This window comes from Aquarana catesbeiana, linkage group LG01 (genome assembly GCF_042186555.1).
Source record: "Aquarana catesbeiana isolate 2022-GZ linkage group LG01, ASM4218655v1, whole genome shotgun sequence".
Lineage (NCBI taxonomy): Eukaryota > Metazoa > Chordata > Amphibia > Anura > Ranidae > Aquarana > Aquarana catesbeiana.
Genome location: NC_133324.1, coordinates 762,831 through 907,009, shown reverse-complemented (window position 1 = coordinate 907,009; position 144,179 = coordinate 762,831). Strand labels below are relative to the sequence as shown.

At 49.2% G+C, this 144,179-nt stretch overlaps 1 protein-coding gene across 1 annotated transcript; it reads right to left on the bottom strand.

Moving 5' to 3' along the window:
• Nucleotides 1–44,412: 44,412 nt before the first annotated feature.
• On the bottom strand, nucleotides 44,413–112,035 carry LOC141129310 (retinol dehydrogenase 14-like). Its single transcript, XM_073617262.1, has 6 exons — nucleotides 111,131–112,035; nucleotides 92,210–92,449; nucleotides 85,589–85,678; nucleotides 55,167–55,358; nucleotides 49,212–49,321; nucleotides 44,413–45,121 (listed from the first exon to the last, which is right to left on the bottom strand). Exons 1-6 carry the CDS (start codon nucleotides 111,285–111,287, stop codon nucleotides 44,927–44,929), a joined length of 984 nt encoding a protein of 327 aa, XP_073473363.1. The 5' UTR covers nucleotides 111,288–112,035; the 3' UTR covers nucleotides 44,413–44,926.
• Nucleotides 112,036–144,179: the final 32,144 nt, after the last annotated feature.

The window sequence follows — 144,179 nt, the reverse complement described above, 5'->3', positions numbered from 1 at the left end:
CCCATCTTGTCCGCCAGGCTCCTGGCATTGGTGAACATGCCACATAGTTTAGACTGGTCGCATATTGTCCTCGTATTGGGTGTTTCAAGATTGCAGCTAGGACTTGCTACTATACTCACCTTGTGTTTTTGTGCTTTGGTTAACCTACCACTAATGCCCCCAATACTACCCTCTGGAATATCTTCCGCGCTGGCTATCACTGTCTCTGGACCCTCCCCCCATCGCCTAGTTTAAAAACCCCTCTAACTTTTTGGCCTTCTTCATTCCCAGCAGATCTGCACCCTCCTCATTTAGGTGCAGTCCGTTCCTTCTATAGTACCGGTTATCGACTGAGAAGTCGGCCCAGTCCTCCAGGAACCCAAACCCCTCCTTACTACACCAGCTCTTCAGCCACTTGTTTACTTCCCTAATCTCCCTCTGCCTCTCTGGTGTGGCTCGATGTACCGGTAGTATTCCTGAGAACACTACCTTGGAGGTCCTTTTCCTCAATTTAGCTCCTAAGTCCCTAAAATCGTTCTTTAGGACACTCCATCTGCCTCTGACTTTGTCATTGGTGCCAACGTGCACCATGACAGCCGGGTCTTCTCCAGCCCCTCCCAGTAATCTGTCCACAAGATCCGTGATGTGCCGAATCCGAGCGCCCGGTAGACAACATACTGTTCGGCGCTTCAGGTCTTGGTTACAGATTGCCCTCTCTGTCCTTCTAAGAATTGAGTCCCCTACCACCAGAATCTGTCTTTCCTTTCCCTTTGCTGCCCCCCCACTCTTACTGGAGGAGTTCTTCCCCTGGCAGCTAGGAGAGTCCCTCATCTCCAGCAGTGCTGGTCCCAGACTGGTTTCACCAATGTCACTCAATGGAGCGTACTTATTGGGATGCTCCAGTCCTGGATCGGCCTCCCTGGCACTTCCCCCTCTACCCCTCCTGACTGTCACCCATCTACTCTTTGCTAGTGCCTGCACCTCTTTGTCTCCACCCCCTCTGTGCTGGCCCCTCCTGCACCTCTTTGTCTCCACCCCCTCTGTGCTGGCCCCTCCTGCACCTCTTTGTCTCCACCACCTCTGTGCTGGCCCCTGCCGGGACCTCTTTGTCTCCACCCCCTCTGTGCTGGCCCCTGCCGGCACCTGCCGTGTACGTTCCTGGCTCTCCTTTAGTATGGAGGGACTTCTCAGTGCTGACAGTTGCTTCCCCAGATTCAGAACCTGGGCTTCCAGGGAAACAATGTGTTTACATTTTGCACAGCAGTATTCGCCCTCGATCGGATGATCAAGGAACGCATACATGCGGCAAGATGTACAAAGAGTCGCCTCTCCACACCCGCCGGGCATCGTACCTATTAAATTTAGTGAGGATTTGGGGATTTTACCCTGTCCAAATTACCTAACAACTAGCTTCCTGGCACTAATACTCAAGACAATACACAGGTACACAACAAGACAATACACAGGTACACGACAAGACAATACACAGGTACACAATACACAAGTACTAACGATCCACACACACTACTCAGACAACACTCAGATACTCACACTACACAGGTACTATGACCCCTGTTATAACCTCCTGTTTTAAACTCTTGTTTTTAACTCCCACTTAATCCAGCTCCACTTACACCAAGCTCCACAGCTTCAAACTGAGCATGCTCAGACTGAGTCCTACAACAAGTTAAATAGGCACCTGTGAGCAATTAACCACACCCCTTAATTGATAGATGATGAAACAAGAAAAAAAAAAAAAAAAAAGCTATTTAAAAAGTGACAGCAAAAGGCAAATTAAAAACTAAAAGGAAAAGTCCCCAAAATGCAACCCAGCAAACACCAACAGACAGCAGCAATACACACACCAACAGACAGCAACACACACCAACAGACAGCAGCAAACACCAACAGACAGCAAGACTTGTATACTCTAACACTTGTTTTTAACTCCCACTTAATCCAGCTCCACTTACACCAAGCTCCACAGCTTCAAACTGAGTAAGACTTCCACCTCTGAACCTGGGGACTTCCCCCTTATTACTTCACTTAAAGAAGAGTCCATGCTAAATTCCTGGCTTAATGGCTACAGCTAGCTGGGTACCATCTGCTCCTTATTGCTGTCTTCATCTTCAATGGTGACCTCTTTGTTCTGACAATGCCGATGCAGTTGGTATTAGGAAGGCAGTGACCTGTTATCCAGAGAGGTGGTCAGCTGAGCCACTCGGATAGCATCTAAAATGGGCAGTAAGTGATTCTGATGCCACATTTTCATTGGGCCTGTTTTCCCTTCTGGATGGGATTGGTGAACTGGCAGCCCAGGGAGCTGTTTACAGATAATGTAGAGCTTGGATCGCCAGCAATCTGCTAGCTTGTTTATAAGAGGCACCCCCAAATTCCTCAACAGCACACGGTCCCCGGGCTGAAGGTCTTGCACCTTCACCTTAAGGTCTAAGTTCTTCTTATTCCTTTGCTCCTGAGTAGCAGCGATTGCCTTAGCTTTCTTATCAGCCTGTTTCAGGTTCTTCAACATTCCCCCTATAAGAAGTATGATCTGTGGATGTCCCAAAAGCCAGATCGAGTGGCAGTCGAGCTTCTCTTCCAAACATCCGTCTGTAGGGGGAATACCCAGTGGCATCATTCACCGTTCTGTTATAGGCATGGACTATGACGGTAATGTGGTTACCCCAATGTTGTGTCTTCTCCGAGGGCAGGGTTCCTAGCATATTCGGCAAAGTGTGATTAATTACAATAGATATAACAAAAAGCACAGCGCTGGATATAAATGCAAAAATACAACAAAAATTGATATTACTATTAAAGCACCAACAACTTTCATATGTGATAAAAGAAAAAAATAGAAATGAACAATAACATGAATGCTTCACTATAGTGATATATATGCGTGACTATTCCCAGTTTTTTATCCACACATTTAGAAAAAAGTCCAAAGATGCAAAAATTATGTCAAAACAAATGTCCAAAAAAGCAATTAAATGTGACTTTGAATAATAAATCCGTGACTGTCACCGTGTTGAAATCCCGTCACCTGGTATAGATTGAAGGCTTACCAGATAGCCTCTGATCAGAGGCATAGAGCTAACAGCTTGAGGTTTGCCCTCCACAGCGGCTGGAACTTTAGCTGGGATGATGGATGTAGATCCACAAACGATCGCCACAGGCTTCCAGACAGCGGTACAATCAGGGAAGAGAGCTCTCACCGATATGGAAGTGTTTAAAAGAAAATGGGCTATGTTTAGCCTGTAGCAGCGGCCCCCAATGGGCCAAGTCGAGCGTTAGCCGACAAGCGATAAAGATCTCCACAGGCACAGCAGCTTCCGGTGGTAGTCACAGCTCTTGGGGACATATTATATCCAGCCAGCAATGCTTGGGGGCCGCTGCTACAGGCTAAACATAGCCCATTTTCTTTTAAACACTTCCATATCGGTGAGAGCTCTCTTCCCTGATTGTACCGCTGTCTGGAAGCCTGTGGCGATCGTTTGTGGATCTACATTCATCATCCCAGCTAAAGTTCCAGCCGCTGTGGAGGGCAAACCCCAAGCTGTTAGCTCTACGCCTCTGATCAGAGGCATAGAGCTATCTGGTAAGCCTTCAATCTATACCAGGTGACGGGATTTCAACACGGTGACAGTCACGGATTTATTATTCAAAGTCACATTTAATTGCTTTTTTGGACATTTGTTTTGACATAATTTTTGCATCTTTGGACTTTTTTCTAAATGTGTGGATAAAAAACTGGGAATAGTCACGCATATATATCACTATAGTGAAGCATTCATGTTATTGTTCATTTCTATTTTTTTCTTTTATCACATATGAAAGTTGTTGGTGCTTTAATAGTAATATCAATTTTTGTTGTATTTTTGCATTTATATCCAGCGCTGTGCTTTTTGTTATATCTATTTAGTAGTGCCCTTATCAAGGTATAGTGCATAGCTGCAGGATTTTCCTTCACGGGTGATATTCACCAAGTTACTGTTTGTACACCTAGCGCAAATTTTTTCTTTAGAAACATTGATTAATTACAATGGCCGGCCCTTCAGCCAGGAATAAAAAAATTCCTCTGGTCCTAGCCAAAAGGCTCGGCCCAAGAGGCAGGTGTGAAAAAAGTGTGGAAGTGCAGTGACCCTGGTGCCATAACTCAAAGTGGCCCTCACTCACAGGGAGATTATAGCACCCCTGGACTGCCACTCCATGGGCACATTCACCATGGGCTTTTTTTGGGACCCGGCCTTCAGCCAGACCAGTGCAGCCCCCATCCCCTTCCAGCTTTCTCAGGGGGAACCTATTGCCGGCCTCCAAGTTCGTTAGGATGCTCCGAGTTCAGTTCACAACGATACCAACCATCTAGGTACCATTAAACCAGAGGATTTGCATAGCCACCGCCCCAACCTCCACCATAGTCGGGGCAGTAACACAGCGCCTCCTCTTGGCAACTGATAAGAACAGATTTTTTTTTTTTTCCACTCTGAATCACGCAAAACTCAGCATAAACTTAGCACTCAACCAGTAAACTGAGGTGTGTTCCTTACATCATCCATGGCATACACATATCATAAAAGGTAAAAACATCAATACATTAAAACCACATCATATCACTCCCCCCGCCACCTCCTAAAATTCCACATCTCATTTGCTTCCTCCACACCTATCCTCCTCCATTCAACCTCCAAACCATAGTACATTTTGGCCACACACCACTCCACACACTCCTGCTCCGGCAGTTTCATATTCTTCCTGTAAAATGCACAAAGTGTCTCCCACACCCCCTCCCTAAAGATTGCAGAAAAAAACAAACATTTTTCATTGGGTCACTTTTCAACTCTCCACCAATCCAAGCACCCCTGAGTCACACGTGATTCTGTTCACTCCAACCTCCCTCCTCACAAAACCTTCCACCAACCTCCAGACCTCCTTCACAAACTTGCACTCCCAAAGAGACGGGCCTTATGTTTCTCCTGCCCTCCACAGCCTTCCCTCGGACACACATTCGTGTCTCACAAGATCTCTTGCTTTCAAAAAGTAGACAAGCGGTTATTTAGCAACATCCAGACCACCTCCCTTTGCTTATTAGTCACACCCTTTTATGACCATTTTCTTCCAGCACTGTTCTGTCTTCTTAGGGCCCAGTCCGAAAATATTGGTTATCAGCTCACTTCTCCTTAACCATCTCCAGAGTACCTCCTTCTTCACAGCTCCCTGTCCCAGCTCACTCCCAGCTCACTCAACTGATTCCCATCAAAGAACTTTTCATCCTTAGGTAGTGTACTGGCGAGACAAGCGACATCGGCCTCCTCCAATTCCGTTCACACCAACCCCACTTCAATAGCGGCCACCCGATCAGATACCTCATCAGGGCAGCAGCTTTTCCTCCTGCTGAGAAGGTCTTGAAATGAACTGGCCACCACCATACCTCCAAAAAGCATCCTACGTTCAGGAAGTCATAGTCCCCTTTACCACCAGTTTCATCACCACTTCTCGCGTCACTTTTTCCATCTTCAACCCCCAAAAAGAACATAAAGAGCATCCTCACTACTTTCTCAATCCATCGCTTGCTCGGGGGGAATAATCACAGCAGAATAGACCAGCAGCGGAAGAATGACAGATTTCACCTACCAGAGTCTTTCCTGATAATGTCAGGCGCCGCATTTTCCAAAATTCCAACTTCCTCTCGTTTTTCTCCACTGTTTTCACCGTATTGGCTTGGTAGCCCAAGCTTCGCTCAAACTTCACTCCAAGCACTTCCATTTCCTCCATTCTCTCCAGTCTGCTCCTAGACACATCACACGTCCCACTGAGCACACAGACATTACTTTTGTTCACTCTCAGGCTGGATATTCCACCCAAGATGTTAAGATGGAGCTCGACTCTCGCGAGATCCTTCGTCGAAATTACACAGTAGCGTCACGTCATCCATGTAACACATTGCTCTTACGTTCTCGTTCCCACATCTAGGCAAGAACAGACCTTTAAAGCCCTTATCCTGGATCATGTGTCTCAGCAGAGGCTCCATTACGCATATAAATGCGATGGGAGAAAAGGGGGCACCCCTGTCTCACCCCGGACTTTACTTCAACCACTTCGGACATTAATCAGGATTCTGCTATTCATATCTCTATACAGGCACTCCACCAGCTTCAAAGAGTCTTCCGGCATGCCCCCCATCTGCCGCAACATGACAAACAGGTATGTATGCGATACACGGTCGTAGGCTTTCTCCAAATCTATTCCCGCGACTGCTAGCGCCATATTGTTCCTCCGGGCGTAAAAAAAAATCAGGTCTCTCAGCAGTATGAGGTTATCTGCGATCCTACGACCCGGAACAGCGCACACCTGCCGTTCCCCTAGGACACCTGATCTATTACTCTCCGCATCCTATTTGCCAACAGCTTGGCCAAGTCGCAATTTAGCAACGCAATTAGGCGCCCATTTTTTATGTGTCGATGATCCCCCTTCTTCTTATAGAGTAGCGTGATTATCCCCTTTCAAAGAATCAGACACTCTTTTATCTCCCACACATTTTCACCACACAAATGTTCTTTTATCACAGTCCAACATTTCACGTAAAATTCGTCAGGTAGGCCATCACCCCCCCTAGTGTCTTGTTGTTCTTCATATCGCTCAAATCCCCCTCGACCTCCAACTCAGTCACAGGGTCTATCAAGGTTTCCACATCCTCTTCACACAGAATACCCTTCACCACCTCACAATCATCTTCCATCTCTGTCTTCAGTGCACCTCCACTCTCCCTATACAACTCCACATAGAAGGATCTGATCATCTCCTCCATTCTTTCACCATGTACCTCCTCACCCTCCAGCACAGCACAAAACGCTTTCTTTGCCCCATAGAACTCCCTAACCACTTGCCTCCCGCCATATAGCAATATGACTTCGGCAAAGTGGTTGTGTTATTCTGACCGGACGTCAAATGACCGGGGGTGCGCATCACGCCGTTACGCTATGTCAGTCTGACACACCGCAACTCCGATCTAGGTAAGGAGTCTCTGACGGAGACTCTTTACCATGTGATCAGCCGTGTCCAATCACGGTGTAAACAGGAAGAGCCGGTGATCAGCTTTTCCTCACTTGCGTCTGTCAGACATGAGTAGAGGATAGCCAATTGGCTGCTTCTCTGACAGGGGGGGGGCTCTGTGCTGATTGATTATCAGCGCAGCCCCCCCAGGATGCCCACACTGGACCACCAGGGACGCCACCAGGTCCGCCAGGGATGCCCACCACTAGTCACCACCAGGTATGCCACCCATGGCCACCAGGGATAACAATCAGTGCCCACAATGGGTGCCAATCAGTGCCTACAATGGATGCCAATCAGTGCCCACAATGGATGCCTGCCAATCAGTGATGCCCATCAGTACCATCCATTAGTGTACATCAGTGCCACCTATCAGTGTCCATCCATGCCCATCTGTGCCACCTATCAGTGCCACCTATGTGTACCCATCAGTGTCAGCTATCAGTGCCGCATATTAGTGCCAATCATCAGTGCCCATCATTGTCACCTCATCAGTGCCCATCAGTGCCACCTATCAGTGTCCATGCATGCCCATCTGTGCCACCTATCAGTGCCCATCAGTGCCACCTATGTGTACCCATCAGTGCTGCATATCAGTGACGCCTATCAGTGCCGCATATTAGTGCCCATCATCAGTGCCCATCTGTGCCGCCTATCATTCCCCCTCTGTGCCGCCTATCAGTGCCCATCAGTGCTGCCTTTCAGTGCAACCTATGTTTACCCATCAGTGCTGCATATCAGTGCCGCCTATCAGTGCTGCATATTAGTGCCCATCATCAGTGCCCATCTGTGCCGCCTATCATTCCCCCTCTGTGCCGCCCATCAGTGCTGCCTTTCAGTGCAACCTATGTTTACCCATCAGTGCTGCATATCAGTGCCCCATCATGCCGCATATTAGTGCCGCATATTAGTGCCCATCATCAGTGCCCATCATCAGTGCCCATCAGTGAAGGAGAAAACTTACTTATTTACAAAGTTTTGTAACAGAAACAAAAAGAAACCCTTTTTCCAAAATTTTGGGTCTTTTTTTATTTGTTTAGCAGAAAATAAAAACTGCAGAGGTGATGAAATACCAGCAAAAGAAAGTTCTATTTGTGGGAAGAAAATGATAAAAATGTCCTCTGTGTACAGTGTTGTATGACCGCGTAATTGTCATTCAAAGTGGGACAGCGCTGAAAGCTGAACATTGGTCTGGGTAGGAAGGTGTTTAAGCTTTTCTCGTCCTCCTCCATTTGCTCAACTGTTGCCCTAAATACTATTCCTCTCCCACACTCCTTCACGACCCGCATTCCTCTCTTCACGTACTCCTTTCATCTCCACCTCCACACCCGACCTTTTGCACGGATACAAGAAATGCAGTTTATCCAGCAGTTTTTCATTCTCCTCTCGCCTTTTCTGAGCCTTCTCACTCTGCAATCTCCTAAAGAACACGGCAATCCTCGTCTTCAACCAATCCCACCATAACAGCCAAACTCACTCTTCTCCCCACCGAGATCCCGAAGGGTGCAAAGGCCTCCACCCCCACCCCCTCCTCATTCAGTATTAAGTGTCACCGCCATCAAAATTCACACCAACCTCTAAATCAAATTTTCCAATCAACAATACGTGTTCAACAGTGGACTCAGCCTAGAGTTGTCACCTCATCCCTTTAAAACTGAACACCTTTGAATTACTCGGGTTCTGATTAAATGTAGATGAGGCCAGAGGGGTAACTAGAAATAGCAGGACCCCATAGCAAAATGTTGTATGAGGCCCCCCTGCAAACAGCTACCCCCACAGCTGCCCTAGTGTCAATACAGCGTGACCTGTGCCCCATACAGCGTGACCTGTGCCCCATACAGCGTGACCTGTGCCCAATACAGCGTGACCTGTGCCCAATACAGCGTGACCTGTGCCCAATACAGCGTGACCTGTGCCCAATACAGCGTGACCTGTGCCCAATACAGCGTGATCTGTGCCCAATACAGCGTGACCTGTGCCCAATACAGCGTGACCTGTGCCCAATACAGCGTGACCTGTGCCCCATACAGCGTGACCTGTGCCCAATACAGCGTGACCTGTGCCCCATACAGCGTGACCTGTGCCCAATACAGCGTGACCTGTGCCCCATACAGTGTGACCTGTGCCCAATACAGCGTGACCTGTGCCCAATACAGCGTGACCTGTGCCCAATACAGCGTGACCTGTGCCACATACAGCATGACCTGTGCCCAATACAGTGTGACCTGTGCCCAATACAGCGTGACCTGTGCCCAATACAGCGTGACCTGTGCCCAATACAGCGTGACCTGTGCCCAATACAGCGTGACCTGTGCCCAATACAGCGTGACCTGTGCCCCATACAGAGTGACCTGTGCCCCATACAGTGTGACCTGTGCCCAATACAGCGTGACCTGTGCCCAATACAGCGTGACCTGTGCCCAATACAGCGTGACCTGTGCCCCATACAGTGTGACCTGTGCCCAATGCAGTGTGACCTGTGCCCAATACAGCGTGACCTGTGCCCAATACAGCGTGACCTGTGCCCAATGCAGTGTGACCTGTGCCCAATACAGCGTGACCTGTGCCCCATACAGCGTGACCTGTGCCCCATACAGCCCCACCTATGCAGAGGAAGAGGCAAGCCACCCGGATCAGCAGAGAGCGGGATTGCCCGCTGTAATAACACCTCGCCTCTCCTCCCTCCTCTCCTACACCTCGCCTCTCCTCCCTCCTCACCTACACCTCGCCTCTCCTCCCTCCTCACCTACACCTCGCCTCTCCTCCCTCCTCTCCTACACCTCGCCTCTCCTCCCTCCTCTCCTACACCTCGCCTCTCCTCCCTCCTCACCTACACCTCGCCTCTCCTCCCTCCTCACCTACACCTCGCCTCTCCTCCCTCCTCTCCTACACCTCGCCTCTCCTCCCTCCTCACCTACACCTCGCCTCTCCTCCCTCCTCTCCTACACCTCGCCTCTCCTCCCTCCTCACCTACACCTCGCCTCTCCTCCCTCCTCACCTACACCTCGCCTCTCCTCCCTCCTCACCTACACATCGCCTCTCCTCCCTCCTCTCCTACACCTCGCCTCTCCTCCCTCCTCACCTACACCTCGCCTCTCCTCCCTCCTCTCCTACACCTCGCCTCTCCTCCCTCCTCACCTACACCTCGCCTCTCCTCCCTCCTCACCTACACCTCGCCTCTCCTCCCTCCTCACCTACACCTCGCCTCTCCTCCCTCGTCTCCTACACCTCGCCTCTCCTCCCTCCTCACCTACACCTCGCCTCTCCTCCCTCCTCTCCTACACCTCGCCTCTCCTCCCTCCTCACCTACACCTCGCCTCTCCACCCTCCTCTCCTACACCTCGCCTCTCCACCCTCCTCTCCTACACCTCGCCTCTCCTCCCTCCTCTCCTACACCTCGCCTCTCCTCCCTCCTCTCCTACACCTCGCCTCTCCTCTCCTACACCTCGCCTCTCCTCCCTCCTCACCTACACCTCGCCTCTCCTCCCTCCTCTCCTACACCTCGCCTCTCCCCCCTCCTCTCCTACACCTCGCCTCTCCACCCTCCTCTCCTACACCTCGCCTCTCCTCCCTCCTCACCTACACCTCGCCTCTCCTCCCTCCTCTCCTACACCTCGCCTCTCCCCCCTCCTCTCCTACACCTCGCCTCTCCTCCCTCCTCTCCTACACCTCGCCTCTCCTCCCTCCTCACCTACACCTCGCCTCTCCTCCCTCCTCACCTACACCTCGCCTCTCCTCCCTCCTCACCTACACCTCGCCTCTCCTCCCTCCTCACCTACACCTCGCCTCTCCTCCCTCCTCACCTACACCTCGCCTCTCCTCCCTCCTCTCCTACACCTCGCCTCTCCTTCCTCCTCTCCTACACCTCGCCTCTCCTCCCTCCTCACCTACACCTCCCCTCTCCTCCCTCCTCACCTACACCTCGCCTCTCCTCCCTCCTCTCCTACACCTCGCCTCTCCTCCCTCCTCACCTACACCTCGCCTCTCCTCCCTCCTCTCCTACACCTCGCCTCTCCTCCCTCCTCTCCTACACCTCGCCTCTCCTCCCTCCTCTCCTACACCTCACCTCTCCTCCCTCCTCTCCTACACCTCGCCTCTCCTCCCTCCTCTCCTACACCTCGCCTCTCCTCCCTCCTCACCTACACCTCGCCTCTCCTCCCTCCTCACCTACACCTCGCCTCTCCTCCCTCCTCTCCTACACCTCGCCTCTCCTCCCTCCTCTCCTACACCTCGCCTCTCCTCCCTCCTCTCCTACACCTCGCCTCTCCTCCCTCCTCACCTACACCTCGCCTCTCCTCCCTCCTCTCCTACACCTCGCCTCTCCTCCCTCCTCTCCTACACCTCGCCTCTCCTCCCTCCTCACCTACACCTCGCCTCTCCTCCCTCCTCACCTACACCTCGCCTCTCCTCCCTCCTCTCCTACACCTCGCCTCTCCTCCCTCCTCACCTACACCTCGCCTCTCCTCCCTCCTCTCCTACACCTCGCCTCTCCTCCCTCCTCACCTACACCTCTCCTCTCCTCCCTCCTCATCTACACCTCGCCTCTCCTCCCTCCTCACCTACACCTCGCCTCTCCTCCCTCCTCATCTACACCTCGCCTCTCCTCCCTCCTCACCTACACCTCGCCTCTCCTCCCTCCTCTCCTACACCTCGCCTCTCCTCCCTCCTCTCCTACACCTCGCCTCTCCTCCCTCCTCACCTACACCTCGCCTCTCCTCCCTCCTCTCCTACACCTCGCCTCTCCTCCCTCCTCTCCTACACCTCGCCTCTCCTCCCTCCTCACCTACACCTCGCCTCTCCTCCCTCTCCTACACCTCGCCTCTCCTCCCTCCTCACCTACACCTCGCCTCTCCTCCCTCCTCACCTACACCTCGCCGCTCCTACACCTCGCCTCTCCTCCCTCCTCACCTACACATCGCCTCTCCTCCCTCCTCTCCTACACCTCGCCTCTCCTCCCTCCTCTCCTACACCTCGCCTCTCCTCCCTCCTCTCCTACACCTCGCCTCTCCTCCCTCCTCACCTACACCTCGCCTCTCCTCCCTCCTCACCTACACCTCGCCTCTCCTCCCTCCTCACCTACACCTCGCCTCTCCTCCCTCCTCACCTACACCTCGCCTCTCCTCCCTCCTCTCCTACACCTCGCCTCTCCTCCCTTCTCTCCTACACCTCGCCTCTCCTCCCTCCTCACCTACACCTCGCCTCTCCTCCCTCCTCTCCTACACCTCGCCTCTCCTCCCTCCTCTCCTACACCTCGCCTCTCCTCCCTCCTCTCCTACACCTCGCCTCTCCTCCCTCCTCACCTACACCTCGCCTCTCCTCCCTCCTCACCTACACCTCGCCTCTCCTCCCTCCTCTCCTACACCTCGCCTCTCCTCCCTCCTCTCCTACACCTCGCCTCTCCTCCCTCCTCTCCTACACCTCGCCTCTCCTCCCTCCTCTCCTACACCTCGCCTCTCCTCCCTCCTCTCCTACACCTCGCTTCTCCTCCCTCCTCTCCTACACCTCGCCTCTCCTCCCTCCTCACCTACACCTCGCCTCTCCTCCCTCCTCTCCTACACCTCGCCTCTCCTCCCTCCTCTCCTCCACTTCAATACCGAGGGGCACTTCCCCCCCTTCCTGCCCAGGACAATGTTCAGCTTTCAGCGCTGTCACACTTTGAATGACAATTACACGGTCATACAACACTGTACACGAACTACATTTTTATCATTTTCTTCCCACAAATAGAGCTTTCTTTTGTTGGTATTTCATCACCTCTGGGGGGGGGGGGGGGATTTTTATTTTCTGCTAAACAAATAAAAAAAGACTGAAAATTTTGAAAAAATAAACTTTTTTTTGTTTCAGTTACAAAAGTTTGTAAATAAATAAGTTTTCTCCTTCACTGACGGGCACTGATGAGGCGGCACTGATGAGGCGGCACTGATGTACTGTAATGTATTGTACTGATGGATGCCAATCAGTGCCAAACAATAATGCCTGCCAATCAGTGATGCCCATTGTGGGCACTGATTGGCATCCCTGGTGGTCCAGAGTGGGCATCTTCGGGGGGGGGCTGCACTGATAATCGATCAGCACAGACCCCCCGTCAGAGGAGCGGCCGATCGGCTCTCCTCTACTCGTGTCTGACAGATGCGGGTGAGGAAAAGCCGATCACCGTCTCTTCCTGTTTACATCGTGATCAGCCATGATTGGACACGGCTGATCACGTGGTAAAGAGTCTCCGTCAGAGACTCTCTACCTAGATTGGAGTTGCGGGGTGTCAGACTGACCCCCTGCGACAACGATCACCGCGATGCAGCTTGATATCCTGAAGTCGTCATGTGACGTCCCGTCAGGGTATTGAAACCACTTTGCTGCTGCCATTTTTCTATATGGCGGGCGGCAAGTGGTTAAAGTCACCTGCCAATATTGTGGGAATCCTACCAGGTAAGTGCCACCTTAAGGAACATACACCTCTCATTCTTGTCCGCAGGCGCATAGCAGTTTATCACCCGCACCTTCTTCCCAAGTATGTCAACCACTACCACTTGCATCCTCCCAGGTACTACCACCTCGTGCGAGGCACACATTGCACCATAGGAATCTTTAACTACAATCTCCACACCTTCACTCTGTAAATCACATCTGGGAGCCCACAAGGACATCCCATGTTTCCGTTCCTCCTTTACCGCCCCCTCCGCACCACACTATTGAACACAAATCAGGTCAGCCTTAACATTACTCAGGTCCTCCAATACCACCGCCCACTTAGAACAAATGCTCCTTACATCGATCGTGCCCATATTTAATCAGGACATTACCCGTAACGATCAACTCAAGGATTCATCCTCGACTCATCCAGCACTCAGACTCTGTATCAGGCTCCTACTTACCAGACCGGCGAGTCCTGTCGGGCAGAGGGTAGGCTCCCTTACCCTCCGACTATCGGCCCCCTGGTAGAGTAAACAGGGGGTACAACAGTACGGAGTGGTATGAAGGCCTGTATGGCTGTTCAGGTATTGCTGTCCGGATGTCACAGGGTTAACTGTAGCAAAGACTGAGTAGACTGGAGCACCTTCACTGAGCGGAGCAGGCTGGTGTGGACAACAGGCAGGAAGACTGCAGACAGGCTGACAGGATCCCAGGGAGCAGGCAGATGGATGGTCAGGAGACAGGCCGGGTTTGGCAACAGGCAGACGGCAGAGGTACAGTGGAACAGGCAAGCGGATGGTCAAACAAGCAAAGGTCGGTGCAGGCAGAGTTCAGAGAGTGGTCGGGGGACAAGGCCGGGTCAGTAGGTATAACAGGAACAAACAAGGTACACGGTCAGGCTCTGGAACTACTAGCTGTTGATTAGGCAGCACTGGTCACCAGAACTCACTGGCTTAAATAGGGCTTTTGGCGCCAAACGACGTGCACGCGCGCGCCCCGGCACACACAGGCACGCGCGCCCGCCAACGCCCGCGCGCGCGCCCCCGCACACCGGCGTGCACAGTGGAACGATCCCGGACACACACACCGGCGCCGCGAGGAGCCCGCACGGCGAGGTCCGCAGAAACGCGCGCGCCAACGCGCGCCGACGCACCCTGACGCACTCCACCGCGGGCGCCCCGCCTGCCAAGGTAAGAACCCTGACACTCTGCACTCCTGCTTGGCTCTGCTGCCTTCTCTTGGAACGATGGAGAACTGGTGGATTCTACCTCAGAATCTCCATCAAAGCGCACCTCCCCCTTCACCCCCCCCGTACCCTCAACTCGTGCCCTCTTACATGATGACCCGGTAGATGACATAGGCATTTCCAGAGAAATGACATGGGGCTGCCCACACGGCAAACTGGCTTCACTGTCCACCTCCAGCATTGTCCTCACCTTCATCCTTATCTTCCTCCCCCCGAAGATAGTCCAGTCATGAGGCCCGACAACGCTCCGGGGCTTGTCACACCAGTCAACATACGCTCCTGGGCTGTATTCTCCCCTACAGATGGATTGCCACAAAACTGCTCGTCTTCTTCCATACTCGGGCTACGGGATGCCACACCAGCTGCCATGCCACCATTTTCACTTGCAACAGCCATCGAGCCTCCAGAGCCGGTACTGCCACCCACCACTGCACCTCCAATGGCCACGCTGGCAACTCCAACTCCATCAGCCACCGCAGACCGCTCCACAGGCACAGCCTGATCAGCCCTGCGACCCGGAGGGGGGGGACAGCCAAGTCCACATCACCGCGTCTAGTGCCATCCTCCTCCCCGCCATCTTGGGCCTTTGCTGTATCGAAAGCCCTTTTCCAACTGCTTGGCCACCCTCTCTTTCAACGCCACCCATCTTCTTGCAGAGAAATATCCATCGCATTGTTTAGCCAGATGCCCCAGTTCTTTGCAGATGTCACACCACCTCAGCTCCTTACATTCTTTAGAAAAATGACCCTTCTTCCCGCGCAGGATCTGCATTTGGCTCTTTGATCACAGTCATTGCTTGTGTGCCCATCAACAAAGCATTTTCTGCAATAGCTTGGCTGTCCTGAAACAAAAAACCCTCTCTCTCCTCCGATGGTAAAAACCGCAGGGGGCCTCCTCACTCCACCCACACAACTCAGGTCTATCTGGAATCTCCCAAAAAATGTATACTTTCCTGACCAGATCCTGAACTTATTTATCACTTCCTCTCAGCTCCTCACAATAGGATTGCAGGAACGCCCTCACCAAACTAAAGTCCGCAAAAGGATCGTACATAGGCACAATGCATTCTCGTACGTATTCCAGCACACCTTGGTTGAAATAAACGTCACATCGTAAATGCGTTGCTGAGGAAAGTCCTGCAGACACACAATATCTCTTACCCGTACACCTAGGAGATCCAGCAGGACATCCACTACGATCGTTCGTAGGTTCACTTCATCCTTAAATTCCGGCTTCACTGTAAAACCCAACGAATGAACTCCAAGGGTACCCCCCCCAAACGGGGCCCCGGAAATCCCTCTCACCGGCCTACTGCACCTGTGGGGCTACCAATCGCCCTCTCGTAGACTTCCAGCAGCGTCCTAACTCGATAGCACCACCACCATTTATACCACCAGTCTACGTGCTTTTTGAGCAGTAAGTGTCTTTGTGATGTTGGTAAAGTCAAGACTGCGAAGTCAGTCTGACTCAGCAGACATTATAGACAGTTTGGGGAGAAGACTTGGGCTCATGGTTGTGTGTTGTAGATTTTTTGATCCATTTCATCTTTGAAAAAGATCGTTCACCTGAACAGTTAGTGATCATCAAGTGAGATATCTTTTTAAAGCATATTCTGTGTTGGGAAAGGTATCTTGTACATCCTTGTCAAGAACGGTACTGTACATAAATGGCTCTGTGCTGCAGTCATCTAGGTTTTTTTATTGAGAAACAAAGATATGAAAGTGAGACCTGGAGGAGAAAATGGACGGAGGGGCTGCATGACTATGGGAGGAACAGGGTCAGGGAACGGTCAGCTAGGTCAGTGTGGTGGGTAGGGGTGGAGACCTTACCTGATTGGAGGCAGATGTTGAAAGGGGCAGGGTTCAGAGAAGAGGGTCTTACGGAGAGGTAGTTTCAAGTTGTCAAGAGAAGTGGCAACTTCCCACCCTCCCGCCCTAGTGTTAGGGGTTACCCCAGTGGACAGGTAGTGGTGGTATTTGTGTCTCAAGTGTTGATTGAGTTTTTTTTTTTTAAAAAGCTAAATACATAAAAACATAATAAATAAATAAAAATGAATAAATAAAAGTGTATATAATATTATAATTTACTGAATGTTGTATATTGTTTAGTTTTGTCACAGAAGTTGGCGGGTGAAGGGGTCTTTGGGGGGGGTCAGTGAGTAATTACATGGTTACGGGATTAGTGGGGCCCATCTACGGTATGGCGCTTCCAATTGGTTGGTGGTGGTTCTCCCAGGAGCTAGGTCCCCTGGGGGAGGAGAATATGGAAGTATGTGTAAGGTCGGAACGTCTTCGAGTTGGTTGGGGTGTGGCTGAGGACATGGACCATTCCAGTTAAAATTGTGCCTTAAGGACACCCAAAGACCTCTTGTTGTTGGGCATTACATTGTTGAATTTGTACTTATTGGTATGTTTTTACGTGATGTTATTTTATTCTTTGGTTAATAAAAAAATTGGCTACTGTGGCCGCATAAAACCAATGTCACTCAGTTTGTGTCTTATTTTTAATGGTAAGGACCCAGCTTGACGAATCCTTTAGTCATGACTGAAACTTAATTAGCTCGTCACCAAAGGTTGTGCCCAGATCATGCTTGTAGAAATCTGACAACTTTTCTGCTGCAATTTTAATGGAATCAAAGTCCATCACTTGAAAGTTTATAAAGAATCCAAATAGAGGCGTGGCCGGACGATAAGCGCGATGGACGTGTGATCTCCCTGCTCTCCACGGACCTGCTCCAGCGAAGCTTCTAACGGGGACACAGCTTCACACCGATGGGCAGAAATAGAGCCAACAGATCACAGAAACAGGGGGGGACCTCGGGACACCTTAACCCACAAGGTCCCCCGATCCAGTCCTACTTCTCCTCACTCTCGGGATCCGCCATGCGGGAGATGGACAACATGGCGCCGCAGCGCGCCACACAGCCATCTCCCACTCCTCCTCCAGAGGTTCTGGGAATGATGCGGGCGGCTACAGCGGGTCCCACAGACACTATCTCGAGTGGTATGGCAACCTGCAGCAGACCCGTGGCACGTACATTGACCCTGCCAGCTCTGCACGGCCCATCTCCACCACTCCAGGGGGAACAACAGCCGCCATCTTGCTGGCAGGACATAGGGACACTTCCCACAACACCACGGGTGAGTCCCTCTCCTGTCCCCTCACCCTCTAATGGCCCTGGACTTGACTCACTCTCCCTTCGGGGCACCCCACTGGTCTTCCAACACTGGGGACTCCCCCCAAATCCCAATCGGGCTGCTCACAATCCCTGCCGCGGCTGTGGCCTATCTCTCCTACAACCCGGACCCCACCTTCAGCCAGAGGCTTACCAAAGCCACAGAGACCGCTTTGCTCCTTTGAACCCAGCACCACCTGCTTAACCGCGGTCGGCCCGGAGCTCCTGCCTTCCCCTGCTCCCCGCCTGTCCCCCATCTGTGTCCAGCATCACCAATACAGATGGAGGACCAGACAGAATGGTTTGAACCATAGTCCTCACCCTCACAGGCTCCAGCCCATCATCAGGCTCTGCCCAGAATACCATGCATTCTTACAGCGGATGAACTGGTCTCCTGGCGGGAACAACTGCACTCACTACCCACCAAAGATGACTTTAAGCTGCTGATCTCTGAGGTCAAAGAAGCCTGTCATAGTGAGAGCAAACTGTCTTCCATGAGCTGGCCACTCAGGTGGAAGACCTAGATGAGGACCTGCAAGCCACTAAGCTCGCTGTCCATCGAGTCCAATCCCAACAGACAGACGACCGCTTTATGCTCCGTGACATGCAACGCCACTTGGGAGACTTGGACAATCGCAACCGCCGCAACAATATCAGGTTCTGGCCTGGAGGATTTGCAATTGGTCCTCCAAACAATCTTCATCAATTCGCTGGGAGTTCCTCCTTCCACACACATCGAAATGGACAGGGCCCATAGAGTTTTGAAGCCCAAAGACCAAGCGTCCAAACCTAGAGATGTAATCTGCAGAGTGCACATTCACTATAAAAGATTCTTGGATGGATACTTGGATGGGCACTCCAATCCAACTCTTTCCTGATCTATCCTGGATCACCCTACGGAAACGTAGGCTAATTCAACCGCTCCTTCACTCCCTACAGGACAACACCATCACCCACCATTGGGGATACCTCTTCAGGCTGATGGCTACACATGCCAGGAAGACAGCGACACTTCAAGTACCTGAGGACATTTGTTTCTTTTGCGAGACTCTCAACATCCCCAGACCTCCTGGGTTGGGACATGATCCCCCCTCCTCCTCCTCCCCCATCGACCAGCTGGCAAAGGGTTCCTGTGAAGAGGAGGGGACGACCCACCTGACTCCCCCCCGTAAGAATCCCAAACAACGGCCAGCCTGAGAACTGCCATGGCTAACAATGCCCTCCTTAATCTATTTTTACAGTTTACAGGACCAATCCTGGAGGAAAACTTTGTTTTTGCACGATTATCCGAAGTTGAAGTTCATATTTGCATTGACTGATTTATCTTTCCTCCCCAGGTGGCCTTTGTCCGTCCTGGATGGTCTGTCCTTTGGCGGGCTCGCCGGCATCTGGGCCGTCTCGTCGGGGAGGTATCTCCCCTGGTGCTCTGCCTGGCTGCAGATGAACCCACCGATGGTGCCTTACATTACGCATGTGTAGTATTGTCCCCTTGATTAAATTTAGCTTTTAACTGCTTTGTTCTTTAGCAGGTCCCAGATCATAGGTACCAGTTGAAGTTTGGTATCTGACATTACTCCCCTAACTTGTTTAGTGATTTAAAGTTTCTTGCTAATCATCACTTACCCCCCTCGCCCCTGTTGGACGATGGTGGCAACACGGAACCATTGATCTATTGATAGATCTTCATTATCTGTTTTTGTTTTTTCTCCTTTCATCTCTCTTACGGCTCTTCTCTCCTGGGCTCCCGTCTCTCTCCATGTGCGATGGTCATCATTTCCAGTCTCAAGTCTTGTCTTCCTGGACCTCTGGGTTCGGATAAGTATACAACACCCCAACATACGTACTCACAACACCATCTGCTCACACCCCACCCTCAACATGGTACAGGTCTACTCGTATAATGTTACCGTTCTTAACTCGAATTTTAGAAGGCAGTTGGCACTGAGGAGCTTCAGAGATTCTGGAGCAGAGGTTGTCAGAAACCAGGAAATCAGACCGAGACAGAAGTACAGTTAACTCACACTTGTTTAATAATAATTAAAAAAAAAGGTAAACAGAGTAAACGTTGTCAAAACATAGCCAGACAAGCCAAAATGTCAGGGAGCCAGAGATGAGCGTAGTAGAACAGCAAGCAGTATCTAGAGCCAGAAGGAATGTCAGCCAAGCAAGTCTTTAAAAGGAACACAGGAGAGTGTCTCTAGAGATGTGACCAAGGCGAAGGCAGAGATCATCTGGGCTGGACAGCTTAAGTAGGCAGGACTGACGAGCAGGATATCATCAACAGCTGAGTCACTTTGGAGAGATAGGTGCTGGCAATTAGCCGACAGCTGAGCAGCCAGCTCAGAGAAGGAAGGGCTGAGCCCAGCCCTGACAGAGGTAATATTTATACAAGAAACACACTTTAACCACTTAAGGACCGCCTAACGCCGATTTACGTCGGCAAGGCGGCACGGGCAGGCAAAATCACGTACATGTACGTGATTTGCCTCTCGCGGGTGGGGGGTCCGATCGGACCCCCCCCGGTGCCCGAAGCGGTCCCGTTCTGTTCCCCGGCGATCCGAGATGAGGGGGAGGCCATCCGTTCGTGGCCCCCCCCTCGCGATCGCCGCCGGCCAATGGGAACACTCCTTTGCTGCTGTATGCTAAACAGCAGCAAAGGAAATGATGTCATCTCCCCTCAGCTCGGTATTCCGTTCCAGCGCCGAGGGGAGAAGACATCAATGTAAGTGCACAACACACTACACACACAGTAGAACATGCCAGGCACACAAAACACCCCGATCCCCCCCCCGATCGCCCCCCGATCCCCCCCCAATCACCCCCCCCCCCCCTGTCACAAACTGACACCAGCAGGTTTTTTTTTTTTTTTTTCTGATTACTGCATAGTGTCAGTTTGTGACAGTTACTGTGTTGGGACAGTTAGTATTACCCCCCTTTAGGTCTAGGATACCCCCCTAACCCCCCCTAATAAAGTTTTAACCCCTTGATCACCCCCTGTCACCAGTGTCGCTAAGCGATCATTTTTCTGATCGCTGTATTAGTGTCACTGGTGACGCTAGTTAGTGAGGTAAATATTTAGGTTCACCGTCAGCGTTTTATAGTGACAGGGACCCCCATATACTACCTAATAAATGTTTTAACCCCTTGATTGCCCCCTAGTTAACCCTTTCACCACTGATCACCGTATAACCGTTACGGGTGACGCTGGTTAGTTTGTTTATTTTTTATAGTGTCAGGGCACCCGCCGTTTATTACCGAATAAAGGTTTAGCCCCCTGATCGCCCGGCGGTGATATGCGTCGCCCCAGGCAGCGTCAGATTAGCGCCAGTACCGCTAACACCCACGCACGCAGCATACGCCTCCCTTAGTGGTATAGTATCTGATCTAATCAATATCTGATCCGATCAGATCTATACTGGCGTCCCCAGCAGTTTAGGGTTCCCAAAAACGCAGTGTTAGCGGGATCAGCCCAGATACCTGCTAGCACCTGCGTTTTGCCCCTCCGCCCAGCCCACCCAAGTGCAGTATCGATCGATCACTGTCACTTACAAAACACTAAACGCATAACTGCAGCGTTCGCAGAGTCAGGCCTGATCCCTACGATCGCTAACAGTTTTTTTGGTAGCATTTTGGTGAACTGGCAAGCACCAGCCCCAGGCAGCGTCAGGTTAGCGCCAGTAGCGCTAACACCCACGCACGCACCGTACAACTCCCTTAGTGGTATAGTATCTGATCAGATCAATATCTGATCCGATCAGATCTATACTGGCATCCCCAGCAGTTTAGGGTTCCCAAAAACGCAGTGTTAGCGGGATCAGCCCAGATACCTGCTAGCACCTGCGTTTTACCCCTCCGCCCGGCCCAGCCCAGCCCACCCAAGTGCAGTATCGATCGATCACTGACACTTACAAAACACTAAATGCATAACTGCAGCGTTCACAGAGTCAGGCCTGATCCCTGCGATCGCTAACAGTTTTTTTTGGAAGCTTTTTATTGAACTGGCAAGCGCCAGCGGCCTAGTACACCCCGGTCGTAGTCAAACCAGCACTGCAGTAACACTTGGTGACGTGGCGAGTCCCATAAGTGCAGTTCAAGCTGGTGAGGTGACAAGCACAAGTAGTGTCCCGCTGCCACCAAGAAGACAAACACAGGCCCGTCGTACCCATAGTGCCCTTCCTGCTGCATTCGCCAATCCTAATTGGGAACCCACCGCTTCTGCAGCACCCGTACTTCCCCCATTCACATCCCCAACCAAATGCAGTCGGCTGCATGAGAAGCATTTTCTTTATGTCCTCCCGAGTACCCCTACCCAACGAACCCCCCAAAAAAGATGTTGTGTCTGCAGCAAACGCGGATATAGGCGTGACACCCGCTATTATTGTCCCTCCTGTCCTGACAATCCTGGTCTTTGCATTGGTGAATGTTTTGAACGCTACCATTCACTAGTTGAGTATTAGCGTAGGGTACAGCACTGCACAGACTAGGCACACTTTCACAGGGTCTCCCAAGATGCCATCGCATTTTGAGAGACCCGAACCTGGAACCGGTTACAGTTATAAAAGTTAGTTACAAAAAAAGTGTAAAAAAAAAAAAATATATATAAAATAAAAAAAAATAGTTGTCGTTTTATTGTTCTCTCTCTCTATTCTCTCTCTCTATTGTTCTGCTCTTTTTTTACTGTATTCTATTCTGCAGTGTTTTATTGTTATTGTTATTATGTTTTATCATGTTTGTTTTTCAGGTGTGTAATTATTTATACTTTACTGTTTACTGTGCTTTATTGTTAACCATTTTTTTGTCTTCAGGTACGCCATTCACGACTTTGAATGGCTATACCAGAATGATGCCTGCAGGTTTAGGTATCATCTTGGTATCATTCTTTTCAGCCAGCGGTCGGCTTTCATGTAAAAGCAATCCTAGCGGCTAATTAGCCTCTAGACTGCCTTTACAAGCCGTGGGAGGGAATGCCCCCCCCCCCCCCCACCGTCTTCCGTGTTTTTCTCTGGCTCTCCTGTCTCAACAGGGAACCTGAGAATGCAGCCGGTGATTCAGCCAGCTGACCATAGACCTGATCAGAGACCAGAGTGGCTCCAAACATCTCTATGGCCTAAGAAACCGGAAGCTACGAGCATTTTATGACTTAGATTTCGCCGGATGTAAATAGCGCCATTGGGAAATTGGGGAAGCATTTTATCACACCGATCTTGGTGTGGTCAGATGCTTTGAAGGCAGAGGAGAGATCTAGGGTCTAATAGACCCCAATTTTTTCAAAAAAGAGTACCTGTCACTACCTATTGCTATCATAGGGGATATTTACATTCCCCGAGATAACAATTAAAAATGATTTAAAAAAAAAAAAAATGAAAGGAACAGTTTAAAAATAAGATAAAAAAGCAAAAAAATAATAAAGAAAAAAAAAAAAAAAAAAAAAAAGCACCCCTGTCGCCCCCTGCTCTTGCGCTAAGGCGAACGCAAGCGGCGGTCTGTCGTCAAACGTAAACAGCAATTGCACCATGCATGTGAGGTATCGCCGCGAAGGTCAGATCGAGGGCAGTAATTTTTGCAGTAGACCTCCTCTGCAAATCTAAAGTGGTAACCTGTAAAGGCTTTTAAAGGCTTTTAAAAATGTATTTATTTTGTTGCCACTGCACGTTTGTGCGCAATTGTAAAGCATGTCATGTTTGGTATCCATGTACTCGGTCTAAGATCATCTTTTTTATTTCATCAAACATTTGGGCAATATAGTGTGTTTTAGTGCATTAAAATTTAAAAAAGTGTGTTTTTTCCCCAAAAAATGCGTTTGAAAAATCGCTGCGCAAATACTGTGTGAAAAAAAAAAATGAAACACCCACCATTTTAATCTGTAGGGCATTTGCTTTAAAAAAATATATAATGTTTGGGGGTTCAAAGTAATTTTCTTGCAAAAAAAAAAAACTTTTTCATGTAAAAAATAAGTGTCAGAAAGGGCTTTGTCTTCAAGTGGTTAGAAGAGTGGGTGATGTGTGACATAAGCTTCTAAATGTTGTGCATAAAATGCCAGGACAGTTCAAAACCCCCCCCAAATGACCCCATTTTGGAAAGTAGACACCCCAAGCTATTTGCTGAGAGGCATGTCGAGTCCATGGAATATTTTATATTGTGACACAAGTTGCGGGAAAGAGACAAATTTTTTTTTTTTTTTTTTTTTTTTGCACAAAGTTGTCACTAAATGATATATTGCTCAAACATGCCATGGGAATATGTGAAATTACACCCCAAAATACATTCTGCTGCTTCTCCTGAGTACGGGGATACCACATGTGTGAGACTTTTTGGGAGCCTAGCCGCGTACGGGACCCCGAAAACCAAGCACCGCCTTCAGGCTTTCTAAGGGCGTGAATTTTTGATTTCACTCTTCACTGCCTATCACAGTTTCGGAGGCCATGGAATGCCCAGGTGGCACAAAACCCCCCCAAATGACCCCATTTTGGAAAGTAGACACCCCAAGCTATTTGCTGAGAGGTATAGTGAGTATTTTGCAGACCTCACTTTTTGTCACAAAGTTTTGAAATTTGAAAAAAGAAAAAAAAAAAAAGTTTTTTCTTGTCTTTCTTCATTTTCAAAAACAAATGAGAGCTGCAAAATACTCACCATGCCTCTCAGCAAATAGCTTGGGGTGTCTACTTTCCAAAATGGGGTCATTTGGGGGGGTTTTGTGCCACCTGGGCATTCCATGGCCTCCGAAACGGTGTTAGGCAGTGAAGAGTAAAATCAAAAATTCACGCCCTTAAAAACGCTGAAGGCGGTGATTGGTTTTCGGGGTCCCGTACGCGGCTAGGCTCCCAAAAAGTCTCACACATGTGGTATCCCCGTACTCAGGAGAAGCAGCTAAATGTATTTTGGGGTGCAATTCCACATATGCCCATGGCCTGTGTGAGCAATATATCATTTAGTGACAACTTTTTGTAAATATTTTTTTTTTTTTTGTCATTATTCAATCACTTGGGACAAAAAAAATAAATATTCAATGGGTTCAACATGCCTATCAGCAATTTCCTTGGGGTGTCTACTTTCCAAAATGGGGTCATTTGGGGGGGTTTTGTACTGCCCTGCCATTTTAGCACCTCAAGAAATGACATAGGCAGTCATAAACTAAAAGCTGTGTAAATTCCAGAAAATGTACCCTAGTTTGTAGACGCTATAACTTTTGCGCAAACCAATAAATATACGCTTATTGACATTTTTTTTTACCAAAGACATGTGGCCGAATACATTTTGGCCTAAATGTATGACTAAAATTGAGTTTATTGGATTTTTTTTATAACAAAAAGTAGAAAATATCATTTTTTTTCAAAATTTTCGGTCTTTTTCCGTTTATAGCGCAAAAAATAAAAACTGCAGAGGTGATCAAATACCATCAAAAGAAAGCTCTATTTGTGGGAAGAAAAGGACGCAAATTTCGTTTGGGTACAGCATTGCATGACCGCGCAATTAGCAGTTAAAGCGACGCAGTGCCAAATTGGAAAAAGACCTCTGGTCCTTAGGCAGCATAATGGTCCGGGGCTCAAGTGGTTAACAAAACAGGCACTCTGGCGTTTGCATCAAGGTTTTTTCCCATGGGGTTCTTAGCCTCTAGCATTAAAAAGAAAACAGGGGTGGCTATCTTGATAAAAAAGGGATCCCCATTCACACCCACATCCTCCTACTCTCACCCCCAAGGTTGGTTTTTGATCCTTAGTGGCAACAATCTGAAATAACTTTCTTCAATATTTATGCACCAAATGTGAATCAGATGCCCCTTGTGACTAGGGTGTACAGCCGCCTATTCACAACCACACACTCCTTAGTCTTGTGAGGGGACTTCAACCTCCCGTTCTCCCCTACTTTGGATAGAACATCCCTAACCAAAAAAATCTCCTCTCCACGCCTCTCCAGACGATCTTGTCAGGTCACTCGCAAATTTGCCCAGTTTGACGCATGGCGTGTAGATCACCCAACAGAGCGTCAATACTCCCATTACTCTCACCCCTTTCGCACACATGCGCGACTAGACTACTTTTTCATAAACGCCCCCTCCTTGCGGGCACTTGTTAAAGTGGACATCCTCCCCATATCATGGTCAGACCATGCTCCGATCCTTTTGAAACTCAAACTAGAACCTTCCAAGGTCAAACAGTGCCACTGGCGACTTAATGGCTTCCTCTTGAAGGATCTCGCAAGTAGGACAGAGTTAGAAAACACTTTAAAACTATACTTTACAGAGAATGATGCCCCGGAGATTTCAGCAGGGACTGCAGTTTGTCAACACATAGTAGAAAGGCCTTAAGATAAAAGGTCTCCTTGGGTGTTACGTGTGCTTCTTCACCGTTACATAGTTAGCAAGGTTGAACGAAGACACCAGTCCATTCTGAGTGAACGTGGGTGCGTGTCTACAATTGTCCCTATCCCTGTACATTGTGTCTCATTAAGATGCTCATCTATTATATTATTATTTATTTAAGGTACTCATATAGTGCCATCAATTTACGCAACGCTCCACACATACATCGCACCCTACAATCCAAGGTCCCCAACTCACATTCATATACTGGGGCCAGTTTTGGACAGAAGCCAATTAACCTTCCAGCATGTCTTTGTAATGTGGAAGGAAACTGGAGTCCCCGGAGGAAACCCACGCAGGCGCAGGGAGAACAAACTCCAGGCAGGTAGTGTCGTGGTTGGGATTCAAACCAGCGAATCTGGGTGAGAGTGCTATCCACTACACCACTGTGCTACCCACTACACCACTGTGCTATCCACTACACCACCGTGTCCAAAGACAAGTGGCTGCCAACAGACATTCCGGCGTTGAAGTCGATGATGTTGCAAAGCAGATTCTTCAGTATCTGTGAGACGCTTGCCGGCTTCTTCAAAGGCATCAAATTTAGTACGTTGTTCATGAATAAAATCTTTTAACGATTTCAGAAACGCCAATTAGCTGAATTTAGGTTGAGTTGAACGGACTGCAAAGTTTTTCTGCTGCTGTTGTAAAACAGCGTTCCAGAATTCCCGTTTCAACTTTGCCCCCCTCTGATCAAACAGTCCTTCCTCCATATTACGACACTCTGACCTTTCTTCTTCAGTCATAAGAAGGAGAGCCGGCAATCCTTGAAGTGTGGTTTATTGGTACATCAGAGTGACAATAAAGCTGACGCCTTTCTTCACAGCCAGCTGAAATTTCCAAACAAAATGTCCATTATAGTTTGATAGCCATGGACTAGTGCCTGACGAGCACGACATGATAACAGAACCCCAGATGTAATCCTATACTTTTGTAATTACCAACCGCTACCAACACCTCCCCTCCTATTCCAACTAAACATACCAGAAAAAAAAAAAACCAGGACTCAAATTGTTGGAGTAAAATTGTCCGTTTCGGCCCCTTTAATAAATGGTAACAAATGTAACAAACATTCCTTAATAAAGGCAAACAAAATACTACAATACCCATCAAATTAAGGTTGTCGATCCCCGGAGGCACCAAATATCAAATGATCACTTCGTATCTGCGTCCTACTACCACGGTCCACAGCCGCATCACACCGGCTCGGAGGACGAACCACGTTCTGCAGATACCACCATTGTATTTCCCAATGAATCCACCATAACTGGCATTCCACCAGGGACTCCATACCTTAGATGGGTCCCTAATAACATCATCACAGCAGATTATTTTAAAATGCCTCCAAAGAACCCAACCGCACTGGCCTGAAAAAACATACACATGACGAACCATACCGATGTAGGGCGGGCGGGAAATCTCCTCCTCCTCGTGTCTGACCATCTCTGTGTATATCCTGAGACTGACCCCTGCGGACACTCCCTCCCTGCTGGCCGACCAATGACCTCCTTATACTTAACCCCTGGCTTACCGGATTACCCTGTGAACCCTTATCATGCTAGCCCTGTGCTTATTCTCTCTTTTTTTTGGTGTGGCCTGTACTTAGCATTCTCGGCGTGGACACAGAGAGGCCTATCTCATCAAGCTTCTTGTAGCACCAGGTCGAGCCAGTAAAGAATCCATACAGAGCTTGTATGAAGTCAAAAAACTTGACAGCCTCACTACACGAATTTGTAGCATCCTTTCCAACCAGGTTTAGCGAGTGTCCAAAACAAGGTACAGTATCTCACAAAAGTAAGTACACCCCTCAGTGACATTTGTGTAAATCTTTTCTTCTATCTTTTCATGTGACAACACTGAAGAAATGACACTTGTCTACAATGTAAAGTAGTGAGTGTACAGCTTTTACAGACATCTCAAGTCTCCCGAAAAATGCTGGAGACTCCCGCATTTCAGCGGCCGCTCCCGCACACCTGCAAGCGCCTCCCGATCTCCCGGGAATGATCGGTGCAGCGGGAATCAGCTGTGATCACCGATCTCCTTTGTATAGCTTTTTAGCTGACAGCCTCTTCTCCTTCTCTCCCTCCTGTGGCTGTCAGCTAAAAAGCTATACAGGGAGTTCGGTGATCACAGCTGATCCCTCCAGCCACACCGATTATCCGCAGCTGTTCTGTGTGCTCCTCCCGGCCCCCTCCATGTCCTTCTCCACCCCCGTTCTCCTCCGGCCCCCTCCATGTCCTTCTCCGCCCCCGTTCTCCTCCGGCCCCCTCCATGTCCTTCTCCGCCCCCGTTCTCCTTTGGCCCCCTCCATGTCCTTCTCCGCCCCCGTTCTCCTCCGGCCCCCTCCATGTCCTTCTCCGCCCCCGTTCTCCTCCGGCCACCTCCATGTCCTTCTCCGCCCCCGTTCTCCTCCAGCCCCCTCCATGTCCTTCTCCGCCCCCGTTCTCCTCCGGCCCCCCCCATGTCCTTCTCTGCCCCCGTTCTCCTCCAGCCCCCTCCATGTCCTTCTCCACCCCCGTTCTCCGGCCCCCTCCATGTCCTTCTCCGCCCCCGTTCTCCTCCGGCCCCCTCCATGTCCTTCTCCACCCCCGTTCTCCTCCGGCCCCCTCCATGTCCTTCTCCGCCCCCGTTCTCCTCCGGCCCCCTCCATGTCCTTCTCCGCCCCCGTTCTCCTCCGGCCACCTCCATGTCCTTCTCCGCCCCCGTTCTCCTCCAGCCCCCTCCATGTCCTTCTCCGCCCCCGTTCTCCTCCGGCCCCCCCCATGTCCTTCTCTGCCCCCGTTCTCCTCCAGCCCCCTCCATGTCCTTCTCCACCCCCGTTCTCCGGCCCCCTCCATGTCCTTCTCCGCCCCCGTTCTCCTCCGGCCCCCTCCATGTCCTTCTCCGCCCCGTTCTCTCTGACCCCCTCCATGTCCTTCTCCGCCCTCGTTCTCCTCCGGCCCCCTCCATGTCCTTCTCCGCCCCGTTCTCCTCCGGCCCCCTCCATGTCCTTCTCCGCCCCCGTTTTCCTCCGGCCCCCTCCATGTCCTTCTCCGCCCCCGTTCTCCTCCGGCCCCCTCCATGTCCTTCTCCACCCCCGTTCTCCTCCGGCCCCCTCCATGTCCTTCTCCGCCCCCGTTCTCCTCCGGTCCCCTCCATGTCCTTCTCCACCCCCGTTCTCCTCCGGCCCCCTCCATGTCCTTCTCCGCCCCTGTTCTCCTCCGGCCCCCTCCATGTCCTTCTCCACCCCCGTTCTCCTCCGGCCCCCTCCATGTCCTTCTCCGCCCCCGTTCTCCTCCGGCCCCCTCCATGTCCTTCTCCACCCCCGTTCTCCTCCGGCCCCCTCCATGTCCTTCTCCGCCCCCGTTCTCCTCCGGCCCCTCCATGTCCTTCTCCACCCCCGTTCTCCTCCGGCCGCCTCCATGTCCTTCTCCGCCCCTGTTCTCCTCCGGCCCCCTCCATGTCCTTTTCCACGCCCGTTCTCCTCCGGCCCTCTCCATGTCCTTCTCCGCCCCCATTCTCCTCCGGCCCCCTCCATGTCCTTCTCCACCCCCGTTCTCCTCCGGCCCCCTCCATGTCCTTCTCCGCCCCCGTTCTCCTCCGGCCCCTCCATGTCCTTCTCCACCCCCGTTCTCCTCCGGCCGCCTCCATGTCCTTCTCCGCCCCTGTTCTCCTCCGGCCCCCTCCATGTCCTTCTCCGCCCTCATTCTCCTCCGGCCCCCTCCATGACCTTCTCTGCCCCCGTTCTCCTCCAGTCCCCTCCATGTCCTTTTCCACGCCCGTTCTCCTCCGGCCCTCTCCATGTCCTTCTCCGCCCCCATTCTCCTCCGGCCCCCTCCATGTCCTTCTCCGCCCCGTTCTATTCCGGCCCCTTCCATGTCCTTCTCCACCCCCGTTCTCCTCCGGTCCCCTCCATGTCCTTCTCCGCCCCCGTTCTCCTCCGGTCCCCTCCATGTCCTTCTCCACCCCCGTTCTCCTCCAGCCCCCTCCATCTCCTTCTCCGCCCCCGTTCTCCTCCGGCCCCCTCCGTGTCCTTCTCCACCCCCGTTCTCCTCTGGCCCCCTCCATGTCCTTCTCCACCCCCGTTCTATTCTGGCCCCCTCCATGTCCTTCTCCGCCCCCGTTCTCCTCCGACCCCCTCCATGTCCTTCTCCGCCCCGTTCTCCTACGGCCCCCTCCATGTCCTTCTCCACCCCCGTTCTATTCCGGCCCCCTCCATGTCCTTCTCCGCCCCCGTTCTCCTCCGACCCCCTCCATGTCCTTCTCCGCCCCGTTCTCCTACGGCACCCTCCATGTCCTTCTCCGCCCCCGTTCTCCTCCGGCCCCCTACATGTCCTTCTCCGCCCCGTTCTCTTCCGGCCCCCTCCAAGTCCTTCTCTGCCCCCGTTCTCTTCCGGCCCCCTCCATGTCCTTCTCCACCCCCGTTCTCCTCCGGCCCCCTCCATGTCCTTCTCCGCCCCGTTCTCCTCCGGTCCCCTCCATGTCCTTCTCCGCCCCGTTCTCCTCCGGCCCCCTCCATGTCCTTCTCCACCCCCGTTCTCCTCCGGCCCCCTCCATGTCCTTCTCCGCCCCGTTCTCCTCCGGTCCCCTCCATGTCCTTCTCCGCCCCGTTCTCCTACGGCCCCCTACATGTCCTTCTCCGCCCCCGTTCTCCTCCGGCCCCCTACATGTCCTTCTCCGCCCCCGTTCTCCTCCGGCCCCCTCCATGTCCTTCTCCGCCCCCGTTCTCCTCCGGCTCCCTCCATGTCCTTCTCCACCCCCATTCTCCTCCAGCCCCCTCCATGTCCTTCTCCGCCCCCGTTCTCCTCCGGTCCCCTCCATGTCCTTCTCCACCCCCGTTCTCCTCCGGCCCCCTCCATGTCCTTATCCGCCCCCGTTCTCCTCTGGTCCCCTCCATGTCCTTCTCCACCCCCGTTCTCCTTCGGCCCCCTCCATGTCCTTCTCCGCCCCTGTTCTCCTCCGGCCACCTCCATGTCCTTCTCCACCCCCGTTCTCCTCCAGCCCCCTCCATGTCCTTCTCCGCCCCCGTTCTCCTCCGGCCCCCTCCATGTCCTTCTCCACCCCCGTTCTCCTCCGGCCCCCTCCATGTCCTTCTCCGCCCCCGTGCTCCTCCGGCCCCCTCCATGTCCTTCTCCACCCCCGTTCTCCTCCGGCCGCCTCCATGTCCTTCTCCGCCCCTGTTCTCCTCCGGCCCCCTCCATGTCCTTTTCCGCCCTCATTCTCCTCCGGCCCCCTCCATGACCTTCTCCACCCCCGTTCTCCTCCAGCCGCCTCCATGTCCTTCTCCACCCCCGTTCTCCTCCGGCCCCCTCCATGTCCTTCTCCGCCCTCATTCTCCTCCGGCCCCCTCCATGACCTTCTCCACCCCCGTTCTCCTCCGGCCACCTCCATGTCCTTCTCCGCCCCTGTTCTCCTCCGGCCCCCTCCATGTCCTTCTCCACCCCCGTTCTCCTCCGGCCCCCTCCATGTCCTTCTCCGCCCTCATTCTCCTCTGGCCCCCTCCATGTCTTTCTCCGCCCCGTTCTATTCCGGCCCCTTCCATGTCCTTCTCCACCCCCGTTCTCCTCCGGTCCCCTACATGTCCTTCTCCGCCCCCGTTCTCCTCCGGTCCCCTCCATGTCCTTCTCCACCCCCGTTCTCCTCCAGCCCCCTCCATCTCCTTCTCCGCCCCCGTTCTCCTCCGGCCCCCTCCATGTCCTTCTTCACCCCCGTTCTCCTCCGGCCCCCTCCATGTCCTTCTCCACCCCCATTCTATTCCGGCCCCCTCCATGTCCTTCTCCGCCCCCGTTCTCCTCCGACCCCCTCCATGTCCTTCTCCACCCCGTTCTCCTATGGCCCCCTCCATGTCCTTCTCCGCCCCCGTTCTCCTCCGGCCCCCTCCATGTCCTTCTCCACCCCCGTTCTCCTCCGGTCCCCTCCATGTCCTTCTCCGCCCCCGTTCTCCTCCGGTCCCCTCCATGTCCTTCTCCACCCCCGTTCTCCTCCAGCCCCCTCCATCTCCTTCTCCGCCCCCGTTCTCCTCAGACCCCCTCCATGTCCTTCTCCGCCCCCGTTCTCTTCATGCCCCCTCCATGTCCTTCTCCACCCCCGTTCTCCTCTGGCCCCATCCATGTCCTTCTCCGCCCCCGTTCTCCTCCGGCCCCCTACATGTCCTTCTCTGCCCCTGTTCTCTTCCGGCCCCCTCCATGTCCTTCTCCACCCCCGTTCTCCTCCGACCCCCTCCATGTCCTTCTCCACCCCCGTTCTCCTCCGGCCCCCTCCATGTCCTTCTCCACCCCCGTTCTCCTCCGACCCCCTCCATGTTCTTCCCCGCCCCCGTTCTCCTCCGGCCCCCTCCATGTCCTTCTCCGCCCCGTTCTATTCCGGCCCCCTCCATGTCCTTCTCTGCCCCCGTTCTCCTCCGGCCCCCTCTTTGTCCTTCTCCGCCCCGTTCTCCTCCGGCCCCCTCCATGTCCTTCTCCGCCCTCGTTCTCCTCCGGCCCCCTCCATGTACTTCTCCGCCCCCGTTCTCCTCCGGCCCCCTCCATGTCCTTCTCCGCCCCATTCTCCCCATGGCCCCCTCCATGTCCTTCTCCACCTCCATTCTCCTCCGAACCCCTCCATGTCCTTCTCTGCCCCCGTTCTCCTCCGGCCCCCTCCATGTCCTTCTCTGCCCCCGTTCTCCTCCGGCCCCCTCCATGTCCTTCTCCGCCCCTGTGCTCCTCAGGCCCCCTCCATGTCTTTCTCCGCCCCCGTTCTCCTCCGGCCCCCTCCATGTCCTTCCCCATCCCCGTTCTCCTCCGGCCCCCTCCATGTCCTTCTCTGCCCCCGTTCTCCTCCGACCCCCTCCATGTCCTTCTCCACTACCGTTCTCCTCCGGCCCCCTCCATGTCCTTCTCCACCCCCGTTCTCCTCCGGCCCCCTACATGTCCTTCTCTGCCCCTGTTCTCTTCCGGCCCCCTCCATGTCCTTCTCCACCCCCGTTCTCCTCCGACCCCCTCCATGTCCTTCTCCACCCCCGTTCTCCTCCGGCCCCCTCCATGTCCTTCTCCACCCCCGTTCTCCTCCGACCCCCTCCATGTTCTTCCCCGCCCCCGTTCTCCTCCGGCCCCCTCCATGTCCTTCTCCGCCCCGTTCTATTCCGGCCCCCTCCATGTCCTTCTCTGCCCCCGTTCTCCTCCGGCCCCCTCTTTGTCCTTCTCCGCCCCGTTCTCCTCCGGCCCCCTCCATGTCCTTCTCCGCCCTCGTTCTCCTCCGGCCCCCTCCATGTACTTCTCCGCCCCCGTTCTCCTCCGGCCCCCTCCATGTCCTTCTCCGCCCCATTCTCCCCATGGCCCCCTCCATGTCCTTCTCCACCTCCATTCTCCTCCGAACCCCTCCATGTCCTTCTCTGCCCCCGTTCTCCTCCGGCCCCCTCCATGTCCTTCTCTGCCCCCGTTCTCCTCCGGCCCCCTCCATGTCCTTCTCCGCCCCTGTGCTCCTCAGGCCCCCTCCATGTCCTTCTCCGCCCCCGTTCTCCTCCGGCCCCCTCCATGTCCTTCCCCATCCCCGTTCTCCTCCGGCCCCCTCCATGTCCTTCTCTGCCCCCGTTCTCCTCCGACCCCCTCCATGTCCTTCTCCACTACCGTTCTCCTCCGGCCCCCTCCATGTCCTTCTCCACCCCCGTTCTCCTCCGGCCCCCTCCATGTCCTTCCCCGCCCCATTTTCCTCCAGCCCCCTCCATGTCCTTCTCCACCCCATTCTCCTCCGGCCTCCTCCATGTCCTTCTCTGCCCCCGTTCTCCTCCGGCCCCCTCCATGTCCTTCTCCGGCCCCCTCCATGTCCTTCTCCGGCCCCCTCCATGTCCTTCTCCACCCCCGTTCTCCTCCGGCCCCCTCCATGTCCTTCTCCGCCCCTGTTCTCCTCCGGCCCCCTCCATGTCCTTCTCTGCCCCCGTTCTCCTCCGACCCCCTCCATGTCCTTCTCCGCCCCCGTTCTCCTCCGGCCCCCTCCATGTCCTTCTCCGCCCCCATTCTCCTCCGGCCCCCTCAATGTCCTTCTCCACCCCCGTTTTCCTCTGGCCCCCTCCATGTCCTTCTCCGCCCCCGTTCTCCTCCGGTCCCCTCCATATCCTTCTCCTCCCCCGTTCTCCTCCGGTCCCCTCCATGTCCTTCTCCGCCCCCGCTCCCCTCCGGCCCCCTCCATGTCCTTCTCCGCCCCATTCTATTCCGGCCCCCTCCATGTCCTTCTCTGCCCCCGTTCTCCTCCGGCCCCCTCCATGTCCTTCTCCGCCCCCGTTCTCCTCCGGCCCCCTCCATGTCCTTCTCCGCCCCCATTCTCCTCCGGCCCCCTCAATGTCCTTCTCCACCCCCGTTTTCCTCTGGCCCCCTCCATGTCCTTCTCCGCCCCCGTTCTCCTCCGGTCCCCTCCATGTCCTTCTCCGCCCCCGTTCTCCTCCGGCCCCCTCCATGTCCTTCTCCGCCCCATTCTATTCCGGCCCCCTCCATGTCCTTCTCGGCCCCCGTTCTCCTCCGGTCCCCTCCATGTCGTTCCCCACCCCCATTCTCCTCCGGCCCCCTCCATGTCCTTCTCCGCCCCCGTTCTCCTCCGGCCCCCTCCATGTCCTTCTCCACCCCCGTTCTCCTCTGGCCCCCTCCATGTCCTTCTCCGGCCCCCTCCATGTCCTTCTCCACCCCATTCTCCTCCGGCCCCCTCCATGTCCTTCTCCACCCCATTCTCCTCCGGCCCCCTCCATGTCCTTCTCTGCCCCCGTTCTCCTCCGGCCCCCTCCATGTCCTTCTCCGCCCCCGTTCTCCTCCGGCCCCCTCCATGTCCTTCTCCACCCCCGTTCTCCTCTGGCCCCCTCCATGTCCTTCTCCGCCCCCGTTCTCCTCCGGCCCCCTCCATGTCCTTCTCCACCCCCGTTCTCCTCCGGCCCCCTCCATGTCCTTCTCCACCCCCGTTCTCCTCCGGCCTCCTCCATGTCTTTCCCCATCCCCGTTCTCCTCCGGCCCCCTCCATGTCCTTCTCCACCCCATTCTCCTCCGGCCCCCTCCATGTCCTTCTCTGCCCCCGTTCTCCTCCGGCCTCCTCCATGTCCTTCCCCGCCCCATTTTCCTCCGGCCCCCTCCATGTCCTTCTCCACCCCATTCTCCTCCGGCCCCCTCCATGTCCTTCTCTGCCCCCGTTCTCCTCCGGCCCCCTCCATGTCCTTCTCCGGCCTCCTCCATGTCCTTCTCCGGCCCCCTCCATGTCCTTCTCCGCCCCCGTTCTCCTCTGGCCCCCTCCATGTCCTTCTCCGCCCCTGTTCTCCTCCGACCCCCTCCATGTCCTTCTCCGCCCCCGTTCTCCTCTGGCCCCCTCCATGTCCTTCTCCGCCCCTGTTCTCCTCCGACCCCCTCCATGTCCTTCTCCACCCCCGTTCTCCTCCGGCCCCCTCCATGTCCTTCTCCGCCCCCGTTCTCCTCCGGCCCCCTCCATGTCCTTCTCCACCCCCGTTCTCCTCCGGCCGCCTCCATGTCCTTCTCCGCCCCTGTTCTCCTCCGGCCCCCTCCATGTCCTTCTCCGCCCTCATTCTCCTCCGGCCCCCTCCATGACCTTCTCTGCCCCCGTTCTCCTCCAGTCCCCTCCATGTCCTTTTCCACGCCCGTTCTCCTCCGGCCCTCTCCATGTCCTTCTCCGCCCCCATTCTCCTCCGGCCCCCTCCATGTCCTTCTCCGCCCCGTTCTATTCCGGCCCCTTCCATGTCCTTCTCCACCCCCGTTCTCCTCCGGTCCCCTCCATGTCCTTCTCCGCCCCCGTTCTCCTCCGGTCCCCTCCATGTCCTTCTCCACCCCCGTTCTCCTCCAGCCCCCTCCATCTCCTTCTCCGCCCCCGTTCTCCTCCGGCCCCCTCCGTGTCCTTCTCCACCCCCGTTCTCCTCTGGCCCCCTCCATGTCCTTCTCCACCCCCGTTCTATTCTGGCCCCCTCCATGTCCTTCTCCGCCCCCGTTCTCCTCCGACCCCCTCCATGTCCTTCTCCGCCCCGTTCTCCTACGGCCCCCTCCATGTCCTTCTCCACCCCCGTTCTATTCCGGCCCCCTCCATGTCCTTCTCCGCCCCCGTTCTCCTCCGACCCCCTCCATGTCCTTCTCCGCCCCGTTCTCCTACGGCACCCTCCATGTCCTTCTCCGCCCCCGTTCTCCTCGGGCCCCCTACATGTCCTTCTCCGCCCCGTTCTCTTCCGGCCCCCTCCAAGTCCTTCTCTGCCCCCGTTCTCTTCCGGCCCCCTCCATGTCCTTCTCCACCCCCGTTCTCCTCCGGCCGCCTCCATGTCCTTCTCCGCCCCGTTCTCCTCCGGTCCCCTCCATGTCCTTCTCCGCCCCGTTCTCCTCCGGCCCCCTCCATGTCCTTCTCCGCCCCCGTTCTCCTCCGGCCCCCTCCATGTCCTTCTCCACCCCCGTTCTCCTCCGGCCCCCTCCATGTCCTTCTCCGCCCCGTTCTCCTCCGGTCCCCTCCATGTCCTTCTCCGCCCCGTTCTCCTACGGCCCCCTACATGTCCTTCTCCGCCCCCGTTCTCCTCCGGCCCCCTACATGTCCTTCTCCGCCCCCGTTCTCCTCCGGCCCCCTCCATGTCCTTCTCCGCCCCCGTTCTCCTCCGGCTCCCTCCATGTCCTTCTCCACCCCCATTCTCCTCCAGCCCCCTCCATGTCCTTCTCCGCCCCCGTTCTCCTCCGGTCCCCTCCATGTCCTTCTCCACCCCCATTCTCCTCCGGCCCCCTCCATGTCCTTATCCGCCCCCGTTCTCCTCCGGTCCCCTCCATGTCCTTCTCCACCCCCGTTCTCCTTCGGCCCCCTCCATGTCCTTCTCCGCCCCTGTTCTCCTCCGGCCACCTCCATGTCCTTCTCCACCCCCGTTCTCCTCCAGCCCCCTCCATGTCCTTCTCCGCCCCCGTTCTCCTCCGGCCCCCTCCATGTCCTTCTCCACTCCCGTTCTCCTCCGGCCCCCTCCATGTCCTTCTCCGCCCTCATTCTCCTCCGGCCCCCTCCATCTCCTTCTCCGCCCCCGTTCTCCTCCAGCCCCCTCCATGTCCTTCTCCGCCCTCATTCTCCTCCGGCCCCCTCCATCTCCTTCTCCGCCCCCGTTCTCCTCCGGCCCCCTCCATGTCCTTCTCCACCCCCGTTCTCCTCCGGCCGCCTCCATGTCCTTCTCCGCCCCTGTTCTCCTCCGGCCCCCTCCATGTCCTTTTCCGCCCTCATTCTCCTCCGGCCCCCTCCATGACCTTCTCCACCCCCGTTCTCCTCCAGCCGCCTCCATGTCCTTCTCCACCCCCGTTCTCCTCCGGCCCCCTCCATGTCCTTCTCCGCCCTCATTCTCCTCCGGCCCCCTCCATGACCTTCTCCACCCCCGTTCTCCTCCGGCCACCTCCATGTCCTTCTCCGCCCCTGTTCTCCTCCGGCCCCCTCCATGTCCTTCTCCACCCCCGTTCTCCTCCGGCCCCCTCCATGTCCTTCTCCGCCCTCATTCTCCTCTGGCCCCCTCCATGTCTTTCTCCGCCCCGTTCTATTCCGGCCCCTTCCATGTCCTTCTCCACCCCCGTTCTCCTCCGGTCCCCTACATGTCCTTCTCCGCCCCCGTTCTCCTCCGGTCCCCTCCATGTCCTTCTCCACCCCCGTTCTCCTCCAGCCCCCTCCATCTCCTTCTCCGCCCCCGTTCTCCTCCGGCCCCCTCCATGTCCTTCTTCACCCCCGTTCTCCTCCGGCCCCCTCCATGTCCTTCTCCACCCCCATTCTATTCCGGCCCCCTCCATGTCCTTCTCCGCCCCCGTTCTCCTCCGACCCCCTCCATGTCCTTCTCCACCCCGTTCTCCTACGGCCCCCTCCATGTCCTTCTCCGCCCCCGTTCTCCTCCGGCCCCCTCCATGTCCTTCTCCACCCCCGTTCTCCTCCGGTCCCCTCCATGTCCTTCTCCGCCCCCGTTCTCCTCCGGTCCCCTCCATGTCCTTCTCCACCCCCGTTCTCCTCCAGCCCCCTCCATCTCCTTCTCCGCCCCCGTTCTCCTCAGACCCCCTCCATGTCCTTCTCCGCCCCCGTTCTCTTCATGCCCCCTCCATGTCCTTCTCCACCCCCGTTCTCCTCTGGCCCCCTCCATGTCCTTCTCCGCCCCCGTTCTCCTCCGGCCCCCTACATGTCCTTCTCTGCCCCTGTTCTCTTCCGGCCCCCTCCATGTCCTTCTCCACCCCCGTTCTCCTCCGACCCCCTCCATGTCCTTCTCCACCCCCGTTCTCCTCCGGCCCCCTCCATGTCCTTCTCCACCCCCGTTCTCCTCCGACCCCCTCCATGTTCTTCCCCGCCCCCGTTCTCCTCCGGCCCCCTCCATGTCCTTCTCCGCCCCGTTCTATTCCGGCCCCCTCCATGTCCTTCTCTGCCCCCGTTCTCCTCCGGCCCCCTCTTTGTCCTTCTCCGCCCCGTTCTCCTCCGGCCCCCTCCATGTCCTTCTCCGCCCTCGTTCTCCTCCGGCCCCCTCCATGTACTTCTCCGCCCCCGTTCTCCTCCGGCCCCCTCCATGTCCTTCTCCGCCCCATTCTCCCCTGGCCCCCTCCATGTCCTTCTCCACCTCCATTCTCCTCCGAACCCCTCCATGTCCTTCTCTGCCCCCGTTCTCCTCCGGCCCCCTCCATGTCCTTCTCTGCCCCCGTTCTCCTCCGGCCCCCTCCATGTCCTTCTCCGCCCCTGTGCTCCTCAGGCCCCCTCCATGTCTTTCTCCGCCCCCGTTCTCCTCCGGCCCCCTCCATGTCCTTCCCCATCCCCGTTCTCCTCCGGCCCCCTCCATGTCCTTCTCTGCCCCCGTTCTCCTCCGACCCCCTCCATGTCCTTCTCCACTACCGTTCTCCTCCGGCCCCCTCCATGTCCTTCTCCACCCCCGTTCTCCTCCGGCCCCCTACATGTCCTTCTCTGCCCCTGTTCTCTTCCGGCCCCCTCCATGTCCTTCTCCACCCCCGTTCTCCTCCGACCCCCTCCATGTCCTTCTCCACCCCCGTTCTCCTCCGGCCCCCTCCATGTCCTTCTCCACCCCCGTTCTCCTCCGACCCCCTCCATGTTCTTCCCCGCCCCCGTTCTCCTCCGGCCCCCTCCATGTCCTTCTCCGCCCCGTTCTATTCCGGCCCCCTCCATGTCCTTCTCTGCCCCCGTTCTCCTCCGGCCCCCTCTTTGTCCTTCTCCGCCCCGTTCTCCTCCGGCCCCCTCCATGTCCTTCTCCGCCCTCGTTCTCCTCCGGCCCCCTCCATGTACTTCTCCGCCCCCGTTCTCCTCCGGCCCCCTCCATGTCCTTCTCCGCCCCATTCTCCCCATGGCCCCCTCCATGTCCTTCTCCACCTCCATTCTCCTCCGAACCCCTCCATGTCCTTCTCTGCCCCCGTTCTCCTCCAGCCCCCTCCATGTCCTTCTCTGCCCCCGTTCTCCTCCGGCCCCCTCCATGTCCTTCTCCGCCCCTGTGCTCCTCAGGCCCCCTCCATGTCCTTCTCCGCCCCCGTTCTCCTCCGGCCCCCTCCATGTCCTTCCCCATCCCCGTTCTCCTCCGGCCCCCTCCATGTCCTTCTCTGCCCCCGTTCTCCTCCGACCCCCTCCATGTTCTTCTCCACTACCGTTCTCCTCCGGCCCCCTCCATGTCCTTCTCCACCCCCGTTCTCCTCCGGCCCCCTCCATGTCCTTCCCCGCCCCATTTTCCTCCAGCCCCCTCCATGTCCTTCTCCACCCCATTCTCCTCCGGCCTCCTCCATGTCCTTCTCTGCCCCCGTTCTCCTCCGGCCCCCTCCATGTCCTTCTCCGGCCCCCTCCATGTCCTTCTCCGGCCCCCTCCATGTCCTTCTCCACCCCCGTTCTCCTCCGGCCCCCTCCATGTCCTTCTCCGCCCCTGTTCTCCTCCGGCCCCCTCCATGTCCTTCTCTGCCCCCGTTCTCCTCCGACCCCCTCCATGTCCTTCTCCGCCCCCGTTCTCCTCCGGCCCCCTCCATGTCCTTCTCTGCCCCCATTCTCCTCCGGCCCCCTCAATGTCCTTCTCCACCCCCGTTTTCCTCTGGCCCCCTCCATGTCCTTCTCCGCCCCCGTTCTCCTCCGGTCCCCTCCATATCCTTCTCCTCCCCCGTTCTCCTCCGGTCCCCTCCATGTCCTTCTCCGCCCCCGCTCCCCTCCGGCCCCCTCCATGTCCTTCTCCGCCCCATTCTATTCCGGCCCCCTCCATGTCCTTCTCTGCCCCCGTTCTCCTCCGGCCCCCTCCATGTCCTTCTCCGCCCCCGTTCTCCTCCGGCCCCCTCCATGTCCTTCTCCGCCCCCATTCTCCTCCGGCCCCCTCAATGTCCTTCTCCACCCCCGTTTTCCTCTGGCCCCCTCCATGTCCTTCTCCGCCCCCGTTCTCCTCCGGTCCCCTCCATGTCCTTCTCCGCCCCCGTTCTCCTCCGGCCCCCTCCATGTCCTTCTCCGCCCCATTCTATTCCGGCCCCCTCCATGTCCTTCTCGGCCCCCGTTCTCCTCCGGTCCCCTCCATGTCGTTCCCCACCCCCATTCTCCTCCGGCCCCCTCCATGTCCTTCTCCGCCCCCGTTCTCCTCCGGCCCCCTCCATGTCCTTCTCCACCCCCGTTCTCCTCTGGCCCCCTCCATGTCCTTCTCCGGCCCCCTCCATGTCCTTCTCCACCCCATTCTCCTCCGGCCCCCTCCATGTCCTTCTCCACCCCATTCTCCTCCGGCCCCCTCCATGTCCTTCTCTGCCCCCGTTCTCCTCCGGCACCCTCCATGTCCTTCTCCGCCCCCGTTCTCCTCCGGCCCCCTCCATGTCCTTCTCCACCCCCGTTCTCCTCTGGCCCCCTCCATGTCCTTCTCCGCCCCCGTTCTCCTCCAGCCCCCTCCATGTCCTTCTCCACCCCCGTTCTCCTCCGGCCCCCTCCATGTCCTTCTCCACCCCCGTTCTCCTCCGGCCTCCTCCATGTCCTTCCCCATCCCCGTTCTCCTCCGGCCCCCTCCATGTCCTTCTCCACCCCATTCTCCTCCGGCCCCCTCCATGTCCTTCTCTGCCCCCGTTCTCCTCCGGCCTCCTCCATGTCCTTCCCCGCCCCATTTTCCTCCGGCCCCCTCCATGTCCTTCTCCACCCCATTCTCCTCCGGCCCCCTCCATGTCCTTCTCTGCCCCCGTTCTCCTCCGGCCCCCTCCATGTCCTTCTCCGGCCTCCTCCATGTCCTTCTCCGGCCCCCTCCATGTCCTTCTCCGCCCCCGTTCTCCTCTGGCCCCCTCCATGTCCTTCTCCGCCCCTGTTCTCCTCCGACCCCCTCCATGTCCTTCTCCGCCCCCGTTCTCCTCTGGCCCCCTCCATGTCCTTCTCCGCCCCTGTTCTCCTCCGACCCCCTCCATGTCCTTCTCCGCCCCGTTCTCCTCCGGCCCCCTCCATGTCCTTCTCCGCCCCCGTTCTCCTCCGACCCCCTTCATGTCCTTCTCCGCCCCATTCTATTCTGGCCCCCTCCATGTCCTTCTCTGCCCCCGTTCTCCTCCGACCCCCTCCATGTCCTTCTCCGCCCCCGTTCTCCTCCGGCCCCCTCCATGTCCTTCTCTGCCCCCATTCTCCTCCGGCCCCCTCAATGTCCTTCTCCACCCCCATTTTCCTCCGGCCCCCTCCATGTCCTTCTCCGCCCCCATTTTCCTCCGGCCCCCTCCATGTCCTTCTCCGCCCCCGTTCTCCTCCGGCCCCCTCCATGTCCTTCTCCGCCCCCGTTCTCCTCCGGTCCCCTCCATGTCCTTCTCCGCCCCCGTTCTCCTCCGGCCCCCTCCATGTCCTTCTCTGCCCCATTCTATTCCGGCCCCCTCCATGTCCTTCTCGGCCCCCGTTCTCCTCCGGTCCCCTCCATGTCGTTCCCCACCCCCATTCAGCTCCGGCCCCCTCCATGTCCTTCTCCGGCCTCCTCCATGTCCTTCTCCGCCCCCGTTCTCCTCCGGTACCCTCCATGTCGTTCCCCACCCCCATTCTCCTCCGGCCCCCTCCATGTCCTTCTCCGGCCTCCTCCATGTCCTTCTCCGCCCCCGTTCTCCTCCGACCCCCTCCATGTCCTTCTCCACCCCGTTCTCCTCCAGCCCCCTCAATGTCCTTTTCTGCACCCCCCTTGTTCTCCTCTGGCCCCCCTCATCCCCCGCAGTCGGCTCCCCTCCTCTCCCGCTGGCTGTGGGGGGAACTGTCATTCATTCATCTTTAGTGCCGAGAAAGAGACTGGGGAATGTGTGTCCTCAGTCCCTTTGTCTGTCTCAAAGGGGAGATGTCAGGGGTCTGTTTAGACCCCCAAAAAAATTAAAAAAAAAACATTTAAAAAAAAATTCTAAAAAAATGAAAAAGTGTAAAAAAAAAAAAAAATTACAAAAAAAACTACTGACATCACTCTCCCCTGTCCTACCAACACTGTACACTGCCCCAACCCCCTCCCCCCAAAAAGCATTGTGAAAAAAAAAATAAAAACAAATTAAATTGTAGAAAAAATCAATTATTAAAAATTTAAAAAAATACTGACACTGTCCACGTACCACCCACCCCCATCCCTTTCCCCAGAAGCAATGCGAAAAAATATTGAAAAAGTGATATATATAAAATTTTGTAGCGGGGGGTGGGGGGCAGGGGGCATTTGCTGGTGCGAAGCACCACCTCCCTGAAATGAGTTTCTGCAGGTTGGGATGTGTGGCTTGTATAACAGTGTAAATTTACTGTCCCCTCAAAATAACTCAACACACAGCCATTAATGTCTAAACCGCTGGCAACAAAAGTCAGTACACCCCTAAGTGAAAATGTCCAAATTGGGCCCAAAGTGTCAATATTTTGTGTGGCCACCATTATTTTCCAGCACTGCCTTAACCCTCTTGGACATGGAGGTCACCAGAGCTTCACAGGTTGCCACTGGAGTCCTCTTCCCCTCCTCCATGATGACATCACAGAGCTGGTGGATGTTAGAGACCTTGCGCTCCTCCACCTTCTGTTTGAGGATGTCCCACAGATGATCAATAGGGTTTAGGTCTGGAGACATGCTTGGCCAGTCCATCACCTTTACCCTCAGCTTCTTTAGCAAGGCAGTGGTGGTCTTGGAGGTGTGTTTGGGGTGGTTATCATGTTGGAATACTGCCCTGCGGTCCAGTCTCTGAAGGGAGGGGATCATGCTCTGCTTCAGTATGTCACAGTACATGTTGGCATTCATGGTTCCCTCAATGATCTGTAGCCCCCCAGTGCCGGCAGCACTCAGGCAGCCCCAGACCAATGCAGTGTGCGGCGTATGGTCTGAGCACTGACAGGCTGACCCCCCCACCCCTACAACCTCTGCAGCAATGCTGGCAGCACTCATACGTCTATTTCCCAAAGACAACCTCTGGATATGACGCTGATCACGTGACCTCAACTTCTTTGGTGGACCATGGTGAGGCCTGTTCTGAGGGGAACCTGTCCTGTTATACCGCTGTATGGTCTTGGCCACCGTGCTGCAGCTCAGTTTCAGGGTCTTGGCAATCTTCTTATAGCCTAGGCCATCTTTATGTAGAGCAACAATTCTTTTTTTCAGATCCTCAGAGAGTTCTTTGCCATGAGGTACCATGTTGTACTTCCAGTGACCAGTATGAGAGAGTGAGAGCGATAACACCAAATTTAACACACCTGCTCCCCATTCACACCTGAGACCTTGTAACACTAACGAGTCACATGACACCGGGGAGGGAAAATGCCTAATTGGGCCCAATTTGGACATTTTCACTTAGGGGTGTACTGACTTTTGTTGCCAGCGGTTTAGACATTAATGGCTGTGTGTTGAGTTATTTTGAGGGGACAGTAAATTTACACTGTTATACAAGCTGTACACTCACTACTTTACATTGTAGACAAGTGCCATTTCTTCAGTGTTGTCACATGAAAGGATAAGTTAGACCCAACTCTAGTTGATATAAGCTCCTTCTCCCGTGAATCTCTCACATTTACCGGATTGGCCCAGAAAAAGTAAGGTTTCTCATAGTGTAGCTAATTTATTGCAGTCTGCTTCCTGAAGAAGTCATTGGGACGAAATGCGTTGAGACGGAGCTTCCAGGTAGTGAGGGTTTAGTATACATGCTAACTGTGTTTATGTATAATCGCAAAGGACTTGACATCCCATATATTTCGAATTATTATTGTTCACATTTTTCGCTCGTATTTGTCCGGATCACATATTTTATGAATTGGTAGTTTATATATTCATGAAGTTAATAAAAATTGTTTTAAATATTTAAATTTATATTATATGTTATATTTATTTAAGCACATGATTTATACTCTATACAGTTTGCTTATTGTGTGCGTTTAATTGGTAACCACTAGCGCCCCCTATATTTCACATCGCCATAACAAAAAACATGCCGGGTGACCTGAGTCCAGAGCTCCGGGGTTAGATCTTTTTCTTATACACATTTGGGGGGTGTCGGGGTATGAAATGTTCGAATGTTCGCTGCACAAATGTGACCAACATCCGCACAGCTGTATTCTGAGTAATCTGAATGTCTCCTATGATTGTCAGCGCCATCTAGTGGCCATAATGCATTTATTGATGTATTATGGCCACTAGATGGCGCCTACGATCATAGTGATGGTTGAGGTGAGACAGGTCCTCATGTAACAAGTAAGGAGGACAGAGGAGTCTTTCTGGTGAATGGGGGGGGTTATGCAGACCTCCGGGGTCACAGTAACCATCAGGCTTAGCCCTGAGTTATGACTTTTCCAGATACGAGATTGCTTGTGTTGGTCACCATCATTGTCCAGGTCCACCAGTCCGGTTGGTTGCAGCCTCACTCGCCTCCCACAGCTTCTTGTTGACAGCCGGATCCCGAGCCTTCTCCGAGGGAAGTTCAATCACACAGTCGCTGTCCACATACTGCCCATTCAGACCTTCGGCCTCCTCCGACACTGCACAGAATATGGTGCTGGCCGCCCCCTCCTCCGCTGACTACCATGGGGGGAGAAAAAGGAGAGTGAGTGGGGACATTATAGATCAGGATGAGACAGGACGGAGAATGGAGGAGGTGAGACGGGACGGGGAATGGAGGAGGTGAGATGGGACGGAGAATGGAGGAGGTGAGACGGGACGGGGAATGGAGGAGGTGAGATGGGACTGGGAATTTAGGAAGTTGTGATGGGACGGGGAACAGAAGGGGTTGAGATGGGACAAGGAACAGAGGGGGTTGAGATGGGACAAGAATGGAGGAGGTGAGATGGGACAAGAATGGAGGAGGTGAGATGAGACGGGGAATAGAGGGGATGAGACGGGACGGGGAATGGAGGAGGTGAGATGGGACGGGGAATGGAGGAGGTGAGATGGGACGGGGAATGGAGGAGGTGAGATGGGACGGGAAATGGAGGAGGTGAGATGGGACGGGGAATGGAGGAGGTGAGATGGGACAGGGAATGGAGGAGGTGAGATGGGACGGGGAATAGAGGGGATGAGATGGGACGGGAAATGGAGGAGGTGAGATGGGACGGGGAATGGAGGAGGTGAGATGGGACGGGGAATGGAGGAGGTGAGATGGGACGGGGAATGGAGGAGGTGAGATGGGACCAGGAATGGAGGAGGTGAGATGGAACAGGGAATAGAGGGGATGAGATGGGACGGGAAATGGAGGAGGTGAGATGGGACGGGGAATGGAGGAGGTGAGATGGGACAGGGAATGGAGGAGGTGAGACGGGACAGGGAATGGAGGAGGTGAGATGGGACAGGGAATGGAGAAGGTGAGACGGGACGGGGAATGGAGGAGGTGAGATGGGACAGGGAATGGAGAAGGTGAGACGGGACGGGGAATGGAGGAGGTGAGATGGGACGGGGAATGGAGGAGGTGAGATGGGACGGGGAATGGAGGAGGTGAGATGGGACGGGGAATGGAGGAGGTGAGGTGGAACGGGGAATTGAGGGGATGAGACGGGACGGGTAATGGAGGAGGTGAGATGGGACCAGGAATGGAGGAGGTGAGATGGAACAGGGAATAGAGGGGATGAGATGGGACGGGAAATGGAGGAGGTGAGATGGGACGGGGAATGGAGGAGGTGAGATGGGACAAGAATGGAGGAGGTGAGATGAGACGGGGAATAGAGGGGATGAGACGGGACGGGGAATGGAGGAGGTGAGATGGGACGGGGAATGGAGGAGGTGAGATGGGACGGGAAATGGAGGAGGTGAGATGGGACGGGGAATGGAGGAGGTGAGATGGGACGGGGAATGGAGGAGGTGAGATGGGACGGGGAATGGAGGAGGTGAGGTGGAACAGGGAATTGAGGGGATGAGACGGGACGGGTAATGGAGGAGGTGAGATGGGACCAGGAATGGAGGAGGTGAGATGGAACAGGGAATAGAGGGGATGAGATGGGACGGGAAATGGAGGAGGTGAGATGGGACGGGGAATGGAGGAGGTGAGATGGGACAGGGAATGGAGGAGGTGAGACGGGACAGGGAATGGAGGAGGTGAGATTGGACGGGGAATGGAGGAGGTGAGATGGGACAGGGAATGGAGAAGGTGAGACGGGACGGGGAATGGAGGAGGTGAGATGGGACGGGGAATGGAGGAGGTGAGATGGGACGGGGAATGGAGGAGGTGAGATGGGACGGGGAATGGAGGAGGTGAGGTGGAACGGGGAATTGAGGGGATGAGACGGGACGGGTAATGAAGGAGGTGAGATGGGACCAGGAATGGAGGAGGTGAGATGGAACAGGGAATAGAGGGGATGAGATGGGACGGGAAATGGAGGAGGTGAGATGGGACGGGGAATGGAGGAGGTGAGATGGGACAGGGAATGGAGGAGGTGAGACGGGACAGGGAATGGAGGAGGTGAGATGGGACGGGGAATAGAGGAGGTGAGATGGGATGGGGAATGGAGGAGGTGAGATGGGACGGGGAATGGAGGAGGTGAGATGGGATGGGGAATGGAGGAGGTGAGATGGGACGGGAAATGGAGGAGGTGAGATGGGACCGGGAATGGAGGAGGTGAGATGGGACGGGGAATGGAGGAGGTGAGATGGGACGGGAAATGGAGGAGGTGAGATGGGACGGGGAATAGAGGAGGTGAGACGGGACGGGGAATGGAGGAGGTGAGGTGGAACGGGGAATTGAGGGGATGAGACGGGACGGGTAATGGAGGAGGTGAGATGGGACCAGGAATGGAGGAGGTGAGATGGGACGGGGAATGGAGGAGGTGAGATGGGACGGGGAATGGAGGAGGTGAGATGGGACGGGGAATGGAGGAGGTGAGATGGGACGGGGAATGGAGGAGGTGAGATGGGACGGGGAATGGAGGAGGTGAGATGGGACCAGGAATGGAGGAGGTGAGATGGGACGGGGAATGGAGGAGGTGAGACGGGACAGGGAATGGAGGAGGTGAGACGGGACGGGGAATGGAGGAGGTGAGATGGGACGGGGAATGGAGGAGGTGAGATGGGACGGGGAATGGAGGAGGTGAGATGGGACGGGGAATGGAGGAGGTGAGATGGGACGGGGAATGGAGGAGGTGAGGTGGAACGGGGAATTGAGGGGATGAGACGGGACGGGTAATGGAGGAGGTGAGATGGGACCAGGAATGGAGGAGGTGAGATGGAACAGGGAATAGAGGGGATGAGATGGGACGGGAAATGGAGGAGGTGAGATGGGACGGGGAATGGAGGAGGTGAGACGGGACGGGTAATGGAGGAGGTGAGACGGGACGGGGAATGGAGGAGGTGAGATGGGACCGAGAATGGAGGAGGTGAGATGGGATGGGGAATGGAGGAGGTGAGATGGGACAGGGAATGGAGGAGGTGAGACGGGACAGGGAATGGAGGAGGTGAGATGGGATGGGGAATGGAGGAGGTGAGATGGGACAGGGAATGGAGGAGGTGAGACGGGACAGGGAATGGAGGAGGTGAGACGGGACAGGGAATGGAGGAGGTGAGACGGGACGGGGAATGGAGGAGGTGAGATGGGACGGGGAATAGAGGAGGTGAGATGGGATGGGGAATGGAGGAAGTGAGATGGGACAGGGAATGGAGGAGGTGAGACGGGACAGGGAATGGAGGAGGTGAGACGGGACGGGGAATGGAGGAGGTGAGATGGGACGGGGAATAGAGGAGGTGAGATGGGATGGGGAATGGAGGAAGTGAGATGGGACAGGGAATGGAGGAGGTGAGACGGGACAGGGAATGGAGGAGGTGAGACGGGACGGGGAATGGAGGAGGTGAGATGGGACGGGGAATAGAGGAGGTGAGATGGGATGGGGAATGGAGGAGGTGAGATGGGACGGGGAATGGAGGAGGTGAGATGGGACGGGGAATGGAGGAGGTGAGATGGGACGGGGAATAGAGGAGGTGAGATGGGATGGGGAATGGAGGAGGTGAGATGGGACAGGGAATGGAGGAGGTGAGATGGGACGGGGAATGGAGGAGGTGAGACGGGACGGGAAATGGAGGAGGTGAGACGGGACGGGGAATGGAGGAGGTGAGATGGGACGGGGAATGGAGGAGGTGAGATGGGATGGGGAATGGAGGAGGTGAGATGGGATGGGGAATGGAGGAAGTGAGATGGGACAGGGAATTGAGGGGATGAGATGGGAATGGAGGAGGTGAGACGGGATGGGAATGGAGGAGGTGAGACGGGACGGGGAATGGAGGAGGTGAGATGGGAATGGAGGAGGTGAGATGGAACGGGGAATGGAGGAGGTGAGATGGGACAGGGAATTGAGGGGATGAGATGGGAATGGAGGAGGTGAGACGGGATGGGGAATGGAGGAGGTGAGATGGGAATGGAGGAGGTGAGATGGAACGGGGAATGGAGGAGGTGAGATGGGAATGGAGGAGGTGAGATGGGAATGGAGGAGGTGAGATGGGACAGGGAATTGAGGGAATGAGATGGGATGGGGAATGGAGGAGGTGAGATGGGAATGGAGGAGGTGAGATGGGACGGGGAATGGAGGAGGTGAGACGGGACGGAGAATGAAGGGGGCAAGACAGCCAGAAAACAGGGTGGACCTCATATCAGACATATATATCATAGAAGATGGAAATGAGAGACTCCACCAACCTTGAAGAAGAAGATTCCGATGACGTTGAAGATGGCTCGGAATAACAGGTTGTAGTGACGCATGGCATCCGTCATCACAATGCCGGGACTAACGCTGGTCACCGTCACACCTGAATTCATATCACATCGTCATTTAGAATTATCAACTTTTTGTATCAATATTGAATATTCTCTAAATTACTTTCTCCATATTTGTGCCACAGGGATGACTATACAGCTACATTTATTTGCTAATTCCCTCTAGCATTCTCTAGAATTGTTACATTGTATCTCAAAATAAGTATTCCTTATGCCCCCCAACTCCATCTAGTGGCCATAATGTAGTATTTTACTACCAGCCATAATAAAAGAACACTTCTTGTTGCTCAGTTCACCTCTTACAGCGAGCATTTGCCATCTCCAGGATCACTGAAGAACGCAGGAAAGATGCCAGGTTGCTCACTTGCTGCTGAAGACGCTCCAAAATTTACCAGCGAGAGAGCGACGCCTTGCTCATCCTGACTCATACAGGCCGGTGGGCGGTTTACTGCCCCGTGTGTCCTCTAAATGTGTCACAAGTGTGACATCAGCCTTAAAGATACAGTAACATGCCAGAACAGGCCAGAGGTGCTCAATGTCACCTAAGACTCCCAGTGTGTGTCCACTCAAGGTAGCTGTGTGTCAAGGTCACTCAAGACCCCAGTGTGTGTCCAGTCAAGGTCCCTAAAGACCCCCAGTGTGGGTCCACTCAAGGTCGCTGAAAGTCAAGGTTGCCTAAGACCCCCAGTGTGTGTCCATTTAAGGTCGCTGAAGGTTATGGTCACTTAAGGACCCGAGGACTCCTCGTGTGTATCCATTCAAGATTGCTGAAGGTTCCAGGCCACTTAAGATCCCTGAAGACCCCCAGTGTGTGTCCAGTCAAGGTCGCTCAAGGTCCCTGAAGACCCCCAGTGTGGGCCTATTCAAAGTAGCTGAAGGTCCAGGTCACTGAAGCCCCCCAGTGTCCACTCAAGATCACTGAAGGCAGTGGCAGGCCGTGCATTGTGGGCACATGGGCGCCGCCCCATCCATGCGCCCGGCCCCTTTCAGGGCGCCGGACACATGGATTCCTATGGCGGGGGTGGGAGGAGGTGGTACTTTTTGAAGCACCTGATTAGAGCCAGAGGCTTCAAAATAGGGTGGGCTCAGGGAGAAAGAGAGTGTGACCTGATCCCACCCAATTGTGTGACGATAGCAAATAATTTTACACTATTTTCACACTTAACCTTCCTCCCCGCCAATCAAGAGGCAGGGCGTCATACCTGTTTCCTGATTGGCCAAAGCGCCAGGTCACCCTATTGGATGCCTGGTGTCACGGGCATGGCCAGAGCGGAGGCTGTTGGAGAGGACTGTGTGCAAGCCTGTTGCCCACCGATTATGGGCCCTAGCATTTGAGGTGAATGAGAAATCCAGGCTGAACTGTACTAATCGGACTCAGTCATGTATATATTGTATGGGGACTCCTTACTGTATATTTGTGTCCCTGAAGAGGGAGGGGGGATTCCTCCAGCAGCCCCCTGCTGATAAGACTGATTCATTCTGCTGGGACACATCCTGTGAGGAGATGCTGGTGTTATCAACATGTGTTTATGTTAATTGAGAGAGCTGATCACATTAGCCACCAGCCCTGGCTAATAGACGAATGGTCTAGGCTGAGGAGGGGGGAGATTGTTGTTTGTATTGTTAATTGTATTAATGTGTGAAGCTCGGTGCCCACAAGACTGTCATCTGGTCTGGGTACATTTTGTAGTAAATTAGGTCATGTTAATTAGGTTAGCTTTGAGTCATCCCTGCTGTATAAAGGTCTGTGAGATCTCAAAATAAAGGCAGTTCTGATGTACTCCAAGACTGGTGTTGTCTAGTTCTTGGGGTTCCTATGGCCAGATCCATTGGACTCCTGTTCCAGAACTTAGGAAGTGGTATATGATGGAAGCACTCAAGCGGAGTGTGGGGCGTTCCGTGACATTGGTGGCAAGCAGCGGGAAAGCTTCCTGAAGTCTGAAGTCTGGGACATCCAAACCTCCAACTGGATCCAAGATCAGCATAGCAGACTTCAGTCACCCCAGCGGAGATATGGACCTGGCATCAGAATTCCCGGGGCTGCTGCGGATCATCCTTTCAACATACACCAGGACTGTGTCTGAGGATGAATACCTGGAGCTTAGGCAGCAAATTCGGGTGGAGCTCTGGATTGCAGCCCTCCGTCTCGCTGGTATAAAACAGGGCAAGTGCTTTCCAACCCAAGAGCAACGGGCCAGTGACCAACGGGCATTGCGGATGGCATTCCTGGGAGAGCAGCCCCAGGAGCAATGGGTGACTGAGTTGGACAGGTTGGTCCAGCAGGAGATAGAGCTGGACAATCGTTATCGGGCTCTGCAATGGCACGCAGAGGAGGAATATTTAGGGGAGACAACAGAATGCTCTCCGGAGGGATATGACTTTGGCGGCCCTGGATTGCTGTGGGAGAACCTTACAGATCTTTTTATGTTTGGCGATGAAGGGGAACCTGACCTTGAGGACATGAGAGACTATAGAGAGTCTATGCTCGGTCTTGCAGGGGTCTCAGAGCTCAAACCTGATCTGGACCATTTGCTAAGAAAGGAACAGCATCTGGAAAGGGCATACAGGAAACTGCTAGAACAAGTTCAGCAGCATGCCAGAGAATCGGCAGTGGAAAATCCGGAGATTGCCGTCCCCAAACCTGAAGTGCTGACAACAGGGCAGAGCTCTGCTAACCTCTGTCCAGAAATGATAACATCTTCTGGGTTCCATGGACAGGAGATGGTGAACCTCTATTCCCCGACATCAGTTGCAGAGACATGGGATTTGATAGACTTTTCTGCTGAGGAAGAACAACCTGATGAGCCTCCAGCAGAAGAGCTGCTATCAGGGCCAAAGTTCACTGTGTTCTGCCCAGCACCAACAGTGGCTTCGGCCTTCCTGAGAGAAGAGGTAGTCGGCCTTTCTCCCACAACACTGACAGGGACATGTGATTTTCTGCCAGCAGCATCTATGGAGTTAAAACAAACTTCTCCAGCTGAAGATCTGGTAACTGAACAGAGGGTCCAAGACCTCTGTCCCACACTTTTACCACTTCCAGAGACTGGGGATTTAATAGACGTTTCTGTAGAGGAGGAACCACCTGGCAAACCCCCAGCAGAAGTGCTGGCAACCGGACAGAGGGTCCAAGACCTCTGCCCCACACCTGCAGCAATTGTGGAGGCTCAGGGTGAGAAGATGGCAATCACTTCCCAGCAGCAGATACAGGGGGAGAAGGGAGAGGAGGTGTGTGTTGTCCCTCCCCAACAGTTGGCCAGGGTGGAGGAAGTGGGCTTTCCTCCCCAGCAAAAATCCGTGTACCTGGGAGACAGTACCATCGACATGTCGTCCCAGCAGCCAGATGAGGGAATGGAAAAGGAAGCAGCCGGCTCACCTCCCCAATGGCAGCTACACAGTTTGGGAGTGGAGGAAGCCAGCTGCCTGCCCCAACAGTTAGCCGGAGCGGAGGATGCGGAGTCCCCAGCAGAAGTGCTGGCAACAGGGCAGAGTGCTACCAACCTCTGCCCAGCACCGGCAACAACTACAGAGTTCCAGGGAGGCGGGGCAGTCGGCCTCCCTCTCCAACAGTTAGCCGGAACAGATGGTGTGGGGTTTCCAGCAGAAGGGCTGGCAACAGGGCCGAGGACTGCTGGACTCTGCCCTCAACTAACAGAGGATGGATGTCCTGTGAAGGTGGATGGAACTTCAGTCTCCACCTGTATACCCCAGGGATGCTGGGCAGTCGGCCCCGATCCCCAACAGCATGACCGAGTGAGCCCAGTCACCCTGTCTTCTCCCCAGCGGCAGATATGTTCTCTGAGAGAGGCAGAGGATGGCTGGGTGAGTAATGCACTGTTTGGGATGATTTGTTTGGGGTACTGTGTGGGTACAGGCAGTAGAGGACTGGAGCTGTTTACTAACTTCGGAGTCAACCCGTCTGGGGTCTCCTCCTGTGTTAGTCTCCTGCCGAAAGGGGAGAAATGTCACGGGCATGGCCAGATCGGAGGCTGTTGGAGAGGACTGTGTGCAAGCCTGTTGCCCACCGATTATGGGCCCTAGCATTTGAGGTGAATGAGAAATCCAGTCTGAACTGTATTAATCGGACTCAGTCATGTATATATTGTATGGGGACTCCTTACTGTATATTTGTGTCCCTGAAGAGGGAGGGGGGATTCCTCCAGCAGCCCCCTGCTGATAAGACTGATTCATTCTGCTGGGACACATCCTGTGAGGAGATGCTGGTGTTATCAACATGTGTTTATGTTAATTGAGAGAGCTGATCACATTAGCCACCAGCCCTGGCTAATAGACGAATGGTCTAGGCTGAGGAGGGGGGAGATTGTTGTTTGTATTGTTAATTGTATTAATGTGTGAAGCTCGGTGCCCACAAGACTGTCATCTGGTCTGGGTACATTTTGTAGTAAATTAGGTCATGTTAATTAGGTTAGCTTTGAGTCATCCCTGCTGTATAAAGGTCTGTGAGATCTCAAAATAAAGAGTAGTTCTGATGTACTTCAAGACTGGTGTTGTCTAGTTCTTGGGGTTCCTATAGCCAGATCCATTGGACTCCTGTTCCAGAACTTAGGAAGCGGTATATGACGGAAGCACTCAAGCGGAGTGTGGGGCGTTCCGTGACACCTGGCGCTTAGGAAGAGGAGCGGAGGAGACACGCTGGAGCAGAGGTTGCTGCTGCTCTGGTGCACTTGGAGAGGAGCTGCTGCCTGGCGGTAAGTGCCAGGGGGTACTGCCAGAGCCGGGGGGGGGTCGGTGGGCACAGTGGCTGCATATGATGGGCACAGTGACTGTATTTGGTGGGCACATTGACTGTATTTGGTGGACACAGTGGCTGCATATGATGGGCACAGTGACTGTATTTGGTGGGCACAGTGGCTGCATATGATGGGCACAGTGACTGTATTTGGTGGGCACATTGACTGTATTTGGTGGACACAGTGGCTGCATATGATGGGCACAGTGACTGTATTTGGTGGGCACAGTGGCTGCATATGATGGGCACAGTGACTGTATTTGGTGGACACAGTGGCTGCATATGATGGGCACAGTGACTGTATTTGGTGGGCACAGTGGCTGCATATGCTGGGCACAGTGACTGCATATGATGGGCACAGTGACTGCATATGATGGGCACAGTGACTGTATTTGGTGGGCACAGTGACTGCATATGATGGGTACAGTGACTGCATTTGATGGCACAGTGGCTGAATTTGATGGGCAAAGTGGCTGCATTTGATGGCACAGTGACTGCATATGATGGGCACAGTGACTGCATATGATGGGCACATTGACTGCATATGATGGGCACAGTGGCTGAATTTGATGGGCAAAGTGGCTGAATTTGATAGGCACAGTGAGGCTGCAATTGATCTTTTTTTTTTTTTTTTTTTTTTTTTTTAAGTATTTTTCAGAATTTTTCAGTTTGTTTGCGCCCCCCCCCCCCCACAAAAAAAAATTGAGCACCAGCCGCCACTGACTGAAGGTCAAGGTCCCTGAAGACCCCCAGTGTGTGTCCATTCAAGGTAGCTGAAGGTCAAGGTCACTTATGGGGTCGCTAAAGACCCCCAGTATGTGTCCACTCAAGGTCGCTGAAGGTCAAGGTCTCTGAAAATCCCCAGTGTGTGTCCATCCAAGATCGCTGAATGTCCAGGCCGCTTAAGATCCCTGAAGAACCCCAGTGTGTGTCCAGTCATGGTCGCTCAAGGTCTCTGAAGACCCTCATAGATTTTTTTTACACTTTTTTGTATCAATTTTAATTCAATCAATTTTTTTTTTTACAGTTTAACGTCCCGACCTAGTAAAACTAGTGACCTGGAAAGTAATTATTTCTTTTTCAGTGCCCCCTCATGGTCACCAGCCTGCCCCACGGGGGGCGTCACTCACCAGTGGTCTTCAGCCTATCAGCCAGCTCTCTGGCACAGATGACGTTCATGAGTTTGGTGCAGTTGTAGGTTTCGTAAACTTTTTGTTTCTCCAGGTTCTTCCCGTACAGGTTGCTGGTGTCTATGTAGCCCTGTTTATGCATTAAGGAAGCCAGGAAGACGATGCGGCTGGGTGCGGAACGTTTCATAAGATCTGCAGGGGAGGCAGAATACCAACAGTTATAATCTATGAATGAATTTTCAGTTTTGGTGAGCTACTCCCCCAAGGGAGACCCTGCAGCTTTCTCACACTGAGAGTGCATTGGGTGATTATAATAAACCAGACCTTCCCAATCAGGAATCAGACCCTCTCATTGACAAATCAGACCCTCCCATTTATGAATTAGACCCTCCCATTTAAGAATATGACCCTCCAATTGAAAATCAGACCCTTCCATTAAGAAATCAGACCCTCCTATTTAGGAATTAGACCCCTCCTATTCAGGAATCAGATTCTCCTATTGAGAAAAAAATCCTCCCATTTAGAAATTAGACCCTCCCATTAAAAAATAAGACCCTCACATTTAGGAATTAGATCCTCCAATTGAGAAACCAGACCCTCCCATTTAGGAAACAGACCCTCCCATTGAAAAGACAGACCCTCCCATTGAGAAATCAGACCCTCCCATTGAAAAGACAGACCCTCCCATTGAAAAGACAGACCCTCCCATTGAGAAATAAGACCCTCACATTTAGGAATTAGATGCCTCCCTGTCAGAAACCATGAATCAGACTGAGATAGAAGTACAGTTAAATCTCACTTGTTTAATAATAATAATAATAAAAAAAAGGTAAACATAGTCAAAACATAGCCAGAGTTCAGGACAAGCCAAAACGTCAGGGAGCCAGAGATGAGTGTAGTAGAACAGCAAGCAGGATCTGGAGCCAGAAGGAATGTCAGCCAAACAAGTCTCTAACAGGAACACAAGAGAGCATCTCTAGAGATGTGACCAAGGCGAAGGCAGAGATCATCTGGACTGGACGGCTTAGGTAGGCAGGACTGATGAGCAGGATCATCAACAGGAGAGTCACTGTGGAGAGATAGGAGCTGGCAATTAGCTGACAGCTGAGCGGCCAGCTCAGAGAAGGAAAGGCTGAGTCCAGCCCTGACAGTACCCCCTCCTCAATGACCCCTCCCCCCTCGGACAACCATCAGGCTTCAGAGGAAAACGTCTATAGAGATCACGGAGGAGGACAGGGGGATGTACGTCCGAGGATGAGACCCAAGAGCGTTCCTCCGGACCGTACCCTTTCCAATGCACCAAGTACTGTATGCTCCCACGGAACCTACGGAAGTCAACAATGGACTGTACTTCATACTCCTCACGGTTCTCAACCTGTACAGGGTGAGGAAGAGGCACCGAGGTGGTAAAGCAGTTACAGACCAAAGGTTTTAATAAGGAGACATAAAATACATTTGAGATACGCATATTAGAAGGAAGGTCTAATGCGTAAGTCACTGGGTTAATCCTGTGAAGAATACAGAAAGGCCCAATAAACCGAGGTGCGAACTTCAGAGAGGGAACACGAAGTCGGAGGTTGCAAGATGACAGCCAGACCCTGTCCCCAACCTGGTAGGAAGGCGCGGGCAGGTGTCTGCGGTCAGCATGGAGTCTGTACCTATCATTAGCATGACGCAAAGCCTCCTGGACTTGTGCCCAAGTGGAGCGAAGACCACAGAGATGCTCCTCTAACGCAGGAATACTCTGCGGAACAAATGAGTCAGGCAACATGGAAGATTGGAAACCATAATTCATCATAAATGGGGACAATCGGGAAGCAGAATTCAAGGCACTATTGTGAGCAAACTCCGCCCACGGTAAGAGGTCTGACCAGTTGTTATGATGGTCAGAAATATAGCAATATAGCAATTGCTCCATTAGACTGCAGGTGATACGCAGAGGAGAAAGTTACATAGTTACATAGTAGGTGAGGTTGAAAAAAGACACAAGTCCATCAAGTCCAACCTATGTGTGTGATTATGTGTCAGTATTACATTACATATCCCTGTATGTTGCGGTCATTCAGGTGATTATCTAATAGTTTCTTGAAGCTATCAATGCTCCCCGCTGAGACCACCGCCTGTGGAAGGGAATTCCACATCCTTGCCGCTCTTACAGTAAAGAACCCTCTACGTAGTTTAAGGTTATACCTCTTTTCTTCTAATTTTAATGAGTGGCCACGAGTCTTATTAAACTCTCTTCTGCGAAAAAGTTTTATCCCTATTGTGGGGTCATCAGTCCGGTATTTATATATTGTGGGGTCACCAGTCCGGTATTTATATATTGTGGGGTCACCAGTCCGGTATTTGTATATTGTGGGGTCACCAGTCCGGTATTTATATATTGTGGGGTCACCAGTCCGGTATTTATATATTGTGGGGTCACCAGTCTGGTATTTATATATTGTGGGGTCACCAGTCCGGTATTTGTATATTGTGGGGTCACCAGTCCGGTATTTGTATATTGTGGGGTCACCAGTCCGGTATTTATATATTGTGGGGTCACCAGTCCAGTATTTGTATATTGTGGGGTCACCAGTCCGGTATTTATATATTGTGGGGTCACCAGTCCGGTATTTATATATAGGGGGGTCACCAGTCCAGTATTTGTATATTGTGGGGTCACCAGTCCGGTATTTATATATTGTGGGGTCACCAGTCCGGTATTTATATATTGTGGGGTCACCAGTCTGGTATTTATATATTGTGGGGTCACCAGTCCGGTATTTATATATTGTGGGGTCACCAGTCCGGTATTTATATATTGTGGGGTCACCAGTCCGGTATTTATATATAGGGGGGTCACCAGTCCAGTATTTGTATATTGTGGGGTCACCAGTCCGGTATTTATATATTGTGGGGTCACCAGTCTGGTATTTATATATTGTGGGGTCACCAGTCCGGTATTTGTATATTGTGGGGTCACCAGTCCGGTATTTGTATATTGTGGGGTCACCAGTCCGGTATTTGTATATTGTGGGGTCACCAGTCCGGTATTTATATATTGTGGGGTCACCAGTCCAGTATTTGTATATTGTGGGGTCACCAGTCCGGTATTTATATATTGTGGGGTCACCAGTCCGGTATTTATATATAGGGGGGTCACCAGTCCAGTATTTGTATATTGTGGGGTCACCAGTCCGGTATTTATATATTGTGGGGTCACCAGTCCGGTATTTATATATTGTGGGGTCACCAGTCTGGTATTTATATATTGTGGGGTCACCAGTCCGGTATTTATATATTGTGGGGTCACCAGTCCGGTATTTATATATTGTGGGGTCACCAGTCCGGTATTTATATATAGGGGGGTCACCAGTCCAGTATTTGTATATTGTGGGGTCACCAGTCCGGTATTTATATATTGTGGGGTCACCAGTCTGGTATTTATATATTGTGGGGTCACCAGTCCGGTATTTGTATATTGTGGGGTCACCAGTCCGGTATTTGTATATTGTGGGGTCACCAGTCCGGTATTTGTATATTGTGGGGTCACCAGTCCGGTATTTGTATATTGTGGGGTCACCAGTCCAGTATTTATATATTGTGGGGTCACCAGTCCGGTATTTATATATTGTGGGGTCACCAGTCCAGTATTTGTATATTGTGGGGTCACCAGTCCGGTATTTATATATTGTGGGGTCACCAGTCCGGTATTTATATATAGGGGGGTCACCAGTCCAGTATTTGTATATTGTGGGGTCACCAGTCCGGTATTTATATATTGTGGGGTCACCAGTCCGGTATTTATATATTGTGGGGTCACCAGTCTGGTATTTATATATTGTGGGGTCACCAGTCCGGTATTTGTATATTGTGGGGTCACCAGTCCGGTATTTGTATATTGTGGGGTCACCAGTCCGGTATTTGTATATTGTGGGGTCACCAGTCCGGTATTTATATATTGTGGGGTCACCAGTCCGGTATTTATATATTGAAATCATATCCCCTCTCAAGCGTCTCTTCTCCAGAGAGAATAAGTTCAGAGCTCGCAACCTTTCCTCATAACTAAGATCCTCCAGACCCTTTATTAGCTTTGTTGCCCTTCTTTGTACTCGCTCCATTTCCAGTACATCCTTCCTGAGGACTGGTGCCCAGAACTGGACAGCATACTCCAGGTGCGGCCGGACCAGAGTCTTGTAGAGCGGGAGAATTATCGTTTTATCTCTGGAGTTGATCCCTTTTTAATGCCAATATTCTGTTTGCTTTGTTAGCAGCAGCTTGGCATTGCATGTCATTGCTGAGCCTATCATCTACTAGGACCCCCAGGTCCTTTTCCATCCTAGATCCCCCAGAGGTTTTCCCCCCAGTCTATAGATTGCATTCAGATTTTTACCACCCAAATACATTATTTTACATTTTTCTACATTGAACCTCATTTGCCATGTAGTCGCCCCTCCCCCATTCATTTGTTCAGATCTTTTTGCAAGATTTCCACATCCTGCGGAGAAGTTATTGCCCTGCTTAGCTTAGTATCGTCTGCAAATACAGAGATTGAACTGTTTATCCCATCCTCCAGGTCGTTTATGAACAAATTAAATAGGATTGGTCCCAGCACAGAACCCTGGGGAACCCCACTACCCACCCCTGACCATTCTGAGTACTCCCCATTTATCACCACCCTCTGAACACGCCCTTGTAGCCAGTTTTCAATCCATGTACTCACCCTATGGTCCATGCCAACGCACCTTATTTTGTACAGTAAACGTTTATGGGGAACTGTGTCAAATGCTTTTGTAAAATCCAGATACACCACGTCTACGGGCCTTCCTTTATCTAGATGGCAACTCACCTCCTCATAGAAGGTTAATAGATTGGTTTGGCAAGAACGATTCTTCATGAATCCATGCTGATTACTGCTAATGATATCATTCTTATTACTAAAATCTTGTATATAGTCCCTTATCATCCCCTCCAAGAGTTTACATACTATTGATGTTAGGCTAACTGGTCTGTAATTCCCAGGGATGTTTTTTGGGCCCTTTTTAAATATTGGTGCTACATTGGCTTTTCTCCAATCAGCTGGTACCATTCCAGTCAATAGACTATCAGTAAAAATTAGGAACAACGGTCTGGCAATCACCTGACTGAGTTCCCTAAGTACCCTCGGATGCAAGCCATCTGGTCCCGGTGATTTATTAATGTTAAGTTTCTCAAGTCTAATTTTAATTCCGTCCTCTGTTAACCATGTAGGTGCTTCCTGTGTTGTGTCCTGAGGATAAACACTGCAGTTTTGATTACTGAAGCCCCCCGATTCACTCGTGAAGACTGAGGAGAAGAATAAATTCAATACCTTTGCCATCTCCCCATCCTTTGTAACCAGATGTCCTTCCTCATTCTTTATGGGGCCAATATGGTCTGTCCTCCCTTTTTTACTGTTTACATACTTAAAGAATTTCTTGGGATTTTTTTTGCTCTCCTCCGCTATGTGTCTTTCATGTTCTATCTTAGCCGTCCTAATTGCACCCTTACATTTCTTATTGCATTCTTTAGTCTGAATGCTGAGGATGATCCCTCAACCTTGTATTTTTTGAAGGCCTTCTCCTTTGCTTTTATATGCATTTTACATTGGAGTTAAGCCATCCAGGACTTTTGTTCGCTCTTTTAAATTTATTACCCAATGAGATACATTGGCTAATGCCCTTATTTAATATGCTCTTAAAGCAAACCCATCTCTCCTCCGTATTCTTTGTTCCTAATATTTTATCCCAATTTATGCCTTTTAGCAAGGTTTGTAGTTTAGGGAAGTTGGCTCTTTTGAAATTCAGTGTCTTTGTGTTCCCTTCATGTTTCCTATTTGTGTGATTTATACTGAAACTAATTGACCTGTGATCGCTGTTACCTAAATTGCCCCGTATTTCCACATCTGTTATCAGGTCTGTATTGTTGGTAATCAGTAGATCTAGTAATGTTTTATTTCTAGTTGGTGCGTCTACCATCTGACCCATAAAATTGTCCTGCAAGACATTAAGGAACTGGCGAGCCTTAGATGAATGCGCGGTTCCCTCCGCCCAGTCTATGTCTGGATAATTAAAATCCCCCATTATGATAACACTTCCCATCCTTGCTGCTAATCCAATTTGTGATAGGAGATCTGTCTCCACTTCCTCCCTCAGGTTAGGGGGCCTATAGCATACTCCCAGTATTATTTTCCCCTTAGCTTCATCCCTTTGGAGCTCTACCCATAAAGATTCCACCTCCTCCCTAGCTCCCTCAGTGATGTCATCTCTCACATTCACTTGTACATTATTCTTGATATATAGGCATACCCCTCCCCCTATTTACCCTCTCTGTCCTTGCGGTATAGGGTATACCCTTGAATGTTTGCCAGCCAATCATGAGAGCTGTTGAACCAGGTCTCTGAAATTCCCACAAAATCCAAATCCTCCTCGTACAACAGTATCTCTAGTTCACCCATCTTGTCCGCCATGCTCCTGGCATTGGTGAACATGCCACATAGTTTAGACCGGTCGCATATTGTCCTCGTATTGGGCGTTTCGAGATTGCAACTAGGACTTGCTACTATACTTACCTTGTGTTTTTGTGCTTTGGTTAACCTACCACTAATGCCCCCAATACTACCCTCTGGAATATCTTCCGTGCTGGCTATCACTGTCTCTGGACCCTCCCCCCCCATCGCCTAGTTTAAAAACCCCTCTAACTTTTTTGCCATCTTCATTCCCAGCAGATCTGCACCCTCCTCATTTAGGTGCAGTCCGTCCCTTCTATAGTACCGGTTACCGACTGAGAAGTCGGCCCAGTCCTCCAGGAACCCAAACCCCTCCTTACTACACCACCTCTTCAGCCACTTGTTTACTTCCCTAATCTCCCTCTGCCTTTCTGGTGTGGCCCGATGTACCGGTAGTATTCCTGAGAACACTACCTTGGAGGTCCTTTTCCTCAATTTAGCTCCTAAGTCCCTAAAATCGTTCTTTAGGACACTCCATCTGCCTCTGACTTTGTCATTGGTGCCAACGTGCACCATGACAGCCGGGTCTTCTCCAGCCCCTCCCAGTAATCTGTCCACAAGATCCGTGATGTGCCGAACCCGAGCGCCTGGTAGACAACATACTGTTCGGCGCTTCAGGTCTTGGTTACAGATTGCCCTCTCTGTCCTTCTAAGAATTGAGTCCCCTACCACCAGAATCTGTCTTTCCTTTCCCTTTGCTGCCCCCCCCACTCTCACTGGAGGAGTTCTTCCCCTGGCAGCTAGGAGAGTCCCTCATCTCCAGCAGTGCTGGTCCCTGACTGGTTTCACCAATGTCACTCAATGGAGCGTACTTATTGGGATGCTCCAGTCCTGGATCGGCCTCTCTGGCACTTCCCCCTCTACCCCTCCTGACTGTCACCCATCTACTCTTGGCTAGTGCCTACACCTCTTTGTCTCCACCCGCCTCTGTACTGGCCCCTGCCGACACCTCTTTGTCTCCACCCCCTCTGTGCTGGCCCCTGCCCTCACCTGCCGTGTACGTTCCTGGCTCACCTTTAGTATGGAGGGGCTTCTCAGTGCTGACAGTTGCTTCCCCAGATTCAGAACCTGGGCTTCCAGGGAAACAATGTGCTTACATTTTGCACAGCAGTATTCGCCCTCGATCGGATGATCAAGGAACGCATACATGCAGCAAGATGTACAAAGAGTCGCCTCTCCACACCCGCCGGGCATCGTACCTATTAAATATAGTGAGGATTGGGGATTTAACAGCTAGCTTCCTGGCACTAATACTCAAGACAATACACAGGTACTCACAGACCTACGTGCAATCGCAGAACAGTCGCAGACCTACGTGCACTCACAATACTTAAGTATACAGTACACAATACACAAGTACTAATTATCCACACACACTACTCAGACAACACTCAGATACTCACACTACACAGGTACTATGACCCCTGTTATAACCTCCTGTTTTAAACTCTGGTTTTTAACTCACCACTTAGAAAAGTTCCACGTGGTTTAAGTTCCAGCAATCTCCCAATGAGCAGGCTCAGGATGAGTCCTACACACAGTTATATAGACTGCAGGCACCTGTGAGCAATTACCCCCTCCCCCAAATGAATAGCCTGAAGGAACCAAAGAAGAAAAAAAAAAAAAAAAAGCTATTTAAAAAGTGACAGAAAAAGGTGATTGAAAAGCTAAAAAGAAAAGCCCCAAAAATGCACCCCAGCAAACAAAAAGTAAGACTTGTTCACTCTCCCTCTGGTTTTTAACTCACTACTTAGAAAAGTTCCACTTGGTTTAAGTTCCAGCAATCTCCCAATGAGCAGTACTCTCAGAAAGCAAGCTAAATTTCGGGGGCGTGGTTTCCATATGGCGCTGGTCGGACGTGTGTTTGAGCAAAGCTCTGTCCCAGCACAGGCCTGATCACCTCTGGCAATGCCTGCCAAAGCCTTCAGATCCCGCACTAACTCGGGCAAACGTTTGGGGAGAGGCTTCATGATCTTCATCACCTATTCGGGCTCCATAAAGCGGTTCCTAGCCGCGGAGAAACACAGTCCCAGCGCGCAGCCTTTACAGGCCACAGCCTCGAGGTCCTGTGGATCCCACTCCGAGCATGCAGCGGCGCCTCGTGACAGCTCTCCTACCTCATCATACGGATCGGAGGTCATGGAGGACCCAGGCTCACCCGATGGCTCCGAGATGTCATCACTGGTAAGCGGGCTGAAAAGGGAAATGGCGGGGATGTTCCGCAGTCTTGAAACATCAATCAGGAAAGAAATCACAGCGGTACGCTCTGTTATGTCGCATCTACTAGAGAGAGTAGAAGAAATAGAGAAAAGACAGGAATTCCAAGCAGCGGCCATTAAAGATCTGCAGATTACTGTTAAGAGGCTTGCACTTGCCCACCGCTCTTCTCTGTACAAATTAGAAGATTTAGAGAACAGAAATCGCAGAAACAATTACGTATCCGCGGGTTACCAGAAGCAACTAAAGATGGCTACCTTCAATCCACGATTCGCAGTATCCTAAACACCATCCTGGGGAAAACGGCCACTGACCCCCTGCGCTTTGATCGGGTTCACAGAGCCCTTCGCCCACGTAATTTATCTACAGAGTTGCCCAGGGATGTTGTCTGTCATTTGCACTACTTTGAGGATAAAAATGCCATTATGATCAAGCTACGTGGCACTCCAAATATTGACTTTGATGTCCCCCCACACTCAAAATATTCCCTGACCTCTCCAAAGAGACACTAGAGCATCGTAGAGCGCTCCTTGATCAATTGAGAGGGGATGGAGCCACTTACAGATGGGGATTACCTGCCTGCCTCATTGCTACCAAAAATGGCCATTCCTCCACCCTGAGGTTCCCAGAAGATCTCCCTGCATTCTTCCGTGAGATTGGAATTCCCCCGGTAGACCTCCCTGGATGGCAAGATCTGATACCGGATTAATCTACTCCTCTTGATCCCATGTGGAGAGACACTCCTCTTAAAAAGAAGCGTACCACCACTCGGGGATCCTCTCAGAAAAATGGGTGAGATGATTCCATTCCCACAACTCCTTTAATTTACATGTTGTGCATTCAGTAAGGGCAGTCACATTAGTGTGTGCTCCATCTTTATGTGAACTCCACCACATTGATGCCAAGTGCTGAATGTAGTTATCTTAATCTTCTTGGACATCAGACACCCACTTTTGTTCTAATTTTACACTGTTTAAGGACTTTCTTTTCCTTTTTTTTCTCTGTTTTACCCAATGCCAGAGGTTTACACATACTGTTAAACTGTTTACTGTTATGGTCAGGCCTGGACAGGACCCAAGGCTCCCAAACCATGTGTGGTTTTTGTTCTTGTCGCATAATCTACGCCCCCCTCCTTCTCCTCCTGGGGTTGGTGAGTACGAGTGGCCCCTACGGGTTTCTAGGTGACCCCCTAATTGGGGTCGCATGGGGTCGCTCACCCTCCCCGATCCCTACGGGAACACCGCGGTACGACACGTGATTCTAAAATGTTTCCCACTGGATTTCTCGTATCACTAAATATGTTTTTCTTACATCCTCAATTTCCGAAATGGTACTACAGCCTTTTGGATACGAATAAAGCCAAAGGAGTAGCCATTGGGTTTAGCGGAAACGTGTCCTTCCAGCTTGAGGACATGTTGGCGGATACCCATGGTGGGTTTCTGTTTCTGAGGGGCTCTATGGGTAACACCTAATGCACATTGGCGAATATTTACTGCCCGAACCATAATCAACCCTCTTTCATGTCTCAAGTTCTGACCAAACTAGCAGCTTTTACGAAGGGAATCACTATCCTGGCAGGTGATATCAATATGCCACTTGACTCCATTATGGATACATCCCAGGGTCGATCCAGCATACCATTCAAACGTCTATCCTTCATTAGGAGAAGATTACACGATCCCCAGTTAATTGATGCGTGGCAAACACTTCACCCTAAAGACAGAGACTACTCCCTACACTCCAAAACACACCACTCTTATTCCAGAATGGACAACATTTTCTTATGTTTCTTAGACCACTTTCATCTTCCCCTTTTGAAATCAGCCTCGATAGTTACAGCTTCTCTGTCCGACCATGCCCCGGTTTCTATCCGTCTAGCTATCCCCTCGCTACCAAAAACGCACCACCAACTGGAAGCTCAATGATTCTCTCCAATCCCATTGATGCTTCCCTGCTAGCCACCGCCATGAAACAGTACTTCTCAGAGAATGGGTCAACAGATACGGCTTCCTCCCTACTTTGGCAGGCTCATAAGGCCACGATGAGGGGTAGACTTATCGAGCTGGGAGCTAGAAGACAGAGGGAGCAGTGTCAGCAGCTTAATGAATTAATATTACAAGTAGCAGATCTAGATAAACAACACAAATTGTCTCTACATAAATTCCACCTAGAAGCCCTGATGCAGAAGAGAGAGGAACTGAAAGCTCTTCTTGACTCTCAAACTAAAAGGAAATTTCAAATTTTCTCCCAAAAATTCTCTGAATGGGGTGACAAACCCGGCAGACAACTCATTCCATTCGTGCGAAGAAATCCGCCTCCTTCATCTCCAAAGTCAAATTCTCCTCAGAAGAAATGGGCCATTCTTCCCCCCAAATAGCCAAAGCGTTTAAAGAATTTTACACTGATCTATACAGCGTCAAAGGGGCCCTAGATACCCTCACGCCATTGGAGAAAGGTACACGCATTTTATCTTACCTGAAACAGGCAAACTTACCTAGACTTTCTCACAAAACTCTCAAACAGTTGGAGGCTGACTTCACGATAGAACAGCGCTGAAATGTACCCCATCAGGAAAAGCCTCTGGCCCGGATGGCTACACCGCATTATATTACAAGACATTTAGCAACATTCTCCTACCCTGATTATCATCTTTTGCCAATTCCATCTCCAAAACCACAGGGTAACGACCAAAAATCTCTGGCTGCCCATATCACCATCATCCCCAAACCGGGTAAAGACCCCACCCCCTCTGGCAGCTACCGCCCCATATCCCTAATAAATCTTAACACCAAACTTATTGCCAAAGTAATGGCCACTAGATTGCTACCTCTTTTACCCAAATGGATTTCGGCAGACCAAACAGGTTTCATTCCAGCTAGGGAGGCCAGGGACAATCCCCTACGCACCCTCTCATTAGGGATGAGCCGAACACCCCCCAGTTCGGTTTGCACCAGAGCATGCGAACAGGCAAAAAATTCATTTGAACACGCAAACACCGTTAAAGTCTATGGGACACGAACATGAAAAATCAAAAATCCTTATTTTAAAGCCTTATATTCAAGTTATTGTCATAAAAAGTGTTTGGGGACCCGGGTCCTGCCCCAGGGGACATGGATCAATGCAAAAAAAAAAGTTTTTTCAGGAGCAGTGATTTTAATGATGCTTAAAGTGAAACAATAAAAGTGAAATATTCCTTTAAATATCGTACCTGGGGGGTGTCTATAGTATGCCTGTAAAGTGACGCGTGTTTCCCGTGTTTAGAACAGTCCCTGCACCAAATGTCATTTCTAAAGGAAAAAATCTCATTTAAAACTGCTTGCGGGTTTAATGTAATGTCGGGTCCTGGCAATATGGATGAAAATCAGTGAGACAAACGGCATGGGTACCCCCCAGTCCATTACCAGGCCCTTTGGGTCTTGTATGGATATTAAGGGGAACCCCGCACCCAAATTAAAATAAGGAAAGGTGTGGGGCCACCAGGCCCTATATACTCTGAACAGCAGTATACAGGCGGTGCAAACAAGACAGGGACTGTAGGTTTGTTGTTAAGTTAAATCTGTTCATAATTTTGAACAGGTACATTTTTAAAGTGTAGCTCCAGCCAAAAAATCTATTTTTATCTTTTTGGAAAACATAGGGAAGGGTTATCACCCCTGTGACATTTGTTTTGCTGTCTGTGCTCCTCTTCAGAAGATTTCACCTTTTCACCTCCATGCTGACAAAATTCTCCTCCTCCTCTTCTTCTTCCTGTGTGATCGACCGGCCCGCAGGAATACTACCTGGATAAAGGGGGCCTTGAGGGCCTTCCTCCCGCTGTTCTGCCTCAAGTGCCCTGTCCATTATTCCACGCAGCGTGTGCTCCAACAGGTGGACAAGGGGGACAGTGTCAATGATGCATGAACTGTCACTGCTCATCATCCTCGTGGCCTCCTCAAATGGTGACAGGACAGTGCATGCATCCTTGATTAGTAGCCACTGGCGTGGCGAAAAAAGCCAAACTCCCCTGACCCTGTCCTGGTGCCATACTCACATAGGTACTAATTGATGGCCCTCTGCTGCGAGTGCAGCTGCTGCAGCATGGCCAACGTTGAGTTCCACCTGGTGGGCATGTCACAGATTAGGCGGTTCTTGGGCAGGTTGCATTCTCTTTGAATGTCAGCCAGCTGAGCACTGGCATTATATGACTGGCGGAAATGACTTTCCTGGCCTGCATCAGGAGATCCTGTAAGCCCAGGTACCTGCTCAAGAACTGCTGCACCACCAAATTCAGGACGTGAGCCAAACAGGGAACATGGGTCAAGTGTCCCTGTCAGAGGACGGAGAGAAGGTTGGTGCCATTGTTGAATACAACCATTCCTGGCTGAAGCTGGTGTGGCGTCAAACACTTCTGAACCTGCCCCTGCAGAGCTGCCAGAACCTCTGCCCAGTGTGGCTCCTGTCCCCTAAGCAGACCAGCTCAAGCACCGCATGGCATCTTTTTGCCTGAGTGCTTGCGTAGCCCCTTGAACGCCTACAGAGCACCATTGGTTCAGAGGATGAATCTGCAGAGGAAGAGGCCATGGAGGAAGAAGAAAAGGAGGGGGTGGAAGAGAGAGGTGTGGCAGAATCACTACTACTAGCATTTTGGAGGCGTGGTGGCAGAACAGGCTCCAACAATACTGCACCCTGTCCTGTATCCTTCCCAGCTGCCAGCAGAGTTACCCAGTGCAACGTGAAAGAAAGGTAATGTCCCTGTCCATGCCTGCTGGACCATAAGTCAGCGGTAATATGCACCTTACTGCTGACCGCCCTGTCCAACGAGGCCAAGACATTGCCTTCCACATGCTGGTAGAGAGCCGGAATGGCCTTCCATGAAAATAAATGGTGTTTGGGAACCTGCCACTGAGGTACTGCACATTCCACAAATTCATGGAAGGGGGCAGAGTCTACCAGCTGAAAAGGCAGCAGTTGCAGTGCTAGCAATTTGGCCAAGCTAGCATTCATACGCTGAGCATATGGATGGCTGGGACCGAATTTCTTTCGATGGTTTAGCAACTGGGGTAGGGAAATTTGCCTGCTAAAATCCGATGTTGGTGTACTGCTAGCAGATTGGCCGCAAGTACTTGGGACTCCTATTACTATACCTTCATTCCTCTCAGTGCAGGTTTCTGTGAGGACTGGAGGTATAGTGGGGTTGGAGATCCCAGCTGATGAGGAGCAAGGAGATGTTCTTTGGTGTGGGTCTTTTAAGTACTGTTGCCAACGGACTGCATGGAAGGTCATCATATGTCTGGTCAAGCATGTGGTGCCCAAGCGGCTGCTGTTTTGGCCACGCGAGATACGCTTCAAACAAGAAAAGTAGTAGCAACTGCACCATGGGTGCACGGTACACTGCCTGAAGTATATAAGGAAAAGTATACCAGGAATGGCCTGCAGTCAGATATAGGTTTGGCTACACTGGATGCAGTGTAATATATATATATATATATATATATATATATATATATATATATATATATATATATATATATACAGTGCTGTGTCTTGGCCTAGGCCAACAAGGCCCAGGCCTAGGGCGGCACTGTGTGGGGGGGGGCGGCAAAAAGCCGCCCCCCCCCCCCCAAAATGGCAGCGGCGCCCTCTTCCCGACTGCTGCACAGCAGGGAGTACAGCTTAGCAGTGCAGTGCAGTGGCGTCCCGGGTGCCGTCAAGCCGCCCCTCCGTAAAGCTGTGATTCTGTCTCTGATTGGCCCTCTGCTGTGGCCAATCATGGGGAGGAAAACAGCGGTCAGGAAGCTGGGCGGCAGCGCAGGGAAACCAATTAGAGCCGCTCTCTCTCTCTTCTCCCTTCAGCTGACAGGAAGGGGAGGGGGGCGAGCGGGGGAGTTCTCTGGCAAATTGAGCAGCAGATCTGTGACAGGGAGAGGAGAGATGCGGGTTGTCTGTGTATCTCCCCCGCTCGCCCCCCCTCCCCTGACAACCCGCTTCTCTCCTCTCCCTGTCACAGATCTGCTGCTCAATTTGCCAGAGAACTCCCCCGCTCGCCCCCCTCCCCTTCCTGTCAGCTGAAGGGAGAAGAGAGAGAGAGCGGCTCTAATTGGTTTCCCTGCGCTGCCGCCCAGCTTCCTGACCGCTGTTTTCCTCCCCATGATTGGCCACAGCAGAGGGCCAATCAGAAGACTCTGGGGGGCATCATGGGAAAAGTAGCCCCCACAGACATGTTACAGCCCCCAGCATGCATGCACTCTGCTGAGGGGGGGTGTTAGAGGAGAAAAAGAGAGTACTGTGCTGGGGGAAGCCAAAGAGCTGTACCCGCACCACCAGAGAGCCACGCTGTACCCGCACCACCAGAGAGCCACGCTGTACCCGCACCACCAGAGAGCCACGCTGTACCCGCACCACCAGAGAGCCACGCTGTACCCGCACCACCAGAGAGCCACGCTGTACCCGCACCACCAGAGAACCACGCTGTACCCGCACCACCAGAGAGCCACGCTGTACCCGCACCACCAGAGAGCCACGCTGTACCCGCACCACCAGAGAACCACGCTGTACCCGCACCACCAGAGAGCCACGCTGTACCCGCACCACCAGAGAACCACGCTGTACCCGCACCACCAGAGAGCCACGCTGTACCCGCACCACCAGAGAGCCACGCTGTACCCGCACCACCAGAGAGCCATGCTGTACCCGCACCACCAGAGAGCCACGCTGTACCCGCACCACCAGAGAGCCACGCTGTACCCGCACCACCAGAGAGCCACGCTGTACCCGCACCACCAGAGAACCACGCTGTACCCGCACCACCAGAGAGCCATGCTGTACCCGCACCACCAGAGAGCCACGCTGTACCCGCACCACCAGAGAGCCACGCTGTACCCGCACCACCAGAGGGGGAGAAAGATGAAGCCACTGCCGGGGTACAGACATGCTACACTACTGACTAGAGTCAGCCTGGGCAACCCAGAGTGAGCGAACGTCCAGCCGGAGGGATCACTGTTGCGGTTTCACCAGGTCTGGTAAGAGAGCCTGTTGGCCATTATCCATTACTGTTCCCAGGGACTGAGCCATTAGGAAGTGCCTAACCTGATATCCTCTGGGCCTTGTTGACCGCCACAATGAGCTCCAACGCTGGGCCTCCAGTCAAAAAATTAAGGGGGATAACACAATTTTTACAGCTCCAGGTGACACCAAACCTAGTGACGCCGCTGTCCCGGAGCCCACAACAAGTTCCGGCACTAAGCTTCGGTAACTGGCAGCCAGAGTGCGCTAGCGTGGGCACCCAGGACATCTGCCACCCAGGGTCCCACAAGCGGTGATCGGCTTTCCGTAGCAGCCACCACCTCTCTCCCCACTGTCAGCCACACACACTCCTCAGCTCCTCCTCCTTCTCAGCTCCAATGTTCTAGTGTACACAGCCAGGAGGAGAAGGAGTCACAGAGGAGGGACACGACTTCAGTGCAAGAGCCGCGCTGCTGCTCTGAGGTCTGTGTATAGTTTACAGTGGAGGGGGACACAGTAACCGGGAAGGGGGCAGATAACAAATGCACACATGGATGAGGGGAGGGTGGGTAAGGGGATATGTGCTGGGTGCTTTGGGAGGGGTCTGATCCTCCCCTCCCAAAGCAACCAGCACATATCCCCTTACCCACCAAATGAAAAGATGCTGCATGCCTCTCTGTCCTCTTCCCGCGGCGTCCCTCTGTCCTCCTCCAATGAAGATGACAGGGCAGATCTTTAAAAGAAAGGGGTGTGGCCTTGACAGGAAGGGGTGGGTCATATTTAAATTAGGGGGTGCGCAAGCTCAGTCAGGCCTAGGGCAGCACAAAACCTAAATACACCACTGTATATATATATATACACACACACACACACACACGAGGAGACTGGCTGTATATATATATATATATATATATATATATTAAATACACTGCAGCTAACTGAATAATCTGCCTGCCTGCTCAATCTAAATGAGACTTGTGACAGACCTAGCCGGGAAAGAGACTTTTGGAGGGGACTGTATGCTAGCCTCTTGCCGATCGATCGGGGGCCCTTGCATTTGGGGGGACGGTGCTCTTTGTGAGCTGTATGTCTGGGGACCCTGGATTTGCCATATTGGAATAGTGGCTGATTCATAATGCTGGGACAGATAGTGTTAGGAGATGTTGATGTAAATTCCAACACCTGTCTGTCTATTGTCTGCTAAAATGTGTATTGTAAATAAGTCTACTATGGGATCTAAGAGTCATTAGATCCCCATTGTTATTTGTGTTAATTAACTCTGCTATTGTGTGAAGAAGAGTCTATGTTGATTGTGATAATGTTGATTGGATTTTCTGAACTACAAGACGGCCAGTCTGGCCTAACGGTCATGTCTGAGTCATCTAGGCTGTCTAAAGGGATTAGTGGATTAGCTCATGTTAATTAGGTTAATTAGGTTACAGCTGTATTGTTAGAGTAATATGAGCAGGAGGTCTGCACCTCCACTTTGAGTGTATAAAAGAGCCTGTATTTTGCAATAAAAGAGTTTCCTGTTTGAACTTACATACAGCCTGCCTGGTGTTTGTTCTGAGCTACACAACTGGATTAGAACGGCACATAGCTGAAGTTCTAATCCCGGAACATTGGATGACCGAACCATCAGACGTTGCAATCTGATTCAATAGCTGCAGAGGAGTGTCGGGAGAGTGGAACCGAGCGAGCAAGGGGCTCGTTACAAGACTCTCTCTCCATCCACGCCAACAACACACTACACGAGGCCGACATGCAGGCAGCCTTATATAGTGTGGGGCGTGGACTTAGTCCCCCTGAGCCATGATTGGCCAAAGGCACCCTGCCTTTGGCCAATTATGGCTCTTTTAGCTGAGGGCACTGGGATTGGCCAAAGCATGCAGGTCATGGTGAAGAACTTACTCTTATAGCCAGAGACAACCTGGCTATAGCAACAAGTGGAATACAATGAGACTCAATGAGACATACCCGGGATATCTACTAGACTCTTGGTGGACAGATATAAGTGTGTTATTGCTAAGAACTACAGACCTACAATATAAAACGCCAAATTTCTATGCAAAATAGTTGTACCTCTTTGAGACGCAAAAATCTGAAATAATCATACTGCCAGGGAGGTTAAAGGAAGCCACAAACTCAGGGTAACTCAAGACAACAGGTTTTTGCGTCTCCCATAGAGGGTTTGCCCAGGCCAAGGCTTTCTCAGAAAGCAAAGATATCACAAAACCTACTTTGCTTCTGTCCGTGGGAAATGCCTGGGGCAGCATCTTAAAGTAAATCTCAACCTGGTTTATAAACGCTCTGCATGGGGGGCGTGTCCGGATGTTAACTGAGGAGGACGTGTGGAAGCTGGGCTCCGATCAGGCAATCTTAATCCACTGCCATCCCGGCCCGATTACACCCTGGCGATTCCCCATCGCGCTCCCTCTGCCTCCTGGTCCCCCCTGCCTTCCCCCTGGAGGGGTCTTTTTTGAGCCGGAGCGCCCGCTCCGCTCCGGGCCTACAGGCCGCGCCACGGTGCGGGCACCAGCCGCCATCTTGGGCCCTGCTGTCCGATCCGAGCCTCCTGCCTATTGCCTCGATACAGGAGGTGTCTGGACGCTCCCAGGAGGTCGGCTGCTTGCTGGGTGGCTGGGGTCGCGGGATCGGCCGGTCATCCGAAGAACACCGCCCGGGATCCCTGTGTTTATAGGCCGGAACACCGCGGCCCGCCGCCATCCTGAGGCCTGCCGGCCTAGTCTCCCCCGTCTCAGGCTCACAGTGAGTACCAAGCATCCCCTGCACATCCACACTCTGCAGTGCATATCATCCACTATACAATCAGAACTTTGCTCTTTAAAAGCCTGTGCGGAGGTCTGTGTACCCTGCGGGGAGTGGGTGCTACCCAGCCGGCTATCCCTGTTAGGAAAGACCGCGGCTTCGGCCTCTGCTTGGAGGTGGGTGGCCATCTTGCTACACCTGCTGCACCAGGTTCCAGATCTCACCTCCCTACTTCACTCCTCCTGCATCACATCCCTTTCCCCTTCAGAGGTTATTCAATCGATAGACCTCACAGTGATTAAAGGGAACTTATTTTTTTTTTTTTATTTGCACTTGCCTATTTTATCCAGCAGTGGACTTGCACCCCTTTTTGCGAATGTAAACTGATGTGATCGTGCAGAGCCCCGTCCAACTGCTGGCCCTACAGCTCCAGCTATGCCCGCCAAGACACCTAAAACTCGCTCTGCAATAGGCAAGAGATCCGGAAAAGGGGTGAAACCTCACTCCGCTGTCTCTGGCTCTATTCAGCAATATTTAGCTGGCGCACGTAACAGTCAAGCTAGAACCTCCCGTCAGAGTGTTTCCCCTTCCCCCCACGCTGCCTCTATAAGGGAAAGTTCTCCTGCTTCATCCTACTGCTCAGACCTCATGGAGGACCCAGGATCCCCCATTGGCTCAGAAATGACATCGCTGATGAGTGGTCTTAAAAAAGAGCTGGCGGGAATGTTTCACAGTTTAGAAAAATCAATTAAGAAAGAAATTACCGCCGTAAGATCTGACATGTCCCACCTCTTAGCCAGAGTGGAGGAGTCGGAGCAGCGTCAGGACTCCCAAGCAATTGCCATAAAGGAGTTACAAGAGACTGTTACCCAGCTAGCCTTTGCTCATCGTGCCTCTCTATATAAACTTGAAGATCTTGAAAACCGCAACCGTAGGAACAACCTACGTATCAGAGGCCTACCAGAAGCAACTAGGGACAATGATCTAGAGCCATCGATCCGTGGAATTCTCAACACAATTCTGGGTAATCCAGTCACTGACCCACTGCGATTTGATCGTGTCCATCGTGCACTGCGCCCTCGTAATGCTAACTCAGACCAACCCAGAGATGTCATTTGCCGTCTGCACTATTTTGAGGATAAAAACGCCATCATGACAAAACTTCGCAACACCCCTAACATTGACTTTGATGGCGCAGTCATTAACATCTTCCCTGATCTGTCCAAAGAAACTCTTGACCGCCGCAGAGCCCTAAAACCACTGCTTGAGCATTTACGCACGGATGGAATCAACTACAGATGGTGTTTCCCAGCCTGCTTGATAGCCACCAAAAATGGCCGATCTCACACCCTACGCTTCCCAGAGGAACTCCCTACCTTTCTTCAAGATCTCAATCTTCCTCCAGTTGAGCTCTCGAGCTGGCAAGACCATGTTCCGAAGTTTTCAAACCCCTCTGACCCTCCATGGCGGAAAACTCCATCTAAGAATAAGCACACCTCGATCCCCGGATCCGCACAGAAGCATGGCTGAGATATGCCTCTTTCTACTTGTTTTGGCCTCTCCTTCCACCCTTTTGCTGTTTTCTCCTCTCTGTGTATACTGATGCCCATTTTTCAATAATTACTTGACTCTGGTCAGACCCTTTGAACTCTTTTTTAGCCCTTTTTGGCTTAAGGGATCTTGACCCGACAGTTTTCCTCTTTTGGGTATTTTTTGTTCCAATTATAGTTTGCACTTTTAATGTTTTTGGTTATCAATGATTAAATTGCAAAGAGAGGAGGAAGGGTGGGAGAAAGGAGAGAGGAAGGGGAAGGAATATTGTTGTTTTGCATTTTTTTTTCTCTTTTTATTATTATTTTTTTTTTTATTGTTTCCCTTCCTTCTCTAAAATTCTTTACTGGAGCTCATGTTATTTTATGTACTTATAGTGTACTTTCTCAACAGGCCGAATGTTGGCGGGGCATATTATTGCTCCTTCACTCTTTCACCTCGGGGCGTCCTCCGCCCCCCCTTCCTTTTGGGGTTGGTGAGACCGAGCGGCCTATAGGATCTCTTACCTGGACTCTTTACGGAGTTCCAGATGGCCGCTTGTTCTTTCTCTCCCCTCAGGGACCACTGCAGATTTCTGCGTGTTCTTCTCGTAATTCCCACATTCGTTTTGATTTATTTGTATGCTTCTTCTGTATGTTATTTCCCCTTTTTCCTGCTCCCTCAAACCTTTTTTCTCTACCCCTCCCTCTCCCTCCCCCCTTCACGTTGGCATTCGTGGAATTTTAGAGTAGGATATACCTCTCTGCTGCACCAATGGCAACTCTGACAATTACATCATATAATGTGCGAGGCCTTAATGTTGCTGCTAAACGACACCAAGTGATGCGTGAGCTAAAGCGTAATAATTGCTCAATTGCCTTCCTTCAGGAAACACATTTAACCCACACCACACCGGTCAGATTGACCTCACCCCACTTTCCGCAGTGGTACTACGGTCTTTCTGACACTAACAAAGCTAATGCCGCGTACACACGGTCGGACTTTCTATCCTACTTGGTCCGGCACACTTTCCGACGGACTTTGTCCGCCAGGTGCGCCGGACTTTAAAACGGACGGACTTGCCCACACACGACCGGACTCTCCGGCGGGCTAAGTCCGCCCGTCTTTCCGACGGACTTTCGCCGGAGTTACGGCGGACTTTCAGAATGAACGGACTTGCCCACACACGGACAAGTCCGTTCATTTTGAACGTGACTCAGGTGCGACGGGACTAGAAAAGGATGTCAATCTTGCTGCTTTTATCGGCGAGATTGACACCTTGCGAGCCCCGTCGCGGGGCATACCAGGCCCTTAGGTCTGGTATGGATTATAAAGGGAACCCCCTACGCCGAAAAAACGGCGTGGGGTCCCCCCTAAAATCCATACCAGACCCCGATCCGAGCACGCAGCCTGGCCGGTCAGGAAAGGGGGTGGGGACGAGCGAGCGCCCCCCCTCCTGAACCGTACCAGGCCGCATGCCCTCAACATGGGGGGTGGGTGCTTTGGGGGAGGGGGGCGCCCTGCGGGGCCCCCCACCCCAAAGCACCTTGTCCCCATGTTGATGAGGACAAGGGCCTCTTCCCGACAACCCTGGCCGTTGGTTGTCGGGGTCTGCGGGCGGGGGCTTATCGGAATCTGGGAGCCCCCTTTAATAAGGGGCCCCCCAGATCCCGGCCCCCCACCCTATGTGAATGAGTATGGGGTACATGGTACCCCTACCCATTCACCTAGGGAAAAAGTGTAATAAAACACACTACACAGGTTTTTAAAATATTTTATTAAACAGCTCCGGGGGGGGAGATCTTCCTCCGGCTTCGGGGGTCTTCTTCCGGCTTCGGGGGTCCCTGCGCTTCATCTTCTCCCGGCGTCCGGTTGGTTCTTCTCCCGGTGTTCCAGTTCTTCGGCCGGCTCCTCTGCTGTCTTCAGGTAGCTCTCTTGCCAGCAGAGGTCCGGACTCCTGGGCTTCTGGGCTTCTGGGCTTCTTCTCTTCTCTTCTCTTCTCCAGATGTTGACACGACGCTCTCTCCGGCTGGACTGCTCTCCGAGGGCTGCGTTGTGACTTATATAGGCGGAGACCCCGCCCCCTTTTGATGTCACAGTCCCTGGGCATGCTGGGACTGTGACGTTTTAGGGGGCGTGGTCACTGGGTGATGTTGACCACGCCCCCTAAAACGTCACAGTCCCAGCATGCCCAGGGACTGTGACATCAAAAGGGGGCGGGGTCTCCGCCTATATAAGTCACAACGCAGCCCTCGGAGAGCAGTCCAGCCGGAGAGAGCATCGTGTCAACATCTGGAGAAGAGAAGAGAAGAGAAGAAGCCCAGAAGCCCAGAAGCCCAGAAGCCCAGGAGTCCGGACCTCTGCTGGCAAGAGAGCTACCTGAAGACAGCAGAGGAGCCGGCCGAAGAACTGGAACACCGGGAGAAGAACCAACCGGACGCCGGGAGAAGATGAAGCGCAGGGACCCCCGAAGCTGGAAGAAGACCCCCGAAGCCGGAGGAAGATCTCCCCCCCCGGAGCTGTTTAATAAAATATTTTAAAAACCTGTGTAGTGTGTTTTATTACACTTTTTCCCTAGGTGAATGGGTAGGGGTACCATGTACCCCATACTCATTCACATAGGGTGGGGGGCCGGGATCTGGGGGGCCCCTTATTAAAGGGGGCTCCCAGATTCCGATAAGCCCCCGCCCGCAGACCCCGACAACCAACGGCCAGGGTTGTCGGGAAGAGGCCCTTGTCCTCATCAACATGGGGACAAGGTGCTTTGGGGTGGGGGGCCCCGCAGGGCGCCCCCCTCCCCCAAAGCACCCACCCCCCATGTTGAGGGCATGCGGCCTGGTACGGTTCAGGAGGGGGGGGGGGGCGCTCGCTCGTCCCCACCCCCCTTCCTGACCGGCCAGGCTGCGTGCTCGGATCGGGGTCTGGTATGGATTTTAGGGGGGACCCCACGCCGTTTTTTTGGCGTAGGGGGTTCCCTTTATAATCCATACCAGACCTAAGGGCCTGGTATGCCCCGCGCTCGCCGCAATAGGAAAATGTGTTTTTCCTATTGCAGCGAGCGCGAGATGCAATACCCTGCCCTCGTGTCGTATCTGGTCCGTCGGACCAGCACACACACGAGCGGACTTTCCGCCCGAAACTGAGTCCGGCAGAAAGATTTAAAACTTTTTTCAAATCTAGGTCCGGCGGGCTTTTGGGAAAAAGTCCGCCGGAAAAGTCCGCCGGCGCCTACACACGGGCGGATTGTCCGGCACACTCTGGTCCGCCGGACCAAGTATGCCGGAAAGTCCGACCGTGTGTACGCGGCATAAGGGTGTTGCCATTGGCTTCAGTAGTAGGGTATCTTTTCGTTTAACGGAAATGCTTACAGACGACCACGGTCGTTTTCTCTTCCTCAAGGGCTTTATAGGTAACACCCTTTGCACGTTTGCAAACATATACTCCCCAAATCAGAATCAACCAACCTTTCTTTCGCAAACCCTCACTAAACTTTCACAATTTGCTAAAGGCATCTTTGTCCTCGCTGGTGACATAAATATGCCCCTCGATCCTACAATGGATACGTCCCAGGGCCGCTCTAACATTTCATTTAAACGTTTAGCTTTTGTCAAAAAAAGGCTCTCAGATCATCAACTAATAGACGTATGGCGCCTGCTCCACCCTAAGGACAAAGACTATTCACATTTCTCAGCAACACACTTATCTTACTCAAGAATAGATAATATATTCCTTGATCACTTCCATCTTCCTCTCCTCAAATCTGCCCATATAGGTACAGCAACCCTATCTGATCACGCACCTGTGACGATGTGTATGACCATGCCCACCTTATCTCGTACCACAAATAACTGGAAACTTAACGAAGCTCTCCTATCTAACCAAACTGAAGTCTCCATGTTAGCCTCTCATCTGAAACATTATTTTACAGAGAATACATCCTCTATGACCTCCCCATCTGTTGTTTGGGAAGCGCATAAGGCAACTATAAGGGGACGTTTAATTGAGCTCGGTGCTAGGAAGAAGAGGGAGCATGGTCATCAAATAACACAGGTCCTGCAACAAATAGCTGACCTTGATAAACAACATAAACTATCACTCCATAGCGCACATCTTAAAGCCCTCACGCTTAAACGCCAAGAACTACAAACCCTTCTAGACTTAGACACTAAAAAGAGATTTCACCGCATATCACAAAAATTTTATGAATGGGGTAATAAGCCAAGCAGATTACTAGCTAGGTCCCTTAAAGCGAAACAAACACAGTCATTTATCCCTAAAATTAAACTTCCATCGGGTGAATTAGTGCACGCAACCCCATAGCTAAAGCCTTTAGAGAATTCTATGCGGATCTTTATAATGTTACGAACGGTTTAGCCCCTCTACCCCCATCTGAGAGGCGCTCCCGAATCCTCTCCTATTTGAGGGCGGCGAACCTCCCTAAATTATCTAGGTCAGCCCTTAAGGAATTGGAAGAGGACTTTTCAATTGAAGAATTCCAATCCGCCTTAAAATCCTCCCCATCGGGTAAAGCCCCTGGCCCCGATGGTTTCACTATCCTTTATTATAAGACATTTCAAGATATCCTACTCCCTCGTCTCACAGCATATGCATATTCTATTTCTCAAACCTCAGGCCTACGTCCAGAATCCCTTTCAGCACATATCACTGTTATACCTAAACCCGGTAAGGATCCCACCCTGTGCAGCAGCTTTAGACCAATTTCTTTGATAAATACGGACATGAAATTATTTGCCAAAGTGATGGCCAACCGCATTCTCCCTTTCATACCTAGTTGGATTTCGGCAGACCAGACCGGTTTCATACCGCATAGAGAAGCTAAAGACAATTCTTTACGGACAATTTCCCTAATCCAATATGTTCAAAGATGTGCCCAGCCCACCCTACTCCTTTCTACTGATGCTGAAAAAGCATTTGATAGGGTGGACTGGGACTATCTTAAGTTGACCTTACGACATTTTGGTTTGGGCCCGAAGATGTACCATCGCATTTCTTCACTGTACTCCGCCCCATCTGCGCAAATTCGCATAAACGGCTCACTGAGTGATCCCTTCACCCTACATAACGGCACTAGGCAGGGATGTCCTCTCTCCCCCCTCCTCTTTGCTATCACTTTAGAACCGTTCCTAGCCACAATTAGACGCAATATTAATATACATGGTATCCAGGTAGGAAGTAGAACTCACAAATACGCTGCTTATGCTGACGATATACTCTTCTTCATTCAACAACCGCGTATCTCCCTGCCCAACTTAATGTCAGCATTTTCCACCTTCCAGATGATATCAAATTTTAAAATAAACCTCTCCAAATCAGGAATCCTCAATATTAACCTCCCTAGGGCAGAAGCGACCTCTTTGAAGCCCCTTTTCCCATTTAGATGGGAACAGACCCACATGAAGTATCTGGGCATATACCTCACACCTAGACTACGCTCTCTTTTTAAATACAATTCCATTCCATTATTAAACAGCATCAGAGCATGTCTAAGAAAGTGGTCCAATCTATCCCACTCTTGGTTAGGGAAAATCAACATAATTAAAATGAACATTCTCCCCCGAGTATTACTGTATTTATTGGCGTATAACACTCACTTTTTCACCATGAAAATCGGGTGCAAATAGCGTGTGCGTGTTATACGCCAATACTTCAATTTTAGCTGCCTGAGGGGGGGCAGGACGAGCGCCGTCAGATTACATACAGTGAGAATCTCCTGTTTACTTGGCGGCCTCTATAATAGGAAGTCCTGTCTCCTGGGCCACCATTGGATCACTATCCTGTCTATCAAAAGAGATTCTCACTGTATGTAATCTGTCGGCGCTTGTCCCACCCCCCTCCCTGTCCCCTCTAGGCTGCAGATGGGAATCAATCAGACTGCACTGATGGCAATGGAGAGGCTGCTGCACTAATGGCAATGGTGAGGCTGCTGCATTGAAGGCAGTGGTGAGGCTGCATTGATGTGGACTGATGAGGCTGCATTGATGGCACTTGTGAGGCTGCAGATGGCCATTGATGAGGCTGCATTGATGGCAATGGTGAGGCTGCAGATGGGCACTGATCCTTTTTTTGCTTCAAAGTTCCTTATTTAAAATGTAAGTTTTTTTCCTAAAACTTCCCTCTTAAAATGAATGTGCGTGTTATATGCCTGTGCGTGTTATACGCCGATAAATACGGTATTTATTTTCCAAATGATTCCATTAGGCGTCCCGGTGGGGTTCTTCACTATACTACAAGCAATGATTTCCCGATTTGTTTGGGGGAACAGTCGCCCCAGAATATCCAGAGACGTTCTCTTCCGCTCCAAATGCTCTGGGGGACTAGCACTCCCAAACTTTAAGACCTATTATCATGCTGTCATATTATCCAGAATGGCAGACTGGAAATACGCGATTAATTCAAAATTATGGGTGCAACTAGAATACTCTCTGAGTGGAGCCGATCTCTCTACTATCCCCTGGATACCTAGAACCCATAGGCACACTTCCCACGCTGTTTCCACACTCACCACGTCTTCACTAGATATATGGGATGCCATATGCAGGAAATTTTCCCGGACTTATGACTCCCCCCTTATGCCTCTCCTCAATCACCATTATTTCCTACCAGGTATACTGGATCCGGGATTTAAATCCTGGTCCCCAGAAGAACCTCTTCTGCTACATCACGTTATACACGCCAACACAATTAAACCTCTTTCTGAGATTCTCAGAACCACACAACTTACATTTTTGGACAAGTGGAGATATCATCAATTACAACACTTTTTACATTCCCTCCCTCACCCGTTACGAGGTTTACAAGATTTAAATGGCATAGAAGAAATATTCTACCCAAAAGACCCCCCTTTGCACGGAATCTCTCTGTTTTATAAGGCTCTTACCAACCTCTCTAACCCTGGGTATCCGCATTTCTTGGCAAATTGGGAATCAGACTTAGACTCCCCCCTAACAAACACTTTGAAAGATAAAATCCTAACACTCGCTCATGTCTCCTCACCCGCTTCCAAGATGGCAGAAGTCAATTACAAACTTCTTTCCAGATGGCATTACACCCCATTTAAAATGCATCGAATGTTTCCCAATAGCTCCCCGTTGTGTTGGAGGAGCTGCAGGAACGAAGCTACACACGCACATATTTGGTGGCACTGCCCGCTCATCCGTCCTTTCTGGACCAGTGTTATTGACCTCATAAGACTTATCACAGACATTAATCTTCCCCATGATCCCTGGGTTGTCCTTTTCCATGCCACTAAAGAACCCATAGGTACTTACAAACGCTCCCTCGTACCACATTTGATAAATACTGCCAAGGCTCTAATTCCCACACTGTGGGGACAACCTACAATCCTGTCTATACAAAATTGGTTGCGGAAGGTCTCGGAGGTTCATCACCTAGAAGACATAACACACAGCATCAGGGGTACCTCCCAGAGACACACTCTTACATGGACACCCTGGATAGTGTTCACATCCTCAACTCATGATAAAGACATTATAACTCAACATATATGAACCTACCTCTCTAACTTTTTCTTGGGTCTCATTGGACCTATTCTCAGAGTTCTTTCCCTTTTCTGACCGCAAATTACTTTCCCTCCACATATTATTAGGCTAAAGGATATTAACGTCTTGGGATATGACGACAAGCATGCCAACCCTCCCCCCCCGCCTTCTTCCCCCACCACCCCCTTTCTCCCCATTTCTACCCTCCCCCCTTTTTTTCTATTTTTCTTTCCTTTCTTTTCTTTTTTCTCTCTGTCTTTCAGTCCATTACTTTTCTTTTTCAACTACAAATTTTATTCAGTCCCAATCTTAATGTCTAGTATGAATATTAAGTTCATATATATTTTAAACAGCTGATTGATTCTAGACTATGTATGTTTGTTTAATCCTCTCAGCTCTTACGATGGCACTTCTTTGATTTTTACTCCTAGATGAACATTTTTGCCTTTTGAAACCTACTTGTTTTGTACTTACAAGATTGTTTTTCAAATGTCTTAAGTCCACTATGTCTTTTTGTACTTCTTCTTAAAAAAAAAAGTTTTCAATAAACATTTATTAAAAAAAAAAAAAAAGAAACCCTCTGCATTGGACTGGATCGCCCCCAAATCACTAGGGAAGCGGAGCGGAACCAGACATACCTCTTATAGAGGTAATACTCGAGGCGGTGCCTGCACAGAGACTGGAGCAGCAGCAGGGACGGCCTGCAACTCAGGTTGTACCGGAGCAGCCACAGTGGGAGATTCCAGGTGAGCCGTGCGACTCAGGAGCGTTTGTAACGCCATGGCAAACTGATCCATGGGGTGATCCTGATCATCAAATCGGGAAAAAAATATTACCAACAAGTGGATTGACTGTATCTTCTGAATTCATGAGAAATAAGACCCTTCCATTTAGGAATTAGGCTCTTCCCATTGACAAATCAGACCCTCCCATTGACAAATCAGACCATCCCATTTATGAATTAGACCTCCCCTTTCAGGAATTAGACCCTCTCATTTATGAATTAGACCCCTCCCATTTAGGGATCAGACCCTCTCATTGAGAAATTAGACCCTCCCATTTAGGAATTAGACCCCTCCCATTCAGACTCAGTCAGCAGAGGACATAGAGAAAACAAACAGCTTATAAGTTTAGAGGAACAAGAGGTAGGGATCTGCTTCAAAGTTTGTTAAAGTCCCGGCAGTGGACATCGGTCTCCAGGAGGTGTCAGAGATTTAGAGTTGAATATTATTTTGAAGGTTACTTCAATATGTCTGACATAGAGAAAAGTCATTTTGCTGTGTATGTATTTCTATTCTGAATTCCTATGTCAGTATGTTAGGAGGAGTTATGTATCTCACTATACATCCAACCACATATGGAGAGTGGGTGTTCTTCTCGTACTTTACATACCAGTATAAAGGATACAAGGTTTAGAAGGTTGGTTAGAAAGAGATAAGGAAGGAAGGAACCTAGACTCTGGAAGAATGGAACATCTGATATATATATATATATCTCTCTTTCTCCTTCTGATGATCTGAAGCCATACCTGATGTCACCAGATGTCACTACTCAAGTCTTGTCTTGTTTTGTGAAGAATAAACACCTTTTTCTTAAGTATCCTACAAGCTGAGGGTTCTTCAGTTCTACTATGAAACAAATATCTAACAGGAGGGGGGTGTCTTTTTCATGACCAAAGTGGAGTTACCCTTCAAGCTTCCAGATTCCGATAAGCCCCCCGCCCACAGACCCCCACAGACTACCGGGCAAGGGTTCTGGGGTAGAGGCCCTTGTCCTCATCAACATGGGGACAAGGTGCCTTGGGGTGGGGAGGGTGGGGAGGCCCACCCCAAGGCAAGGCACCTGAGGGCATGTGACCTGGTATGGTTGGGGGGGCTCGTTTGCCCTCCCCTTGCCTGGCCTACCAGGCTGCATGCTTGGATAAGGGTCTGTATGGATTTGGGGCGGACCCCACACCTTTTTTTTTTTTTTTTAAATGGCAAGGGGTTCCCCTTAAAATCCACCCCAGACCCCAAGGGCCTGGTATGGATTGCCTTTTTTTCTAGTTTTTCTATTGCCATCAAGGCTTTTTTTTTTCATGCAGCTGTCAGTGGAGAAGCCCGCTGACAGCTGATAACTCATTCGTTGTTAAGGACGCCACTTCCCGAGCCACTTCTTAACAACCGGCAACTATTCACTGTGCAACTAACACCCTGCTCGGCCCGAACAGTTCACCCATCTCTAGTCATCAGTCTGCTGCAGGCAGGAGGAAGCCTTTCCTCAGTCTACCCTCCCCCAGTGACTTTGTCTGGGCTGAAATTATGTCATCAGTGGGCTGCAGGCAGGAGGTAGCGTTTCCTCAGTCTACCCTCCCCCAGTGACTTTGTCTAGGCTGAAATGTAGTCATCAGTCGGCTGCAGGCAGGAGGAAGCGTTTCCTCAGTCTACCCTCCCCCAGTGACTTTGTCTAGGCTGAAATGATGTCATCAGTCGGCTGCAGGCAGGAGGAAGCTTTTCCTCAGTCTCCTCCCCCTCCCCCAGTGACTTTGCCTAGTCTGAGATGATGTCATCAGTCGGCTGCAGGCAGGAGGAAGCATTTCCTCAGTCCCCCCTCCCCCAGTGACTTTGCCTAGTCTGAGATGATGTCATCAGTCGGCTGCAGGCAGGAGGAGCGTTTCCTCAGTCCCCCCTCCCCCAGTGACTTTGCCTAGTCTGAGATGATGTCATCAGTCGGCTGCAGGCAGGAGGAAGCGTTTCCTCAGTCTCCCCTCCCCCAGTGATCAGACTGCAACATTGTAACTTTTAGGAAGTGACAAGGTGAGTGCCGGCAGCAGGGGCTGATCTGTGTCAGACGTTTGTTATTTCTCCCTGGATGGTGGCTGCACAGAGGATGTACGTAGGAAGGATGGCAGGACTTACCCACAAGCAGGTTGGTGAGCAGGAAAGGGCCCAGGTGGTTGGTGGCATAGGTGGCCTCCAGTCCCTCCGATGTTATGGCGCGGGGCATTCCTGGAAGGGAACATCAATCTCTTAATGAGCCGTTTAAAAAAAAATCATAGAAGACTCCAAGCAGATTTCTCACTACACCGACTAGAGATGTGTGTTTTACTCATCATCGCCTCCTTCAGGACACAGTTCAGTTACCAGGCTTAAATATTCCCAGCAATCCCACAACATAGGGGCAGTCTATGGAGACAAGGAAGACCCATCCAATGAGCGGCTCTAATTTCAGGCTACATGCACCCCGTTCATTCTGAGTTCATTCCTCCTCAGTGCATTGCAGGACATGTTCTGCATAGGGATGAGCTTCGTGTTCGAGTCGAACCCATGTTCGACTCGAACATCGGCTGTTCGATCGTTCGCCGAATTGCGAACGTTATGGGCCGTTCGCGCTAAATTCGTGTGGCGCGTCACGGCCCATAATTCACTGCGGCATCGCAGTGCATTGCTGGCTGATGATTGGCCAAGCATGCACTATGACCCGCATGCTTGGCCAATCACAGCGCCGTCAGTAGAGAGAGCTGTAATTGGCCAAAGCCAGGGTGGCTTTGGCCAATTATGGCTCAGGGGATTTAGTACACACCCCACACTATATAAGGCCGCCTGCACGGCGGCCCTGTGTAGTGTGTGTTCCGGTGTGCTGAGAGATAGAGAGAGAGAGAGACAGTGTCATTTGATTTGAGTTAGATAGATTAGGCAGAACAGTCAGTCAGTTAGCTGCACTTACAGTGTATTGTGTATATATATGCATCCCAGGTGTTGCATATATATATATACACTGTATTCAGTTTAGCTAGATCCGTTCCTGTTATCTTCTATCTAGACTATTTACATTTAATGCAGTGCGTCCTGCTCACAGTGTTCAGCTAGATCCGTTCCTGCTATTTACATTTAGTGCAGTGCGTCCTGCTCACAGTGTTCAGCTAGATCCGTTCCTGCTATTTACATTTAGTGCAGTGCGTCCTGCTCACAGTGTTCAGCTAGATCCGTTCCTGCTATTTACATTTAGTGCAGTGCGTCCTGCTCACAGTGTACAGCTAGATCCGTTCCTGTTATCTTCCTACTGACAGGCAGGCTTGTCTGGTTACAGTATATAAAGCTACCTGAAGAAAATTACAGGTGTTCTATTTGATCCTATTAGTACCACGGTCAGGCAGCTAGACTATTTACATTTAGTACAGTGCGTCCTGCTCACAGTGTTCAGCTAGATCCGTTCCTGTTATCTTCCTACTGACAGGCAGGCTTGTCTGGTTACAGTATATAAAGCTACTTGAAGAAAATTACAGGTGTTCTATCCCAGCTTAGTGCAGCTACAGGCCATTAGTATGTCTGGAAGGCCAAGAAGGAGAGGCAGACAGTCACAAGCCAATAAGAGAGGGCAAGCAGGCTCTGTGTCTAGTGCTGGTCGTGGAGACGGTGCATCCTCATCAGCACGTGGCCATGGGACACGCTTGGCCTTTTTTTCGGCAGCTGGCCATGTTGAGCCGCAACATGCGGAAGACTTGGTCGAGTGGATGACCAAGCCGTCCTCATCCTCCTCATCCTCTCTCACCCATGCCCAGGGTGCTTTGTCTGGCAAAGCAGCGGCCTCTTCCCTCAGCTCAATGTCATCAGTGACTCCTTCCCTAGCTCCACCATGTCCTCATGAGGATTCCCTCGAACTGTTTGACCACAGTGTTGGGTACATGCTCCAGGAGGATGCCCAGCGTTTGGAAGGCTCTGATGACGATACTGAGCTCGATGAAGGCAGTAACATGAGCGCGGACAGAGGGGGTGCCCAAGAAGGACAGCAATCTGGCAGTCATGCTCCCCCTGCTGCAGCATACTGCCAGGTTTGCTCCAGTGATGAGGAGGGAGGGGATGATGAGGTCACTGACTCAACGTGGGTGCCTGATAGGAGAGAGGAGGAGGAGGAGGAGGAGGAGGAGGAGGAGGAGGCGGCAGCACATCACCAACGAGGCAGGATGCCCTCCAGGGGCCAGCCTAAGGGCAGCACATTGACTGCATCACACCCCAAAGCTCCACATGTGCAGGGCGCTGCAGTCTCTGCGCGTTATTCAAAAAGTTCTTTGGTGTGGGCCTTTTTTGAGACGAGTGCATCAGATCGCACCGCTGCTATTTGCAACATATGTCTCAAGCGTATCTCGCGTGGCCAAAATATCTCCCGCTTGGGTACCACATGCTTGACCAGACATATGTTGACCTGCCATGCAGTTCGTTGGCAAGCGTATCTAAAAGACCCACACCAAAGAACAAAGAGGATCTCTCCTTGCTCCTCATCAGCTGAGATTTCCAACCCCACTAGACCTTCAGTCCTCTCTGAGACCTGCAGTGAGAGGAATGAAGGTGTAGAATTAGGTGTGTCACAGCCAAGTACTTGTGGGCAATCTGCTTTTGGTACACCGACGTCAGATTGTACCAGGCAAATTTCCCTGCCCCAGCTGCTGCACCGCCGAAAGAAGTTTGCTCCCAGCCATCCACATGCCCAGCGGTTGAATGCTAGCTTGGCAAAATTGCTAGCACTTCAACTGCTGCCTTTTCAGTTGGTAGACTCTGCCCCCTTCCGTGAGTTTGTGGAATGTGCGGTTCCTCAGTGGCAGGTACCCAAACGCCACTTTTTCTCACGGAAGGCGATTCCGGCTCTCTACCGGCATGTGGAAGGCAATGTCCATGCCTCGCTGGACAGGGCGGTCAGCGGTAAGGTGCATATTACCGCTGACTCATGGTCCAGCAGGCATGGACAGGGACGTTACCTAAGTTTCACGGTGCATTGGGTGACTCTGCTGGCAGCTGGGAAGGATGCAGGACAAGGTGCAGTAGTGTTGGAGGTTGTTCCGCCACCACGCCTCCAAAATGCTGATTGTGACACACCTCTCTCCTCCACCCCCTCCTCTTCTTCTTCCTCCATGGCCTCTTCCTCGGAACCAGCGGTGCTCCGTAGGCGTTCAAGGGGCTACGCAAGTACGCAGGCCAAAAGATGCCATGCGGTGCTTGAGCTGGTGTGCTTGGGGGACAGGAGCCACACTGGGGCAGATATTCTGTCAGCTCTGCTGGGGCAGGCTCAGAGGTTGTTGACGCCAACTTAAGGCAGGAATGGTGGTTTGCGACAATGGCACCAACCTCCTCTCTGCCCTCCGACAGGGACAAATGACCCATGTGCCCTGTTTGGCTCACGTCCTTAACTTGGTGGTGCAGCGGTTCTTGGGCAGGTACCCGGGCTTACAGGATGTCCTGAGGCAGGCCAGGAAAGTCTGTGTGCATTTCCGCCGGTCATATAATGCCAGTGCTCGGCTGACGGACCTCCAAAAGGAGTTTAACCTGCCCAAGAACCGCCTAATCTGTGACATGCCCACCAGGTGGAACTCAACGTTGGCCATGCTGCAGCGGCTGCACACGCAGCAGAGGGCCATCAATGAGTACCTGTGCGACTATGGCACCAGGACAGGGTCAGGGGAGCTTGGTTTTTTTTCCCCACGCCAGTGGGCCATGATCATGGATGCATGCACTGTCCTGTCACCATTCGAGGAGGCCACGAGGATGGTGAGCAGTGACAGTGCATGCATCAGTGACACTGTCCCCCTTGTCCACCTGTTGGAGCACACGCTGCGTGGAATAATGGACAGGGCACTTGAGGCAGAACAGAGGCAGGAAGAGGAGGACTTCCTTAGCTCTCAAGGCCCCCTTTATCCAGACAGTGTTCCTGCGTGCCCGCCGATCACACAGGAAGAGGACGAGGAGGAAGAGGAGGAGGAGGAAGATTGTGTCAGTATGGAGGTGGAGCCTGGCACTCAGCATCAGCAGCAGTCTTTAAGGGATCAGTCCCAAGAAACACATGGACTTGTACGTGGCTGGGAGGAGGTGGCTGCGGACCATGTCGTTCTTAGTGACCCAGAGGACTCCGGACCGAATGCCTCAGCAAACCTACGCTGCATGGCCTCCCTGATCCTGCAAAGCCTGCGTAAGGATCCTCGTATTCGTGGTATCAAGGAGAAGGACCAATACTGGCTGGCAACCCTCCTTGATCCACGTTACAAGGGTAAGGTTGCGGACCTTATCTTGCCATCGCAGAGGGAGCAGAGGATGAAACATCTTCGGGAGGCCTTGCAGAAAGGTCTGTGCAACGCGTTCCCAGAGACTGGGAGGTTACAAACTCCTGTTTCTGGACAACGTGTTGCTGAGGCTTCGGTCAGTCAAAGAAGGAGCGGTGGAGAAGGTGGCCGTCTGACCGATGCGTTCAGACAATTTTTTGGTCCGCAGCCCCAAGGTATGATCGGTTCCAGCAACCATCGCCAGCGTCTGTTTTACATGGTGCAGGAATACCTAGGGGCAAGATCAGACTTGGACACCTTTCCCACCGAAAATCCTCTGGGTTACTGGGTCTTGAGGATGGATCACTGGCCAGAGCTTGCACAGTATGCAATTGAGCTACTGGCCTGTCCTGCATCCAGCGTTCTTTCGGAACGCACATTCAGTGCTGCTGGAGGCGTGGTAACCGATCACAGGGTGCGTCTGTCCACCGACTCGGTCGATCGGCTGACCTTCATAAAAATGAATGAGTCTTGGATCACCACCAGCTACCAAGCACCTGATGCTGATGTAACCGAATAATTTTTTTTGAAATCTCAGATCCCTTCAAAGACTGCCTATGCTGATGCTGAGTGACTATCCCTGAGTAATTATCCTCTTCCTCCTCAATCATCACGCTGATAGCTTGTAAGAACATTTTTGGTTCTGGGCGCCACCACCAGTGCCTAAGGCACAATTTTTCAGCCCCTGTTTAACAGGGGCGTGTAATTACAATTTTTGATGTAATACTTTGCAGCAGGGCTCGTTCCTGCATTCCAACTAGAGTGTCTGTGAGGGGTTGCAGTGTTGTGGCACCAGCACCAGTGCCTAAGGCCCAATTTTTCTGCCCCTGTCTAACAGGGGCGTGTAATTACAATTTTTGAAGCAATAATTTGCAGCAGGGCTCGTTCCTGCGTTCCAACTAGAGTGTCTGTGAGGGGTTGCAGTGTTGTGGCACCAGCACCAGTGCCTAAGGCCTAATTTTTCAGCTCCTGTTCAACAGCGGCATGTAATTACAATTCTTGATCTAATATTTCACAGCAGGGCCCTGTGAGGGCTTACAGTGTTGTGGCCACAGCAACACCTAAGGCCCAAATTTCTGCTGAGTATATAGGGCAGGACCCTACTTTCAAACATCTAACTTACAAACGACTCCTACTTGCAAACGGAAGGAGACAACAGGAAGTGAGATGAAATCTACCCCTAGGAAGGGAAATTCTCTCCTGTAAGAGTTAATATGGGAAAACAATTTCTCCTTTCCACTGATGCTTTCCAATCCTTGTTCCACAAAAAAACCCAAATTTTCAAAAAACATTTTTCATTGGGACAAAAAAGTGAGGTGAAATCTTCTGAAGAGGAGGAAAGACAGCAAAACAAATGTCACAGGGGTGATAACCCTTCCCTATGTTTTCCAAAAAGCTTAGAAAAGATTTTTTGGCTGGAGCTAAACACGTTAAAAATGTTCAAAATTACAAACAGATTCTACTTAACAACAAACCTACAGTCCCTGTCTTGTTTGCACCGCCTGTATACTGCTGTTCAGAGTATATAGGGCCTGGTGGCCCCACACCTTTCCTTATTTTAATTTGGGTGCGGGGTTCCCCTTAATATCCATACAAGACCCAAAGGGACTGGTAATGGACTGGGGGGTACCCATGCCGTTTGTCTCACTGATTTTCATCCATATTGCCAGGACCCGACATTACATTAAACCCGCAAGCAGTTTTAAATGACTTTTTTTCCTTTAAAAATGACATTTGGTGCAGAGACTGTTCTAAACACGGGAAACACGCGTCACTTTACAGGCATACTATAGACACCCCCCAGGTACGATATTTAAAGGAATATTTCACTTTTTTTTTTTTACTTTAAGCATCATTAAAATCACTGCTCCCGAAAAAACGGCCGTTTTTAAAAGTTTTTTTTGCATTGATACATGTCCCCTGGGGTAGGACCCGGGTCCCCAAACCCTTTTTAGGACAATACCATGCAAATTAGCCTTTAAAATGAGCACTTTTGATTTCGAACGTTCGAGTCCCATAGACGTCAATGGGGTTCTAACGTTCGTGCGAACTTTCGGTCCGTTCGCGGGTTCTGGTGCGAACCGAACCGGGGGGTGTTCGGCTCATCCCTAGTTCTGCAGATATTCCAATTCAACAAAAGTTGCTTCCTAAGGATCTACTGCACTGGAGGTGTGAGCCTGATTGGCAGGAATTGTTTCCAATGACAGCCCGGGGGACTGATCATGTGATGATTGTAATAGTAGACTAGTAGTAGAATAGTAGTCAGTTGACTGGTATGACCCATCTCTGTGTCTACAGACACCAATAGAGATCTGCAATACGAGGTCCGACATAAAGTCCACCAGAATATTGCCCTAAAGTGGAACTCTAAGCCCAAACCAGAGTAAAGAAATGTGTACATTGGAAGGGGGACACCCCACCCTCCCGGGGTCACCGTGCCGTATATCTGTACCTGACACTCCGGCGTTATTCACCAGGATGTCCAGTCTCTTCTCATTGCGTAGTATGCGGTCAGCGAAGGCCCGGACGGAGGACATACTGCTGGTGTCCAGGATCTCCAGGACCACATTCCGGTTCCCCGTCTCCCTCTGGATCTCTTCCAGAGCTTTCTGACCGCGTTCCCGACTGCGACACGCCAAGATGACCCGACCGTTCCTCCGGGCAAAGTCCAACGCTACGCACTTCCCAATGCCTGAAAACCAATGCAGAGAGTTATTACTGACACTGGGGGGGGGGCACCGTGTACAGGACGCTGGGGGGATGGGGGCACCATGTACAGGACACTGGGGGGATGGGGGCACCGTGTACCAGACACTGGGGGGGATGGGGGCACCGTGTACAGGACACTGGGGGGATGGGGGCACCGTGTGCCAGACACTGGGGGGATGGGGGCACCATGTACAGGACACTGGGGGGATGGGGGCACCATGTACCAGACACTGGGGGGGATGGGGGCACCGTGTACAGGACACTGGGGGGATGGGGGCACCGTGTGCCAGACACTGGGGGGATGGGGGCACCATGTACCAGACACTGGGGGGATGGGGGCACCGTGTACAGGACACTGGGGGGATGGGGGCACCATGTACAGGACACTGGGGGGATGGGGGCACCATGTACCAGACACTGGGGGGGATGGGGGCACCATGTACAGGACACTGGGGGGATGGGGGCACCATGTACAGGACACTGGGGGGATGGGGGCACCGTGTACCGGACACTGGGGGGATGGGGGCACCATGTACCAGACACTGGGGGGATGGGGGGCACCGTGTGCCAGACACTGGGGGGATGGGGGCACCATGTACCAGACACTGGGGGGGATGGGGGCACCGTGTACAGGACACTGGGGGGATGGGGGCACCATGTACCAGACAATGGGGGGATGGGGGCACCGTGTACAGGACACTGGGGGGATGGGGGCACCATGTACAGGACACTGGGGGGATGGGGGCACCATGTACCAGACACTGGGGGGATGGGGGCACCATGTACAGGACACTGGGGGGATGGGGGCACCATGTACCAGACACTGGGGGGATGGGGGCACCATGTACCAGACACTGGGGGGATGGGGGCACCATGTACAGGACACTGGGGGGATGGGGGCACCATGTACCAGACACTGGGGGGATGGGGGCACCATGTACCAGACACTGGGGGGATGGGGGCACCGTGTACAGGACACTGGGGGGATGGGGGCACCATGTACCAGACAATGGGGGGATGGGGGCACCATGTACCAGACACTGGGGGGATGGGGGCACCATGTACAGGACACTGGGGGGATGGGGGCACCATGTACCAGACACTGGGGGGATGTTTCATAGTTACATAGTAGGTGAGGTTGAAAAAAGACACAAGTCCATCAAGTCCAACCTATGTGTGTGATTATGTGTCAGTATTACATTATATATCTCTGTATACTGTGTGATTATATGTCATATTACATTATATATCTCTGTATGTTGTGTGATTATATGTCATATTACATTATATATCTCTGTATGTTGTGTGATTATATGTCATATTACATTATATATCTCTGTATGTTGTGTGATTATATGTCATATTACATTATATATCTCTGTATGTTGTGTGATTATATGTCATATTACATTATATATCTCTGTATGTTGTGTGATTATATGTCATATTACATTATATATCTCTGTATGTTGTGTGATTATATGTCATATTACATTATATATCCCTGTATGTTGTGTGATTATATGTCATATTACATTATATATCTCTGTATGTTGTGATTATATGTCATATTACATTATATATCCTGTATGTTGTGTGATTATATGTCATATTACATTATATATCTCTGTATGTTGTGTGATTATATGTCATATTACATTATATATCTCTGTATGTTGTGTGATTATATGTCATATTACATTATATATCTCTGTATGTTGTGTGATTATATGTCATATTACATTATATATCTCTGTATGTTGTGTGATTATATGTCATATTACATTATATATCTCTGTATGTTGTGTGATTATATGTCATATTACATTATATATCTCTGTATGTTGTGTGATTATATGTCATATTACATTATATATCCTGTATGTTGTGTGATTATATGTCATATTACATTATATATCTCTGTATGTTGTGTGATTATATGTCATATTACATTATATATCCTGTATGTTGTGTGATTATATGTCATATTACATTATATATCTCTGTATGTTGTGTGATTATATGTCATATTACATTATATATCCTGTATGTTGTGTGATTATATGTCATATTACATTATATATCTCTGTATGTTGTGTGATTATATGTCATATTACATTATATATCCCTGTATGTTGTGTGATTATATGTCATATTACATTATATATCTCTGTATGTTGTGTGATTATATGTCATATTACATTATATATCTCTGTATGTTGTGTGATTATATGTCATATTACATTATATATCTCTGTATGTTGTGTGATTATATGTCATATTACATTATATATCTCTGTATGTTGTGTGATTATATGTCATATTTCATTATATATCTCTGTATGTTGTGTGATTATATGTCATATTACATTATATATCTCTGTATGTTGTGTGATTATATGTCATATTTCATTATATATCTCTGTATGTTGTGTGATTATATGTCATATTACATTATATATCCCTGTATGTTGTGTGATTATATGTCATATTACATTATATATCTCTGTATGTTGTGTGATTATATGTCATATTACATTATATATCCTGTATGTTGTGTGATTATATGTCATATTACATTATATATCTCTGTATGTTGTGTGATTATATGTCATATTACATTATATATCTCTGTATGTTGTGGTCATTCAGGTGATTATCTAATAGTTTCTTGAAGCTATCAATGCTCCCCGCTGAGACCACCGCCTGTGGAAGGGAATTCCACATCCTTGCCGCTCTTACAGTAAAGAACCCTCTACATAGTTTAAGGTTAAACCTCTTTTCTTCTAATTGTAATGAGTGGCCACGAGTCTTATTAAACTCTCTTCTGCGAAAAAGTTTTCTCCCTATTGTGGGGTCACCAGTCCGGTATTTATATATTGTGGGGTCACCAGTCCGGTATTTATATATTGTGGGGTCACCAGTCCGGTATTTGTATATTGTGGGGTCACCAGTCCGGTATTTGTATATTGTGGGGTCACCAGTCCAGTATTTGTATATTGTGGGGTCACCAGTCCGGTATTTGTATATTGTGGGGTCACCAGTCCGGTATTTATATATTGTGGGGTCACCAGTCCGGTATTTATATATTGTGGGGTCACCAGTCCGGTATTTGTATATTGTGGGGTCACCAGTCCGGTATTTATATATTGTGGGGTCACCAGTACAGTATTTATATATTGTGGGGTCACCAGTCCGGTATTTATATATTGTGGGGTCACCAGTCCGGTATTTATATATTGTGGGGTCACCAGTCCGGTATTTATATATTGTGGGGTCACCAGTCCGGTATTTATATATTGTGGGGTCACCAGTCCGGTATTTATATATTGTGGGGTCACCAGTACAGTATTTATATATTGTGGGGTCACCAGTCCGGTATTTATATATTGTGGGGTCACCAGTCCGGTATTTATATATTGTGGGGTCACCAGTCCGGTATTTATATATTGTGGGGTCACCAGTCCGGTATTTATATATTGGGGGGTCACCAGTCCGGTATTTATATATTGTGGGGTCACCAGTCCGGTATTTATACAATGAAATCATATCCCCTCTCAAGCGTCTCTTCTCCAGAGAGAATAAGTTCAGAGCTCACAACCTTTCCTCATAACTAAGATCCTCCAGACCCTTTATTAGCTTTGTTGCCCTTCTTTGTACTCGCTCCATTTCCAGTACATCCTTCCTGAGGACTGGTGCCCAGAACTGGACAGCATACTCCAGGTGCGGCCGGACCAGAGTCTTGTAGAGCGGGAGAATTATCGTTTTATCTCTGGAGTTGATCCCCCTTTTTAATGCCAATATTCTGTTTGCTTTGTTAGCAGCAGCTTGGCATTGCATGTCATTGCTGAGCCTATCATCTACTAGGACCCCCAGATCCTTTTCCATCCTAGATCCCCCCAGAGGTTCTCCCCCCAGTCTATAGATTGCATTCAGATTTTTGCCACCCAAATGCATTATTTTACATTTTTCTACATTGAACCTCATTTGCCATGTAGTCGCCCCTCCCCCATTCATTTGTTCAGATCTTTTTGCAAGATTTCCACATCCTGTGGAGAAGTTATTGCCCTGCTTAGCTTAGTATCGTCTGCAAATACAGAGATTGAACTGTTTATCCCATCCTCCAGGTCATTTATGAACAAATTAAATAGGATTGGTCCCAGCACAGAACCCTGGGGACCCCACTACCCACCCCTGACCATTCTGAGTACTCCCCATTTATCACCACCCTCTGGACTCGCCCTTGTAGCCAGTTTTCAATCCATGTACTCACCCTATGGTCCATGCCAACGCACCTTATTTTGTACAGTAAACGTTTATGGGGAACTGTGTCAAATGCTTTTGCAGAATCCAGATACACCACGTCTACAGGCCTTCCTTTATCTAGATGGCAACTCACCTCCTCATAGAAGGTTAATAGATTGGTTTGGTAAGAACGATTCTTCATGAATCCATGCTGATTACTGCTAATGTCGCACAGTGTACCGGACACTGGGGAGATGTATGCACCATGTATCTGGGTCCCCCTGGTTTCCTCCAGACTTCTCTGGACAATAGATGGAGGTACCTGGTGTGACAGACTCACCCGGGACAGAGGCTTTTGGAGGGGACTGAAGTCCAGCCTCTGGCCTACTGACTATGGACCCTGGTATTTGAGGGAGCTACAAGCATTTAGGAAGATGTCCTATTATGTAATGCAAAAGGACATTATTAAAGCGGGGTTCCACCCAAATTTTGAACAATATCTGTATGTATTCTCTTCCTTGCCTAGATGCTGACATGCCGTTTAAAAAAATTTAAATCGCCATAATTACCTTTTATTTTTCCACAAAAAAGATTTTATTGAAAAATAAACTCAATTACAAGTATAATCAGTTGTAACAGATTTGACAGATATTCCATGACATTTTATAGGATAGTGATACAATAAGTATTGATGCCATTGACGTCATGGGGGTTCAAGCGTATGGTAGGATAATAGAAATGTATAAAAGAAGAACCATCTAGAAAATTTACAACGAGACATTTTCTGTATACAAGTATTATAGGAAACAGGAGTATCTTGTGTGGTTCATTTACACTAGGATCAGTTACAAAGTAAATAAAATAAGTAAACTTGTGTGAAAGGTCTGTCTCTATTAGGTTCCTGACTGTGTCCAATTGGCACAGTCTGATAGTGTGGAGAGGTTATGTCTAGGTATGAATAAGAGTGGGATATACATAGGGTGAGATGTGAGTACTGGAAAGATTTAGCGGGGGAAACTGTAGGGGTAGGGGAAACAGAGGGGGAGGGGGGAAAGAGGAGGGATAGAGAGGAGGAATATACGTAAGGTATTAGGTTAGAGAAGGAGGGGATAAGGGGGGCCGCCCCCCCCTCCCCAGCCAGCCCACCCCGGAACCAGGGGCTACCGAGGTCTCCACGTCTCTCAAGAGAGGGGGAATACTATATCGGGAAATATGACTTGTAACAATTAGTGCTTTTGAAGTGAGTCCAGCAAGCCCATAGATTGGTGAATTTTTGTATGCGGTCTTGTGAAATATATATCAATTCTTCCATCTCCTCTATCTTAGCAATCTTTGTCAGCCATTCCCTGACCGTTGGGGGGCTGGTTGATCACCATTTTACAGGAATGCATAATCTGGCTGCATTTACCATGTGCATGGCCAGTGATCTGTGGTAGGATCTTTTAGGTAAGGTTGTATGATGAAGGAGATATTGTGCTGGGTCAAAATTCAGGGTGTATGTGGTTACTCGTTGAATTATGTCGTGAACCTCCCTCCAGAAAACCTGAATGATCGGGCATTCCCACCATATATGGATCATAGAGCCCACTTCTTTATTGCACCTCCAGCAAGTGTTTGGGATTGAGGGCGAAAATTTATGTATGCGAGATGGTGTTCTGTACCATTTGGTAAGTATTTTATATCCATTCTCTTGGATGGCAACATTTAGTGAGCCTTTGTGGGTGTGGACATGAATGGTTTCCCAATCTTCCTCAGTGAGGTCTATGTGTGTAGATCTTTGTTCCAGGATAGATGGAGGGATTCAGTGTGTGAGTGGTGTGGCGTTTCTTGGAGGAGAGAATAGATGATGGATATTAGGTGTCTTGGGGGTGTGTCTTGGGTACATAGGGATTCAAATGGAGTTAGTCTTCTCGACCATGTATTACTGGAGGTTGTAGAGGAAAGAAAATGTGTCAGCTGTCTGTATGTCCAAAAAGGAAAGTTTTTTGTGAGGGATATTGATTTGAGATTGTCATATGATCGTAGCCGGGTTGTATGGAAAAAGTGGTGTGCTTGAACTTTTTCGTGTGGCCATTCTTGTTTTAAAAATGTATTTGATGACCCCGGGGGGAAATCTGGGTTTCCCCTCAGGGGAGTCAAAGGCCCTGGTCATGAGGATAGTTGAAAGGTCGTCATAGCGGAGGTAAAGGCGAGTAGTGACGGGTGGACGAGTGGGTGTTTTTTGATTGGTTGTGTCCAATGTTTGGGTGGGAGCCAAGGAAGATTGTGTAAATGGCCAGGCATAAAGGAATTTTCTAGAGTCACCCAGGGTTTTTCTGTTTTATTGGTGCACCAGTCTACTACCCTAGTTAAGTGGCAGGCAATGTAATACTTGTAGAGATCTGGAAGTGCAATTCCACCTTTGGCCTTCTTGCAGGTCAGTCGGGAGTATTTGATTCTCGGAGGACCGTTCTTCCAGATGAAGGTTGTACATGCCTTCTTATATGAACAAAAGAATGCAGGGGGTAGATGAATTGGAATGGTCTGCATTAAGTACAAGAGGCGAGGGAGAATAATCATTTTGATCAGGGCCGAACGTCCGAACCATGATACGTTAAGTGTGGCCCATTCCTTTAGGTCCATCTGAATTTTTGAGAGGGTATGAAGAAAATTCTGTTCGTATAGGTCTGTGAGTCGTTTAGTGATTTGGATGCCTAGATAAGTAATGGTGTCGTTTTTCCACTGAAAGGGAAAAGAGTGTTGGCAGTGAGTGACCATCTGTGGGGGAAGGGATATGTTCAGAGCGTGTGATTTAGGGTAGTTTATCTTAAGATTGGATAGGACCCCGAAATGGTTGATATCTTTCAGTAAGTTTGGGAGAGAAATGTGAGGTGATTGGAGTGTTAGCAGGATATCGTCTGCGAAGGCTGCTACCTTAAATTCTCTCTTGTTTATAGTTATTCCTTGAATATCTGTATTCACTCGCAGTCTATTTAAGAGGGGTTCTAAAGTTAAAATAAAAATAAGGGGGGATAAAGGGCATCCCTGGCGGGTACCATTGGTTATTGGGAAGGCGTTTGACAGGAGGCCGTTTGCTTTGACTCTTGCAGAGGGATTGTCATATAGAGCGTTGATGTAATTACACATGTGTGGCGGCAAACCAACGCCCCTCAGCACTTCCCGCATATAGTCCCAGGCCACCCTGTCAAACGCCTTCTCGGCGTCGAGAGACAACAGGAATCCCCTCGCTTCTGAGGAGGTGAGCCAGTGGTGTATGTTTAAGGTGCGAATGGTATTCTCTCTGGCCTCCCTCCCCGGGACAAAACCCACCTGGTCTGCTGAGATCAGGCTAGGAATCAGGGGTAATAATCTATTTGCTATTATTTTTGCGTATAGTTTGATGTCTACGTTGAGTAGTGAAATGGGTCTGTAATTGGACGCCAGGGCTGGGTCCCTATCTGCTTTTGGTATGACTGCTATATGGGCTTCGAGCATGTTGCCTGGTGAGATGGAAGGGTCCGATAGGGAGTTGAAGGCATTGAGCATTTGCGGAGAAAGGGTTTCTAGGAAGCTTTTGTAGTAGATTAGTGGTAGGCCATCTGGGCCCGGGCTCTTGCCTACTTTCATTTGTTTTATTGCCAGGTCCAACTCCTCTGTGGTCATGTGGCCTTCCAAAGTGGCGGCCTGTTGTGGAGTTATCGGTTTAGGGCAGTATTGGGCTAGGAAGTCTAGTATTTGAGATTGGCGAGGTGGGGTGTTGGGCGAGTCTGTGTTATGAGAAGGCAGGTTATATAGTTTAAAATAAAAGTTTTCGAAATGTGCTGCAATGTCTTCATTTTTAGAGATCATCACGCCCCCGTCGGTACGTAGGTGATGGATTATGGAGGAGGTCTTGGCTGCTTGTATAGTGCGTGCAAGTAGTCTCCCACTTTTGTTGCCGTGTTCGTAGAACACTTTTTGTCTAAGCACATATTGACGCCTCGTGCGTTTCCCTAATTCTTCCAATAGGGTGGATCTAGCATAGAGGAGGTCCTGTAGTGTAGAATGGGATGTGGATTGTTTGTGTGTTTTTTCGAGTCTATGGATAGTTTCAAGGAGGGATGCGATATGGGCCTGTCTGATTTTTTTCTCTTTTGTGGCTAGGGCTATAAGTTTCCCCCTTATGACACATTTGTGGGCTTCCCAAAGTGTGACCGGGGTTATATCTGGAGAGGAATTTTCTTGGAAGTACTGATGGAGTCGGGTATTTATTTGTCTCATTATGTCAGGGTCTTTGAGAAGGGATGGGTTAAGTCTCCATGTCTTGGTTCTGTTATTGTAGTCTGGGAACGTTAAGGTGATCGTGATGGGGTGATGGTCTGATAAGAACATAGGCTCTATTGTGGCGTGGGAGAGAAGTGTTAGGTCTGTTTGGGATAAGAATATGTAATCAATTCTTGAATATTTTTGGTGAGGGGCGGAGAAAAATGTATAGTCTTTGACAGTCGGATGCATGGTGCGCCATGAGTCGTGGAGTGTCAAGTTCTGTAGTTGGAGTTTAATTTGTCGCAATGCCCGATAGGGGAGTGCAGAGGTTCCCGTAGAGGAGTCTATATTCGGGTTTAGTGGGACATTGAAGTCGCCACCAAGAAGTAATATACCCTCATGGAAAGTGGAAAGAAGGTCACAAATACGCCTGAAGAAAGTTACTTGGTGCTCATTTGGGCAGTACACATTAGCAATTGTGATTGGTTTTGATGCGTAAGAGCCTTTGATAAAAATGTATCTGCCCTCTTGATCAACCAGGGAGTCTTTCAGTTGAAAGTCAGCGTGTTTGGAGATGAGAATAGATACTCCCTTCGTTTTTGATGTTGGGTTCGTGGAGTGAAATGCCTGTTTATATATATGATTCGACAGTTTGGGGATGTGTTTTGCACAGAAATGTGTTTCCTGTAGCAGGAGGAAGTGGGCTTTATGTTTAGTCAGAGCAGTTAGTACCTGTGACCTTTTTTCTGGTATATTTAAGCCTTTAACATTTAGAGACAGGCATTTGAGTGAGAGCTGTTGTGTAGAGATTCTAGCTCCATTCGACATTGTGGGTGTCCAGGAGTTTATGGAGTGCTAAGTTAAGCTAGTTAATGTCGTGTCCTATGCACTTGGTGTAGAGTGAATCAGTGGGTAATTGAAGGCTGGGGAGAAGGGAGGAGGGGCGGCCCCCGCCCTATACAATAAGTGTGAGGTAAAAAAAGTGTGGAATAGACAGAGGGGGTTAGACCCAGAGGAGATAATAGGGTAGAAAGAGGAGTGGGAAAACAGAAAATAGAGGGAGCAGGAGGGGGGGAGGAGAGGGGATAAGAGAGGGAGTAAAGAAAAGTTGAAGTAGGTAGACTTGAAGTCTGGAGAATGAGGGGACGTACCTCAGAGATACAATGGGTACGTAAATGAGGTACACCGGAGGTGGGCGTAGGCTTGCCTATCCACCTATGGGGGAGAAGTCCGGTTTAGTAGCTCTAGTCCGTATGGACAGCTGTGTGGGTAAGCGAGCTGTGGTAGGAATGAGTGCTGCGGCACTATGGAGGACGAATCATGCTAAATGATCGTATTTGGGGGTTGGGGGTGTGTGCGTTGGATTACCTTCTGGGGGGGGGAAGGGAGGGGGGGAGAAGACGAGATACAGACAAATTCCCCTCTCAGAACATAATAGACATGTCTCAGGTAGTCGATAACAGCCATCTATGGTAGCCTGATCTCTTGGGGGTTTTCCCATTAGAGAGGGAAAGAAAAATTGCTACTCGTATTTTCCTGTGTTTTTACTGTAAATAGTTTTTCTTAATTTTTCTCTGTATACTGAATTTTCTGCTGTTCCCCCTTTTTCGGGGATATATCTGTTATTGTGGGAGCCTGGATCCCCGTTCCAAGTGTAATAAAATGCTTGGGTGAGGCGGAGTTTTAAGGGGGTGGAGGTGATGATATGGGTTTACTGTTATAGGAATGGGTTGGCACCAACTCCTTACATGTCAGTGATAGTAGAGAGCTTAATGTAGGTGTATAGGTCATAGGCGAGGTATGGGATACTTTTGGAGGAGAGAGTTGGTTGCCAGTCTGGCGGTTGTAGATCGCCCATACACTAAATTGAGTGATAGCAATGAGTGTAAGAATCCAGGCTCCCACCATTTGTCTCACGCGAACAATGTTAACCATTTAAAACGTTTAAAACATGTAATACAAGCAAACAAACGTAACATAATTAAGAATAGTAGAACCCTTTGCCGTAAGTATAAGAGAGCTGTCTGATTGGCTCGTAGGCGTTTTAACCAGGGTAAATGCAAACCTGGCATTGGTGTTAGGGATGTGATTGGAAGGACACCAAGTCTGCCATAACTGGCCGAGGCGTTACTCACAGATCCAGATGGGATGGTGGTATATCTGCCAGGGTCCTGTATATGCGTCTGATCTCAAAACGAAGGATTTTCGGCAATGGTTCTTGAAGAGACTGGTGTTGTTCCTTCAGCTAAATAAAAAGGGGAGAGAAAAAACATAGGGGAGAAGAAGAAGAGAGAAAAAAAAAAAAAAAAAAAAAGATAGCCGGGGGAGGGGGATAGGTATTGTTCCAGAAGGGGGGGAAAGTTAGATTCACTGTGTAAAAGCAGTATGGTCAGAACAAGGGTGGTGTCTTCTAGTAGTTCCGACGAGGAGTGTTTGCCAGGCCTGGACTGCGGGCTGGGAGGTCTCGGCGGGATTGGCGATCTCCAGGTGATGTGGGGTCCAGTCTGCGACGTCTGGAGCGTTGTCTTTGGGCTTTGGGAGATGAGTTGTATGCGACTGGCTTCCATGGATCCGTAGGGAAGTAGAAAGCATGCCACTCAGGTATATCCATCTGAGGAATATCCATTTGTTCGCAAAAGGCGGGTAGATCTTCTGGGGTTCTAAGAAAAGCTGTGCGACCCCTAGTGGATGCCGACAGGCAGAATGGGAATTTCCATCTGTATTGGATATTGTGCGAACGAAGCACTTCCAGCAGGGGGCGCAGGGTGCGTCTGTTCTGTAGAGTAATTTGAGATAAGTCCTGAAATAATTTCACTTCAGTACCATTGAGTAGTATGCGGCCTCTATCTCTTGCTTTTTTAAGAATCTCCTCTTTTAAGGGGAAGTTAACGATACAGCAGACAATGTCCCTGGGTGGTTCATTATCCCGAGGAGGGGGTCTCAATGCGCGGTGTATGCGTTCCATTTCTATGGGGGAGTCTGCTGGCCGCCCCAACAAATCATTAAAAATGGAGCACACTGTGTGTTGTAGTGCGGCTTGGTCGACTCCCTCAGGGACCCCCCTCACTCTCACATTATGCCTGCGTCCCCTATTGTCCAGGTCATCCACTTGTCTATGGAGCTCAAATAAATGCGGAAGATGTGAATCATATGTTTTCTGTACTTGCCTTATAGCGGTGGCTTGTGTATGGGCGTTTTCTTCTACTTCTGCGATCCGATTGTTCATAGAGTGAATGTCCGCCTTGAGATCTGAGATCGCCGACATCATGGTATGTTTGATGTCTAGGGCGACTCTTTGGAGATCTCTTTGCAGGTCAAGTAGGCTTGGGAGAGGGGTTCCGGAACCGTCTTCGTCCATAATCGGGTCCGCGGTGCTTCTAATTGAGTCCGGGGATGAGGCCTGTGAAGCGCGTGAGGCCTGCGCGGCTTGTGAAGCCTCGAGTTGAGCGGCTTGTCTGGTCCGGAATATCTCGGGGATATTACCGCTGATCTGCGTGCCTGGATCTTTTTGTGCACGGGGTGTCGAGGTGCTCCTGTTGGACTTTCCCATCATGGGTAAGTGGTTTTAAGACCCCAAGTAAGGCGTTTTCCGTCCTCCGAGTGCGGGAGCCTTCTGTTTAAGCAGCCATCTCGGTTCCCATCCAGGCCACGCCCCCCATAATTACCTTTTATTTTTCTATTCTTCTTTGCACTTCCTGGTTCTCCTCCCGTGGGAGTAGGCGTGTTTCTAGCCTCTCCCAAACTCCTGGGAGCTAGTCTCAGGCTTCCCAGGATGCCACTGAGCATGTGCAGGAACGAGCGGTGAATGCTGGGAGCACAGCATTCACCACATCCAGGAAATAAATGCTTGTGGGCTTCAAATGCCCACAATGAAGATGGAAACCGCCTGCAGTGAATAATATAAGTTATTCTTTCCGACAAAATCTGACACAGGCGGACATATTACACACAATATGTGAGTATGTAATGCTGAGAAGAAAAGTTTGTGAATGAACTAAAAAAAAAAAAAAAACGATAGATAGGTGGACCCCCGCTTTAAGGAGACCATGATGGTCTCTGCCAGCTTGGGACTCAGTGGACAGATGTATGTGAAAAGAAAGCTGGTTAGTGAGATCTGGAAAGCCCTCGGTCTCCTGTTGTCTAGGAGGGGGGAGATCACTGTTTGTACTGTTAATTGTGCTAATCAACACACCAATTGTCTGCTAGCAAAGTACTGTGGGGATGTGTTTATACTTGTAATAATGTGTATTGTACTTTGTGAGCTCGATGCCGGCAAGTCTGACCTGGACTGAGACCTCCGAGTGTCCAGGTGGCTAATTGTTTGATTAACTTAATGTTTATAATGGTAATTATATTTCTGTATACAGTACAATTCTTATTCTGGTTTGTTCCAAAACTGGTATTACCTAGTTCTTGGGGTAACTATAGCCAGATTCACTGGTCTCGTGTCCCTTAGCTTGGGAAGCAATTTCTTGGCGGAGATACCCAGTCAGGGTGTCCAGAGTCCGTCACATTGGTGGCAAGCAGTGGGAGGCTTCCTGAAGTCTGGGACATCCAATCATCCACCAGGATCCAAGATCGGGATAGCAGACTTCAGTCACCCCAGCAGAGATATGCACCTGAGAATTCCTGGGACTGCTGCGATCGTTCTTTCAGCATTCTCCAGGACTGTCTGTGGATGAATACCTGGAGCTCAGGCAGCAGATTCGGGCAGGTCTCTGGATTGGAGACCTCCAGGTCGCTGGTATACACCAGGGAAGTGCTTTCCAATTCCAGTGCAACGGGCCAGTAACCAACGGACATTGCGGATGGCATTCCTGGGTGAGCGGCCCCAGGAGCAATGGGTGACTGAGTTGGGCAGGCTGGTCCAGCAGGAGATAGAGCTGGACAATCGATATCGGGCTCTGCAATGGCACGCAGAGGAGGGATATTTAGGGGAAACAACCGGAGGGATATGACTTTGGCGGCCCTGGATTGCTGTGGGAGAGCCTTACAAATGTTTGTGTTTGGCGATGAAGGGGAACCTACCCTTGAGGACCTGCAAGAATACAGAGAGGCTATGCTCGGACTTGTAGGGGTCTCAGAGTTTAAACCTGATCTGGATTATTTGCGAAGAAAAGAACAGCACCTGGAAAGGGAATAGAGGGAACTGCTAGAACACGTTCAGAAGCATGACACAGAATCGGCAGAGGAAACTCTGGAGATGTCCGGTTGTCAGCGCTTCAGCTTTGGGGACAGCACGCTCCCAACTTTGTGGGAACAGTTTGGGGACGGCCCCTTCCTGTTCCAAAATGACTGTGCACCAGTGCACAAGGCAAGGTCTATAAAGAACTGGATGAGCGAGTTTGGGGTGGAGGAACTGGACTGACCTGCACAGAGTGCTGACCTCAACCTCATAGAACACCTTTGGGATGAATTAGAGCAGAGACTGCGAGCCAGGCCTAATCGTCCAACATCAGTGCCTGACCTCACAAATGCTCTTCTGGAAGAATGGTCAAACATTCCCATAGACACCCTCCTAAACCTTGTAAACGGCCTACCTAAAAGAACAGGAGAGGAGAAGTGAAAAGTAATAAAGCGGAATCAATGTGGTACTTTTACTGCATCTGTCATTCCACGAGTAATTGTGTGGGTTAACTGAAAGAAATTCCAAATGCACAAGAGTATGGGAGAGCGTCCCAGAAAGTCGGTATAAAGTGACCCCAGACAGTGTGCTTATGGAAAATGTTATGTTTATTGGACTCAAAGGTTTATTAACAAAGAAAAGAAGAAATAGCTTATTGCAAACCTCCACCTATTACACCGCAATAACAACGTTGTCAAGCATACTGTCTGGAGTCACTTTATACCGACCTTCCAGAAACCTCTCCCATGGCCTTGAGCCTTCCCAGAAGAGTTGAAGCTGTTATAGCTGCAAAGGGCGGAGCCAACTCAATATTGAACCCTCCGGACTAAGACTGAGAGGTCATTAAAGTTCATGTGTGTGTAAAGGCAGGTGTCCCAATACTTTTGGTAATATAGAGTGTGTCTATATATATATATATATATATATATATATATATATATATATATATATGGAGTATTCTTGTTGTGCGAAGTGTCATTGACCTTCGGAGTGTCAGCCCCTGCCACACACTCAGCAGTTTGTTATCTCTCGGGGACCATGAACTTGTGTGCCCAGTGTGGTCAGTGATATCTCCTGACTGGACCCTCTTATCTCCACCCAGACACAGGGAGGATGGGAATCCCCTCTCCTTCTCCTGGAGGTCAGGCCTGCTCCTCCAGGAATTAACTCAACTTCCAACAGCAGATAAAACCTGTATGTCCTGCACCACTGCAGATGGTGGTGCTACACAGGATCTTGGTATTTGTTACAATGAAATTGAAACTGGTTACACAATGATAATATAGCAAAATTAACCCCCCCCCCACAGAGGATCTCAGCCCCAGCTCCCCCAATATTCCCGGAATAACTCCATGATAATCATCCTCACGGAATTGTCACATCCATTCACAATCACACTTTCCTACTATTTGAATTATTTGGGGATTTTTAGGCTGATATTAAAAAAATGAATAATTAAAAAAATAATTATATATATTATAGATAGTATGGGATGGAGTGATAGGAGGGAGCTCCAGGTGCAGGTGCAGCGTTTTTATGTAAGGGGGGACAAACTAAACTGCACCCTCCTTGCTGCACATGAAATCTGATTGGCTGGATGATTATTATGGGAGATGTGGGTGTGCGCAGTGGCGGAATGCTGCGTTGTATAGGAGATGTGTGATGTGCACAGTGATGGAATGCTGCGTTGTATAGGAGATGTGCGGTGTGCACAGTGATGGAATGCTGCGTTGTATAGGAGATGTGCGGTGTGCGCAGTGATGGAATGCTGCATTGTATAGGAGATGTGTGATGTGCACAGTGATGGAATGCTGCGTTGTATAGGAGATGTGCGGTGTGCGCAGTGATGGAATGCTGCATTGTATAGGAGATATGCGGTGTGCGCAGTGGCGGAATGCTGCATTGTATAGGAGATATGCGGTGTACGCAGTGGCGGAATGCTGCATTGTATAGGAGATATGCGGTGTGCGCAGTGGCGGAATGCTGCATTGTATAGGAGATGTGCGGTGTGCGCAGTGGCGGAATGCTGCATTGTATAGGAGATGTGTGGTGTGCACAGTGATGGAATGCTGCGTTGTATAGGAGACGTGTGGTGTGCACAGTGATGGAATGCTGCATTGTATAGGAGATGTGTGGTGTGCACAGTGATGGAATGCTGCGTTGTATAGGAGACGTGCGGTGTGCACAGTGATGGAATGCTGCGTTGTATAGGAGACGTGCGGTGTGCACAGTGATGGAATGCTGCGTTGTATAGGAGACGTGCGGTGTGCGCAGTGATGGAATGCTTTGTTGCATAGGAGACGAGCGGTGTGCGCAGTGATGGAATGCTGTGTTGTATAGGAGACGTGCGGTGTGCACAGTGATGGAATGCTGCGTTGTATAGGAGATGTGCGGTGTGCACAGTGATGGAATGCTTAGTTGTATAGGAGATGTGCGGTGTGCACAATGATGGAATGCTTAGTTGTATAGGAGACGTGCGCTGTGCGCAGTGATGGAATGCTGCGTTGTATAGGAGACGAGCGGTGTGCGCAGTGATGGAATGCTGCATTGTATAGGAGACGTGCGCATGATGGAATGCTGCATTGTATAGGAGACGTGCGCAGTGATGGAATGCTGCATTGTATAGGAGACGTGTGGTGTGCGCAGTGATGGAATGCTGCGTTGTATAGGAGACGTGCGCTGTGTGCAGTGATGGAATGCTGCGTTGTATAGGAGATGTGCGGTGTGTGCAGTGATGGAATGCTGCGTTGTATAGGAGATGTGCGGTGTGCGCAGTGATGGAATGCTGCGTTGTATAGGAGATGTGCGGTGTGCACAGTGATGGAATGCTGCATTGTATAGGAGATGTGTGGTGTGCACAGTGATGGAATGCTGCGTTGTATAGGAGACGTGCGGTGTGCACAGTGATGGAATGCTGCGTTGTATAGGAGACGTGCGGTGTGCGCAGTGATGGAATGCTGCGTTGTATAGGAGACGTGTGGTGTGCGCAGTGATGGAATGCTGCGTTGTATAGGAGACGTGCGCAGTGATGGAATGCTGCATTGTATAGGAGACGTGTGGTGTGCGCAGTGATGGAATGCTGCGTTGTATAGGAGACGTGCGCTGTGTGCAGTGATGGAATGCTGCGTTGTATAGGAGACGTGCGGTGTGCGCAGTGATGGAATGCGGCGTTGTATAGGAGACGTGCGCTGTGTGCAGTGATGGAATGCTGCGTTGTATAGGAGACGTGCGGTGTGCGCAGTAATGGAATGCTGCGTTGTATAGGAGACGTGCGGTGTGTGCAGTGATGGAATGCTGCGTTGTATAGGAGACGTGCGGTGTGCACAGTGATGGAATGCTGCGTTGTATAGGAGACGTGCGGTGTGTGCAGTGATGGAATGCTGCGTTGTATAGGAGACGTGCGGTGTGCACAGTGATGGAATGCTGCGTTGTATAGGAGACATGCGGTGTGCGCAGTGATGGAATGCTGCATTGTATAGGAGACGTGCGCAGTGATGGAATGCTGCATTGTATAGGAGATGTGTGGTGTGCACAGTGATGGAATGCTGCGTTGTATAGGAGACGTGCGGTGTGCACAGTGATGGAATGCTGCGTTGTATAGGAGACGTGCGGTGTGCGCAGTGATGGAATGCTGCGTTGTATAGGAGACGTGTGGTGTGCGCAGTGATGGAATGCTGCGTTGTATAGGAGACGTGCGCAGTGATGGAATGCTGCATTGTATAGGAGACGTGTGGTGTGCGCAGTGATGGAATGCTGCGTTGTATAGGAGACGTGCGCTGTGTGCAGTGATGGAATGCTGCGTTGTATAGGAGATGTGCGGTGTGTGCAGTGATGGAATGCTGCGTTGTATAGGAGATGTGCGGTGTGCGCAGTGATGGAATGCTGCGTTGTATAGGAGATGTGCGGTGTGCACAGTGATGGAATGCTGCATTGTATAGGAGATGTGTGGTGTGCACAGTGATGGAATGCTGCGTTGTATAGGAGACGTGCGGTGTGCACAGTGATGGAATGCTGCGTTGTATAGGAGACGTGCGGTGTGCGCAGTGATGGAATGCTGCGTTGTATAGGAGACGTGTGGTGTGCGCAGTGATGGAATGCTGCGTTGTATAGGAGACGTGCGCAGTGATGGAATGCTGCATTGTATAGGAGACGTGTGGTGTGCGCAGTGATGGAATGCTGCGTTGTATAGGAGACGTGCGCTGTGTGCAGTGATGGAATGCTGCGTTGTATAGGAGACGTGCGGTGTGCGCAGTGATGGAATGCGGCGTTGTATAGGAGACGTGCGCTGTGTGCAGTGATGGAATGCTGCGTTGTATAGGAGACGTGCGGTGTGCGCAGTGATGGAATGCTGCGTTGTATAGGAGACGTGCGGTGTGTGCAGTGATGGAATGCTGCGTTGTATAGGAGACGTGCGGTGTGCACAGTGATGGAATGCTGCGTTGTATAGGAGACGTGCGGTGTGTGCAGTGATGGAATGCTGCGTTGTATAGGAGACGTGCGGTGTGCACAGTGATGGAATGCTGCGTTGTATAGGAGACATGCGGTGTGCGCAGTGATGGAATGCTGCATTGTATAGGAGACGAGGGGTGTGCACAGTGATGGAATGCTGCGTTGTATAGGAGACGTGCGGTGTGCGCAGTGATGGAATGCTGTGTTGCATAGGAGACGAGCGGTGTGCGCAGTGATGGAATGCTGTGTTGTATAGGAGACGAGCGGTGTGCGCAGTGATGGAATGCTGTGTTGTATAGGAGACGAGCGGTGTGCGCAGTGATGGAATGCTGTGTTGTATAGGAGACGAGCGGTGTGCGCAGTGATGGAATGCTGTGTTGTATAGGAGACGTGCGGTGTGCACAGTGATGGAATGCTGCGTTGTATTGGAGATGTGCGGTGTGCGCAGTGAAGGAATGTCGTGGGTGACGGGTGAATAGGGGATACAGACAAGTTCCAGCATGCTGGATGATATCAGATGTTCTTGTGAGAAGGATCCGATGTACACAATATATCCAGTCCATGGAGGAGAAGCGACACTCGGCTGACGCTCGCCTCTCTCTCTGCTCCGGTCGCACTCACCTGTGTTGGCTCCGGTCACGATGGCGGTTTTCCCAGTCAGGTCCACACGGCACTTTTTAGGGTCCCACCTGCTTTTCTTCTGTGTGCGGAGGACCACCGCAAGGACCAGAGAGCACAGGAACCACACCGGGTGACTGAGGAGGGACAGCAGGTCCATGGCACTGAGAGGTGGGGAGGACTGCAACTACTGTCCACTGACACGCTGCACTAAATACCAAACATCTGGCTGCACCGTCCCCCTACCATTCCCAATAGTCACTGTACTACACTACTGCTACGTGAGCGCTCCTCTCTCTACACACAGACACTCAGGAGGAGACAACCGCACACACCTACTCTGCACCACCCGCCAGGGTCCTAGTGCCTGCAGCACACCAAAACCAGAAATGTCACATATTGCAGCTCACTGATCATTGGATGCGGCGGCTGCGTTCGTTTTCTCTTAGCAAGCTTTTTTTTCCCCCTTTGTTTTCAGCTGGTGATCTGCCCAGTAACACACCTCCCCCACATCTAAGAATTGGTAGGGTGCAATATAATAAATGTTTGATTTTGGGTTTAACCTAATCCCACCCCTTTTGATGGACGCAGTATCAGACCCCGCCCACCTTTTACTAACTTGCTGATTAAACTCACACCGAGCTGTCCCCGATACGGGATTTTCCTCCTCGATTTTCCAGCTCGCTGGACCACAAAGTGCCAGCAGACTGAGAGCGATGGGCGCTGGGTTGGGGTAACAATGCAGTTTACCCCCCCCCAAATCAATCACCGCCAGCAGATATTTATCGTCACTTGCTGATCGCTCACACTACATTTACTGCAGGCGGGCGTCATGTGCGGCATTTTCCCTGTACAGACACAGGGGGGCGCTGCACACCCGCTAAGGCGTGAACACAGCGGAGTGCGGATCCCGATACTTGGGGTGATCATGTGATCGAAATGTCAAGCAATAGGATTCACAACAGCTTCGCTTCCTTTACTAGTGAGCTGTGATTGGTCCGCAACTATCACATGGTACCTGGGCCAATCACAGCACCCTGTACCATGTGATTAGATGAAGCCAATCACCAGTGATCACAGCCGTCATAAAATTAACCCGTCCATGGCAGGTGAAAAGCACTGCTGGTGTAACGATCTTCACTGTACCAGCAATCAAAGTGTAAAAAATATAAAAATCGCAGATCACCCCCCCAGAGTAGTACAATGTTACTATGGCGACACTGAACTACTCTGATGAAAGCAATTAAAAAAAATATATATTGAATATAAAATGATTTTATTTTGGTAATTTTTTTATGTTTTTCAACATATTGTCACCAGTCAGTGTCTCTGATCCCTGCCACACCCATCATATGATGACATCATACTGTATAGTGACATCATGGTAAAAAAAAATGTATTTAAATTCTTAATGTTTCTAAAAATTGTGACACAAAATTGACAGTTTCAAAAAAACTCATCATGTCTCGTAATAAATACCTCAGACTGTCTACATTCCAAAAAGGGGGTCATTTAGGGGGGGATTTGTACTGTCCCGGCGTTTCTAGGCCTCCAGATAATGAGATCAGTACACCGGGATTGGTGGATTGTCAGGTACTGCGCCTTGAAAAAGTTTTCATACCCCTTGAATTTTCCCACATTTTTGTCAAGTTACAACCATAAAAATGTAAGTGTGAGGCTGACCCTGTGATGGTGGGAGGAGCCTGCCCTCCGTCCCTCCTTCTCTGTCGACGTTTGAGCGTCATTTCCGGGCGACGGTTCCTGACACCACTTCCGGTTTTTCGAGGAGATCGTGCGGCCGCTTCTCCTCTCTCGCATAGGACAGCGTGTTGTGGAAATTTTATGAAGATGTATTTAATATGTATTAGAAGAGTCTCCCGGTGAAGAGCGGACCGGGGCAGAGTGACGCTGGATGAGTCCCGTCTGGGAGTGGAGAACTTCTCGAGGTTGGAGAGAGTGGAGATCACCGTTGTGGTGTCTACTAAAGTGTTTGCGGAGTGAGGACATGCGTAAGGGCCCCAGAACGATCGTCTGGTGGGGGGGTTGGCTCTGCAAAGACATTATCGGTTATGAGGGACGTACGGTCGTGTCACCCCCTGTGCCTGATCAACACGTGGCGGGACGCGTAGCGTGCACCTCCAGATCATCTCCTATCGGCAGGAACGGTAGTATAGTCCGGGTAAGCTTCGTTCTCTGAACAACGCAGAATAAGAACTCACACCAAATGGTAAAAACGGGAGCCTTTCAATCGTTGTGGTCGGGAGCTTCGTTCATGATCTCAATCTTCCTTTATGTAGCTGAAGATAGCTTATAGAGACAGGGGGCGGGAGATCGTACACTCTGACCCCGCCCAGACACACCCATAAGACTCCCCTAGTCATTATTCATTCGTTTTTGTATAACCCCTTCCCACCAGGAGCCACGAATCACGAAAAACCACTTCTGACGGCTAACCACAGACTGGAACCAATCCGGAAATGGCTTCATTCCAGTCTCCTGAATGTAAACATGGAAGTGACGTCATTTCCTGTTTACTCGGCTGCCAATGGCGCCGGTTTAAAAAAAAAAAAATACAGTATTCAGAATCGCTGAAAAAGGCAATCTGAATACTTTGAAGACCAAAGGAGAGATTGGAGGTCTTTTAGACCCCAGATCTCTCCATAAAGAGGACCTGTCACCTCCTATTACTGTCACATGGGATGTTTACATTCATTATAGACCCCAGATCTCTCCATAAAGAGGACCTGTCACCTCCTATTACTGTCACATGGGATGTTTACATTCATTATAGACCCCAGATCTCTCCATAAAGAGGACCTGTCACCTCCTATTACTGTCACATGGGATGTTTACATTCATTATAGACCCCAGATCTCTCCATAAAGAGGACCTGTCACCTCCTATTACTGTCACATGGGATGTTTACATTCATTATAGACCCCAGATCTCTCCATAAAGAGGACCTGTCACCTCCTATTACTGTCACATGGGATGTTTACATTCATTATAGACCCCAGATCTCTCCATAAAGAGGACCTGTCACCACCTATTACTGTCACATGGGATGTTTACATTCATTATAGACCCCAGATCTCTCCATAAAGAGGACCTGTAACCTCCTATTACTGTCACATGGGATGTTTACATTCATTATAGACCCCAGATCTCTCCATAAAGAGGACCTGTCACCGTCTATTACTGTCACATGGGATGTTTACATTCATTATAGACCCCAGATCTCTCCATAAAGAGGACCTGTCACCTCCTATTACTGTCACATGGGATGTTTACATTCATTATAGACCCCAGATCTCTCCATAAAGAGGACCTGTCACCTCCTATTACTGTCACATGGGATGTTTACATTCATTATAAACCCCAGATCTCTCCATAAAGAGGACCTGTCACCACCTCATACTGTCACATGGGATGTTTACATTCATTATAGACCCCAGATCTCTCCATAAAGAGGACCTGTCACCTCCTATTACTGTCACATGGGATGTTTACATTCATTATAGACCCCAGATCTCTCCATAAAGAGGACCTGTCACCTCCTATTACTGTCACATGGGATGATTACATTTATTATAGACCCCAGATCTCTCCATAAAGAGGACCTGTCACCTCCTATTACTGTCACATGGGATGTTTACATTCATTATAGACCTCAGATCTCTCCATAAAGAGGACCTGTCACCTCCTATTACTGTCACATGGGATGTTTACACTCATTATAGACCCCAGATCTCTCCATAAAGAGGACCTGTCACCTCCTATTACTGTCACATGGGATGTTTACATTCATTATAGATCCAAGATCTCTCCATAAAGAGGACCTGTCACCTCCTATTACTGTCACATGGGATGTTTACATTCATTATAGACCCCAGATCTCTCCATAAAGAGGACCTGTCACCCCCTATTACTGTCACATGGGATGTTTACATTCATTATAGACCCCAGATCTCTCCATAAAGAGGACCTGTCACCACCTATTACTGTCACATGGGATGTTTACATTATAGACCCCAGATCTCTCCATAAAGAGGACCTGTCACCCCCTATTACTGTCACATGGGATGTTTACATTCATTATAGACCCCAGATCTCTCCATAAAGAGGACCCGTCACCTCCTATTACTGTCACATGGGATGTTTACATTATAGACCCCAGATCTCTCCATAAAGAGGACCTGTCACCTCCTATTACTGTCACATGGGATGTTTACATTATAGACCCCAGATCTCTCCATAAAGAGGACCTGTCACCCCCTATTACTGTCAAATGGGATGTTTACATTTATTATAGACCCCGGATCTCTCCATAAAGAGGACCTGTCACCGTCTATTACTGTCACATGGGATGTTTACATTCATTATAGACCCCAGATCTCTCCATAAAGAGGACCTGTCACTTCCTATTACGGTCACATGGGATGTTTACATTTATTATAGACCCCGGATCTCTCCATAAAGAGGACCTGTCACCGTCTATTACTGTCACATGGGATGTTTACATTCATTATAGACCCCAGATCTCTCCATAAAGAGGACCTGTCACCTCCTATTACTGTCACATGGGATGTTTACATTCATTACAGACCCCAGATCTCTCCATAAAGAGGACCTGTCACCTCCTATTACTGTCACATGGGATGTTTACATTCATTATAGACCCCAGATCTCTCCATAAAGAGGACCTGTCACCTCCTATTACTGTCACATGGGATGTTTACATTCATTATAGACCCCAGATCTCTCCATAAAGAGGACCTGTCACCTCCTATTACTGTCACATGGGATGTTTACATTCATTATAGACCCCAGATCTCTCCATAAAGAGGACCTGTCACCGTCTATTACTGTCACATGGGATGTTTACATTGATTATAGACCCCAGATCTCTCCATAAAGAGGACCTGTCACCTCCTATTACTGTCACATGGGATGTTTACATTCATTATAGACCCCAGATCTCTCCATAAAGAGGACCTGTCACCTCCTATTACTGTCACATGGGATGTTTACATTCATTATAGATCCAAGATCTCTCCATAAAGAGGACCTGTCACCACCTATTACTGTCACATGGGATGTTTACATTATAGACCCCAGATCTCTCCATAAAGAGGACCTGTCACCCCCTATTACTGTCACATGGGATGTTTACATTCATTATAGACCCCAGATCTCTCCATAAAGAGGACCCGTCACCTCCTATTACTGTCACATGGGATGTTTACATTATAGACCCCAGATCTCTCCATAAAGAGGACCTGTCACCTCCTATTACTGTCACATGGGATGTTTACATTATAGACCCCAGATCTCTCCATAAAGAGGACCTGTCACCCCCTATTACTGTCAAATGGGATGTTTACATTTATTATAGACCCCGGATCTCTCCATAAAGAGGACCTGTCACCGTCTATTACTGTCACATGGGATGTTTACATTCATTATAGACCCCAGATCTCTCCATAAAGAGGACCTGTCACTTCCTATTACGGTCACATGGGATGTTTACATTTATTATAGACCCCGGATCTCTCCATAAAGAGGACCTGTCACCGTCTATTACTGTCACATGGGATGTTTACATTCATTATAGACCCCAGATCTCTCCATAAAGAGGACCTGTCACCTCCTATTACTGTCACATGGGATGTTTACATTCATTACAGACCCCAGATCTCTCCATAAAGAGGACCTGTCACCTCCTATTACTGTCACATGGGATGTTTACATTCATTATAGACCCCAGATCTCTCCATAAAGAGGACCTGTCACCTCCTATTACTGTCACATGGGATGTTTACATTCATTATAGACCCCAGATCTCTCCATAAAGAGGACCTGTCACCTCCTATTACTGTCACATGGGATGTTTACATTCATTATAGACCCCAGATCTCTCCATAAAGAGGACCTGTCACCTCCTATTACTGTCACATGGGATGTTTACATTCATTATAGACCCCAGATCTCTCCATAAAGAGGACCTGTCACCTCCTATTACTGTCACATGGGATGTTTACATTCATTCTAGACCCCAGATCTCTCCATAAAGAGGACCTGTCACCTCCTATTACTGTCACATGGGATATTTACATTATAGACCCCAGATCTCTCCATAAAGAGGACCTGTCACCTTCTATTACTGTCACATGGGATGTTTACATTCATTATAGACCCCAGATCTCTCCATAAAGATGACCTGTCACCGTCTATTACTGTCACATGGGATGTTTACATTCATTATAGACCCCAGATCTCTCCATAAAGAGGACCTGTCACCACCTATTACTGTCACATGGGATGTTTACATTCATTATAGACCCCAGATCTCTCCATAAAGAGGACCTGTCACTTCCTATTACTATCACATGGGATGTTTACATTTATTATAGACCCCAGATCTCTCCATAAAGAGGACCTGTCACCTCCTATTACTGTCACATGGGATGTTTACATTCATTATAGACCCCAGATCTCTCCATAAAGAGGACCTGTCACTTCCTATTACTGTCACATGGGATGTTTACATTTATTATAGACCCCGGATCTCTCCATAAAGAGGACCTGTCACCGTCTATTACTGTCACATGGGATGTTTACATTCATTATAGACCCCAGATCTCTCCATAAAGAGGACCTGTCACCTCCTATTACTGTCACATGGGATGTTTACATTCATTATAGACCCCAGATCTCTCCATAAAGAGGACCTGTCACCTCCTATTACTGTCACATGGGATGTTTACATTCATTATAGACCCCAGATCTCTCCATAAAGAGGACCTGTCACCTCCTATTACTGTCACATGGGATGTTTACATTCATTATAGACCCCAGATCTCTCCATAAAGAGGACCTGTCACCGTCTATTACTGTCACATGGGATGTTTACATTGATTATAGACCCCAGATCTCTCCATAAAGAGGACCTGTCACCTCCTATTACTGTCACGTGGGATGTTTACATTGATTATAGACCCCAGATCTCTCCATAAAGAGGACCTGTCACCTCCTATTACTGTCACATGGGATGATTACATTCATTATAGACCCCAGATCTCTCCATAAAGAGGACCTGTCACCTCCTATTACTGTCACATGGGATGTTTACATTCATTATAGACCCCAGATCTCACCATAAAAAGGACCTGTCACTTCCTATTACTGTCACATGGGATGTTTACATTCATTATAGACCCCAATTCTCTCCATAAAGAGGACCTGTCACCTCCTATTACTGTCACATGGGATGTTTACATTCATTATAGACCCCAGATCTCTCCATAAAGAGGACCTGTCATTTCCTATTACTGTCACATGGGATGTTTACATTCATTATAGAACCCAGATCTCTCCATAAAGAGGACCTGTCACTTCCTATTACTGTCACATGGGATGTTTACATTCATTATAGACCCCAGATCTCTCCATAAAGAGGACCTTTCACCGTCTATTACTGTCACATGGGATGTTTACATTCATTATAGACCCCAGATCTCTCCATAAAGAGGACCTGTCACCCCCTATTACTGTCACATGGGATGTTTACATTCATTATAGACCCCAGATCTCTCCATAAAGAGGACCTGTCACCTCCTATTACTGTCACATGGGATGATTACATTCATTATAGACCCCAGATCTCTCCATAAAGAGGACCTGTCACCTCCTATTACTGTCACATGGGATGTTTACATTCATTATAGACCCCAGATCTCTCCATAAAGAGGACCTGTCACCTCGTATTACTGTCACATGGGATGTTTACATTCATTATAGACCCCAGATCTCTCCATAAAGAGGACCTGTCACCTCCTATTACTGTCACATGGGAAGTTTACATTCATTATAGACCCCAGATCTCTCCATAAAGAGGACCTGTCACCTCCTATTACTGTCACATGGGATGTTTACATTCATTATAGACCCCAGATCTCTCCATAAAGAGGACCTGTCACCTCGTATTTCTGTCACATGGGATGTTTACATTCATTATAGACCCCAGATCTCTCCATAAAGAGGACCTGTCACCTCCTATTACTGTCACATGGGATGATTACATTCATTATAGACCCCAGATCTCTCCATAAAGAGGACCTGTCACCTCCTATTACTGTCACATGGGATGTTTACATTCATTATAGACCCCAGATCTCTCCATAAAGAGGACCTGTCACTTCCTATTACTGTCACATGGGATGTTTACATTCATTATAGACCCCAGATCTCTCCATAAAGAGGACCTGTCACTTCCTATTACTGTCACATGGGATGTTTACATTCATTATAGACCCCAGATCTCTCCATAAAGAGGACCTGTCACTTCCTATTACTGTCACATGGGATGTTTACATTCATTATAGACCCCAGATCTCTCCATAAAGAGGACCTGTCACCGTCTATTACTGTCACATGGGATGTTTACATTCATTATAGACCCCAGATCTCTCCATAAAGAGGACCTGTCACCCCCTATTACTGTCACATGGGATGTTTACATTCATTATAGACCCCAGATCTCTCCATAAAGAGGACCTGTCACCTCCTATTACTGTCACATGGGATGTTTACATTCATTATAGACCCCAGATCTCTCCATAAAGAGGACCTGTCACCTCGTATTACTGTCACATGGGATGTTTACATTCATTATAGACCCCAGATCTCTCCATAAAGAGGACCTGTCACCTCCTATTACTGTCACATGGGATGTTTACATTCATTATAGACCCCAGATCTCTCCATAAAGAGGACCTGTCACCTCCCATTACTGTCACATGGGATGTTTACATTCATTATAGACCCCAGATCTCTCCATAAAGAGGACCTGTCACCACCTATTACTGTCACATGGGATGTTTACATTCATTATAGACCCCAGATCTCTCCATAAAGAGGACCTGTCACCTCCTATTACTGTCACATGGGATGTTTACATTTATTATAGACCCCAGATCTCTCCATAAAGAGGACCTGTCACCTCCTATTACTGTCACATGGGATGTTTACATTCATTATAGACCCCAGATCTCTCCATAAAGAGGACCTGTCACCTCCTATTACTGTCACATGGGATGTTTACATTATAGACCCCAGATCTCTCCATAAAGAGGACCTGTCACCTCCTATTACTGTCACATGGGATGTTTACATTCATTATAGACCCCAGATCTCTCCATAAAGAGGACCTGTCACCTCCTATTACTGTCACATGGGAAGTTTACATTCATTATAGACCCCAGATCTCTCCATAAAGAGGACCTGTCACCACCTATTACTGTCACATGGGATGTTTACATTCATTATAGACCCCAGATCTCTCCATAAAGAGGACCTGTCACCGTCTATTACTGTCACATGGGATGTTTACATTGATTATAGACCCCAGATCTCTCCATAAAGAGGACCTGTCACCTCCTATTACTGTCACATGGGATGTTTACATTCATTATAGACCCCAGATCTCTCCATAAAGAGGACCTGTCACCACCTATTACTGTCACATGGGATGTTTACATTCATTATAGACCCCAGATCTCTCCATAAAGAGGACCTGTCACTTCCTATTACTGTCACATGGGATGTTTACATTCATTATAGACCCCAGATCTCTCCATAAAGAGGACCTGTCACTTCCTATTACTGTCACATGGGATGTTTACATTCATTATAGACCCCAGATCTCTCCATAAAGAGGACCTGTCACTTCCTATTACTGTCACATGGGATGTTTACATTCATTATAGACCCCAGATCTCTCCATAAAGAGGACCTGTCACCGTCTATTACTGTCACATGGGATGTTTACATTCATTATAGACCCCAGATCTCTCCATAAAGAGGACCTGTCACCCCCTATTACTGTCACATGGGATGTTTACATTCATTATAGACCCCAGATCTCTCCATAAAGAGGACCTGTCACCTCCTATTACTGTCACATGGGATGTTTACATTCATTATAGACCCCAGATCTCTCCATAAAGAGGACCTGTCACCTCGTATTACTGTCACATGGGATGTTTACATTCATTATAGACCCCAGATCTCTCCATAAAGAGGACCTGTCACCTCCTATTACTGTCACATGGGATGTTTACATTCATTATAGACCCCAGATCTCTCCATAAAGAGGACCTGTCACCTCCCATTACTGTCACATGGGATGTTTACATTCATTATAGACCCCAGATCTCTCCATAAAGAGGACCTGTCACCACCTATTACTGTCACATGGGATGTTTACATTCATTATAGACCCCAGATCTCTCCATAAAGAGGACCTGTCACCTCCTATTACTGTCACATGGGATGTTTACATTTATTATAGACCCCAGATCTCTCCATAAAGAGGACCTGTCACCTCCTATTACTGTCACATGGGATGTTTACATTCATTATAGACCCCAGATCTCTCCATAAAGAGGACCTGTCACCTCCTATTACTGTCACATGGGCTGTTTACATTATAGACCCCAGATCTCTCCATAAAGAGGACCTGTCACCTCCTATTACTGTCACATGGGATGTTTACATTCATTATAGACCCCAGATCTCTCCATAAAGAGGACATGTCACCTCCTATTACTGTCACATGGGATGTTTACATTCATTATAGACCCCAGATCTCTCCATAAAGAGGACCTGTCACCTCCTATTACTGTCACATGGGATGTTTACACTCATTATAGACCCCAGATCTCTTCATAAAGAGGACCTGTCACCTCCTATTACTGTCACATGGGATGTTTACATTTATTATAGACCCCAGATCTCTCCATAAAGAGGACCTGTCACCTCCTATTACTGTCACATGGGATGTTTACATTCATTATAGACCCCAGATCTCTCCATAAAGAGGACCTGTCACTTCCTATTACTGTCACATGGGATGTTTACATTTATTATAGACCCCGGATCTCTCCATAAAGAGGACCTGTCACCGTCTATTACTGTCACATGGGATGTTTACATTCATTATAGACCCCAGATCTCTCCATAAAGAGGACCTGTCACCTCCTATTACTGTCACATGGGATGTTTACATTCATTATAGACCCCAGATCTCTCCATAAAGAGGACCTGTCACCTCCTATTACTGTCACATGGGATGTTTACATTCATTATAGACCCCAGATCTCTCCATAAAGAGGACCTGTCACCTCCTATTACTGTCACATGGGATGTTTACATTGATTATAGACCCCAGATCTCTCCATAAAGAGGACCTGTCACCGTCTATTACTGTCACATGGGATGTTTACATTGATTATAGACCCCAGATCTCTCCATAAAGAGGACCTGTCACCTCCTATTACTGTCACATGGGATGTTTACATTCATTATAGACCCCAGATCTCTCCATAAAGAGGACCTGTCATTTCCTATTACTGTCACATGGGATGTTTACATTCATTATAGAACCCAGATCTCTCCATAAAGAGGACCTGTCACTTCCTATTACTGTCACATGGGATGTTTACATTCATTATAGACCCCAGATCTCTCCATAAAGAGGACCTGTCACCGTCTATTACTGTCACATGGGATGTTTACATTCATTATAGACCCCAGATCTCTCCATAAAGAGGACCTGTCACCCCCTATTACTGTCACATGGGATGTTTACATTCATTATAGACCCCAGATCTCTCCATAAAGAGGACCTGTCACCTCCTATTACTGTCACATGGGATGATTACATTCATTGTAGACCACAGATCTCTCCATAAAGAGGACCTGTCACCTCCTATTACTGTCACATGGGATGTTTACATTCATTATAGACCCCAGATCTCTCCATAAAGAGGACCTGTCACCTCGTATTACTGTCACATGGGATGTTTACATTCATTATAGACCCGAGATCTCTCCATAAAGAGGACCTGTCACCTTCTATTACTGTCACATGGGATGTTTACATTCATTATAGACCCCAGATCTCTCCATAAAGAGGACCTGTCACCCCCTATTACTGTCACATGGGATGTTTACATTCATTATAGACCCCAGATCTCTCCATAAAGAGGACCTGTCACCTCCCATTACTGTCACATGGGATGTTTACATTCATTATAGACCCCAGATCTCTCCATAAAGAGGACCTGTCACCACCTATTACTGTCACATGGGATGTTTACATTCATAATAGACCCCAGATCTCTCCATAAAGAGGACCTGTCACCATCTATTACTGTCACATGGGATGATTACATTCATTATAGACCCCAGATCTCTCCATAAAGAGGACCCGTCACCTCCTATTACTGTCACATGGGATGTTTACATTCATTATAGACCCCAGATCTCTCCATAAAGAGGACCTGTCACCTCCTATTACTGTCACATGGGATGTTTACATTCACTATAGACCCCAGATCTCTCCATAAAGAGGACCTGTCACCTCCTATTACTGTCACATGGAATGTTTACATTCATTATAGACCCCAGATCTCTCCATAAAGAGGACCTGTCACCACCTATTACTGTCACATGGGATGTTTACATTCATTATAGACCCCAGATCTCTCCATAAAGATGACCTGTCACCTCCTATTACTGTCACATGGGATGTTTACATTCATTATAGACCCCAGATCTCTCCATAAAGAGGACCTGTCACCTCCTATTACTGTCACATGGGATGTTTACATTCATTATAGACCCCAGATCTCTCCATAAAGAGGACCTGTCACCTCCTATTACTGTCACATGGGATGTTTACATTCATTATAGACCCCAGATCTCTCCATAAAGAGGACCTGTCACCTCCAATTACTGTCACATGGGATGTTTACATTCATTATAGACCCCAGATCTCTTCATAAAGAGGACCTGTCACCTCCTATTACTGTCACATGGGATGTTTACATTATAGACCCCAGATCTCTTCATAAAGAGGACCTGTCACCTTCTATTACTGTCACATGGGATGTTTACATTCATTATAGACCCCAGATCTCTCCATAAAGAGGACCTGTCACCTCCTATTACTGTCACATGGGATGTTTACATTCATTATAGACCCCAGATCTCTCCATAAAGAGGACCTGTCACCTCCTATTACTGTCACATGGGATGTTTACATTCATTATAGACCCCAGATCTCTCCATAAAGAGGACCTGTCACCTCCTATTACTGTCACATGGGATGTTTACATTCATTATAGACCCCAGATCTCTCCATAAAGAGGACCTGTCACCTCCTATTACTGTCACATGGGATGTTTACATTCATTATAGACCCCAGATCTCTCCATAAAGAGGACCTGTCACCTCCTATTACTGTCACATGGGATGTTTACATTCATTATAGACCCAAGATCTCTTCATAAAGAGGACCTGTCACCTCCTATTACTGTCACATGGGATGTTTACATTATAGACCCCAGATCTCTTCATAAAGAGGACCTGTCACCGTCTATTACTGTCACATGGGATGTTTACATTGATTATAGACCCCAGATCTCTCCATAAAGAGGACCTGTCACCGCCTATTACTGTCACATGGGATGTTTACATTCATTATAGACCCCAGATCTCTCCATAAAGAGGACCTGTCACCGTCTATTACTGTCACATGGGATGTTTACATTCATTATAGACCCCAGATCTCTCCATAAAGAGGACCTGTCACTTCCTATTACTGTCACATGGGATGTTTACATTTATTATAGACTCCGGATCTCTCCATAAAGAGGACCTGTCACCTCCTATTACTGTCACATGGGATGTTTACATTCATTATAGACCCCAGATCTCTCCATAAAGAGGACCTGTCACTTCCTATTACTGTCACATGGGATGTTTACATTTATTATAGACCCCGGATCTCTCCATAAAGAGGACCTGTCACCGTCTATTACTGTCACATGGGATGTTTACATTCATTATAGACCCCAGATCTCTCCATAAAGAGGACCTGTCACCTTCTATTACTGTCACATGGGATGTTTACATTCATTATAGACCCCAGATCTCTCCATAAAGAGGACCTGTCACCTCCTATTACTGTCACATGGGATGTTTACATTCATTATAGACCCCAGATCTCTCCATAAAGAGGACCTGTTACCGTCTATTACTGTCACATGGGATGTTTACATTGATTATAGACCCCAGATCTCTCCATAAAGAGGACCTGTCACCTCCTATTACTGTCACATGGGATATTTACATTCATTATAGACCCCAGATCTCTCCATAAAGAGGTCTTTTCACCTCCTATTACTGTCACATGGGATGTTTACATTCATTATAGACCCCAGATCTCTCCATAAAGAGGACCTGTCACCTCCTATTACTGTCACATGGGATGTTTACATTATAGACCCCAGATCTCTCCATAAAGAGGACCCGTCACCTCCTATTACTGTCACATGGGATGATTACATTCATTATAGACCCCAGATCTCTCCATAAAGAGGACCTGTCACCTCCTATTACTGTCACATGGGATGTTTACATTCATTATAGACCCCAGATCTCTCCATAAAGAGGACCTGTCACCGTCTATTACTGTCACATGGGATGTTTACATTCATTATAGACCCCAGATCTCTCCATAAAGAGGACCTGTCACCCCCTATTACTGTCACATGGGATGTTTACATTCATTATAGACCCCAGATCTCTCCATAAAGAGGACCTGTCACTTCCTATTACTGTCACATGGGATGTTTACATTCATAATAGACCCCAATTCTCTCCATAAAGAGGACCTGTCACCTCCTATTACTGTCACATGGGATGTTTACATTTATTATAGACACCAGATCACTCCATAAAGAGGACCTGTCACCTCCTATTACTGTCACATGGGATGTTTACATTCATTATAGACCCCAGATCTCTCCATAAAGAGGACCTGTCACTTCCTATTACTGTCACATGGGATGTTTACATTCATTATAGACCCCAGATCTCTCCATAAAGAGGACCTGTCAACGTCTATTACTGTCACATGGGATGTTTACATTCATTATAGACCCCAGATCTCTCCATAAAGAGGACCTGTCACCCCCTATTACTGTCACATGGGATGTTTACATTCATTATAGACCCCAGATCTCTCCATAAAGAGGACCTGTCACCTCCTATTACTGTCACATGGGATGTTTACATTCATTATAGACCCCAGATCTCTCCATAAAGAGGACCTGTCACCTCCTATTACTGTCACATGGGATGTTTACATTCATTATAGACCCCAGATCTCTCCATAAAGAGGACCCGTCACCGTCTATTACTGTCACATGGGATGTTTACATTCATTATAGACCCCAGATCTCTCCATAAAGAGGACCTGTCACCACCTATTACTGTCACATGGGATGTTTACATTCATTATAGACCCCAGATCTCTCCATAAAGAGGACCTGTCACCTCCTATTACTGTCACATGGGATGTTTACATTCATTATAGACCACAGATCTCTCCATAAAGAGGACCTGTCACCTCCTATTACTGTCACATGGGATGTTTACATTCATTATAGACCCCAGATCTCTCCATAAAGAGGACCTGTCACCTCCTATTACTGTCACATGGGATGTTTACATTCATTATAGACCACAGATCTCTCCATAAAGAGGACCTGTCACCGTCTATTACTGTCACATGGGATGTTTACATTCATTATAGACCCCGGATCTCTCCATAAAGAGGACCTTTCACCTTCTATTACTGTGACATGGGATGTTTACATTCATTATAGACCCCAGATCTCTCCATAAAGAGGACCTGTCACCTCCTATTACTGTCACATGGTATGTTTACATTATAGACCCCAGATCTCTCCATAAAGAGGACCTTTCACCTCCTATTACTGTCACATGGGATGTTTACATTCATTATAGACCCCAGATCTCTCCATAAAGAGGACCTGTCACCTCCTATTACTGTCACATGGGATGTTTACATTCATTATAGACCCCAGATCTCTTCATAAAGAGGACCTGTCACCTCCTATTACTGTCACATGGGATGTTTACATTCATTATAGACCCCAGATCTCTCCATAAAGAGGACCTGTCACCGCCTATTACTGTCACATGGGATGTTTACATTTATTATAGACCCCAGATCTCTCCATAAAGAGGACCTGTCACCTCCTATTACTGTCACATGGGATGTTTACATTCATTATAGACCCCAGATCTCTCCATAAAGAGGACCTGTCACCCCCTATTACTGTCACATGGGATGTTTACATTCATTATAGACCCCAGATCTCTCCATAAAGAGGACCTGTCACCTTCTATTACTGTCACATGGGATGTTTACATTCATTATAGACCCCAGATCTCTCCATAAAGAGGACCTGTCACCGCCTATTACTGTCACATGGGATGTTTACATTTATTATAGACCCCAGATCTCTCCATAAAGAGGACCTGTCACCTCCTATTACTGTCACATGGGATGTTTACATTCATTATAGACCCCAGATCTCTCCATAAAGAGGACCTGTCACCCCCTATTACTGTCACATGGGATGTTTACATTCATTATAGACCCCAGATCTCTCCATAAAGAGGACCTGTCACCTCCTATTACTGTCACATGGGATGTTTACATTCATTATAGACCCCAGATCTCTCCATAAAGAGGACCTGTCACCTCCTATTACTGTCACATGGGATGTTTACATTCATTATAGACCCCAGATCTCTCCATAAAGAGGACCCGTCACCGTCTATTACTGTCACATGGGATGTTTACATTCATTATAGACCCCAGATCTCTCCATAAAGAGGACCTGTCACCTCCTATTACTGTCACATGGGATGTTTACATTCATTATAGACCCCAGATCTCTCCATAAAGAGGACCCGTCACCATCTATTACTGTCACATGGGATGTTTACATTCATTATAGACCCCAGATCTCTCCATAAAGAGGACCTTTCACCTTCTATTACTGTCACATGGGATGTTTACATTCATTATAGACCCCAGATCTCTCCATAAAGAGGACCTGTCACCTCCTATTACTGTCACATGGGATGTTTACATTCATTATAGACCCCAGATCTCTCCATAAAGAGGACCTGTCACCACCTATTACTGTCACATGGGATGTTTACATTCATTATAGACCCCAGATCTCTCCATAAAGAGGACCTGTCACCTCCTATTACTGTCACATGGGATGTTTACATTCATTATAGACCACAGATCTCTCCATAAAGAGGACCTGTCACCTCCTATTACTGTCACATGGGATGTTTACATTCATTATAGACCCCAGATCTCTCCATAAAGAGGACCTGTCACCTCCTATTACTGTCACATGGGATGTTTACATTCATTATAGACCACAGATCTCTCCATAAAGAGGACCTGTCACCGTCTATTACTGTCACATGGGATGTTTACATTCATTATAGACCCCGGATCTCTCCATAAAGAGGACCTTTCACCTTCTATTACTGTGACATGGGATGTTTACATTCATTATAGACCCCAGATCTCTCCATAAAGAGGACCTGTCACCTCCTATTACTGTCACATGGTATGTTTACATTATAGACCCCAGATCTCTCCATAAAGAGGACCTTTCACCTCCTATTACTGTCACATGGGATGTTTACATTCATTATAGACCCCAGATCTCTCCATAAAGAGGACCTGTCACCTCCTATTACTGTCACATGGGATGTTTACATTCATTATAGACCCCAGATCTCTTCATAAAGAGGACCTGTCACCTCCTATTACTGTCACATGGGATGTTTACATTCATTATAGACCCCAGATCTCTCCATAAAGAGGACCTGTCACCGCCTATTACTGTCACATGGGATGTTTACATTTATTATAGACCCCAGATCTCTCCATAAAGAGGACCTGTCACCTCCTATTACTGTCACATGGGATGTTTACATTCATTATAGACCCCAGATCTCTCCATAAAGAGGACCTGTCACCCCCTATTACTGTCACATGGGATGTTTACATTCATTATAGACCCCAGATCTCTCCATAAAGAGGACCTGTCACCTTCTATTACTGTCACATGGGATGTTTACATTCATTATAGACCCCAGATCTCTCCATAAAGAGGACCTGTCACCTCCTATTACTGTCACATGGGATGTTTACATTCATTATAGACCCCAATTCTCTCCATAAAGAGGACCTGTCACCTAATATTACTGTCACATGGGATGTTTACATTTATTATAGACACCAGATCACTCAATAAAGAGGACCTGTCACCTCCTATTACTGTCACATGGGATGTTTACATTCATTATAGACCCCAGATCTCTCCATAAAGAGGACCCGTCACCGTCTATTACTGTCACATGGGATGTTTACATTCATTATAGACCCCAGATCTCTCCATAAAGAGGACCTGTCACCTCCTATTACTGTCACATGGGATGTTTACATTCATTATAGACCCCAGATCTCTCCATAAAGAGGACCCGTCACCGTCTATTACTGTCACATGGGATGTTTACATTCATTATAGACCCCAGATCTCTCCATAAAGAGGACCTGTCACCTCCTATTACTGTCACATGGGATGTTTACATTCATTATAGACCCCAGATCTCTCCATAAAGAGGACCTGTCACCTCCTATTACTGTCACATGGGATGTTTACATTCATTATAGACCCCAGATCTCTCCATAAAGAGGACCTGTTACCGTCTATTACTGTCACATGGGATGTTTACATTGATTATAGACCCCAGATCTCTCCATAAAGAGGACCTGTCACCTCCTATTACTGTCACATGGGATATTTACATTCATTATAGACCCCAGATCTCTCCATAAAGAGGTCTTTTCACCTCCTATTACTGTCACATGGGATGTTTACATTCATTATAGACCCCAGATCTCTCCATAAAGAGGACCTGTCACCTCCTATTACTGTCACATGGGATGTTTACATTATAGACCCCAGATCTCTCCATAAAGAGGACCCGTCACCTCCTATTACTGTCACATGGGATGATTACATTCATTATAGACCCCAGATCTCTCCATAAAGAGGACCTGTCACCTCCTATTACTGTCACATGGGATGTTTACATTCATTATAGACCCCAGATCTCTCCATAAAGAGGACCTGTCACCTCCTATTACTGTCACATGGGATGTTTACATTCATTATAGACCCCAGATCTCTCCATAAAGAGGACCTGTCACCGTCTATTACTGTCACATGGGATGTTTACATTCATTATAGACCCCAGATCTCTCCATAAAGAGGACCTGTCACCCCCTATTACTGTCACATGGGATGTTTACATTCATTATAGACCCCAGATCTCTCCATAAAGAGGACCTGTCACCTCCTATTACTGTCACATGGGATGTTTACATTCATAATAGACCCCAATTCTCTCCATAAAGAGGACCTGTCACCTCCTATTACTGTCACATGGGATGTTTACATTTATTATAGACACCAGATCACTCCATAAAGAGGACCTGTCACCTCCTATTACTGTCACATGGGATGTTTACATTCATTATAGACCCCAGATCTCTCCATAAAGAGGACCTGTCACTTCCTATTACTGTCACATGGGATGTTTACATTCATTATAGACCCCAGATCTCTCCATAAAGAGGACCTGTCAACGTCTATTACTGTCACATGGGATGTTTACATTCATTATAGACCCCAGATCTCTCCATAAAGAGGACCTGTCACCCCCTATTACTGTCACATGGGATGTTTACATTCATTATAGACCCCAGATCTCTCCATAAAGAGGACCTGTCACCTCCTATTACTGTCACATGGGATGTTTACATTCATTATAGATCCCAGATCTCTCCATAAAGAGGACCTGTCACCTCCTATTACTGTCACATGGGATGTTTACATTCATTATAGACCCCAGATCTCTCCATAAAGAGGACCCGTCACCGTCTATTACTGTCACATGGGATGTTTACATTCATTATAGACCCCAGATCTCTCCATAAAGAGGACCTGTCACCTCCTATTATTGTCACATGGGATGTTTACATTCATTATAGACCCCAGATCTCTCCATAAAGAGGACCCGTCACCATCTATTACTGTCACATGGGATGTTTACATTCATTATAGACCCCAGATCTCTCCATAAAGAGGACCTTTCACCTTCTATTACTGTCACATGGGATGTTTACATTCATTATAGACCCCAGATCTCTCCATAAAGAGGACCTGTCACCTCCTATTACTGTCACATGGGATGTTTACATTCATTATAGACCCCAGATCTCTCCATAAAGAGGACCTGTCACCACCTATTACTGTCACATGGGATGTTTACATTCATTATAGACCCCAGATCTCTCCATAAAGAGGACCTGTCACCTCCTATTACTGTCACATGGGATGTTTACATTCATTATAGACCACAGATCTCTCCATAAAGAGGACCTGTCACCTCCTATTACTGTCACATGGGATGTTTACATTCATTATAGACCCCGGATCTCTCCATAAAGAGGACCTTTCACCTTCTATTACTGTGACATGGGATGTTTACATTCATTATAGACCCCAGATCTCTCCATAAAGAGGACCTGTCACCTCCTATTACTGTCACATGGTATGTTTACATTATAGACCCCAGATCTCTCCATAAAGAGGACCTTTCACCTCCTATTACTGTCACATGGGATGTTTACATTCATTATAGACCCCAGATCTCTCCATAAAGAGGACCTGTCACCTCCTATTACTGTCACATGGGATGTTTACATTCATTATAGACCCCAGATCTCTTCATAAAGAGGACCTGTCACCTCCTATTACTGTCACATGGGATGTTTACATTCATTATAGACCCCAGATCTCTCCATAAAGAGGACCTGTCACCGCCTATTACTGTCACATGGGATGTTTACATTTATTATAGACCCCAGATCTCTCCATAAAGAGGACCTGTCACCTCCTATTACTGTCACATGGGATGTTTACATTCATTATAGACCCCAGATCTCTCCATAAAGAGGACCTGTCACCCCCTATTACTGTCACATGGGATGTTTACATTCATTATAGACCCCAGATCTCTCCATAAAGAGGACCTGTCACCTTCTATTACTGTCACATGGGATGTTTACATTCATTATAGACCCCAGATCTCTCCATAAAGAGGACCTGTCACCGCCTATTACTGTCACATGGGATGTTTACATTTATTATAGACCCCAGATCTCTCCATAAAGAGGACCTGTCACCTCCTATTACTGTCACATGGGATGTTTACATTCATTATAGACCCCAGATCTCTCCATAAAGAGGACCTGTCACCCCCTATTACTGTCACATGGGATGTTTACATTCATTATAGACCCCAGATCTCTCCATAAAGAGGACCTGTCACCTCCTATTACTGTCACATGGGATGTTTACATTCATTATAGACCCCAGATCTCTCCATAAAGAGGACCTGTCACCTCCTATTACTGTCACATGGGATGTTTACATTCATTATAGACCCCAGATCTCTCCATAAAGAGGACCCGTCACCGTCTATTACTGTCACATGGGATGTTTACATTCATTATAGACCCCAGATCTCTCCATAAAGAGGACCTGTCACCTCCTATTACTGTCACATGGGATGTTTACATTCATTATAGACCCCAGATCTCTCCATAAAGAGGACCCGTCACCATCTATTACTGTCACATGGGATGTTTACATTCATTATAGACCCCAGATCTCTCCATAAAGAGGACCTTTCACCTTCTATTACTGTCACATGGGATGTTTACATTCATTATAGACCCCAGATCTCTCCATAAAGAGGACCTGTCACCTCCTATTACTGTCACATGGGATGTTTACATTCATTATAGACCCCAGATCTCTCCATAAAGAGGACCTGTCACCACCTATTACTGTCACATGGGATGTTTACATTCATTATAGACCCCAGATCTCTCCATAAAGAGGACCTGTCACCTCCTATTACTGTCACATGGGATGTTTACATTCATTATAGACCACAGATCTCTCCATAAAGAGGACCTGTCACCTCCTATTACTGTCACATGGGATGTTTACATTCATTATAGACCCCAGATCTCTCCATAAAGAGGACCTGTCACCTCCTATTACTGTCACATGGGATGTTTACATTCATTATAGACCACAGATCTCTCCATAAAGAGGACCTGTCACCGTCTATTACTGTCACATGGGATGTTTACATTCATTATAGACCCCGGATCTCTCCATAAAGAGGACCTTTCACCTTCTATTACTGTGACATGGGATGTTTACATTCATTATAGACCCCAGATCTCTCCATAAAGAGGACCTGTCACCTCCTATTACTGTCACATGGTATGTTTACATTATAGACCCCAGATCTCTCCATAAAGAGGACCTTTCACCTCCTATTACTGTCACATGGGATGTTTACATTCATTATAGACCCCAGATCTCTCCATAAAGAGGACCTGTCACCTCCTATTACTGTCACATGGGATGTTTACATTCATTATAGACCCCAGATCTCTTCATAAAGAGGACCTGTCACCTCCTATTACTGTCACATGGGATGTTTACATTCATTATAGACCCCAGATCTCTCCATAAAGAGGACCTGTCACCGCCTATTACTGTCACATGGGATGTTTACATTTATTATAGACCCCAGATCTCTCCATAAAGAGGACCTGTCACCTCCTATTACTGTCACATGGGATGTTTACATTCATTATAGACCCCAGATCTCTCCATAAAGAGGACCTGTCACCCCCTATTACTGTCACATGGGATGTTTACATTCATTATAGACCCCAGATCTCTCCATAAAGAGGACCTGTCACCTTCTATTACTGTCACATGGGATGTTTACATTCATTATAGACCCCAGATCTCTCCATAAAGAGGACCTGTCACCTCCTATTACTGTCACATGGGATGTTTACATTCATTATAGACCCCAATTCTCTCCATAAAGAGGACCTGTCACCTAATATTACTGTCACATGGGATGTTTACATTTATTATAGACACCAGATCACTCAATAAAGAGGACCTGTCACCTCCTATTACTGTCACATGGGATGTTTACATTCATTATAGACCCCAGATCTCTCCATAAAGAGGACCCGTCACCGTCTATTACTGTCACATGGGATGTTTACATTCATTATAGACCCCAGATCTCTCCATAAAGAGGACCTGTCACCTCCTATTACTGTCACATGGGATGTTTACATTCATTATAGACCCCAGATCTCTCCATAAAGAGGACCCGTCACCGTCTATTACTGTCACATGGGATGTTTACATTCATTATAGACCCCAGATCTCTCCATAAAGAGGACCTGTCACCTCCTATTACTGTCACATGGGATGTTTACATTCATTATAGACCCCAGATCTCTCCATAAAGAGGACCTGTCACCTCCTATTACTGTCACATGGGATGTTTACATTCATTATAGACCCCAATTCTCTCCATAAAGAGGACCTGTCACCTAATATTACTGTCACATGGGATGTTTACATTTATTATAGACACCAGATCACTCAATAAAGAGGACCTGTCACCTCCTATTACTGTCACATGGGATGTTTACATTCATTATAGACCCCAGATCTCTCCATAAAGAGGACCCGTCACCGTCTATTACTGTCACATGGGATGTTTACATTCATTATAGACCCCAGATCTCTCCATAAAGAGGACCTGTCACCTCCTATTACTGTCACATGGGATGTTTACATTCATTATAGACCCCAGATCTCTCCATAAAGAGGACCCGTCACCATCTATTACTGTCACATGGGATGTTTACATTCATTATAGACCCCAGATCTCTCCATAAAGAGGACCTGTCACCTCCTATTACTGTCACATGGGATGTTTACATTCATTATAGACCCCAGATCTCTCCATAAAGAGGACCTGTCACCTTCTATTACTGTCACATGGGATGTTTACATTCATTATAGACCCGAGATCTCTCCATAAAGAGGACCTGTCACCTTCTATTACTGTCACATGGGATGTTTACATTCATTATAGACCCCAGATCTCTCCATAAAGAGGACCTGTCACCTCCTATTACTGTCACATGGGATGTTTACATTCATTATAGACCCCAGATCTCTCCATAAAGAGGACCTGTCACCGCCTATTACTGTCACATGGGATGTTTACATTTATTATAGACCCCAGATCTCTCCATAAAGAGGACCTGTCACCTCCTATTACTGTCACATGGGATGTTTACATTCATTATAGACCCCAGATCTCTCCATAAAGAGGACCTGTCACCCCCTATTACTGTCACATGGGATGTTTACATTCATTATAGACCCCAGATCTCTCCATAAAGAGGACCTGTCACCTTCTATTACTGTCACATGGGATGTTTACATTCATTATAGACCCCAGATCTCTCCATAAAGAGGACCTGTCACCTCCTATTACTGTCACATGGGATGTTTACATTCATTATAGACCCCAATTCTCTCCATAAAGAGGACCTGTCACCAAATATTACTGTCACATGGGATGTTTACATTTATTATAGACACCAGATCACTCAATAAAGAGGACCTGTCACCCCCTATTACTGTCACATGGGATGTTTACATTCATTATAGACCCCAGATCTCTCCATAAAGAGGACCTTTCACCTTCTATTACTGTCACATGGGATGTTTACATTCATTATAGACCCCAGATCTCTCCATAAAGAGGACCTGTCACCTCCTATTACTGTCACATGGGATGTTTACATTCATTATAGACCCCAGATCTCTCCATAAAGAGGACCTGTCACCACCTATTACTGTCACATGGGATGTTTACATTCATTATAGACCCCAGATCTCTCCATAAAGAGGACCTGTCACCTCCTATTACTGTCACATGGGATGTTTACATTCATTATAGACCCCAGATCTCTCCATAAAGAGGACCTGTCACCTCCTATTACTGTCACATGGGATGTTTACATTCATTATAGACCACAGATCTCTCCATAAAGAGGACCTGTCACCGTCTATTACTGTCACATGGGATGTTTACATTCATTATAGACCCCAGATCTCTTCATAAAGAGGACCTGTCACCTCCTATTACTGTCACATGGTATGTTTACATTCATTATAGACCCCAGATCTCTCCATAAAGAGGACCTGTCACCTCCCATTACTGTCACATGGGATGTTTACATTCATTATAGAACCCAGATCTCTCCATAAAGAGGACCTGTCACCACCTATTACTGTCACATGGGATGTTTACATTCATTATAGACCCCAGATCTCTCCATAAAGAGGACCTGTCACCGTCTATTACTGTCACATGGGATGTTTACATTGATTATAGACCCCAGATCTCTCCATAAAGAGGACCTGTCACCTTCTATTACTGTCACATGGGATGTTTACATTCATTATAGACCCGAGATCTCTCCATAAAGAGGACCTGTCACCTCCTATTACTGTCACATGGGATGTTTACATTCATTATAGACCCCAGATCTTTCCATAAAGAGGACCTATCACCTCCTATTACTGTCACATGGGATGTTTACATTTATTATAGACCCCAGATCTCTCCATAAAGAGGACCTGTCACCTCCTATTACTGTCACATGGGATGTTTACATTGATTATAGACCCCAGATCTCTCCATAAAGAGGACCTTTCACCTCCTATTACTGTCACATGGGATGTTTACATTCATTATAGACCCCAGATCTCTCCATAAAGAGGACCTGTCACTTCCTATTACTGTCACATGGGATGTTTACATTCATTATAGACCCCAGATCTCTCCATAAAGAGGACCTGTCACCTCCCATTACTGTCACATGGGATGTTTACATTCATTATAGACCCCAGATCTCTCCATAAAGAGGACCTGTCACCTCCCATTACTGTCACATGGGATGTTTACATTGATTATAGACCCCAGATCTCTCCATAAAGAGGACCTGTCACCACCTATTACTGTCACATGGGATTTTTACATTCATAATAGACCCCAGATCTCTCCATAAAGAGGACCTGTCACCTCCTATTACTGTCACATGGGATGTTTACATTCATTATAGACCCCAGATCTCTCCATAAAGAGGACCTGTCACCTCCTATTACTGTCACATGGGATGTTTACATTCATTATAGACCCCAGATCTCTCCATAAAGAGGACCTGTCACCACCTATTACTGTCACATGGGATGTTTACATTCATTATAGACCCCAGACCTCTCCATAAAGAGGACCTGTCACCTCCTATTACTGCCACATGAGATGTTTACATTCATTATAGACCCCAGATCTCTCCATAAAGAGGACCTGTCACCTCCTATTACTGCCACATGGGATGTTTACATTCATTATAGACCCCAGATCTCTCCATAAAGAGGACCTGTCACCTCCTATTACTGTCACATGGGATGTTTACATTCATTATAGACCCCAGATCTCTCCATAAAGAGGACCTGTCACCTCCTATTACTGTCACATGGGATGTTTACATTCATTATAGACCCCAGATCTCTCCATAAGGAGGACCTGTCACCTCCTATTACTGTCACATGGGATGTTTACATTCATTCTAGACCCCAGATCTCTCCATAAAGAGGACCTGTCACCTCCTATTACTGTCACATGGGATGTTTACATTCATTATAGACCCCAGATCTCTCCATAAAGAGGACCTGTCACCTCCTATTACTGTCACATGGGATGTTTACATTCATTATAGACCCCAGATCTCTCCATAAAGAGGACCCGTCACCATCTATTACTGTCACATGGGATGTTTACATTCATTATAGACCCCAGATCTCTCCATAAAGAGGACCTTTCACCTTCTATTACTGTCACATGGGATGTTTACATTCATTATAGACCCCAGATCTCTCCATAAAGAGGACCTGTCACCTCCTATTACTGTCACATGGGATGTTTACATTTATTATAGACACCAGATCACTCCATAAAGAGGACCTGTCACCTCCTATTACTGTCACATGGGATGTTTACATTCATTATAGACCCCAGATCTCTCCATAAAGAGGACCTGTCACCACCTATTACTGTCACATGGGATTTTTACATTCATAATAGACCCCAGATCTCTCCATAAAGAGGACCTGTCACCTTCTATTACTGTCGCATGGGATGTTTACATTCATTATAGACCCCAGATCTCTCCATAAAGAGGACCTGTCACCGTCTATTACTGTCACATGGGATGTTTACATTGATTATAGACCCCAGATCTCTCCATAAAGAGGACCTGTCACCTCCTATTACTGTCACATGGGATGTTTACATTGATTATAGACCCCAGATCTCTCCATAAAGAGGACCTTTCACCTCCTATTACTGTCACATGGGATGTTTACATTCATTATAGACCCCAGATCTCTCCATAAAGAGGACCTGTCACTTCCTATTACTGTCACATGGGATGTTTACATTCATTATAGACCCCAGATCTCTCCATAAAGAGGACCTGTCACCTCCCATTACTGTCACATGGGATGTTTACATTCATTATAGACCCCAGATCTCTCCATAAAGAGGACCTGTCACCACCTATTACTGTCACATGGGATTTTTACATTCATAATAGACCCCAGATCTCTCCATAACAAGGACGTGTCACTGACTATTACTGTCACATGGGATGTTTACATTCATTATAGACCCCAGATCTCTCCATAAAGAGGACCTGTCACCACCTATTACTGTCACATGGGATGTTTACATTTATTATAGACACCAGATCACTCCATAAAGAGGACCTGTCACCTCCTATTACTGTCACATGGGATGTTTACATTCATTATAGACCCCAGATCTCTCCATAAAGAGGACCTGTCACCTTCTATTACTGTCACATGGGATGTTTACATTCATTATAGACCCGAGATCTCTCCATAAAGAGGACCTGTCACCTTCTATTACTGTCACATGGGATGTTTACATTCATTATAGACCCCAGATCTCTCCATAAAGAGGACCTGTCACCTCCTATTACTGTCACATTGGATGTTTACATTCATTATAGACCCCAGATCTCTCCATAAAGAGGACCTGTCACCGCCTATTACTGTCACATGGGATGTTTACATTTATTATAGACCCCAGATCTCTCCATAAAGAGGACCTGTCACCTCCTATTACTGTCACATGGGATGTTTACATTCATTATAGACCCCAGATCTCTCCATAAAGAGGACCTGTCACCCCCTATTACTGTCACATGGGATGTTTACATTCATTATAGACCCCAGATCTCTCCATAAAGAGGACCTGTCACCTTCTATTACTGTCACATGGGATGTTTACATTCATTATAGACCCCAGATCTCTCCATAAAGAGGACCTGTCACCTCCTATTACTGTCACATGGGATGTTTACATTCATTATAGACCCCAATTCTCTCCATAAAGAGGACCTGTCACCTAATATTACTGTCACATGGGATGTTTACATTTATTATAGACACCAGATCACTCAATAAAGAGGACCTGTCACCTCCTATTACTGTCACATGGGATGTTTACATTCATTATAGACCCCAGATCTCTCCATAAAGAGGACCCGTCACCGTCTATTACTGTCACATGGGATGTTTACATTCATTATAGACCCCAGATCTCTCCATAAAGAGGACCTGTCACCTCCTATTACTGTCACATGGGATGTTTACATTCATTATAGACCCCAGATCTCTCCATAAAGAGGACCCGTCACCATCTATTACTGTCACATGGGATGTTTACATTCATTATAGACCCCAGATCTCTCCATAAAGAGGACCTGTCACCTCCTATTACTGTCACATGGGATGTTTACATTCATTATAGACCCCAGATCTCTCCATAAAGAGGACCTGTCACCTTCTATTACTGTCACATGGGATGTTTACATTCATTATAGACCCGAGATCTCTCCATAAAGAGGACCTGTCACCTTCTATTACTGTCACATGGGATGTTTACATTCATTATAGACCCCAGATCTCTCCATAAAGAGGACCTGTCACCTCCTATTACTGTCACATGGGATGTTTACATTCATTATAGACCCCAGATCTCTCCATAAAGAGGACCTGTCACCGCCTATTACTGTCACATGGGATGTTTACATTTATTATAGACCCCAGATCTCTCCATAAAGAGGACCTGTCACCTCCTATTACTGTCACATGGGATGTTTACATTCATTATAGACCCCAGATCTCTCCATAAAGAGGACCTGTCACCCCCTATTACTGTCACATGGGATGTTTACATTCATTATAGACCCCAGATCTCTCCATAAAGAGGACCTGTCACCTTCTATTACTGTCACATGGGATGTTTACATTCATTATAGACCCCAGATCTCTCCATAAAGAGGACCTGTCACCTCCTATTACTGTCACATGGGATGTTTACATTCATTATAGACCCCAATTCTCTCCATAAAGAGGACCTGTCACCAAATATTACTGTCACATGGGATGTTTACATTTATTATAGACACCAGATCACTCAATAAAGAGGACCTGTCACCCCCTATTACTGTCACATGGGATGTTTACATTCATTATAGACCCCAGATCTCTCCATAAAGAGGACCTTTCACCTTCTATTACTGTCACATGGGATGTTTACATTCATTATAGACCCCAGATCTCTCCATAAAGAGGACCTGTCACCTCCTATTACTGTCACATGGGATGTTTACATTCATTATAGACCCCAGATCTCTCCATAAAGAGGACCTGTCACCACCTATTACTGTCACATGGGATGTTTACATTCATTATAGACCCCAGATCTCTCCATAAAGAGGACCTGTCACCTCCTATTACTGTCACATGGGATGTTTACATTCATTATAGACCCCAGATCTCTCCATAAAGAGGACCTGTCACCTCCTATTACTGTCACATGGGATGTTTACATTCATTATAGACCACAGATCTCTCCATAAAGAGGACCTGTCACCGTCTATTACTGTCACATGGGATGTTTACATTCATTATAGACCCCAGATCTCTTCATAAAGAGGACCTGTCACTTCCTATTACTGTCACATGGTATGTTTACATTATAGACCCCAGATCTCTCCATAAAGAGGACCTGTCACCTCGTATTACTGTCACATGGGATGTTTACATTCATTATAGACCCCAGATTTCTCCATAAAGAGGACCTGTCACCTCCTATTACTGTCACATGGGATGTTTACATTCATTATAGACCCCAGATCTCTTCATAAAGAGGACCTGTCACCTCCTATTACTGTCACATGGTATGTTTACATTCATTATAGACCCCAGATCTCTCCATAAAGAGGACCTGTCACCTCCCATTACTGTCACATGGGATGTTTACATTCATTATAGAACCCAGATCTCTCCATAAAGAGGACCTGTCACCACCTATTACTGTCACATGGGATGTTTACATTCATTATAGACCCCAGATCTCTCCATAAAGAGGACCTGTCACCGTCTATTACTGTCACATGGGATGTTTACATTGATTATAGACCCCAGATCTCTCCATAAAGAGGACCTGTCACCTTCTATTACTGTCACATGGGATGTTTACATTCATTATAGACCCGAGATCTCTCCATAAAGAGGACCTGTCACCTCCTATTACTGTCACATGGGATGTTTACATTCATTATAGACCCCAGATCTTTCCATAAAGAGGACCTATCACCTCCTATTACTGTCACATGGGATGTTTACATTTATTATAGACCCCAGATCTCTCCATAAAGAGGACCTGTCACCTCCTATTACTGTCACATGGGATGTTTACATTGATTATAGACCCCAGATCTCTCCATAAAGAGGACCTTTCACCTCCTATTACTGTCACATGGGATGTTTACATTCATTATAGACCCCAGATCTCTCCATAAAGAGGACCTGTCACTTCCTATTACTGTCACATGGGATGTTTACATTCATTATAGACCCCAGATCTCTCCATAAAGAGGACCTGTCACCTCCCATTACTGTCACATGGGATGTTTACATTCATTATAGACCCCAGATCTCTCCATAAAGAGGACCTGTCACCTCCCATTACTGTCACATGGGATGTTTACATTGATTATAGACCCCAGATCTCTCCATAAAGAGGACCTGTCACCACCTATTACTGTCACATGGGATTTTTACATTCATAATAGACCCCAGATCTCTCCATAAAGAGGACCTGTCACCTCCTATTACTGTCACATGGGATGTTTACATTCATTATAGACCCCAGATCTCTCCATAAAGAGGACCTGTCACCTCCTATTACTGTCACATGGGATGTTTACATTCATTATAGACCCCAGATCTCTCCATAAAGAGGACCTGTCACCACCTATTACTGTCACATGGGATGTTTACATTCATTATAGACCCCAGACCTCTCCATAAAGAGGACCTGTCACCTCCTATTACTGCCACATGAGATGTTTACATTCATTATAGACCCCAGATCTCTCCATAAAGAGGACCTGTCACCTCCTATTACTGCCACATGGGATGTTTACATTCATTATAGACCCCAGATCTCTCCATAAAGAGGACCTGTCACCTCCTATTACTGTCACATGGGATGTTTACATTCATTATAGACCCCAGATCTCTCCATAAAGAGGACCTGTCACCTCCTATTACTGTCACATGGGATGTTTACATTCATTATAGACCCCAGATCTCTCCATAAGGAGGACCTGTCACCTCCTATTACTGTCACATGGGATGTTTACATTCATTCTAGACCCCAGATCTCTCCATAAAGAGGACCTGTCACCTCCTATTACTGTCACATGGGATGTTTACATTCATTATAGACCCCAGATCTCTCCATAAAGAGGACCTGTCACCGCCTATTACTGTCACATGGGATGTTTACATTCATTACAGACCCCAGATCTCTCCATAAAGAGGACCTGTCACCTCCTATTACTGTCACATGGGATGTTTACATTCATTACAGACCCCAGATCTCTCCATAAAGAGGACCTGTCACCGTCTATTACTGTCACATGGGATGTTTACATTGATTATAGACCCCAGATCTCTCCATAAAGAGGACCTGTCACCTCCTATTACTGTCACATGGGATGTTTACATTCATTATAGACCCCAGATCTCTCCATAAAGAGGACCTTTCACCTCCTATTACTGTCACATGGGATGTTTACATTCATTATAGACCCCAGATCTCTCCATAAAGAGGACCTGTCACTTCCTATTACTGTCACATGGGATGTTTACATTCATTATAGACCCCAGATCTCTCCATAAAGAGGACCTGTCACCTCCCATTACTGTCACATGGGATGTTTACATTCATTATAGACCCCAGATCTCTCCATAAAGAGGACCTGTCACCACCTATTACTGTCACATGGGATGTTTACATTCATAATAGACCCCAGATCTCTCCATAAAGAGGACCTGTCACCTCCTATTACTGTCACATGGGATGTTTACATTCATTATAGACCCCAGATCTCTCCATAAAGAGGACCTGTCACCTCCTATTACTGTCACATGGGATGTTTACATTCATTATAGACCCCAGATCTCTCCATAAAGAGGACCCGTCACCGTCTATTACTGTCACATGGGATGTTTACATTCATTATAGACCCCAGATCTCTCCATAAAGAGGACCTGTCACCTCCTATTACTGTCACATGGGATGTTTACATTCATTCTAGACCCCAGATCTCTCCATAAAGAGGACCTGTCACCGCCTATTACTGTCACATGGGATGTTTACATTCATTATAGACCCCAGATCTCTCCATAAAGAGGACCCGTCACCGTCTATTACTGTCACATGGGATGTTTACATTCATTATAGACCCCAGATCTCTCCATAAAGAGGACCTGTCACCTCCTATTACTGTCACATGGGATGTTTACATTCATTCTAGACCCCAGATCTCTCCATAAAGAGGACCTGTCACCGCCTATTACTGTCACATGGGATGTTTACATTCATTCTAGACCCCAGATCTCTCCATAAAGAGGACCTGTCACCGTCT

Excerpts from the sequence above, each read along its gene's own strand:
- LOC141129310 (XM_073617262.1), bottom strand. The coding sequence starts at position 111,287 with ATGGACCTGCTGTCCCTCCTCAGTCACCCGGTGTGGTTCCTGTGCTCT. Across the intron at positions 92,450-111,130 it reads CGTGACCGGAGCCAACACAG|GCATTGGGAAGTGCGTAGCG; the intron begins GTGAGTGCGACC and ends ATTGGTTTTCAG. Across the intron at positions 45,122-49,211 it reads TCGGAATCTTCTTCTTCAAG|TCAGCGGAGGAGGGGGCGGC; the intron begins GTTGGTGGAGTC and ends CCCCCATGGTAG.